This window comes from Gossypium hirsutum, chromosome D08 (assembly GCF_007990345.1).
Source record: "Gossypium hirsutum isolate 1008001.06 chromosome D08, Gossypium_hirsutum_v2.1, whole genome shotgun sequence".
Taxonomy (NCBI): Eukaryota; Viridiplantae; Streptophyta; class Magnoliopsida; order Malvales; family Malvaceae; genus Gossypium; species Gossypium hirsutum.
The window spans coordinates 11239741-11383919 of NC_053444.1; the positions used below are offsets into that span (position 1 = coordinate 11239741).

Genomic DNA, 144179 nt, shown 5'->3' on the forward strand with positions numbered 1-144179 from the left:
GTATGATTATCTACGGGTTTTTTGGTGTTGTTATTATCCATGTCTCCGTCTATTCAATACTTATAAGTTGGAATTTAGATCAAAACCGTGCACGTTTTTGGGCTATAGCACTCAACGTAAAGGTTATCAATGTCTTACATCTAACAAACAAATAATCATATCTTGACATGTTGTGTTTGACAAGTCTCAATTTTCGCATCCAAAGAGTAGTTCATCTAATAATTCTACATCAGACTGTGTTACTACGTATGTACATATATTACACACTCATTCTAGTACTAACATGCCTATCACTCGTGTGGCTGAATCGCAGAATGCGTCGGTGGTTCCTTCTAAGTCACCACACATAAATAGTGTAATGAATAGCTTAGAACGTGATAGTCTTGTCTCGTCTTCAACACTGATTACTGAGGTAGTCGAGTCTTCACCCACACCAATTTTGTCTACTACAGTAGCTGAGCCTCCTCCTCCAATAGGCAATAAACATTTCATGGTAACATGATCTAAAGCAGGTGTCTATAAACCCAAGACATTTTCAGTTGAATTGCAGAATCGTGAGACACGTACAATTGATGAAGTGTTTGCAACTCCAGAATGGAAGAATGCAGCTATGGATAAGTTTGATGCACTAATTAGAAATCATACTTGGACGTTAGTCCCCTTACCACCAAGTAGGAAAATAATAGGGTGTAAATGGCTATTCAAAATTAAAAGGAACCCTAATGGTAGTGTGGCTCGAAGGAAGGGGCGGTTAGTTGCAAAAGGATGCTCTAAAGTACCTGAATGTGGTTTTCGTGAGACATTCAGTCCAATTGTTAAACCAGCCACTATTAGAACTATTTTTTCAATTGATGTGTCGAAGCACTAGTCTATACGGCAGGTTGATGTCAATAATGCCTTTTTAAATGATGAGATTACTGAAGAGGTTTACATGCAACAACCTCCTAGTTATGTGCAACATGATGAGAACGGGCATCCTTTTGTTTATTGATTGACTAAAGCGTTATATGGGCTACGACAAGCTCCGTGGGTATGGTTTGATGAACTAAAATATTATCTTGTTTCTGTCAGTTTTGTTGGGTTCAAATCTAATGCTTCTTTGTTTATACGCATCACTAATAAAACATGTGTTTATGTGTTAGTCTACATTGATGATATTATCATTACGGGAGACTCTTATCAAGACATTAATATATTTTTTCAACGACTTAATTCTGAGTTTTCACTCAAAGACATGGGGGATCTTCATTATTTTTTGGGTGTTGAAGTTACTCACTTAGCTAATGGGTTGCTTCATTTGTGTCAATGTAAGTATATACTTGATTTGCTTGATCATTGTCATATGATGCATGCTAAGGTTGTTCATACTCCTATACTTAGTTCTTCCTATTTGTCGAAAACTTTGGGAAATCTAGTTGATGATCCTAATGGGTATCGTAGGCTGGCCGGGGATTTACAATATGTTATGCTCACTCGTCCAAATATTGCGTATGTTGTGAACCGTATTTGTCAGTTTATACATAATCCAACTGATATTCATCTTGTGGCTCTCAAGTGAATCTTGCGTTATTTGAGTGGTATAGTGGATTATGGTTTACTTCTAAAGCCTTCGGATTGCTTGTCGTTAGTTGGATATGCAGATGCGAATTGAGGGTTAGATTTTGATGATAGGCGTTCGACCACCAGTTATTGTGTCTATTTTGGTGGCAATCTTGTCTCGTGGTGTTCTAAGAAGCAACAGGTTGTGTCTCAGTCCACTGCTAAAGTTGAATATCGTGGACTGGCTGCTGCCACTGCAGATGTTATTTGGTTAGTGTCGCTGTTACAAGAACTTCATTGTCTTTCTATAGATACACCAAAAATCTGGTGTGATAACTCTAGTGCTGTAGCTGTTGCAGCTAATCCGGTCTTACATTCGAAGTTTAAACATGTTGAACTTGTTTTTTTTTTTGTTCGTGAAAAAGTTACTAATGGTTCACTTATTGTTGGAGAGGTTATAGCCTGTGATCAAGTTACGGACATTCTCACGAAAACGTTGTCGACATCACAATTTGGTGGTCTTCGACAGCTTCTTCAGGTCTCGAAAGTTGAGAAGTTAGGTGAATGTTAAAGTATGCTAGCTAGTACTAAATAAGTTGTAATTGTTTAAAGAATCTGTTAGTAGTTGAAGAAATTGTTAGTAGTTGTTAGTGATTTGTTAGTAGTTAGTTAATAGTAGTTGGTATGCTAGAAATGTGTATAAATACATGTACTAAGCTTTGAAATCAGTTAAGCAATAATTCATAGAAATTTTAGTATCAAGTATTCTAGTTTATTGTCTAGTCATTCTGTTTTTGCTATTAGTCTGGGATTCTTTCAACTGTTAATATGATAAATTTTTCAAAGAATTTTTATGAAATTTTTGGAAATTTGTTGATTTTTTTAAAAAAATTTATTACTTTTTTTTTAATTTTTATGAATTATACATGGGTTGTCATGCGAGTGGCCACATCAATGTGATTAAAATTTTAACAGTTCAGTCATTTTTTCATTTAAAAGCAAGCAATTTGACTAAAAGTTAAAATTTAAAAGGTCAAAATTACCCAAAAAAAAGAATAAGAACTAAAATGACAAAATGAATAAAATGGGCTAAACTTTGCCATAAGCAATAGCCATGTAATATATAATAGATTATTTATGTAATAAATATATTTGTAATATTAATATAAAAATCACTTTTAAAATAATATAATTATTTTGAAAAGTAAGGTATTTTTATTTGAAAAAAATGTTTTATAACAATAAGGTAAAACTCAAAAGAATTCACATATAAATTTCAGCCACAAATTTTGGGCAATTTACCAAAAAAAGCCTTTTTTTTAATTTACCGAAATGGGCCTAGTATTTTTATATTTACCGGAATGGGCCCTTTTCCTCGAAATCGCGTCCACGTCAGCGCGATATCAAGGGACGTTCCAGGAAATCACGGAGTGCAACGGTCAAATTTTTGACCGTTGACCCCCCTCCCAACGGTAAAAAAAAACTATAAATACCCTCCACCCCTTTGTTTTTTCACAAACTAATCCTTTCTCAAATTTCCTCTCAAATTCCTTCAAAATTTCTCTCAAATCCATATTTAATTTCAATTTGCTCTCAAGTTCTTCTTAAATTTCTCTTAAATCCCTATTTTTAAATAATTTTAAAAAAATTATTTTTTTAAATTTTTTTATACCGTAAAATTTTGTACGATTTTAGCAATGGCCGAAGAATTGACTCGTCTTGATAATCATCACATATCAGTGGAACAAATGAAAATGGTAAGCGTTAAATATAATTTTTAAATATTATTTAAGAATTTTTTATTTATGCATTTTTAGATAATTATTAATTTATTATTTGTTATAAAAGTCTGTAGATCGGGTATTGAAATGCAATATCCAGAATATGCATGCTCCTCCATCACCGTTGGTAGAGAACTACCTGCGGGAAGCGGGTTTTTGGCACGTGGCGATGGTAGGCCGGGGATGCAAGGTGGACCCGAAACTAATCAGTGCGTTGATCTAGAGGTGGAGACCCGAGACGCACACATTCCATCTTCCATGTGGAGAGTGCACTGTCACTTTGGAAGACGTCAGCCTGCAATTAGGATTGCCGATGGACGGGTACCCAGTCACGGGGTCTGCCCAATCTAGCGATTGGCCAGCGGTGTGCTACGAGCTTCTGGGCGCTATTCAGGAGAAAATGGACGGAGGTAACATCGAGATGGGGTGGTTGTAAGACACATTCCCAGATCCGGATGAAGATTCAACCGAAATAGAAAGAATCCGATATGCTTCTTCAGTTAATTGGAGGTTATCTGATGCCGGATTTGTCACGGAGCTGCGTACATCTAAGATGGCTGCTGAAACTCGTTGATTTTAGAGCAGCCGGTGAATTGAGTTGGCAGTCTGCCGTCTTGGCCACATTATATCGAAAGATGTGCGGGGCGACGCGACCGAGGAAAGCAAAACTCGGAGGCTGCCTGTCACTACTGCAGTCATGGGCACGGTTTCGTTTTCCATTTCTACGTCCTCCAGTGGACCACCCATATACATTCCCACTCATAACGAGGTAAATTTTATATTAGAGTTTACAATTATTATGTAGATATTTAAAAATAAAAGTATGCTAAAAGTTTATTTAATTAGGTGGAACCATCCGGCAAGTCATGCTCGATTACCTACGGAACTTGAAGATATACGGCTTCTATTAGACCAACAGTCGAAAGCACATGTAAGTATTAAATAAAATTGATATTTCCATCATTTGCTAGTCGATTGGTAATTAGTATTTAGTATTTAGTATTCAGTATTTAGTATATAACTAATATTGCTATAATGCTCATATAGTTTCAATGGACACCATACGAGGAACCGGCAATTCGGGCAGTAATTCCGGATGAGTTCTTACAAAATCCACTAGCTTGGCACGTGAAAGTCGTGTTGATCAACTACGCAACCGTGGAGCCGCACCAGTCAGATAAAGTGGTACGATAATTTGGATGTAGACAACCGATTCCCGTGGATCCTGAGGTGTTTGACGATCAACACAAGGTCGACCTTCGGCAATTGAATACGGATTGGCCGAGATACTGGTCCGAGTACGTGGAAATGTGGGAAGATCAATATGAATAGATACCTACTCGAGAACCAATCGTCGTTCTGGAGTTGGCGTGCGTTTCGAAAAACATGCCATGGTTTAAGATCCATGGCAAGCCGTATTTACTGACGCCAGAGGAGAGGCAGCGGCAAATATGTGTCCAAAGGGAAATGCGCGAGCCTCTAAATCCAAGACGACAAGACGACGAAGGCAGCCCCTCAACGAGGCCCAGACATTCACCCAGCTCATCATCAACGGCCATGCAATCACCAGGCCCAACGAGAGCACCGACACAGTCACCCGACGCAGCAGTTCAACCGATGATACCCAAGCAACCGCCTTTTCAAATGATGCCAAGTGCATTTCCTAGCCCTTATATGTATCCTAACCCTTATATGTATCCTTTTTCGAGTCCTATGGTAGGTTGGAGCCAAATGCCCGGTTCAGCTCCATTTCTTGTTATACCGAGTGGACCGCCGATGTATAGGCCAGCGGCACACGAGGGGTCGCAAGAGGGGCTGTCGGGGAGCTCTCCTTTTTACCAATCCCCACCAACGTATGGGTTTCAAACACCGTCGCCGTTCGTGATGCAAACTCCTCCACATACACTATTCTTTGAAGGTGGATCATCGTCCCAAGTCCGACAACCAGATGTCGTACCGGAAGAACCAAAATCCCCGCCGGAAGAACAACAACCACCGCCGGAAGCTAGACAAATGAGGAATCCAGCACGTAACCGTCGACGGCCGCCATGTGGCACTGAATCCGCTGGGCATAGACATTGATTGCCGTATTTAAATTTATTTGTACAAATATTTTGATATTATTTTATGTAATAAAATAGAATTTTTTTTGAGTTATTTTGATATTATTTGATGTAATAACATGAGCTTAATTAATTTGTACAAATATTTTGAGAATTCTACTAATCATTAATACAATTATCAGTTAATATTTTTATATTCACATAATGTTAGATTTGAAAAAATGTTTTGACTGTTACTAACAATTAATACAATTATCAATAAATAATTGAAAAAATATAATTTATTTACAATTACATTCAACTATTCCAATTAGGGCATGATCGGCTTGTATGGCCTAGATTCCTACACCATCCGCACAACTTCTGTTGACTGGATATTTTTCGGATATCCATATCGTTACGTATTCTAGTCGAGCAAGGTCGACCCTTTGGTTTACGATGCAATTCTCTATCTGGTAACAGCTTAAAAGGAGCAAGAGATACGGGCGGCCACTTACGTTCATCTCGAACCGGTGGGAAAACGTGTCTCCAGACACTGTACATGTTTTCTAATTTGTACACTTCGTCCACATGGCTCATCAGATCCAGACGAAAATTCTGACAAGCTGCAATAACATGAGCGCATGGATAACGAAATGCATCAAACATCCCACAGTCATAAGTCCTATTTCGCAAGTGTACACGATATTGCCTGCCAACAACACCTTGGTGCGGTTTGTCAAACTCTGTCACGCGAAACCATAAATTGTCTCAATCGTGACACACTGTGTGCATGATGTTTGCCCTCGCCTTGGCCTTGTTAATTTCTTGAACTACCTTACTGCACCATACATGGCCTCTCTGCATCTGGCCTGCATAACTTGCTGCTCGCTTTGGAAATAGTGCCGTCAAACGAAAATATGTCTCTCGCACAACCAATGTTATCGATAGATGGCGCGTTCCTTTAAGAATAGAATTTATGTATTTAGCCAGGTTCGACGTCATATGGCCATATCGTAGGCCGCCGTCGTATGCTTGTGTCCACTGTTCGAAACATATGTTACAAAGGTAGTCCGCCCCTTCTCCGTTAGTTGAACGTAAAATTGTCAACATCTCGTGAAAACAGTCTTTATTTATTTCATACATTGCTAATATAAGATCATAGCGAATAATTTATACCACTTCTACCAATAAAACTAATTCTAATTAACAAACGAAATAATACAGATATAGACTAAATACCCATGTTGGTCACTTTTCATCGTTCGCTCTTAGATGGATATTGCCTGTAGTAGTTCGAAGCAACGTGTCTTAGGCAATATCTATGGTGTGTGTGCTGCCATAAGCTTCCCTGTTGATCAAATGTAGCTAGTATACCGGTGCCCCGATCTGAAATAACACAGATATCAGGTTGGGGGCACACATGCCTCCTTAACCTAGAGAGAAAGAAATCTCAGTCATCAGGCGACTCCCCCAATGTTATTGCAAATGCAATTGGAAGAATTCTCCCACCGCCATCCTGTGTCACTGCAAGCAATAGCTGATGAGTATACCTACCGAACATAAAGGTACTGTCAATTTGTACCAACGACTTGCAGTATGGAAATGCGTCTCAGTATTGCTTAAATGTCCAAAACAGGCGTTTGAACACTTGGCATCCACATAGCAATCAGCCGTTGTAGTACGCATTTTCCGTTTCAAGGTCTGTGATGGCACATAGGACGTATCTCTCTAGCACCTGACACCACTGCCATATTTCATTATATGAGGCGTCTCACCCACTATGCATCTTCTCCAATGCCTTTTGCTTAGCTATCCAAGTCTTGCAGTAAGAGGGTGTGTACCCCATTTGGCTACGAATATTGGCAATTAACACCGACACTGAAGTCCTAGGATTTGCTTTAACCGTGGGCAGTATCAAGCTAGCTAACATAGCTGAATCCATCTTGGGATGATCTTGTGAAACACCTATAAACCGAGTACATTAAATAATGTAACATTACATAATAAAATTATTATTCAGAAACCGTCAATACTGTACCTGCAGCACATGTATGTGGACCTTTGTACTTTTTAATCTCCCACAACCCTGTCCTTTTTCTTAACGAGGCGTAGATTTTCCATGAACATGTGTCGTCTTGGACCGTACACTTCGCCTTAAACTTATCAGATTTAGATTTAACGACGTGGTAGTTAACGCCGTTTTTGATGCTATGTTGTTTCAAAGCACCAATAAAACTATCCTTGTTGGTAAACTGATTACCAATTTCAAATTCACCGGAATCTACCCCCAAACTTGTACGATCACGCAACCGGTGTGGTAGATCTGGAAACTCTAACGCATCATGTGCAGACAGATCAACATTATGCATGTGGGCTGGAAGTGAGTATGCTCTGAATCGTGGATTTTCTTCTTCATCTGAACTCCTTTTAGCATCTTTAGGTTCTGTTGGAATAGGCTCCGATTCAGAAAATAAGCCAACTTCTGCACCATCCGGCCTGGGCTATTGAGGTGGATCCACATTGGAGTCATCTTCTAACCCACAATCATCTGCAGCGTACGAGGTCCCCTCACCGGTTGACGTCGTAAGGATTACATCATCCCTTCTACTGGGCATTTGATAACGTCCCCAATTGGATGTAGATTGCCACCCACTAGAACTTAATGTAGTTCCCCAGTACGTATTTCCAGCATTAAACATCGAGCCACCGACGTACATGTCTCATCCACCGACAGAATGTCTTGCAGGGGATGTGCATTCGACACCGCTACCAAACATGGGTTGTTCCGTATTTTGTAACCCTCTAACCGAGTGTCGGCCAGGGGTCGTGTATACATCTCGAACACCGGTCGCAAGTACATCATTTGGCGATGTAAATTGTACATATAACTCAATATAAGGTGTTCCACTAGCAAGATGAGTCTGCACCATTGCCTCCAAGCTACGAGCACCTTTTATGTCGAACGAGTCATATGTCACCGGATCAACAGAATAACAAAATCGATACGTGATAAACAAAACTGTCATTGGCGTCGTTCCGAAAATTTTACGCCTAATTCTTTTACGAAGTTCTGTCAAATCTATATTCTAGTTAAAAACCAGTCGCACCATATTCTCGGACAAAAAAATAACACCATTCTCGGTGTGGCAAACCTCACCATCGTAGTAAATAACAGCACTAATACATTCACTAATATTTGAAACTCTAACCTTCTTAGCCTCTCTAAATTGTTTCTGTTGTGACTTATGCATTTTGAGAACATTTTTTGCCTCATTTATAGCCTCAGCCCAAACATGCTACTGTAGCAAAAGCGCGTCCACGTGGGCGCGATTTTACAAATTCTTCTCATAAAGTATCCTGGTAGAAGCGATTTTATACTATTTGCTCAGAAACGTCAACTCGAAATTATTTCTTCCAAGACCAACTGTAGTAAAAGCGCGTCCAGGAGGGCGCAATTTCACAAATTCTTCGCGTCCACGTAATTTAATTTTAATTAATTAATTAATTTCTCTCCGAAGCCCTAAAAATCTAAAAAATCCTAAAAAACCTAACGTGGGAAACACCGCGAAATCGCGTCCACATCAGCGCACTTTGCTGACGTGGACACAAATCGCGCTTTCAAGGCTGCGCTTTGTTCCCATGTCAGCAAAATGCGCTGACGTGGACGCGATTTAGGGGAAAAGGGCCCATTCCGATAAATAATAAAATTCTGGGCCCATTTCGGTAAATTTAAAAAAAGTGGCTTTTTTGGTATTTTGGCCACAAATTTTAATATTTCTTAATTTTATTTTTTAAAACATTTTTTTAAGATTTAATGTCAAATTTTTAAAATTTAATTAGGTTTTAAAATTTATTGTTTAGAATTCAATCATATTTAAGGTTTGGGTTTTTTTTACTTCTTTGTTTCTTTAATTTTTTGTTTTTATATATTTAGAGTTTTATAATTTTATAAAAATATTTAATTAATTTTAGAATTTATATTAAATATAAGTAAAAAAATTAATGATAAATATAAAATTCTACTATTAAATCGAAAAGAAATATTTGGCAGGAAGTGTTTCCCTTTTTATTTTTATTTCAATTAAGTTGATAGTGGGTTAATTCGAGTACAACTCAACTATGGGTTAAAGTATAGATATACAGTGCGGGTGGCGGCTGGGTTTGTTTCAGAAGAATCGTCTCCCGACCCGGTCCGGCTTATCCAAGCTATAGCAACGTTAAGGGTAAATGTAAGATTGGAGACACTTTGTCGTCCCGCTTTTTAACTCAGCCACCAAATCTGAATCGTGACCTCCCCACCTATTTGGCTATTTTCAATCTCAGGAACCGTCTTCTTCGCTAAAACCCTCCTTAAGCCCTAACTTTTTTTTTGCCGAAATACCCCATGTCTCCCTTGGGATCCCAATGAAGCGCGTTCTAAAAATCTCAGACGCCGCAGCAGCCCAATCGGAGAAGCTGCTATTGAATCTCCACAAGCACCCTTCGAAACCCAAATCTTTAATCTCACTTTCGTGTGCTACTCCAAGATCCTCCCTTTACAGATTTTATGGAGACACTGTTGCCCCTGCCACGCATGCTCCCCTGCCCAATAAAGTCCCCGTTAATGTTATCAGCTTGTTCATTGAAAAGCTTTCTCTGGCAGACTCCCAACGCCGCCCCAACCAGGAATTGATGCAGAAAGTGTTTCAGCTCAGAATGGAATTGGTTAATGGTGTTTATTCTTCAGGGGAAGTGGTCCAGATTTTGGAGGGGAGAGGTGATTGGTTACTTGGGTGTTATGAATATCAGGGTGGTGTGCCTGCGCGTACCAAAGAAACCGATGACCGTGCTTTTTCAGAGTTATTGAAAAATCTGGGTTCTTGGCCTAATTTGGCATTGGAGGTATGTTTTTCTAATTTTCTTCTTTTTTGTTTGAATTTAGGATGAAATATTTTCTGGGTTTTTGTTTTTGTGGGGGGGGGGGGTTTGAAGCTCCATGGTAGACATTGGTATATGTTGGATATATGTTTTCATAGTAGACTGTTCCTTCAGGTATTTAATTGGAGGAGAAGAAAGAGAGAACAAGGTTATCCCATGACGTCGGAAGAATATGCTAGTGGCATCACTATTGCTGGTAGGATTAAGAATGTAGATCTTGCTGTTGAGCTCTTTTCCGAGGCTGATAGTAAGCAGCTCAAGACAACGTCTACCTACAATGCGTTAATGAGTGCCTATATGTTCAATGGTCTCATTGACAAATGCCAATTAGTGTTTCGGAATCTGAAAAAAGAACCGTATTGTAGTCCTTCAATTGTAACTTATAACGTTCTTATATCAGTCTTTGGTCGTTTGATGCTGATTGATCACATGGAGGCAGCATTTCAGGAGATTCAACATTTAAATCTCTCCCCTAATGTAAGTACCTATAACAATTTAATTGCTGCATATGTGACTGCTTGGATGTGGGATCGGATGGAAAGAACTTTCCATTTGATGAAGGCTGGACCAGTTAAGCCTGGTATTGATACTCACTTGCTTATGCTTCGAGGATATGCACACTCAGGGAAATTGGATCAAATGGAAGAGACATACCAAATGTTAAAGCATCAGGTGGATGTCAAAACCCCATTGATCAGAGCCATGATATGTGCATATTGCAAGAGTTCAGTCGAGGATAGGACTAAAAAGGTTGAGGAACTGTTAAGGCTAATTCCAGAAGATGAATACAGGCCTTGGTTACATGTCTTGTTGATTAGACTTTATGCTCGGGAGAATAATTTAGAGAATATGGAGAAGTTGATTGACGAGGCTTTTGAGCGCAAGACCTCTGTATTTACTGTTCCTGTAATGCGTTGCATTATCAGTACTTATTTCCGTTACAATTCAGTGGACAAACTGGCAAGTTTTATAAAGCGCGCAGAATGTGCTGGATGGAGAATCTGCAGGTCTTTGTATCACTGCAAAATGGTCATGTATGGCTTACAGACGCGCTTGGAAGAAATGGAGAATGTCCTTAATGAGATGAATAATGTCCGCATCAATCACACTAAAAAGACATTTCTCATATTGTACAAGGCATACTTAATGTGTGGTAAAAGACATAAGGTTGAAACTGTAGTGGGATTGATGTGCAAACGTGGCTATCGAATTCCGTTGGAAACATTTCTTTCATAATAAATCTTTTGTGAAGCAATGTACCGACAGAAGTTGCTGGAAACGTTTAGCCGATTAGCATTTCTGGTTCATCATGATCACAGCACTGAATAGAGATTTGAAATTACCCATAGGCACACATCTTTTCTTGGTTTGACTTACTCCCCCAAGTGTTGGTGTTCTATGAAATGTTGTCACTAGGAAATGATCCATCATGTACTTGACCCCCCCCCCCACAAAAGCGTCACTTGAGCTCTTTCCCCCAATTTTTATTGTATGATTCAACAGCCATCATAGTTTTTTCTGGCATTGTGAAATTATTCTTCATCTTAATAACAATCATCATTTGATCCTAGCCTAATATCTAAACTTTATGCTATTTTTGTCTTGATTCTAGCAAGCACCAATAGTAGCTCCAAGAACATTGGGAGTTAGTTAGAGCTGGTTGGCTATTTAAAGGATTGCACTTGTAATTGGTCAGCTTTACCACTACTTTAGGAGAAATATAAGTTCCTGGTGGAATCACCAGGTTCTAAGAATGACTTGAGAAGAAAGCTATAGGAGAGTATTACTTGAACTGGATCTGGACTCCTTAGTTTCTGTAAATATGGTAAAGGTGTCTCTCTCTGCTGTATGTTCCTCATTGCATATAACCTGTTTCATGCAGTAAATATCAGTATATCTTGCTGGTCTGCCAGTAAATTATGGTGGCTTTATCTCACCCGGTCGGAGCAAACAAGAAGTATGGTTTCTCGCTTCTGACTATAGAGTAATTGTTTATATGTCTAAACCTATCAGTGATAGATGGAACATCTGGGAGTGCCATGAATTATCATGCAGCACATTATTAGGTTCCATAGGTTATTCCAATAATGAATTGTTTGTTAAATCCCAACAGATTATTTCTCTGACCTAGCAATTTATTGCCTCCCATTACCAACCTATGCTACATTAACTTGGCTAGTGATATCTGATTCTTGAATTGAGAAGAAAGGGTGCAGAGGGGATCATGCATTTGCTTGAGCTATACCAATATACCTCTATGGGGAAACATAATTTCTGGACTTGCTAAATTCCTTCAACCAATGTAAGATGATTAACTTGCTAGGGATTAGTTGCAGTCTGAAAATCACTTCAATTCTATGTACACCTAACATGATGTTACTTGACAATGCTTGTGAAGCACTAAACCCCGAGTATCATTTTCTTTTTTCTAGTTAGGACTAGAAACTTGAAAATCTGCATTTTGTCTGATTTCCTTCATGCTGAGTTGGATAATTGCTCAATCTTGAAAAATTTTTTAAAAATGTTTTTGGTCTGTTTATTCTTTATGGTATAATGCAATTGACTGGCTAACCATGTAATTGCAGAAAGTGCTACATTGCTTGATGGGCTGAGACTACCCATAAGATGATTGCCACAGGGAATGAATGAAACTCACTAGGACATTCAGGATCATATCATGTGTTTTTCGTGCTGCTTGCTAATGAACTTGACCATTTTCTATAGAATAGTAGTTAGAAAAAGACCAAAACTTCTTTACCTTAAAACTCAGGGACTGATAATGTGTTAGCAATTTGAGCCTAGGAGGAGAGCTTGTCGTCTATGAGAAAGGGAGCTGAATGTAGCATCTTTCTGATGTACATGTTGAAAGGGATCATTGGGATGATCTTAGTTTGCTCACTTAGTGTAGTCGTGTTCTCAGCCTGTGATATTATTCGCATCGTAAAGTTAAAATTGACCTTTAGGGGATGCTGGCCATCTGCCAGGAACTTTTACTTGACTAACAGGTTATAGTATATTCCCATAAAATACAGTGGCAGAGCAATTGAAGTGTTCTAATATACAAATGCATTGGAAATTCAGAATTCTAGCTATGTTCTTACTCTATAAAGGGAAATGAGTGATTGGAAAAATGGTCTGAATCATTTCAATTAGAGATAACTTTAGTTTTGGATTGTATTAACAAATATTTTACATAAAAAAATAGTTGCTTTTATATTGACTTCATGTAGTTTTTGGCTATTTCCTTGCCTGAATGGTCCCTGGTTTTTGTTCCTTACAGAATCCGTCGATGATGCTTATGTCTGTGAGCTCTTAACTCAAATCATGCATATGCAAATCAAATTTCAATAAAAAATTTCAGGGATTCCTCAATATTAAAATTATTTTAGTTTTGGCTTCTTTTTTTAATAAAGCGGGCAATTTCAAAATCAACATTTAACTCGTTTTTCTTAAAAAAAATTCTTAAGCTAATTATCCTTTCCTCAATGTTTTTGAAACGCAAAACCGATCAGGCCATCGGTTCTTGATTTGTCCAGATCAAATATGTTATTATAAAAAAAAAAGAAGAGAAAATTGGTTTAACAGTTTATTTAATCGATTTTTTAACTTAGTTCAAGTAGTTGTATTGATTCGCGGCTCAATTGATTTCATACTCCTGTTTAAATATCCTGACCTTGTTCTAAGTATCCATGAATTTGTCATATCAATTTTTTAATCAAATGCTTTTCCATTTCAACTTTCTTCTTTTGGAATTTTTTCTCTTAAACTTATCTTTTATTTTCATAGATCTAGAAAATGTGAAAAAGGAAAAAGAATGATCAAATCTCTCTTTCTAAGTTTGAATAAAAAAATTGTTGCTTTCCTAGTTGCTCTTAACAATCTTTTTGGTTTGTTTAATCTTTATGGAATTAACGGGCTACATATGTATTATTTCTTTTTTAGTTGAAATGTAAGAGTTCTCATTATCTTTCTCAAGTTACTCTTTCAAATGTTTTTCTTTTTTAACTTTCTTATCTTTGATTATTATCCCTTTTTGAGTTTGTGGTGAAAGAGAGGCTTTCTTAGCTTTGAATGAATTGAAGCAGCAAGCTGTTTTTGAATGAGCTCGATGAACTATTCTAAGTTTCATTGTAAGAGCAATTGATTGGGGCGAACACTTTGGTGAAAAGTTAGTGGTGATGTAGTCAGTAGTAGGGGTTGGGAAGGATATGAGTAGGTAGGGTAAGATCCACCATATGGGTTTCGCCCTCTTTTTCCTTAAACAAGAGTAGTCCTCTATCTAGGCTATTGTTGTATCTGCATTTTCCATCCTCCCACACTTGATGACATTCTCAAGAAGCTATTCTAATATCACTGTATCAACAAAATTCTTTGTGGCACTACCCACTTCATCGTCAGCTCACAGGGTGCTGACAAAGAAGACAAAACTTCTCCTGTTCTAGTAGCAGTGGCTATACTCGTATTGTCAACCCCTCCATCTTTGTGCATATTGTTTACAATTGTCAGTCAGTTTCTTCTGCATACTTTGTAGTGCGGGTCATGACTTATGCTAATCTAGGAATGTCTTTGTTAGATCCTTTAATGATCAGAGTTTGTAGCTTTCCAATTGATTCTCATGTCAATTTTTTAAGAAATAGTATAGGAATCTATCCTTTCAATCATCATGTCAACAAATGCAATGCATCATTTATTTACACAAAGGTGAAAAAGCTGATGATAAACAATTAGAGTTAGAGCAAGTTTTAATGTTGAAAGAGAAGATGCAAAGACCAAAATTAGAAGGGAAATCGAAAATCAACATATTAATCAATATTTGGGTAGGATTTTAACATCGTCAAACAATGAATAAGATGATGCGTGTAGGCAATTTAATTCATAATTTACTTAGAAAGTCGAACCATTCTATATTTAAATTATTTTTATGATATACCATATCAACTACATGTCCTAACAATTTAAGTCTCTCTTTTTGGGTTTTCAATTTTAATCTGTTGCTCTTTCAAAGAGCATTGATTCATGTTATTTAAAGAATTCTTTTGTAACCATAGGAGTTAGGTGAGATGACAGAGGTCTCTTTTATCTTAACCAGTAGTCGAGGGTTCGATCCTCGCTCTGAGTACGGAGCAGCTTTAAAACTTGTGGTCAGTAGCTATACCCTTAATGGGCTTATAGAATGCGGAGGATTAGTTACTGGACTCGCTCCAATAGATACCTTAAGAAATAAAAAATAATAATTCTTTTGTGGATCAACGAACCATTTAACAATGAACTTTGATATCAATCTAAGTCCATTTTTTAAAAACTCGACCTTCTTCAATCAAAATGAGCTAAATCATCCATTTTTAGCTTTATTTCTTTTACATTCTTGGATCACTTTACATTGCTTTTTTTTCTTTCACTCTAAAGTCATTTTCCTTTCAAAGACATATAATAGTACCAATCATTTGAATATGAACTTTTAATTTAGATAACTAGACTTGATCAAAACAGATTTTTAAGGTATGTAATATAGGTCAATGTTAAAATTTAAGGAGAGGATAATGAAGGACCAAAATATATGTTTAAAGTTTCAACTTTCAAATCATTCTTACTTTATTGTTTTCATCTCTCTTCAATAATGAGTTCAAACTCATTTGCCTTTACCTCTGCTATTTAGTGACTTCCAGCTAAGGTTCATTTCAAAAAGTTATTAAGCTTAAAAGGGGTGTCATTTATTATTTGATATACAAGTACTTTAATTAAGATATCTTTCACGCCAAAAACAATCCTTGACTAGGGTTTACTAGAACAAAAGAAATACCTAGGCTCAAAAGAGATAGCAAGTCGAAAAAATTTTATTCAAAAGAATGATAGAACAAAGATGATCATTCATCATCCCACATCTTTATATTCTTGTTGTAGACGATAATTTTACAAGTTTTCATTATAGACCTTAAAACATCTGGTAATCAGATTTGAACTTTCCTTTGAAGTAAAATATATATGAAAAATAATTTATGGACTAAAGGTAAACCTTCCCCACTTTCAAGATTAATAATAGATATTGCTTTCAAATTCAATAACAAATTATTGTTACAATTGTATTTGTATTAATCCGGAATTGGAAAATGAAAATAAGTGAAAGGAATAAATCGCATTGGAAAAGAATAGATAAGAAGTAGGAATGTAATGACAATGCATAATGTCAATTCATTAAAATGATAAAAACAAGTAAGCAATGTTGAGACGAGAATGATCCATAAATATTTCTTAAAATTGATGAAGAATAACAATTGTATATTGTTATTGTAACATCCCACATTCAATCCGGTCATGAAATCTGAATGTGTGACATTACATTATTTTGCCGAAGCAACTCAAACTATCTCAATACATTTTCACCACTTTAACTTGTAAACAACATACAAATTCATATTTATTATCCATGTACATGCATTATAAATTTCAAATGTCTTTAATGATTAACACTAGAGGTTACCCGGAGTTAAATAAAAGTCGAAATTTGAATTCAGACTCAAACTATCAAATATGTAGATTATATCTTGGGATATGTGGTCTATGTCTCAAAACATGTTTCCATTGATTTAAACCCCCAGCTTCAATGTTTTAATGTCTCAAGATTAGATAAATCTTGAGACTACATCTTGGGACATGACTCCCTTGTTTTGGTTATTTATATTCAATGTTTGGATGTTTCGAGGCTTAGATATATATGTCTCGAGACATATTGTTCAATGTGTCTTAAGATCCATACCTGGAAAAGTATAAAATGAACATTTTTATTCTTATGGTATTGAAACATGCCCTTACTATCTCGAGACACTACCGTAAAATGACCTAAAATGAATATTTTTAAGCTTAAAACTTATCTTCTATTTCACACCTAACTTATACCGACTTTTTACAAATCACTTATACATCAAATTAGCATGCTAGACATATTTATACACCTTACAAACATGGCCTTTAAAACCACCACAGGCTAACAAAGTTAATCATATAAGTTAACACTTATAATCAAGCATTTTAGTCTACCAAATGAAGCATTGAAATTAGTTTCCTAAACCACATAGGACTAAATACCAAAGCATATATAAGACTAAACCTGTACATGCCATTAACTTAACATATATACAACAGATTCAAATATGATTTGGGTTGAGTTGAGTCATTGACCTTGGATGTTTTATAACTACGATCTACTAAACCAAACGGAGACCTGGGCACGGAAATAAACATAATCGTACACTAAGTATTGATTACACAGTGGTATTAATATAATTCAAATTCAATTATATCACAATAGAAATCAAATTAATAAGCTAAGTAACATGAATATACATATTAATCAAAACCACTTCATTATCAATATCCATATAAACAAATATTCATATGAAACATTAAACTCTCAGAGTATTCCATAGTCATTTACCACGTAACAGTGATAGTATTAATGTAATGTTTACTTACACATATCGAAGTTCTGATACACCTTCAGGATTTTAGCATCTATTCAATCATATCAAACCACATCTCATGTGATCATCATATTTCCATTTCAATAACACATATTGGACATAGATGCACCTATCCTACCAACCACACCAGAATGTGCTCGTACCCCCACGGTATTTGAGCTAGTGATATGTTCTCGACTCCTAGAGTGTTGGTGAACTATCATAGTATAATACACACATAGCATTGAAGTTCTCACCTATCAAAAATGGACCTTATGGCATGCCAATTATACCTGTAACTCAATTTGAGGTGGGTAATAAAGCATTATTCACTATTAGTAATTCATCAAAACACATTATAGTCAAAATAACATACTATTATCATAATACGGTTTCATAAGCACTAATATTTATATATTTTTATGTATCTCAACCATGTTTGACATCAATATTGTCCGATTGTATCACGAAATATATATCCAACAAGATAGCAATCAAAAATCGTAAAGTAAGCATGTACACATTCGTTAAACATATTTCAAACACATCGAATAATCCATTAAACAATACTTATTTAGCATACTTCGTACGTATCAAGGAGTTAAGGATATATACATACCTTTTTCAAACATGTTCACCTTTGATATCTTTTTAATTCTAATTACTTATTGAGCTAAGCATAGAAAAACATATATATTTATTAAAGATGAAACATGAGAGCACGAACTTAGATATATAAAGAAATTCAACACGATGTCAATTCTCAATTACAACTTACCACTCGTAATACAGAAGATTAAAATTTTGCTATTTACTCCCTACACTTCATTTAATTCTATATATATTACCTTCCAAGGTATCAAGTATATATATGTTTAATTCACACATGCCTAACTATCAATTTATTATTATTTTGATAAGGAAGGCATACAACAACCTTAAGATATCACTACACCAAAACAAGCTTTTAGCGGCTCATTGAAAAGCGCCGGAAAAAACGCCGCTAAAGAAGGCGTCGCTAAACGCCGCTAAAGACTAAGACCTTTAGCGGCGCTTTACCCACAAACGCCGTTAAAGACCAAGACCTTTAACGGCGCTTTACCCACAAACGCCGCTAAAGACCAAGACCTTTAACGGCACTTTTTCACAAAAACGCCGCTATAGACCATGACCTTTAGCGACGCTTTTTCGGAAAACACCGCTAAAGACCATGACCTTTAGCGACACTTCTCACAAAAACGCCGCTAAAAATATAACCTTTAAAAAATTTATTTTAATCAAATAATATTTATTTTTATGATAAATATTATATTATGTTTTATTTTTTAAATTTGAACTTGAAATATACTTTTTAAGGATAAATAAAAAATATTATTTAAATTAAATTTTTTAAGAAAATTTTAACTTTAAAACTAAATATAAAAATTAATGAATTTAATTTTAGAATTTAAAATAATAAATTAATAACACAATTAAAATCCAAAAGTTAGAACTCAAGTTGTCATAAATATTAAAGTAAAAATAAAAATTTAGAATCAAAACTAAAATAAATAATACATATGAAAAATTAAAACACTGACAGTAACGAAAAATTAAACACCACACATAAAAATTTATCAAACTAGTTAAGAAATACATGGTGCAGCCATGCAGTATAAATACAATAAAATCATAGGGTAATGTTCCATAAATATCTTCAGAGTACCAAGAACAATTTTAACCAAGTCTTTCGATAAGAACTTGAACAGCAAGAAAAGTGATAACAACATTGCACTCCCAACAAATGGAAAACGCATAGCATGCTCCTTAGACATTGTCTCCTGTATGACAGACAAATTGTCAGCCAATTTTAATCTATAGAACTGGATGACAAACAAGAAGGCGAAGACTTAATTTAAATGCTATCATACTCATTGATGGGGGAGTTGGCTTGACAGAACGATAGCAGCCCACATATACTGCAAGGCATGCAGTCAAAATAACATTCAAATTAGGATCTACCTTCACGACAAGTGGTGCCAATGTCAACCCTGCATTTAGCAAATCAAGGATGCTACATTAGAAAGAGTCCAGCTTCTTAAGTGCACATGTGGTACCTGAGAGATCTCACATCTAACAATGACTCATAATAAGAGCATCCTTAGTTCCACATATTCTCTAAAAAAATCAGCCATACGCCAAGTATGTATTCATTCACAAGTATATTAAGCAAGATTCATGAGGTCTAAAATTAATATATTTAAAGATACGTAACAATGCATCTGAACTGAGAAAGGTGGGGATATGCAACGCAAAGTGCATTCACTGATTGCTGCTTTTGCCTATTAGTTTTTGGTTCATAAAAAGTTGCTAAAAGGAAATGAAGTGTAAAGAAAAAAAAATCCTATTTGATTAAAAAAAGCAGATGATAAAATGTAACACAAGTTATAACATGATTGTTTCATTATAAAATCAAACACAACAATTTTGTTTACTAATTATTAAAAAGAAACAGATTTTGTGTCCAAGGCAGCAATCAAACAGAACATAAGATTTCAGTTCTTTTTAAAGTTTTTCTTTTCCTTTTTTCAGAACTGCAAAGATTTGGGTGAAACAAAATGTAATCCCTTTAAATTCTCCACATATAATGCATAACTTTATAAATAAACCAACTATCATTCTTGCCAAATAACAAAGCTACCCCGTCCTACCCTTACACATTCCCAAATTTCACCCTCAAATCATTCTTTCCTATCAGTTCTCATATTTTCTTTGCAACTAGAACCAGAAGATACATTAACTAACTAAATCCTCCCAGCTAGTACAAAACTAAATTAAACAACTGAATAAACTGAGCATAAATTATCCTAAAAAGACAAGAATTCTTTCAAATGCAAACCCAAAATGTAAATAATAAACTAAAATTAATCAAGAGTACATCAAAAAAAAGGCAAACCTGCTAAAGCCAAATTGGCGAGTCTTTCAGTGTTCTTCATCGTCGTCGTTTATTTTTAAATATAAAAGCAACGAAGAATCGACCCTCTTTCTACCTACAACAAGAAGGAAAAAATTATAATAAAATCAACCAGTAATTATTATTTTGCAGTACTACTAGGTAATTATATTCTTACAAAAGTAGCTAATTCATTATTTATGATTTCTGCTTCACTGATTGATTATTATTATTTTTTTAGTTTGTTATGAATCAATCATGGCTTGGTTGGTTGCTTTTTTGTTTAAATTTTGATTAATTGAATCTGTTTCTGTGAGTGAGTCTACAAAGATTCAAACTGGTGATTGAAGCTGGGTTGGTAAAATGGTGTTCAATCTGGCTGTTTTTGTTTTAAATTTGTGTTATGATTTATTTTTGGGAACAATAGATATGGTGAGATCTGGCTGTGCTGCGGCAGATAATAGAAGAATGACGGAAGTAAATCTAAATCATAAAGAAAAGAAAGCAAAATTGGAAGCAAAACAGAGAAGAAGAATGAGAGAAGAATATGAAAAGCTTACAGTGACAGAACAACCCAAAAAACAGATGAAGGCAGCCAAGTCGAACACAAAGAATACAATAATAATGGAAGAAGGAGACGCAAATATATCTTCTGCTTCAAAACATGGAAAGGTTTTGTTCAAATCTCTTTTCATGCTTCTTCTTGGTGGGTTTAGACTTTAGAATTGATGTGCATCTCCATGACTTAAACAGCAGGTTGATGATGAGTGCGTAGAAAGTTTTATGGAGCAACTTAAAGCCAAAGTGAAGAGTGAAGAAGATTATTCAGACTTCTAAATCTTAGAAGAGGATTTAGGGAAGGATTTGAGAATAGTTGGGAGATTTAGTGTTCCGCTACGCCTGGCTCTTATTGCAAACAGAATCAAAGATGGGTTTGGCTTCACTTGGGAAGAAACACAGAGTTGAATAACCTTCTGGGTTTCTTTCTTGGATGTGGGAAATTAGGGATTTTAGGGGGGAAAGTTGGGGATTTCGGGGGGAGGGGGTAGGGAATTTTAAAAAAATGGCGCTACTTTTTTAAAAGTAAATTTTATTTTGCGGCGTTTTTTATAAAAACGTCGCTACTGTTTATCTATTTCGGTGTTTTTTATATAAATGTCGCAAAAAATTATTTTATTTGGAATAAAACGAGGGAATCTAAAGAAATTGCGCTATTTTTTTAAAAGTAAATTTTATTTTGTGGCGTTTTTTTATAAAAATGTCACTATTGCTTATCTATTGCGGCGTTTTTTACACAAACGCCGCAAAAAACTATTTTATTTGGAATAAAACGAGGGAATTTAAAAAAATTGTGCTATTTTTTTAAAAGTAAATTTTATTTTATGGCGTTTTTTATAAAAACGCCGCTATTGTTTATCTATTGCTGCGTTTTTTACAAAAATGCCACAAAAAATTATTTTATTTAGAATAAAACGACACTATTTTGCTATATAAAATGGTGCTATTTTTAAAATAAAATTATTTTTGTGGCATTTTTTAAAAACCGCCGCTATTGCTTACCTTTTGCGGCGTTTTTCATAAAAACGCCACAAAAAATTATTTCATTTGGAATAAAACGACACTGTTTTGCTATGCTAAAAATATTTTATTTTGTTTGTTAAAAATTATTAGTTAAGTGATTTTATAAAACATTTATTATTTTTTTATAAATTAAATTTTTATAAAAAAATCAAGTACTCTCAAAATAAATATCGTATATTTTAATAAGAAAAAAATGATTAAATGGCTGTAATTAATTATTAAGTTAGAATTATTCAATGTAAGCAATTAATCTCTCGCATATCAAATTTCTATTAAAGATTGAGACATTAATCATGATTTTATATTATTCATTTCCGATCTAATCTCCATTTTATTAGAGATATTTCTTCCTAACTAAAATATAATTATTTTGCTAGATGTTCGATGTGGAATGATTTTAGTTTTTGTATTTTATTTTTATTTGCTATAATTTGGTCCTATATATCCAAAATAGATAGTTACCTATCTGTATCAATTTGTTACATATTTTTATTAATTTTTTTAAATCTAATATTTAAATATATCAAATGGTTTAGATTAAATATTTTTTAGTCATAAACACCGCTAATGTTACCTTTTCCGGCGTCTACAGAAGAAATGCCACTAATAAATTAAATTCTTGTAATGAAACAACACTGTTTTGAAAAATTGTAATACATATTAGCGGCGTTTTTGCTATAAGCGCCGCCAAAGCTTGCATATTTTATAATTTTTTATATTCAATTATTGTATATTGCATATCAATTTTAAATTAATAATCTTTACAATTTATTATTATCTCTTTTACAATTATATAAGAACTTAATTAGTATATAAATTAAAAAATACTAATTAATCTAAACCTTAAACCCTAACCCGACCTCGAATCTCTAAACCCTAAATCACTAACTCTTAACCCCAAACCCCTAGCCACTAACCCTTAAACCTTATTTAATATATAAATTAAAAAATACTAATTAATCTAAATCATAAACCCTAACTTGACCTTAAATCTTTAGTCCTTAAACCCTAAACCCTAACTCGACCCCGAATTCTTAACCCCTAAACATTATTTAATATATAAATTAAAATACACTAATTAATCTAAACCATAACCTGACATCAAATCCATAAACCCTAAATCCTTAATTGATCTTAACCTCTAACCCCCAACCCCTAACCCATAAACCTTAAATCACAACCCTTAAATCAGAATCCCTAATCCCATAAACATTCGGCTCTAGACTCGAGACCCAGCTAACACTTTTTGTTATCAAGGAAAAACAAGCAGCTTTTTCTTTCCAAGAGCAAATCGTCCAACTAACCCCACCAACTCTACTAGCTAAATTGAATCCCAACTTCACTTAATTATTTTCTAAAATTCAATATTTAATAAATTTTATTCGAATTTCAATATTTATAATATTTTCCTATAACCCTTTCTCAACCTAAAAAACCTAGCTAGTATTAATTTCTAGTGGGTATTAGACCAAGTAACAACCTCATTTGTCCCCTTTCATTCATTTTCAGTTCTTACTCGTGAGTAGATACTATTAGGTCATTGTTGTGTTCATGTTTGATTAACTAAATATAAAATTATTTTTGGTAATAAAATTATCAATATATAATATTATTTATCACGATATTTGGTGTTTTATATTACTTTTTTTGATTTATTTAATCGAACTATCAAAATTTATTATTCTTATAAAAATTTATTCTATTTTTTATTCTTTACAACACAACAATTTAAGTTTTATGATATTTTATTTTACTCATAATTTAATATATTTTTCTAGTAAAGTAGTTTAAATAAATTGTGATTGAAAAATAATAATAAATAGTTAGGAGTTAGGACAACTTCTCTTTAATAAAAACATTTTGTATTAAGCAATATTATTTGTTATCATTAAATGTAAATTTGACCAATATATAATAAATACAACGAAATATCAATTTTTCAACTTATAAAAAAAATATATAATTGAAACATTACTTGAGAATATATCAAAGAATGAGATAATTGAAATGGATTTAGATTTTATTATTATTAGCGGCGCTTTTTCAAAAACATCGCTAAAGGCCAGAGCATTAGCAGCGCTTTTTCAAAAACGCCGCTAAAGGCCCCAAAAACTCAGAAAACGGTGTTGTTGGGCTTAAGCTTTTTGCGGCGCTTTTAAAAAAACGCCGCTAATGCTTATTTTTAGCGGCGATTTCCAAAAAGCGCCGGTAGTTCTCGACCTTTAGTGGCATTTTTATAAAAGCGCCGCTAATGCTTATTTTTTAGTGACGTTTTTTGTCCAAACACCGCTATAAACGCCGCTAAAAGCCTGTTTTGGTGTAGTGTATAATGTTTCTTACATGGAAGTCTCCCATTTTATCCTCTAAAAGAAGTTGCCAAACATCAAACATAGGGAAATAAATAATTTCCAGATCATATTTATTCCTAGAACAAGATTTAGCTATGCAATCAACCACTTTATTCACTTCACGGAAGATATGTTAAATATTCACAGTCCAATTACGCCTACAATATTCCTTCTTTATTCTTTAAACTAATGTTGTTGATAATGATGACCCTATTGAAACATCTATTAGCATAGCCACTGCACTTTTGTTGTCAGATTAAATTATCACATTAGTGTATTCCTTCTGCCAAGCTATTTCAAGATCATAGAGGATCGCCCATAGCTCAGCAGTTATAGCAAAACCTTTCCCAAGGAATCGACAAAATCCTACTAACCAATTACCATGTGAGTCACGTAAAACGCCACCTACAGCTGACTAGTTTCCACTTTCTGCAGTAGCTTCATCAGAATTAATCTTTACCCTACCTTAGCAACACTACACCATAACAGGCTTTTAGCGGCATATTGTATGGCGTTTGGATTACAAACGCCGCTAAAAATCGAGCATTAGCGGCGCAAAGAATAAAACGCCGCTAAAGATCTAACATTAGCGGCGCTTCTTTTAAAACGCCACAAAAAGCTGAACGAACAGTGGCGTTTTCCGAATAAACGCCGTAAAAGAACATCATTCGCGGCGTTTACTACACAGCGCCGCAAAATCTCAAGACCAACACGCAGCGTTCTGGTCTTGATGTATATTAGAATTCGTGGCGCTTATGAACAAACGCCGGTAATGCATAGTATTAGCGGCGCTTAGCAAAAGCATCGCAAAAGATGTTAACCAAAACGCAGAGTTTAGTCTTGATGTATATTACAATTAGTGGCGCTTATAAAGAAAACGCCGCTAATGTATAGTATTAACGGCGCTGAGCGTTAAACGCCGCAAAACATCTTAACCAAAACACAGCGTTTTGGTCTTGATGTATACTATAATTAGTGGCATTTAAGGAAAACGCCACTAAAGCATAGTAATAGCAGCGTTTGGTGGTAAGCGCCTCAAAATATCTTAACCAAAACGCGGAGTTTGGTCTTGAGGTATATTAGAATTAGTGGCGCTTATTGGAAAATGCCGCTAAAGTATAGTAGTAGCGGCGTTTGTGGAAAGCGCCGCAAAGTGTCTTAACCAAAACGCAGAGTTTGGCCTTGACGTATATTAGAGTTAGTGGCGCTTACTTCAAAACGCCGCTAATGCTTACTATTTACGGCGCTTTTTGGTAAGCGCCGCCAAAAGATATTAACAAAAACACAGCGTTTAGTTCTTGATGTATACTGGAATTAGTGGCGCACACAGGAAAACGCCGCTGAAGCATAGTATTAGCAGTGCTTTTCCCGAAACGCCACAAAAAACCTAAGCCAGACGGCATCGTTTTCGGAACTTTTTAGTGCTTTAGCGGCGTTTTTCCTAAAAGCGCCACAAAATCATTTTATATGTTTTTTATATTTAATTTGTTTATTTATATTAATTAAAATTCAATTTATTTTTAATTGAATATTTGTTAAAAATGGAAAAATTGAAATAGTATTATTTAAAATAATTTTAAAAAATTTTAGGTACATGACTGATTGATTTATAATTTATATATTAAATAATTTCATATATAATTGTAAAAGATATGATAGTATTAATTTTAAAATATTTAATTATTTATCATTATAGTTTAGGGTTTAATATATATGCGGTTTACGGTATACAGTTAATTTAGGATTTAAGGTTGGTTTAAGAGTTACAATTTTAACGTTTATATAGATTATGGATTCGGTGTCAGGTTAGGCTTTAGGGTTTAGATTAATTAGTGTGTTTTCATTTTTATAAAATATGGTTTAAGGGTTAGGGGTTAGGGATTTGGGTTAGGGTTTAGGGTTTTGATTAATTAATATTTTTTAATTTATGTATTAAATAAGGTTTAGGGTTAGTAGTTAGGGCCGGGGTTAGTGGTTTGGGTTAAGGGTTAGAAGATAAGAGCTAGTGATTTAGGGTTTAAAGATTCGGGGTCAGGTTAGGCCTATTGGGAACTTTAGTGGCACTGCAAAATTTTTATTTTATTTAAGGGTTTACGTTATAGAATATATGATTTAATGTCCATGGTTTAGAGTTTTAGGGATTACAGTTTAATGTTTATTATTTTGGGTTAATAGTTTATGTGTTAGAGTTTGTGTTTAGGGTTTAAGGATACTATTTAAAAATTGAAGAACATTTAGATTTTACTAAAGATTCATGCAATTTAATATATGAATATAAAATATATGTTTTGTACTACAGTAACATTGGCCACACAATTACCCTAAAATATGGTTTTGCAATTTTACGGTTTGGGACTTTTGGTTTTGACTTTTCGTGTTTGGGGTTTTGGGATTTGGGGTTTGGGGTTTGGTTTTTGAGGTTTAAGGTTTAGAAATTATAATTTAAGCAGGTTTAAAACGCGAATTTATTTTTTTTAAATGTATTACTCTCTCATTTTTTTATTATTAATTTTTCCATTTTATAACTTTGGTTTTAATTTTGGATCAATTTAACTTCAATCTTGGATGACACTATTTTGACAACTCACGTGCTAGTATATTTGTATTCTATTCTTAGCGTATATAATTTAAAATAAATTATAAATATTTTTAAATTTTGTAGAAATTTAAATTTTTTTTTTTGCAATGAAAGGCGTTAGAGGCGTTTATCTCAACACGCCGGAAAGAGTATTTTAAAGTTTAGTAAAACTGCGTCGTTTCTTGTCACTGGGAAGGGGAACGGCGCCGTTTTGTTCTTCTCTATTCGCGTTGCTTTAAAAAACGCCGCAAAGTTGTATTAGGAGTTAATGAAACTGCGCCGTTTTACGTTGCTATTAGTGGCACTTTCCATGAAACGCCGCAAAATTGTAATTATGTTTATTGAAATGTTGTCGTTTTTGTCTATGGTATTAGTGGCGTTTTTCGGAAACGCCACAACATTGGGTAAACTGTTGGGGAAACGGCCTCGTTTTGACTTATAGTTAGTGGCGCTTTACTTGAAACGCCGCAAAATTGTTTTAACATTTGTTGAAACGTTGTCGTTTTGTAAATGTTATTAGTGGCGTTTTCTCAAAAACGCCACGGGTTTGAGGTAAGTGTTGATGAAGCGACTACGTTTTGACTTATAGTTAGTGGCGCTTAGTTTAAAACGCCGCAAAGTTTTGACTTATAGTTTGTGGCGCTTTGCTTAAAACGCCGCAAAAATATTTTAACATTTATTGATACGATGCCGTTTATCTATATTATTAGTGGCGTTTATTGGGAAACACCAGATGTTTCAGCTGTTTGTTGATGAAACGACCGCGTTTAAATTAAATTTAGTGGCACTTTGATGTAAACGCCGCAAATGGTTATTTTTTAGATGAGAACGGCGTCGTATTTTTTCCATCCGTCTGACCAAATATTACACCTGATTCTCCATCACTTATCCCCCAAATATTCATTCTCCCCAAAATCCCTAAAATTTCCCCTAATCCCTAACAGCCCCCCAAACCTGACCACCTGCTACTCTACTGTCTCCTGTGCTGCATCACTCCGTCCGTCCGTTTCCTGCGCCGCAACCATCGGTAAGTTCGAGTACTTCGTTCTTTTTCTTCATGCGTTAATGTATCTCTGTTGCTTCTTCATTATTGTTGTTTTGACTCCTTCCTTTCAGCTACCCACGCTTTCAATCTTCCAACTTTCCCAGAAGCTCCAAGGCTGAAACCGAGGAGAAGACGCTACAATTACTAATTTGGGATTCCATCTTCAGTTTTGGCCAATACCCTTTCCATGGTATAAAGCTCTCGGTATTAATTTCATCATTTAAATTAGTGGCTTTGGGTCCTTAGTTCTGATATGGGTTACTTTTATTCGACTCGTTGATGCTCAAAAATTGGTCCTTTATGAGTAAATTAGTCGATGCTTTTGATTAGTTTGATAGTGGGTACCATACCACGTGTTTCTTTTATGTGAAACACTGCTTTCTCATAACATATTTGGAACTGTTAGACTGTTGTTTGCCTTTAGTCTGCTATATATATATGGCGTGGAAAAGTTATTGGCATTTGTTATATCTAATGAATTTGTTTTAAAAACTTTTCAATGGGGAACTTTTTTTGTTAAAGAAAAGCCATTCTTGTGTTTGATTATAATGAATATATATAGGCTTCCTTTTATCATTTCTGATTTGGTTTGATTTTGTTGTAACTTGTTATAACCAAACTGAAATCCGAATTCAATTGCTATAGGTGCCTAACTGTTATTTTGCAGTAATGGATTTAGAGTTGTTTTATTTTTTTCTTGTTTATTTGATACTAATTTACTTATGTTTTCCTGTTTTTTTTTGCAGTATTTATTCCTATTTTAAATTTATTTTGCATGCATTCCAATTTTAGATGAAGTGGTTGTATGTTTGAAATCAAAGTCAATATTTACTTTCATATTTCTTTCATACCATTCCCATCAATCATTTCAGCACTAGGCATGAATTCAAAAGTGCTCAGGTATCCTGCAAATGGCATTGTTGATAAGGATGCAAAATTTGTTTTCTTCAATGTATAGCATTGATTTTTCTCATGTATAGTTGTAGTTGTTACGGGTAAATTTTATATAATTTTATTTAATTTTATAATTATTCGAATATATATTCATAATTATACTATATTTATAATTATCGATTTTCAATTTTATCGATTTACAATTTTATTTCAATTAATAAATGTTTAATAATCTATGATTATTCAATAAATTGATCGATTAATTGATTGAATGTCAATGAATTATCAATTTTGGTTAGTTAATTGATTGAATGTTTAATAAATTGATTATATAATGAATTCTCAATAAATTATTACTTGATTGCATATTTAATATAAATAACTTATTAATATACATATTTTAAAGTTAATATATAATTTCAATATTTATTATATTTTTAAATATATTTTTACAATTTAATTTAACTTATTAATAATATATATTGTTAAGTAATAATTTTTTAAAATTGATATCTTACATTACTTAAATATATATTTTTAAGTATATTCTACATGACTTACATTACTTACTAAAACATATTTTTTACTAAAATTTACTTGAATATATTACTTGAATATATTACTTAAATAATTTACTTAAATACATCACTTACTAAAATTTGTTTAAATTTTAAATACATTACTTAAATATATATTACTTACTAAAATTTAAGTATATATTACATTACTTACATAACATGTTAAAATATATTATAATTTCAATATTTATTATATTTTTAAATATATTTTTAGAATTTAATTTAACTTATTAATAATATATATTGTTAAGTAATAATTTTTTAAAATTTATATCTTACATTACTTAAATATATATTTTTAAGTATATTTTACACGACTTACATCACTTACTAAAACATATTTTTTACTAAAATTTACTTTAATATATTACTTGAATATATTACTTAAATAATTTACTTAAATACATTACTTACTAAAATTTGTTTAAATTTTAAATACATTACTTAAATATATATTATTTACTAAAATTTAAGTATATATTACATTACTTACATAACTTGTTAAACTTACATAATACATAACTTACATAACTTACATAATACACAACTTAAATAGCTTACTTAATACATAACTTACATAACTTATACACGTACATAACTTACATAATTTACTTAATACATAAATATATATCATATGATATACTTACATAATTTATTTATAGTTACCACTGAACAACTTACCCTTGTAATTTCTGGTGAAAATCAGACGTCAAGAAATAAGAAATGGACCGGTCTTGGATGAATTTGTCAAGGGTAAGCGACGGTTATCGAAATGGAGTATAGACTTTTCTAAATTTTGCATTTCAATATGCAAGTCAAGAGAACATGATTCTTTGCCCGTGTAAGAAGTGTGTCAACATGAACTGGTATTATCGTGAAGTTGTATACGAGCATCTAATTGTTGATGGGTTTGTTCGGGGTTATAAACAATGGTTTTTTCATGGAGAATGCCCGCCTAGTACTTCCTCTTCAAGGATGGATGTATCTTATGACAGTACTACTTACCATCAGTCTGTTAGAGGGGATGACATGGAAGGGATGTTGCGGGAAGCATTTAATATTCACAATCATGGTTTACAGTCGTTCCCAGCCGACTTTGTGGCATCTGATGATTGTAATCTCGGTGGAAATGCTTTTATCGAACCCGGAAGAAGTGTACATCATGAAGAGCCGAATGGAGAAGCGGCGAAGTTCTACGCGCTACTTAATGACATGGACGAAGAACTGTATGAGGGATCAAAATTCTCAAAATTGTCTTTCTGTATTCGTCTTTTTCAGTTAAAGTGTTTGGGAGGGTGGACCGAGAACTCTTTGACAATGCTGTTAGAGTTTTTGAGAGAAATATTTTCGTTTGCAAAAATCCCTCAATCATGCAAAGACATGAAGAAAATGATAAAAGATTTAGGTATTGGGTACACCAAAATTCATAGTTGCCCGAATGACTGCATGTTGTATTGGGGCGATCGGAGAAACCAACAGTGCTGTCATATATGCGGCCAATCACGTTGGATAAATAGAAACACAGAAGATGGGAACGACGATGAAAATGTTGCACACCCAGGACAGAAGCCGGTCAAGATTTTGCGATATTTTCCACTGATACCAAGGCTTCAAAGGCTTTTCATGTCGTCGAAGACAGCGGAGTCTATGACGTGGCACCATGATGGACGAACCGATGATGGGAAGATGAGGCATCCGGCAGATTCTTTAGCTTAGAAATCATTTGACAATAAATTTCCAAACTTTGCAAGCGATCCTAGGAGTGTGAGGCTTGGGCTAGCATCTGATGGATTTAATCCTTTCAAGATCATGAGTACTGCGTACAGTACTTGGCCAGTAGTGCTTGTTCCTTACAATCTGCCTCCGTGGATTTGCATGAAGCAATCTTCCCTTATTTTATCTATGATTATCCTTGGGGAGAAAGGGCCTGGAAATGATAACGACATTTATTTACAGCCACTTATTGAAGAGTTAAAACAATTATGGGCTGGTGTCGAGACATACGATGTACTGAGAAAAGAGAACTTTAATTTACATGCAGCTTTAATGTGGACCATTAATGACTTTCCCGCTTATGCCAATTTATCCGGTTAGAGTACCAAGGGTCGTTACGCGTGTCCTTGTTGTGCTGCACAAACATGTTCGCAATAGTTGTACAATGGGAATAAGTTCTCTTACATGGGGCATCGTCGGTGGTTACCAGAAAATTATAGATTTAGATTTCAGAGTTCTGTATTTGACGGCACTGAAGAGTTCAGAGAAGCTCCTTCGCAGACCAGTGGCTCTGAAATCTTGTTCATATTGGAAGATATGAATTTCATTTATGGGAAGATGAACCAACAACCAAACATGCAAAGAAACAGAAGATCAAATGATGAAACTGATGATAACTCCGACGAAGAGGATGATCTTAATGAGGCGGACTTGTGGAAAAAAGAAGTATTTTTTTTAGTTATCTTATTGGGAGCATCACCTTTTACGACACAATCTTGATGTTATGCACATTGAGAAAAATGTCTATGAGAACATTGTGGGTACAATTTTGAATGTCGACGAAAAATCAAAAGACAATCTTCAGAGTCGACTTGATTTAGTCCAAATGGGAATTCGGCTTGATCTTCATCCCAATCCACTTTCGAATGGGAAATATCGGTTGCCGCATTCTATTTTCTCAATGTCCAAGACGGAGAAAGAACTGTTTTGCATGGTGCTGAAGGATATAAAGGTTCCAGATGCTTATGCATCAAATATATCTCGATGTGTTAGTGTTAAAGATCAAAGATTATTTTCGCTGAAATCACATGACTATCAAATCTTAATGCAAGATTTACTACCAGTTGCTCTACGATGTTGTATGTCTAAGAAGGTGACGTCTTGTATAATTGAACTATCCAATATAATGAAAGCCATTTGTGGCAAAGTTTTGGATGTTCAAGAACTTCAGAAGGTACAGGATCGAGCCGTTTTGACTTTATGCAACATGAAGAAAATCTTCTCACCTTCCTTCTTCACCATTATGGTTCACTTGATAATCCATCTCCCGCACGAAGCAATTCTTGGTGGACCTGTTTTCTATCAATGGATGTATCCCATAGAAATGTGTTAATTAAAATTTTTAAAATTTTCCTTTATTCACCTCTATGCCTTTAGTTACAACTTTTGATAATGTTGTATATTGTGTTTAGGTTCCTATCCAAATTAAAGTCTTACTGCCGCAACAAGCGATATCCAGAAGGATCGATTGCTGAAGGCTACTTGGCAGAGGAATGTATGACCTTCTGCTCAAGATATTTGGAAGATGTTGAAATAAGGTTGAACAGACCAAATAGGAATACTGGACTCGCGGACCTTAACTTAGCCGATACTTATTTGTTCCAAAGTTTTGGAGAACCAATCGGCAAAGTTGAAATTGCAGAATTAGATAATTTATTGTGGGTACAAGCACATCGATATGTTCTGTTTCACCACGAATCATTGGAACCTTTACGGAAGTAAGTTCTACAAATTTGATAAATATTTATCAAACTAATAATTGTTTATCTTCTAACAAAGTGAACATTTTTTTAACACAGTGAGTACAAACAAATATTGAGATCTCGTTCGCGCTCCCGAAGAACACAACATCAAGATATCAATAAGTTGTTTACAGAATCTTTTTATGAATGGTTAAGCCAAACGGTATGCAGTTGGAGCTTCCGCTTACAAATAATAATGTTTTTTCATAACATTTTTAATTACTCAGTTTACTTTCCATTCAATAGGTTTGGAGTAGGAAGAACGTAGACGACGAAGTTAAATGGCTCTCCCAAGGTCCAAATTGAGTGGTTCAAAGATATAGTGCGTTCCTTATCAACGGATTCAGATTTCATACAAAATATCGCGAGAGGTTGAGGAGAACGCAAAATTGTGGAATAGTTGTTAATTCTGCAATTACAAGTTATGCTAGTGCTAGGGACAATAATCCTGTCGAGGGAAATATGGAATATTTCGGACATCTTACTGACATAATTGAGTTGGATTACTACGGCAAATGGAAAGTTGTCTTATTTCGAAGTGATTGGGCCGATGTTAATACAGTTCGTGGAATCAAGCAAGATCAATTTGGTTTTACAATGGTGAACTTTAACCGATTGATTCACACAGGACAACAACTGATAGATGAGCCGTATGTATTCTCATCTCAAGTCAAACAAGTTTTTTACTCAAAAGATCCAACTGATGAGGGTTGGTACGTTGTACTCCGTAACATCCCTAGAGACTTGTTTGACATGGGCAGTGGAAGTAGAGATAACATCGACGACAGATCAGAAACTTTGTCATTTCCAGAACAAAACTTAAACGATAATATCCCTAGTACTAGTGCACAATTTCAATGGGTTCGTCAGGATACGGATGAAGATATTTACGAATAATGATGTAGTAAGATTTTACGATTGTTTAATTATATGTAACTTACATTAGTATTAAATCTTGGTCTTATTATATATTTCAACTATTTTATATGTGTTGTTATTGTTGTAATTAGTTATTAAGTTTAATTAAATTTTATGTGTATTGCAGAAAAAATGCCTAGAAGAAAAATTATAAGGGAAAGCATTGTTCAAAATTATCCAAACTCGACAGAAACAAATAGTACTGAACAATAGACAATAATTGGATCTTCGAATGTTCCGATTACACCTGAGGATCCTACGGAAGTTCAAAGTAATTTTACATTTAATTTACATGCGTGTTGACTTATAATTGATTTATTTTTCAAATTCTTATATTATAATATACCATTTGTAGCTGAAAATGGTGGGATGCGCAGAGGTCGAGGACGTACGCTACTTAGAGAGTTATACGAGTTAGATCCAGTCGAGCGTGTCAAGGTATGCAAAAACAGTTTTGGTCAGCCTGTTGGATCAGAAGCTCGACTTTTAGTAGGATACATGAGCATTTTAGCACGAAATGCGAATATGTTGCCTATCAACTACGAGTCATGGCGTCAAATGCCTGATAGCAACAAAAACCAAGCCCTCGATAATATTAAGGTAACAAAATGTTAATGTCATCTGTAATGCTTGGGAAATAGTTTCATTTATATTTACTTTATTAACTTGTGTTTTTTGTAGGCGAGATTTGCTTTAAAGGTCTCGGATGCTTATGTAAAGAAGGCATTGGGAAAAAGATGGAGAGACAATAAAAGCACTTTGAAGAAAAATTATTATAAGACAAAAACAACCCTCGATGAGAAATTGCAAAATGTCCCGCCGGGTATGTTGAGGTACCAATGGGAAGATGCGGTTAGATTTTGGCATTCTCAGAAAGGCGAGGTACGACGTACTTCCAAACTATTGTAATTATTTTGGTTTATAGTATTTACTATTTATGTACTAAAAATTTTATAACGTAGGATCGTGAACGAGTTGGAAAAAGCAGCCGGCAGCAACAAAAATTCACTCACACAGCCGGGTCGAGAAGTTTTGCATGTGTAGCCGAGGCGGAGGTATTTTTAATTTTTTAATATTCTCAAATATGTATAACCTTCTATTAAATAATATTTTTACTACTATATTGTAGGAACGGTCATCCGGTCAAAAAGTTGGACGCCTTCAACTTTTTGAAATTACACATAAGAAGAAAGATAGATCTGCTATGACTCCTGAAGCTGGTGAAATTATGGTACGTTTACTTAATACGATTTGACTTGTTTTAGTTATTTATAGTGTTTATTTTCTAATGGTTTAATTCATTGCTTGTAATGCGACTATTGTTATATTGCATTTGTTTTTTTAATATATATTACGTTCCTAACTATGTGATTTATTTATTAGGAAAAACTAAAGGAAAAAAAGACGGAGTACGAAGCGATTGCTTCTAGTGATAGTTCTGTTCATCTTGAAGACATTGATAACCGGATTATTACTGAAGTTTTGGGTCCTGAAAAGCATGGTCGGGTTCGATTTCAAGGATCTTTTATCAGCCCAACCCAATATTTTGGATCCTGCTCGCACCAATACATGGCTTCGGGGAGTCAATCTCAAGCTGAAGTTCAGAGGTTAAAAGACTAGATGGCTCAGATGCAAGCGACCACATTTGAGGTTCAAAGGAAATATGAAGAACTTCAGCAACTTAAAGCAGAGGCGACAGCGAGGGAAGCAGAGGCTACAGCGAGAGAAGCAGAGGCCGTAGCGAGAGAAGCAGCGATAGAAGCAGAGGTTCAAAAGAAATATGAAGAACTACAGCTACGACTTCAAAAAGATGCGACATCGAGAGAAGCAGAGCAGAGCAAAAAGTACAACGAACTTCAACAGGAGCTTCAGATTATGATGAAGATGTTTCAGCAGTCGCAACCTCCACCGTCATAGTGTATATTGCATAAATATTTTTATCATTTTAACTTTTAACGTTTTTGTAAAGAAAAGTATGAATTCACTTTTATTTATATCAATTAATATTATTTTAGTAATTTAATTTGAAATATTATATAAATTTATTGTTTTTGGTTGCTTTAGATCTGGTTGCTTTTGATTTGTTGTTGCAGGAGGGCTGAAAAAAATAGAAAATTTTATTTTAAAAAAATCCCAAAATTAGTGGCGTATTTTAAAAAACGCCGCTAAAAGTCATATCAAAATAGTGGCGTTTGTGAAATAAGCACCGCTAAAGAACACTACTTTTAGCAGCGTTTTTGACCAAGCGCCGCTATAGAACATTACTTTTAGCGCCTTTTCTTCCTAAGCGCCACTAAATAACATGATTTTTAGCGGCGTTTATTTCCTTAGCGCCGCTAAAGAACATGATCTTTAGCGGCGTTTTTTTCTGTAAGCGCCGCAAAAGTTAGCGACGTTGTCGTTAGCGGCATTTTTTGTGGCACTTCTTCAAGCGCCGCAAATGCCTTTAGTGGCATTAAAAAGCGCCGCTAAAGGCCTAAAAAAACACCGCTAAAAACTTGTTCTGGTGTAGTGCAAGGTGCATTCCATTTGATGGCAGTAATTCTGGATGAATCTTCTTTCGACCCTGTTGCTGTTGCATTGCTTATGTGAATGGCGAGTGTTTAGCTTGTCCTACTATCATTTCAGTACTACCATATTTTCCCTGAAATATTTCATGTTCTTCCAAATAAACAAGCAAGTAACCTAAAAAAAAAATCCCATTTAACAACTCCAAGACCAAAATCTGACTGGTTCTTTAAATTTGATATCATCCAGTCTTCTAAATCTGCATCAAAAAAAATTATTATAATCATTAGTAGCAATAGTTTTAGACCAAATACATTTCGCTATGTTGCAATCCCGCAACGTGTGGATGAGAGTTTCTTGGAAGTTCCCATATAGAATACAACTGCTATATATCATTCGTCAACCTCCTTCGGACTCTTTCATGATTAGTTAACAGTCTTTTCTTCAGCATTAACCATAAAAAAATATTTATTCTAAGAGGCAGAATGTTCTTCCAAATTACTCTCCAAACATCATTATGAGTATTGGGGTCAACTTGAATCTGACTTTTATAAGCCTTATTAACCGAGAACTTACCTGAGTCATTATTCTTCCATAAGCAAACATCATCCCCCAAATCCTCCATTGGAGGAGGGCAAGCAGCTATATGCTCCAAAATCTCCTCATCAAAGCATTGCGTTAGTAGTACACTCCATTTCCAACCACCATTTGGGTTTGTCATATCCGCAACTTTGGCCTCCATGGGAACAACCATTGATTGTCGTAAATATCTATGAAGAGATCCCAGTCTTGGTGTCTAGTTATCCATGAAAAAAATTAACAGACCATCCATTACCTATACTCCAACAAATATTCGATTGAAAGGATTCCCACGCCATATTGATTGATTTCCAAGTATAAGAGTTATTAGTTCTATGTAAAGAAGGAGGCAAACCTCAAGCATCATATATTTATGCTGCAGAATCTTAACCCGTTACTTATCCGGCTTAGTAATAAGCTGAAAAGCCAATTTCATTAGAAAAGAATAGTTTATGAGTTCTCATTATTTTTAATTAATTGTTTCAATTTTTTCCTATTGAATTTCTCTCTTTTAAATTGTTTTTTTTTATTTTTTTCAAATTTAAATAATGTAAAAAATTGTTGTTATAGGACTACCATTAGAGGTTATTTCTAGTTCTTACGCAAGTCTTTTTAAGTGAAACAGATTTTTGCTTTAGGTTTTATTTTTAGGTTAACTATACAAATGGTCACTCAACTATGTTCGCATTTCTATTTGGTCACTCAATTTTAAAAAATTTCAATTTAGACACTAAACTTTGTGTTTGTTCCTATTTTGGTCACCCGCCATTAAATTGATAATGAGAAAACTTTTTCTAACTAGTATAATAACACATTTAATCCTTAATACTTACATATTCTATCAATTTGATCCTAATTCTAAATAATTCAATAAATTTAACCTTTCACATTTACAAATTCTATCAATTTGAACCAAAGCTTTCAACTTTTAAAATAGAGTCATTCCACGTTTATAAATTTACAAAACCCAAAAAAAAACCCCTTCTCCAATTGTGCAAATATAATATACTTGTAATATAAATATTTGGCATACATATATAATACCATGTCCATTTCTCAATCACTCATCTTTTCAATAATATCTCTTATTATTGAAGAATTATGGTGAATGCATGTGAATATTTTTGTCCATTAAAATTTTCTAATTTAAAACTATTCAAGAGAAAATTTTAATAATAAGCATAAATTAATAAATCATAAAAGGTAAATTATAATGTTTCCACAAAACATAAAATTAAAATGATCAAAATTGAATATTGTGTGAATGTGAACTTGTTATAAAATTTATTTATGTTTTTTGGATATTAAATCTGAGATAAAAAAAAAGTATAAATATTAAATTAAAGATTATTATTGAGTTTGATATTTCCACAAGCAAAATAAAAAACATAATCGTATATATATATAATAAAATATAAAAAAATAAAAAAGTAAATTAAACATGCGATTTTTTTTAAATCTCACTTAAATAAATTAAACTTTCACTATCCATATATGTGATAATAATCCTTAATGAAAAGAAATTTTTTGACTAGCATATTTGACAGAATTGGAGAATTTTTTTTTTCTTTTCTTTTTGGGTTTTACAAGTTTATAGACGTCTCTATTTTAAAAGTTAAAAGTTTTGGTTAGGAAGTTTAAGGATCAAATTGATTAAATTTTGTAAATGTAAAGGGTTAAATTTATTGAATTATTTAGAATTATAATCGAATTTGATAAAACATGTAAGTATTAAGAACTAAATGTGTTATTATACCAGTTAAAAAAAAGGTGACACTATTATTTACGTTATTAATTTAACGAAGGGTGACTAAAATAAGAACGAATACAAAGTTTAGTGCTTAAATTAAAATTTTTAAAAGTTCAATGACCAAAATAAGAATACAAATATAGTTAGATAACATTTGTATAATTTAGTGTTTATTTTTTTTATTAAACATTCCATCTCAAATTTCAACTTCCTCACTTCCTCGAGTTCAACATATACTTTTGATCACTCATTCTTACTTTATGCATGTCTACTTAAAAAAGATTGAAAGATTTATCATTTTACCGTGAAACTTTGGTGTGACTTAGCGATGACTTATATGTAAAACATGTAAGAGATAAATGTTGAAGAAAGGTATAGTGAGATGTTCTCTTTTGGTAACATACCTAAAAAAGGATGGCATAAACAATATAATAAAATTATAAAAACTAACTTAAAAAGTTAAATACATTAAAATTTCAATTTAACTTTGATAGTTATTATTATTTGAAAAAAAGATAATTATTTAAATTTTTTTAAAAGAATTACTACAGTCACAATTACAAAATACACAATATATATATGTGAGTAAGTGAGGTAAGAATAAACTATTATAAAACATAATTAGGCTTTAACTTGAACATATTTAAAGATGTTCACATATATATAATCTACACAAGTTAGGTCCGAAACAGTGACTTAACCTTAAAAAAGAAACATTTAAGAAAACCCGCGACATCTAAAAGTTCTCAACTTTCAATCCCACCAAAAAGCAATAGTTTCCCCACCTTGGCGATCCAAGTGATTCAAATCCAACCAATCAAAACACAAATTTGTCACATACCTCCACGTTGGCAATCCTGGATACGAAAAGACAAGCCACTTTGGCCATCTCCGTGAAACCCAAACAGCCAATCAAAACACACCTTCTCCCTTCTATATAATAACATCCCTTTCGCCTCGTCTCCCACCAAAACCAATTTCAAAGATTACAAAAAATTCCCCTTCAAAAAACTTTATCTTTCAAAAGGAAAAGAAATCCAAACAAATCTGCAAATCATGAGCTCCGCGGCAGCAACAACCACCAAAGGAGGCCGAGGCAAGTCAAAGGCTAAAGCCGTTTCCCGATCCAGCAAAGCCGGACTACAATTCCCCGTTGGTCGAGTTGCACGTTTCCTCAAGAAAGGACGATACGCCGAGCGCGTCGGATCTGGATCCCCTGTCTATCTCTCTGCCGTTCTCGAGTATCTAGCTGCTGAGGTTTGTCTAATCGGAACTATCTTTTATCATATTGGAAATCTCTTAGATTTTTTTATAAGCGGAGTAACTGATCTGTTTGGGGTTTCTTTAATATTACAGGTTTTGGAATTGGCTGGAAACGCAGCAAGGGACAACAAGAAGAACAGAATTATTCCAAGGCACATTCAGTTGGCTGTGAGGAACGACGAAGAACTGAGCAAGCTGTTGGGAGGTGTGACGATTGCAAATGGTGGGGTTCTGCCAAACATTCATCAGAATCTGTTGCCAAAGAAGGCTTCGAAAGGGAAGGGCGAGATTGGTTCTGTTTCTCAAGAGTTTTAGAGGATCTTGCAGTGCATTGGAATGATTATTTTTGGGATAGCATGTAATGAAACAGTTCGTTTTTTACATGTATAAATCTGTTAGTAAAGAAAGCGTAGAATTGAATCATTTATTCTAACTTTTTCAGGTTTTCAATTTTATTTTTGTTCGTTCATGTTTAGAACCAAAATCTCCTTCAGTCAATTTATGCAAAGAAGTGCACATATATAATTAGAATGGTAAAGCAAGGGTACAGTGAAATATAAAAACTGTCGTAGTAAAGGTATGGAGGGAAGGAGGTAGATGACATTTGAGATTCAAGTGCTTGGATGTCGGAGGTACATCTTTTTACAAATTCTCGTTCCAGCAGGAGCTGGGTTTCCGGTGCGACTCCAACAGATCGTGTTCCGAGACAAATGCTTTGATGAAGTTAACAATCGATTCTTGAGTCTGAATAACCCTTTCTGAAATTTATTCTTGGCAAACCAAAGAACCCATATCGCAGTAGACATGTTGCCCAATTCTCGAATATTTACAATTTAAAGAATATTTTTGTTTCACTTAAATCTGAACTAGAAAGAAATCAGTAAAGTACTATAAGTTGGGTAGATGAAAAATTGAATAAGGGCATTGAAGTATTTTTACTTCCCAAACTCTATAAGCCAAAAGTCACAGCACCAATTTTCTTGCTTCTCATGTTGGGTTCATATTTGCTTGCAAATGCTATGTGTTTGGGATTGCTTTTACTGCCCAAAAGCACTTTTATACCTCTAAACTCATTCCGAACGAGCCCAAAGAGAAGTACAGGGAGGGTACTTGGCTATTGGGTTTTAACAAGAAAATTAGATATTGGGATGTTACTCGAGCAGAGCTTTGGGCATTTGTTGGTGTTTTGACAGGAAACTAAAGTTTAGTTTGGATGAGCGGTGTGTTTAATTTTGGTGATGTTAAAAATAGCGGTGATGTTGAGAATAGTTACTGTAGCAGTGAGATTGATACTATAGCGGTAAAATTAGAAACAATAATGGAGTGTGTGTTTGGATTCAACTACAACTGTAGTGGTGATGTGAGAATAAAAAATGATTATTAAGACATCAGATTAGAATTGATATATAATAAAAATTTTTAAAATTATTTTACTTTCACAAAATTATTAAAAATATGTGAATTTACAAATTCATTTGATAAAATATTAAAATATAAATTTATAATAAAATATTTGTTTCTTTAACTATCAACGTTGTTTTGTTACTTTTCTTTATTCAATTTATTAATAAATGAAAAGGGACAAAAAAGGCATGTAAGTTGCATTTGCAGCTTTGAATTTTCAATTGGGCATAAATGGAGTAGTGGAAATTTTGGGGTGTGGTGCGATCTATTCCCTTCCACCGCACTAGAACTTGGTCATCCAAAGAAAGTTTTGTACCGCGGTTGCACAAAAATCAATAAAAAACGCATTGTGCTAATGCTAAACGGGGATCCAAAAGAAGCCTAAGGAGAATTGAAGCAAAGAAAACGAATGCAAAGAAATTTGAACAAGAAGAAAAACTAAAAAGAATCTGATCACAATTCAAATTTTCATTAAGTAAAAAACATATAGGTTACAAGGCTGTTACCTAATGTGTAACTGCTCCCACTAATTACTTGACTAAAGTAAAGCTTAAATTACACACAAAATGTAGCTGACATATCAACTATTACATCAAATTGGACATCATTCAAATCAACATTAATCTTACTAACTCTAAAAACAAATTATAAAAGAACTAAAGCTAGTTACATATAAACAAAATGTTGCTGTTGTACTGGTTGAGCTTCAATGTTTTTCTACTGTTGCATTGCAAGCCAAAGTTCAACACTCCTCCTTGGATTGTATGCAACAAACACCAATATATCTTTTTAAGTTCTCAAATCTTGTAGCACCGAGAGACTTAGTTAGAATATCAGCATGCTGGTTTCTGAGCTATAATGGATCAAATTAACTTCCTTTGATTGCTCAGCCTCTCTAATGAAATGAAATTTAATCTTAAAATGCTTGGTTTTGCCATAAAATACTGGATTTTTTTACTATGGCAACAGCTGACTGATTGTCAACTCTAATCTCAGTAGCTTTAGCTTGATCTTCATTCAAATCACATAAAAGTTTCCTAAGCCAAATGGCTTGATTAACAGCTGCAGTAGCTGCCATGTACTTTGCTTCTGCTGTTGATTGAGCTACAGTTTGTTGTTTCTTTGAACTTCAATAAAAGACCCTTAAGCCAAGAGTGAAGAAATAATCAGATGTGCTTTTCATGTTATCAATGGATCCTGCCCAATCACTATTAGAATACCCTATCAACTTGAGTTCTTTTGCCTTCTCAAATTTCACTCCATAATCCAAGGTTCCTTTCATATATCTAAGAACTCTTTTGGCTGCCTTAAAATGAACAACATCGTAGCAATGCATGAATCTAGAAAGAAGACTAACAGCAAACATGATATCAGGCCTTATAACTATCAAGTAAAGCAAACAACCTACAAGGCTTCTATACTCTTTCTCATCAACTCTTTCATGGTTGCCATTGTTGGTTAGTTTTTCATCTTGAGCCACTGATGTGCTAACTATTTTGCAATTTGACATACAAAATTTGTTTAATATCTTCAAGGCAAAGGCTTGCTGACTTATGAAGATGGCATGATCAGACTGATTCATTTCCATGCCAAGAAAGGAAGTCATTTCCCCCAAGTCAGTCATTTCAAAAACATCTTGCATCTATACTTTAAAATTTTCAATCAGCTCCCTCTTGCTTCCAGTTACCAACAAATCATCTACATATAGTGACACAATCAACAGGGTTTCATTATCTGATTTCTTCACATAGAGAATAGGCTTACTGATACTCTTCTCAAACCCGAGCCTAGACAGATATGTATCAACTTTGTCATACCAGGCCTTTGGTGCCTGCTTCAGACCATACAAGGCCTTTTTTTAACTTGTAGACCTTACCCTCTTCATCAAGAACCTTGAACCCCTCTGGTTGTTCAATGAAGATTTCTTTCTTGAGGAAGCCATTCAGGAAAGTAGACTTAACATCCAGTTGATGCACCCTCCATTTCTTTTGAGCAGCCAAGGCAAACAAAAGTCTTATTGTATCTAACCTTGAAATAGGGGCAAAGGTTTCTAAGAATTCAATGCCATACTATTGGCTGTACCCCTTCACCACAAGTCTTGCCTTGTGTTTGTTTAGGATCCATCACCATTGTACTTGACTCTAAACACCCACTTCACACCAATAACTCTCTTCTGGTCTGGCCTGTCAACCAATTCCCAAGTATTGTTCTTGTGTATCAGCTCCATTTCAGCTTCCATGGCTCTTTTCCAACACTTTTCTTTAGCAGTCTCATCAAAACTTGAAGGCTCCATTATTGCCACATCACATCTTTGATAGATGTCAGTGATGGTTCTTGTGCCTCTCTTAGGTACATCATAGAATTCATAATTAATTTACTCTTCTTCTTCTTCAGCTGGTTGCAGATTACTGTCTTTTTGACCTTGTTCACACAAGCTTGCATCTGTACCATTCCATTTCCATACATTTTCCTTATCAAATTTCACATCCCTGCTCACCATGATCTTTTATGTGGAGGGATCAAAGACCTTATAGCCTTTCTTTGTGCTGCTGTAACCAACAAATATCTTTTCTCCTGTTTGGTTCTCTTCTCAGCTGAAATAAGTGTATAGCAGACACAACCAAACACCTTTAGTGTGAAACAGTTGGCTTAAGTTCAAACCAAGCTTCAAAATGAGTTTTTTCTTTGACAGCATTGGTTGGCAATCTGTTGGCTTAAGTTATTCAAGTCGAATAACTTGAATACGATCCTCTTTCGCTTACTCCTTACCACAAATTATATTAGTAGATGAACCTAAACATGTCCGTAGTCTAATCGGAAATGAGAAAATCAATTGAAAGACTAATATGTCATCTATCAAGTCCAATTGGAGAGATGTTTTGTCTTGAGCATCGAAGTGGATAGCTCCTAGAAGATAAAGACATAGATGCGATTAATTAGACTGATAATATGTCGGACAAGACCCAAGTAGAATAGATCTTAAACTCGTTTATTCTTTTATTTATTTGCGACGTTTATAATGTAACATATCTTAATCCTAAGTGAATGATAGACTATGTATGTGTGACTCATATACTTTGATGTAAGTAAAAACTTGAGTTTGAATAGATAAGGATCCCAAAACTGGTGCGTTAGGTATATGGCTTTTGCAGTATGTAGCATCATTCACAATAGTGGAATTCATAACAGAAGAATGGGTAAATAATATCCTTTTATTGCCATTATATGATAGATGAAAAGTAAACGTGGTTACAGGTCATTTATCTTTGTGATAAATAGGATCATATTGGGAGAACCGATTTATCCCAAAGAGATTAAAGATATCCTATGAGGGTAACACACTTATGACAATGTCATTGGATGAAAACTGAACGAGCAACTTTCGTAATGATATGTAATTAGGGAAAGCTCAGTTACGATATTATAATGGAATAACTTCGTGACTAAATGAGTTTATAATTAGTAGGTGAAAAACTAAAATTTTATTATAAATCATTTCAGCCCTAATCACAAATATCAAATTAGTCCCTCCGCTAGCTCGTTGAAATAAAAAATGAATTGTATTTAGAATCAAATGAATAGAAATGGATAAAAATGACATAGTTAGAGAAATGAGTTACATTCACAAATGAATGTGGTTTCTCACTAAATATGGAAATGGCTTGAGAATTAATTTAACATTTTCGAATTATTATTGAAGTAAATAATTGAAGTTCGAAAACAAAATTAAATTAATTGGTCATTGTGAATTCGTTGAATGTAGAAATTAAATATATTCTCATAAATTCTTTTATGGTAAAGTTGTCATGACTTTAACGAAATTAGAATTGAGTTGAAAAATTATTTAATTGAAAAATTAATATATATTTATTTTGGGAAATAAAAATAATGCATTAGATTGGATTAAATTATAACGTCCAAGAAGCATATATAATTGGACCCGATACAGGAGAGACCCAAAGCCCCTCACAATATGTTTGAGGGGCAGCTAACCCTAATTCAACTAGGGGATTGATTTTTCTATTAAATAAGCATTATTTGCATTCTTCTAATTCAACTAGGGTTCTGTTATCTCTCCATATAAATAGATGACACTGATAGAACTAAAAATATAGAAGTTTCACACAACTTTGAGATATTTTTAATCTGTTCGAAAATAGTGAGAATTTATTTTGTAAGTATAAATTCTATTTTTCGGGAATAACAATTCTACCGTTTTTATTGAGAGAGAGGTCTACTTTCCTACTAAAAGTAAGAAAATTATTTTTGGTTCGTGTTTGATTCATAATTGTTCGATCCCACGCTTGAAGCGATTCTTGGTACGAGAATAGTAGAGAAGGTTGCTCGGTTGAAAGTTAGGAACGTGAAGGACCCGTCTTGCACAAAGCACAAGTACTTTTCGAGAAGAGTTTATTGCTATAAATATCATAAATCGGTTTGATTTTCAAATTTTTATTTTTTCGTTGTGCAAGAAAATTGTTTTGAAACTGATTTTTTTTTCAGCAAACACAACGTATAACTTTTTCCAAATACAGATGTTACATTTGACAAAATAAAAACATATGTACCACGTTATAGAAATTTGTTAAACTCAAATGCCAAATGATGTATTAAGTCTATGATAAAATATATTTTTTGATTTAAGACCCTTGAGTATCACGAGCCACCTTAAATTCTAACTAAATCCATAGAAATGCTACATAAGACCTCTAAATGTCCAATAAAGCTCTTTCAAATATTATTTTGAGCTTGAAACATTGCTTCTTAAAGAGCATTGAGCTCTTTTGTACTCGACCCAACAAGAAAAAAAATAGGTGAAAGCATCTATGAAGTCTTTGTATTATAGAGACTGTATCAAATTTGTCCATCTATTATTAAATAGTTCAATTTAGTCCCTAGACTATTAAATGAATCAAATATATCTGGATTGTAATAGAATTAATATTTACTGTATAAAAATATTTTGAAAAATATTTTTTCAATTGCAATAAATAACATTTTTATACAGTAACAATTTAACTTTATTTTAGTTTTTTAATAATAAAATTAAATTCCAAGGTACATTCACCGGATAAATATATAAAAGAAATTGCAAGTTTAATTGGGCGTCGGGACGCTCCTTCCCTTCATTTGTCGGGCGCTTGCCCTTGAAATTGACCTCCATACATAAGGATGAAAAATTACCAAAATAAACATCATCCTTTGCCTCATTTGCTTCCTTAATCATGATTATTCCTTTCCGAAAGAAGAAAATGATGGTGTCTGTTAGCGTAATGAAAGTAGAGAATCTGTTCTCTTTTTCTGTTTCCCAATGATCTAAATATGGTTATTATTAGGTTCAGTAAGATTATGTACCGATTTTTAAATCTTATTTAAACAATAGTTGTCATCATCTAACTCTTATTACCAAAATATACGGACCTACATGAAAATAAACTTAAATGTAATTCAAAGAAGCAATTAATAAGTTTTTGATTAGAAATTAGTTTCCAATCCAGGTCTAACTTTCTTCTGAAAATTAAACACATTGAGTCATTCTGAAGATACCATTAAAAGCCCTACAAAATTGCTTTCCACTTTTTAAACAAGAAACCTGTCTCCCCCTTTTCACCCAATTTCCCGACTTCTTGAAAACTGTGTGTTATCTATTTATGCATTCTCAGGCCACCGAAGCAATCTTAACTACTGTTTTTTATATTTTAAAATGAATAATAATTAGATAACTAAATAATAAATAATTTAAAGTTAAAGGACCAATCAAGAAATCTGATCAACTTTAGAGACTAATGAGAGGCTACGGAAAATGTCATCTGTGCACACCAGGAATTTGGGTATCTATACTTCCAATTTATTAAGTGTTTTACTAAGTTTGTGTCACCCTCAATCGAGTCGCCAATTTCGTTATATTATTTGAAGGTATTTTAGTCTTTTCATTTTAACGAAAAAAAGGTATATAGTGAAATTTGAACACATGCCAATTTATCACTCAACCAATGCTTTATTTTAATATACATAATTTATTACCTTCATTTTAATGATAGCATCATGATAACTAATTGTGGTGCTTTTAGTATTGTTAATTTGATGTATTTATTATGATTAATTAATTTCAAACCATTTATTTCATTTTTATTATATACTATTTTTAAACACACATAAGTGTTCTAAATAAGTGGTTTTCACATGCATTCACGTGTGATAAGATTTCTTATTAATAATGTTATTAATTAAGTTGGTGTCACAAGCCAACTCAACACTAACTCACAACAAATGATAAAACTATGATAAATAATTGTAGAGCAATTAGTATTTTTTACTTGATGTATTTATGTAAAATTTAATATGATTTTTATTTTAATATTATACATATTTCATTTGTTATTATGATTAATTAATTTCAAGCCATACATTTCATTATATATTGTATGTTATTTTTAAACACACATTTATGTTTTAAATCCGTAATTTCCATATATATATATGGAATACACATGTGATAAGATTTCTAATAATAGTTAATAATTTAGCATGGTAAAATCCGTTTTTAGGATTTTTAAAAAAAATTATAATGCTAATATTTATGATTATTTTGTCAACTGAAATTTAATAAGTTAGAAAATTCTAAAAGGAAAAAATATATGCAATATGAATGCCATTAGATTTGTAAAATATTTAAGAATATAAAACTACATTTCAAAGCTAATTGTTTGTATATATTAAAAATCATTTTCTTAACAATTTAGGTTGGATTTTGTGGAAAAAGAAAAGAAAAGGTGGTACCATTCAAATCAAAATTTTAAAATATTTTATTGTGTTTTAAAAGATTCAAATCTCTCCCCAAAGACCATGAATTATATTGAATAGAAATAAAGTAGTAAATGGGACATATAAAAAAATATTTAATTTGAATCCCAATCTTCAAAATAAGGGTGTCATTTTCCCAAGGAGAATGATTTTTGTCAGTGACCAATTGGGGCAGATGGCACTCTCGTAATATTACCCAAACTGCAAGGGCAAACAATAAATTCCACCGTAGATAAAATTTGAAAACACAAGTGGACGTTAACTCTAAAAACTTGAAAAGCTTCACTTCCGATGCATCTCTCAATATCAAAACAAGTCCACAAAATTTAAAAACCTCGTGACCTTCGAAGAAGAGAAGCAAAACCCAAAGCTAACAGGAAGATAATGACAGGTCTAGTAATGATGACCAAAGGAGGTGGCTGTGGTGGCGGTGGGAAGGGCGGAGCTAAAGGAGGAGGAGGAGGAGGGCTCAAGAGCTGTGAGGAGGAAGAAGAACGGCAGAACCAGATTTCTGTCGTGGCCTTGCTTTTGGCTGCTTTGAGGAAATCCATGGTGTCTTGTCGTGTTGATAGACGAGACGAAGTAATGTCTTCTTCCACCGTTCATCAGATGGAAATCGGATGGCCGACCAACGTCAAACACATCACCCATGTTACATTTGATCGGTTCAATGGGTTCTTGGGTCTTCCCGTTGAGTTCCAAGTCGAGATCCCGGGTCGGGTTCCAAGTGCTAGGTAATTTTCTTTTGTTGGTTTCTTTAAAGATTGATTTCTTTAGTTGTTTTCAGGTTGAAATGTTAGTGTTTTCTGCAGTTTAGATCTGAAATTCATTTTCAAAGTTTTGATTTCAAGCTCTTTTTCATTTTGAAAATTTGAAAATAAACAATTTATTGAACTGGGTTTGTCGCTTTCTATAAAAGCTATATGAAATTGACAAATAATTTTTATAATATATACACCTTGTTTATTTTGTCCTTACTCCTTTTTCCAGAAGCAGTAAAATAATTGGACTTCGAGTTGCTTGTGGAATTGCAGTGAATTTCATCGAGTGATAGAGGCTATGTTTAGGGTATTAGGATTTGTGGTTATATTAGGTTTATTTCTTGCAGCACCTGAAGTGTGCAATAAATGTAGCTACTGACCCTGCCTTGTATAGGTGAAGCAAATAAATGATGCCATGTTCTGGACTGTTTTTAGTTGCAAAATATTTATTGCAACCTAATCTTGTCTATGAAGAAATTTGGGTTTTCAAAGAAACTTCTTTTGATGTACCTCTGCGGTTTACAAGCCAAGTCCGGTCTTTTCTCCAATCAGGGTTTTATCTCCCTATTCAATTGCAGCACCATGGTTGCTGTAAAGCGAGCTTATGGCAAAGCTCGAACTAGGACCTTTTGCATATGGACATTTTATCTGTTCTATTACTATGGTCCTTAATTGCAACTGACTGTATTCATTACAGTGCTAGTGTGTTTGGTGTCTCAGCCGAATCAATGCAATGCTCGTTCGATTCCAAAAGGAATAGTGTCCCCACTATACTCTTACTAATGCAGGAGCGGCTTTATTCACAAGGAGGCCTAAAGGTTTGGAGTTGTAAACCTTGTCAACTACTATTCAATTCAACTCTATGCAATTGAATGATCATGGTTTTCTGCTCAATTGATCTTGTAGGCAGAAGGGATTTTCCGGATAAATCCTGAAAATAGCCAGGAGGAGCATGTAAGAGATCAGCTCAATAGGGGCATAGTGCCGGATAATATCGACGTCCATTGTCTTGCTGGCCTTATAAAGGCTTGGTTCCGGGAACTTCCTTCAGGGGTGCTAGATGGACTTTCCCCTGAACAGGTTCTCCAATGCAATACCGAAGAAGAATCTGTCGATCTTGTGAAGCAACTAAAGCCAACTGAAGCTGCATTGCTCAATTGGGCTGTTGATCTTATGGCGGATGTTGTCGAGGAAGAGGAATCGAACAAAATGAATGCGAGAAATATCGCAATGGTTTTTGCTCCGAATATGACTCAGGTATCAAACAAAATTTTCTAGTTTGCATAAACGAATTTGTTGGATCAGTATTCAGAGATATGTACTTAAAATTGTTTTGTCAAATACTACAAACTGCCATGGGAACTAAGATGAAGATTTTTATTTTGATTTTCTCTCGAGTAGATGTCTGATCCATTGACGGCTCTGATGCATGCTGTTCAAGTAATGAACTTGCTCAAGACCTTGATCATGAGGACACTGCAGGAGCGTGAAGAGAGCGCAACAGGAGGGAGATGTTCACCAATGTCGTCTCACTCTTGCAATGGCCCTACCGATGAGGAGTTTGATAGTAACCGAGAGATGGAAACGAGCTGTGAACTGAAAGGACCAACATCAGAATACGATAATGCCCTTTACAATAGCTACAGCGGAGACGAAGATGAAGTTCAGTCATTAGGTGAAATAGAGGAATGCTTCTTGAGGCAACTGGATGAGAATAATAAGACCGTCACCAATAGTCTTTTTGGAGGAACCAGCTGACGAATTGCAAAGTGATAATTCAAGTCCAGTTACTGTCTTACCTGAAAGAATTTTTGCCTTGAGAATTAGTGATGGAAGGGACTCCGGTCAGAAGGAAGACCCAAGCACATAAGGATGTGGAGATGATAGACAATCTAGATTGTCACTGTCCTTGTCTAATGCTATCTGACTGATGATGGTTCATCCTTACATTATGTAAAACAATACTTTGTTGCTCTTCGATCATGATTTGCTTCTGTAAATCGATAAAGTTAGTGTTGTTTGAATCAAAGGTTCAGTAATGGGGCTGAACTTGTGTTTGTGTTTGAAATCGAAGTTCTCTAACATTGCCTGTTCTATCTAAATATGGTTGATTTGCAGGGAATTGGGGGAAAGAAAGGACAAAAAAACAAAACAGAAAAAGAACAGCATCTAAGATGCTAGACAGGTTTCCCAGAACAGCTTGTTCTTTTCCATCTCATTCATGGTTGAATCAAAAGAAACAGCTGATGCTTTCTTGTTTTGTTTTACCACAACTCCATTAATACATTTCTTATACAAATGAACCCCATTTTGGTCCACCACCTCCCCATCCTCTTCATCATCTTCGTGATGATCATCGCCAACATTTGCTTTGTGATCTAAGCTATAATTAACCACATGAAGAAGATCAGATTCAGATGTAGTGGCATCATCACAGCTGCATGACTCGGCATCATCGTTGTCATCTTCATCATGGTTGATAACAGATATGGCGGGATCAAAGTAACCGGCTTCGGAATCGCCGGTAGCCTCTAAGTGGAAGAAATAAGAGACATCAACAACTTTATTTGTAATCTCCATGTTTCTTGTCGACACTAAAGAACAACGTAAACAAGTAATAACCTTATTTTGGAGTCCCCCATACGTAGTGTTTATTTATAATAGATATAACATATTACTATAAAAGGAATTTGCAAAGCAAAGGAGAGGTGGGGCTACTTTTGCCGCCAGCGGCGCCTCCGCCACCGTTTGCGTGTTTGAGTTTGAAAAGAAAAAAACAATTATCCGTTGGCTAATTCACCTTCTAGAACAAAAAGAATATATATATGTATGTTTATGTACGTATTCCAACTATTCTAGAAGCAGTGTTGACGACACGGAGTTTCTACCTTTTAAAAAGGGGTTATGATAGAATAATAACTTGGCAGCCTCCAACGACCAAGGAGAAGAAAAATGAAATCTGCTTCATGAATTTTGGGTCAAATTCTGATTTTGATCCCTCTACTATGCTCAAAATTTTGGATTTAGTCCTATACTTTAATTTGATTTTTGGTCCTTTTATTTTTATAATTTTGTTAGCTGGAGCGAAGCCATAAATTTGCTTTGGGTCCAAAATCGAATTAAAATAATTTGCGAGACCAAAATCCAATTTTACCATTATATAGTGATTTATAATTTTATAAATTTTGACCGGACTATTTACCATTTTGGGGATGCCCTAATCATCAATTAATCCGAATAATATTATTAACTGTTCGGGTTTAAAATATTGGCGTTGATTTGCGTATAATAGACCAATTCTTAAATTTGAGTAAAATAGAAAGATCAAAACTAAAATTTGACCTAAATATTGGCTACTGCGTTTGGCATCTGCAGTCTTATTTGTCTGCTGCTGTTGAGAGTCGTAAATATTAGCTGTACATACAGAATTAATTCAATATAGAAATGTTCACGTGAGACATTTGTTTTAGAAAAAAAATATGAAGTTTTATGGATTGACAAATTCTTACTAAGTGTATATATATAGATAGATAGATATTAAAGCCTACTTTGGCCCGATACTGACAATGTTTTAGTGAAAACAATGAACTCTGACTGGACCACAGGAGGATGTTTAATTGTTTATGAATCCCCACATGGACTGTTGTTTCAGTTGGCAAGTGAATATGAAGACCCATTAACCAATCATGACCGTCCAATGTTTTATCAAATACGGCATGTTTTTTACAAATTTGCATAATGTGATAGCAGTCTCACTGAGCAAAATGGGTTTTAAAGTCTACGAGTTTTCTAACATCACAATGGCCCCCATGTAGTTGACATTTTAACCTGACTGTACAAAATAGGACCCCGCCCTTCTTGTCTACAAGTGCACAGATCAATGTTTCCTTGAGCTTTGATCATGTCTATTCCTCTCTGAGAAGAGTTGATGCCTGTAAGATGACCATGCAACATTAAAAGAACAAAACGAAACAGTACAAGTTCCCACTACGAGTATGGTTAGATTTTTCTAAGTTACATATATATATATATTTGGAGGATCTTTGGATACTTCAAGAAGAATGAATAGTCTGAGCAACATAGATTGTGAAACTGATCTATAACGTGCCTTGTTTCTGGTTCAAACTTAGGTGCTCATATGACTAGCATGTGGGGAAATTTAGATGATCTTACATGTGAGAATGAGCTCAACTACTATGCCAAGCAAATATCAGAATGATGGCCCTGATCAGTTTAGCTAAGTAAACCACAGTTTCAGATTATCTCAACAGGCCTGTACACACGGCCAAGATGGTGCAGATTCGGGGATAATATTTATTATATAAATTCCAATACATTTACCTCTGATATTCCAATTTTTGGATGACAATCCCGTTTAACAGAAGCTCTGAACTATACACTGTTGCTCCTGCATTAAAGTAAACTTGTTCAATTACCACAAAGCTGAGTGATCATTTATTAGAAAGAAACGGGACATCATGATAATGGTGTAAAAACCTTTCTCAACTAAAGGTTTACAGATTGCCAGATCTTGTTCACAGGAAAGAATCAAGAGATCATCTGGAATCTTTTGATCTTTTGCTTCCACTACCTGAGGAGAAATTCTCAGAAAATCATTACTTTACCATATTGTCCTAAGATAGAGAAAACATAAAAGGAATATAGATAAAGTTATATCAACGATATTCGAACACCATTAGTGACTGATAGCTGCAGGCTACCTATTAAGGTAGATAGATACACATACCTCACCTCCAACTGCTTTGGCCAAGCTAGCAATCATCTCTTTGTTAGGTTTAACAGTTTGGGTGATGCAGATTCTTCTGTCCTGCCAAGGGATATTAGATATCAGCATACAGGATATTCCAGTAATGTAAGAAGTGTCTAAGGAACTAATCTGGTTTCAAATAAATCAGATATCCACATACAACCACCTTTAGAAGTGGATACCGTCTTGCTCGAGCCAATGAAACAGCCATATTAAAACCAATTTCCTTTTCCCTTTTGGAGTCCCTCAGGATGTAATTTCTCTCATCTAATAAGCAACTTGCCTGCCCACAGCTATCAAGCCATAGATTAGTCACCACTGATTTTCCAAGAGCAATGGCTTCCAACATGTTCCTCGTACGCACAAATTTGTCTGCTATGAAATGTGTGGCATCCAAAGAACATGATGTGATAGAAATACCCAGTCGTGCAGCAATCTGTTCAAAATAAAAGCAAATCAAAGAATTTTACAACTAGATTTATGAATTATCTCGTTGTTGAATAAGAAACAAAAAAAGGCTACACCTTTTTCTGCTGCTTGACTACATCATCATCCAAATGCTGGCTAAACAGGACTCGAATATATGCCAGCTCTTTTCGTGCTCTGAAGCCTCTGTGGGTAAAATCAGACATTAACTTAGGAACACCTAACCCAATAAGCTCTTTCAAAAGTGATGGTTTTGGTAGGTTTTTGTTGCAAGGTTTCCTGTGATATACGTAGGGTCTGTTGTTGAGTGATGCCTCATTCACACCTTTTTTACAACAAAGTGTAGTGATGCACTCCTTACCAGAGGGTTCAATAGTATTTCTCAGTGGTTCTCCAAAATTATGGTTCTTTAAACCATTGATGATTGATGTAGAATCCACATAATATGGCTTCTCAGTTTGGGCGGCATTGACTCCATCCAAGTCCCAAGCACTTTCTCTTATGTTTGGGGCTGCTAAATCACTGTTTGTAGTAACGCCTGAAACTTGTTCTTTACAGTTCTGTCTTGATAAACTTTCATCAGAATTACTTTCTAAAGAAGGCCAAGAGAGGGAAGTACACATTCGTCCTTTCATGTTGAAGTTACTAGAATTGGTTTCATCATCTTCTGGCATTTTTTTATTTCTGACAGGATCCAGTTTGTGTTCTTCTGCACCAACACTAGTGAATGAAGCATGCATGTTACTCTTTCCACTGGAATGGATCGGCACTTTCCGTTGTGTTCTTTTGCCTTTGGGACAGTTCCATGTATCTAATCTCAAATATCTGGCTATAGCAGCTTCTTGTGGACTACTTCGTTGTTCACTCAATTTGCCGTCAAGAGTTTCAGCAGAGGCATATGAATGCAGCTTGGTGCATTTCTGCTTGCCACTCAATAACTTAGGTGGATCAGCAACCACGCTCTTCCTCTTTCTCTTATATGTTAGAATACTTCCCTCCTTAACATTATTGGTCATTACTCTTGGTTTCTCCATTTGATCCTTAATCTTTTTTACATTAGCTCCTCCCTTGCAGTGCCTAGTTTGATGAATGATAGGTTCCTCCTGTGACAATTGTTTCCTGCACAAGTTCTGCATATCAGGAGTGAATGCAGTCACGTAAGTCTCACAGTTTTCTAGGTTGTTCTGGCTCACAGATTCATCCAACTTTGATTGCATGCTCTTAGATGTTTCGGGTTTTAGTTTGTGACTCAACTCCTGATAATTACAATTCCATGATGAACTAGAAATATTCTTGCTATATCTTCTAGCAGAACGCTTTCTTCGAATTGACTCTTTTCCAACTTCTCCTATCTCACAAGCAGCAACCTTTTGAAGGGAATGATGCACCAAATGGGTTCTACTCATTGCTTCACCTTCCAGAAGATCTGTGAGGGCACCCTCTACAGCTTCACATGTATCACAAGCTTTACAACTGGGAGGGAGGCCGTAACATAGAGCTTCCATCGCTTCTGCAGCTATTTGGGTGCTAAAGCCAACATCAAACATGACTGGTATGTCTCTTGCAGTACCACTAGCTTCAAACTTTTCTGATGATGATTTTGTCTTCATGAGTTCGTCCACCTCCTTAAAAGATCCATTTACCATATTCCCTTCTGATTCTTTTTCTATCCCGATACTGGCTTTCAAACCCTGATCCTTGAACCCTGAAAGTGAATGACGGCGTGCATGCTCCTCTTCATGCTCATTGCTTAAACTTCTTTGCCCTTTATTGTGAAGATGTTGATGGCTTAAGTCTCCAAATTCAGAAGCCCCTGTCATTCTCTTGCTAAAGGAATCAGTCTCTCCCTGATGACAACTCTCAAACCATTCAAAGGTTCCCACTTTTTTGACCGGGGATCCCCGATTGATTATCTTAGCCAAATGTCGAGTTCCCTTTGCACTGGAGACAAGAGGCGATTTAGTCCTCGTTCTCTCTTCAACTCCTTGACACAAATCCACACTATTAAAGCTCAAAAAGTTATCCACGAAGCAAAGTGCAATAGCTTGGGACGACTCTCCAGGTTCCTGAGAATTGACATATTCCAACCTTCTAATCTCATGATCACCTATAGACAATTGAGGCACATCCTTTTTCCCATCACGTCTATCATGACCCATGGAAGATCTTTTCGTCCCTTCAATTCAAACCACAGAAAATGATTTACTAATAATTACTATGCACCATAAGATTCAACCAAAACATAAACACAAAGCAATCATGTTGATCTCAATTTGCTAAGAGAAAAAAGGGGGTACAATGACGTTGAATAAAAATTTTAAAACAAAACAAAACCAATTAAAGACTAACCTGCACTAAGTTGTTTGTCAATTGAATCAACATCTAAACAAGGGCTTTGCCCTTCCCTCTTCTTTGACACATTCTTTTCACTTCCACCAGTGACCTTTCTACAATTAAAGAGAGTTATAGTCTCGGTTCTACAACTTCCTTCATCTTCACTATCAAGCACAATTTCCATATCAAGCTCACACATTACCTGTTCAACTTTCACATCCTCCACATGACCCATATAATCATCACCATCATCATTATCCATTACTTCAGTGCCAAAGCAAGCTTTCTCCAACTGGGTTTCATTTTCATTTACAGGACTATCAAGCACAACAGTATTTATTTGGATCAAACTTTGAGAATTTTCTTGATGATTAACGAGAATCCCCCAAAATCATGTAGAAAAAAAAAGGGGGGCAACAATTGAAATGTTGAAAGGAAAAAAGATTACCGGATGGATGGGGAGTGAGACTCAAAGAGTAGAGTGTGAGTTTCAATTTGTTAATGTTGGATTTTTCTCAGTGATCAACGATGATTTGGTGGGAAACCTCAAATTCTTAAATGATGGATGGGAAAGCTAATGTGGTGGCATAATAAAACCCCATTTTTATGCATCAAAAGCATTTTGGGATTTTTTGAGTTTTGATTTTTGGAGGGGAAATAATAACAAAAAAATGTACCTGAAGGGTCGGGCGGGAAACTATTCAATTAAAGGTAAATATAAATAACTTTGTTTGAGACCAACGAACAAAGTGGGCATTTGGTCTAGTGGTATGATTCTCGCTTAGGGTGCGAGAGGTCCCGAGTTCAATTCTCGGAATGCCCCCCGTTTGTTTTTTGTGTTACTGACCAATATGTCCACGTTTCGGCGCCTCTGAGCCAAAAAATTTAAAAAAAAAGGAAAATTTAAAAAGGGGCGTTCCGAGAATCGAACTCGGGACCTCTCGCACCCAAAGCGAGAATCATACCACTAGACCAAACGCCCAGATGGTTGTACTTCTTTGCAAAAAAAACAAAACTAATTAATTTATTCTTTCAGCTAGAGATATGCATAAATATATTTAAAAATCAAAATATAGCCTGGTTTTTTACATGTATGCAGTATGCAGTGTAAAATAATGTCAAATATCATGTATTTAAATACCTTGATTTTATTTAAATTTTAAAGTATTTCATACAATAAGTACAATATATTTTTTAGGAAACAATATATTCTATTTATTCTTTTATATTTTTAAAGGAATTAAGTAAGTTAAACTGTTTTTTTAGACCCAAGTAAAATTTTTTAATATTATTTATTTAAATATGTGTTTTCAAAATTTAATTTTTAGAATACGTTTTTAAGGATATCGATGTTGAGTTTAAGGGACACGTGTTAATATATCAAGAGAAAAGTACTACAAAATATAGTTAACCGTGTCTCAGCTCTTATGGATATTGAGTTCTGAACAATAAATACTCTACCCATTTATCTTTTTCTCTCACCTAAAATATTTTCAAACTCAAAAGAAAATTGTGTTTTTATTTATTTTTTGAGATAAAAATAGTTGCAGTAATTAGGGGTGAGCATTCGATCGAATCGAAAATTTTCGAGTTAATCGAGTTTTCGAATCTCATTTTATCATCCTAACTTTATTTCAAGTTTTCTCGAATCGAGTCGAGTGAGATGGAATTCGAATCGAATCGAGTCGAGTGAGATGGAATTCGAATCGAATCGAATATATTTGTTCGAGTTAAATTTTAAAAAATAATTTTGGGTCCTTGTAACCATTGCCACCCATCGTAATAAAATCTGTCCACCTTAATCAATTTTTTTATTAACTTTCATCACTTTATAATTTATTTATTAATTTTTTATATACTGGTTAGCTTCTTTGCTTGCTTAGTTGTTTCAATTATCTTCAGATTCTTGTCATATTTTAGAATTAAAAAATATATTAAATGTAAAAATATGATTTTTTAATAAAAGTTATTTTAAAAATAAAATGTGAAATTGATACCAATATAAAATTTTAACACGAATATTTTATGACATAATTAATAATTCAATTTTAATATAAATATTCAATATGATTAAACAATTCAATAATATAAATAATATAAAATGTGAAATTTAATTTAAAAATATAAATAGTAGATATAAATAAAATTATTACTATTTATGTTTAGTGATTTTTTTTGGATATTTTGATTTTTTATTTGGGAGTAAAGGGAGAGAAGTAAAAGTTTAGGGGAAAAATAAAAAGTTTTGGGGAATAAAAGTTTGAGGGAAAGTAAATAGGGGGAGTAAAATTTTGGAGGGAAAATATTAAAAAAAAAATTGGAGGGGGGAGGGTTTGGGATAGATGGGAGGTGGGATGGGAAGAGAATAAAAGTTTTAGGGGAAAAGTGGGAGTGAGTAAAAATTTTGGGGGAAAATAAAATGTTTTGAGGGTTTTGAGGAGTAAAATTTTGAGAAAAAATAAATGGGAGAGTAAAATTTTGGTGGGAAATGAATTTTGGGTAGATTGGGGGTTGAGAGGGGAGGGGAGTAAAAGTTTTGGGGGGAAAGTGAGAAGGAGTAAAAGTTTTGAGGGAAAAGTAAAAAGGTTTGGGAGTTTTGGGTAAAAATGTAAAATATTATAGTTTGATATTTGAATTATTCGAGTTATTCGAATTTGAAAACTCAACTCGATTCGAACTCGAAATTCGAAAAAGAAAATTCGAGTTGATTCGAATAATTCAATTAACTCGAATAACTCGATTCGTTTAACTCGAAATTCAAATTTTTTTCAATTTTTTCAAGTCGAATCGAGTTTTACTCACCCCTAGCAATAATATTTTAGAAATAACACATAGCAAACCATCGGGGATAATAAAAGAAGAGTTATTGTGAATAAAGTGTCTTGTCTATTTTATGTGTCAGAGACAAATACGTTTTTGTTGATTGTAATCTCGCAAGAGTAGCCTGGTTTGGTTACCCTGTATCCAAAGTTTTAACCTTACCTCAATTTGAAATAGCAGATTGGATGATACAGTGGCTACAGAGCAAGGAGTTGTACAGTTTGTTCACATGAGGAATGGAGTTATTTTTGAGAAAGAAACCCCCCTACATTTCAAACTTTGGGTATTAGCTCGTAATCTAGACTCCAAATCAAGGCATTTGCAGTTGTAGTCGTGGAGATATGAACTTAAATCCAGAATAATTTACAAAAAGATTTATTCACACACACAAAAATCCAAGCTCCCACTATTACCCTCTCTTGCTTCCAAAGGAAAAGGAATGGGTCTCAATCTCATGTTGCTATTCTATCAAATCTAATCATAACAACAAAATTAAATATTTATTCTCCAAAAAGGAAATACACTACCCACTTTTTTTGTGTATAATTTTTCTTTTATTTACTAAAACTAAAACCTAAGTCTTATCTGGAAAATTATTTTTACGACTACTATCATCTACTCCCTACCAATTAACACCATTTATCTCATTATTTTTCTAATTTATTTTTTATAAGTAAATTATTGCCATAATATTTTTTTAGCCTTTTAATTTTATATAAAAGAAATTATATTAGCCATTCATTTAATTTTATATCACTTTTAACATTTAAATTTGATTTTTTTTGTCAAATCACCTTGAAATAGTTAGAAAAGTTAACGGTTGTCATCCACGTGTACACTATATTAACAAAGTTAATAAACGTTAATTTTTCATTCAATTTAGGATAATTTGACAATAAAAAATCAAATAGAGAGTTAAAATGACTTTTTTACTTGATAAAGTTGAAGGGTGAAAAAGATAATTGTGGCTAAATTATTTTGAAAATTTTAATTTAATAATACATAGATGAGTGAGTTTAATTGGTAAGAGCAAAAATAGCTATAAGTTATTGTGGTATGAGAGACTTATGGAAACAAAACTCTTGTGACTGTAGGGTTGCTTTGCTTAAAACAAATACAAAATCTACAGTTTCTCCAAACTCATCCAATTTCATGTTCCATGGAGAATTCTTCACCCCAGTTTCAAAGGCTTTGGTATGTTACTCTATAATAATTTACAATCAAATTTTGGTTCTCTACTTTTCATCTCAAATCTGTTTTTGATTTGATTGGATTTAATTTGATGTTTGTACAAAGAGATTTCTTTTTTTACTGATGAACATGAAATACATATACAGGACGAATAAACGTGACCAAATGACATCCAAGGACTGGACTCATCTTCCTCTTTTACCATCCATTGTCGATCGTTTAGGCCTAATCGACCTTCTCCGATTCCGAGCCGTCTGCAAGGATTGGAACTCCGCTTCGTTTGCCGCCACCGCCGAGATCGATGCCATACCAGACCAAGAGCCGTGGTGCCTAATATACGGCGGAACAATTCCGAATGCAGCTTGATTACCGAATCGGATGGAAAACACACCATTTATATCCCAGAAATGAACGGAGCAACCTGCCTGGCATCTAGTCTAGGGTGGCTCTTACTCTTTCGTGAAGGCTCAATGTTCTTCTTTTGCCCTTTGTCCGGTGCCAAAATAGACCTCCCAGGTCCATTCCCTCACACTGCAATCAACGACCACGTAGCGGTCTTTTCGGCCCCGCCGACTTCGAAAGACTGTGTCGTCGCCGTTGTCAGTCGAACTGAAACTGAAACACTCGAGCTGCACATGATCGAACGTGGAGCCACAGCTTGGACCGAGCACAAGCTCGCATCCATGGTTCCGACCAAAATTCAATACGCCGCACACTACAACGGGGGGTTTTATTTCTTCGACAACAAGTCGGATTCGATGGTGTATATGTCGATCGAGCAACGAGAGCTCCGCCTGGGGAAAGTACGGTACATGAAGTCGGCAAAAGACAAGAGCATCCCATTGAGATTCCGCACCAATTCTGAGAAGGAAAATATGAAGAAGCGATTGGGATTGGAAGATGGGGTTCAAGTTTCTATCTGTGGGACGGTCGTGTCTTGTGAGAGTTCTGCTGATAAGATGGTGCCTTATGAAAACACCGGGGTTGGTGCCGATGACGCTGAAGGACGTCAAATCGTTAAAGCTGCGTGGTTTCAGCCTCGGTTCCATCGGGTTAGCCAAAACCAAAGTTGGTGACCTCAGGATTTTAGAGTTCTTTTGTTTTTACATTATTAGGCTTAGTTTGCATATGTTACAGTCAAGTTCCATGCAACTTGTTCAATTGTTTTGAACTCCTTTTTTTTCTAGGAATGCCTGCTTAATGCCATCATATTCATATACATTCATACATACAGCTTGGTCAAAGCTTGCTTACTAATTAAATTTTCTCGAAATTCATATTGCTATTCAAGAAGTTACAAGTACAGTATAAGGCCCAAAAAATGCTTGAAAAACCGTAGTAATCTCAACCCTAGTCATTTGCCACAAACGGAGTCCAAGTGTTGCCGCAACACCTCTGGCATGCACGCCTCCATCAAGGGAGGTCATGTCACAGTAGAGCCGCAAAAGAAGCGTCGACAGCCACCTTGCATTCGGGCAGAGAACCAAAGAAGGGTCGGTCGACTTAAACTTGAGTTGATCCAGCAACCAAATTTGTTGGGCTTGAGAGTTAACATCGCAACTGTTCTGGACTCCATGTTGCGGAGAGTCAGAGACATAATACTGACGGTACATAACATGTACAGGCCCAATTTTGCCCGAGCCCAGTACACTCAAAGCAGATCAAGACCAAACTAAAAGTCAATAAACAGTCCAAATTACAAATCAGCAGGCCTAGACCAGCAAAATAATAAAACAAGCCCAAAACCTATAGCCTAATATTCAAAAACCCTAGCCCAACACCCAATAACAGAAAACAACAATCCCTAACCTTAGGTGCGCCGCACCTAGGGCCTGCTGGTCAACCACCCGCCGCTTTAGCAGCCACCAAATCCTGCTACCGCCACCTACTCTCTGCCACCGCCGTCGTCCACTTGCCTGCAGAGAAACGACAAGAATAGATTTATATCTTGTAAAAATGGCTATAAAAGCCTAAGAAAACAAATTGTAAAAGGGGGATTTTTTTTTCTTTTCTTTCGGCTAAAAGCCGAACCTGCTGTAAAAGGAGAGGAGTTTTTTGAGGTTTCTTTCGGAAATAAAAAGGATCCAAGAAAAAATAAAGAGCAAAGAAACACAAAGGTTTTCCTAGTTTCTAACTTTATTTATTTATTTATTCGTTTTTCTACTTTTGGTTTTTAATAATATACAAAATATAAATATATACATAACATATAAAAAAGATAATAATAAAAATATACCTTTTTTTTTATTTTTTTGGCCACCATGTACGGTGGCCGGCGCGGCGGCGGAGGTGGCGTTGGCCGGATTCTAGGCTGGTGCCCGGATGGGGGGAGAGGAAATTTGAGAGAATTTCTTTTTTTTTTTTGAGAGAAATAAGGAAAATGCATTTTTAAAAAAAAACTTGACTTTTATAGGCCCCAAAACGATGTTGTTTTGAGCAGGCCTCTCAGGCACCAAAACGGCGTCATTTTGGCCTAACCCAATCCACCCGACCCGAACCGCCTAGGATCCGCGTGTTTTTAGACAAAGGGGGCTATTTGCGTCCTCAGTCCTTCCTCTTTTGAGGCTGGTTACAATTGGGTCCTATCCTTTTTTTTTATTTTGCCACAGATTTCCATTTTTCTTTCGATTTGGTCCATAGACCCTGTGCACAGACCTCGCTGGAACGACGTTGTTTAATTAACGTGGGAATATTTCCCTTTTGGTCCTCTTCTTTTCACGCGCGTTATGATTTAATCCTTTTCGGTTTTTTTTCATTTTTTAATTTCGACCCTAAAATTTAGTCTAGTTTCCAATTTAATCCTCTATTTGTTATTTTAGTTATTTTATTATTAAATTAATTATTTTAATATTATTATTACTATTATATTACATCATTAATATTAATATTACTATTATTTACTTATTTATACTTTTTAAACTTCAAATTTTATTATTCATATATATAGGCATATTTTTTATAATATATATACATTTTTTTAATATATACGTATTTGTATATTCTATAATTTATGTACATATCTATGTATATATTTAATTTTCATAAATATATGTACATACTTATATCTCATGTATATCTCTATAATTTAAATACATATCCATACGTATCAATACACATTTTATTTTCACGAATATATAAATATACTTACATGTTTTATTTCTCTTTCAATTTTTATATACATTCATACTTATGTATATCTTTTACTCTTTTTATAATCTTATTCACTTTTTTTATTTATTTCTTTATTTATATTTTTATTATTAGTTAGAAAGAATGTTTTAGTTTTATTTATTTATATACTTGTTATTTTGCATGATATTATTTTGTCCTTTTATTTTACTTTGTTGCTATTGTTCCTATTATCTATGCTCACATTATCGTATTCATTAGCATTTTGTTACGCATATTAATACTATACATCAAAAGAAATTTCAAAGTAAGGCAATGTTTTGCGTTTGGAAATTCGAGAAAACGTGCCCTAATGTGCTGGGTTTCGATTTTCTCGTTCGACCAAATAGCCAAATATCCTTTAAATTTTTTTTCAAAGTAAGGCAATGTTTTGCGTTTGGAAATTCAAGAAAATGTTCCTTAATGTGCTGGGTTTCGATTTTTTTCTCGTTTGACCAAATAGACAAATATCCTTTTAAAAAAATTCAAAATAAAAAACGTTCCTTAATGTGCTGGGTTTCGAATTTTTTCTCGTTCGACCAAATAGACAAATATCCTTTTAAAAAAAATTTCAAAATAAGGCAATATTTCGCGTTTGGAAATTCGAGAAAATGTACCCTAATGTGTTGGGTTTCGATTTCTCGTTGGACCAAATAGCCAAATATCCTCTTAAATTTTAATCCATGTCATTCGAGTTTTAAGGATCGTACTTTAAATCTCTTTAAAGTTTTCACTTTTCGACATTAAGACATTAACTAATCAACTAGGTACCAATTTTTGGGCGTTAAGAGGGTGCTAATCCTTCCTCGTACGTAACCGACTCCCGAACTTGTTTTTCTGAATTTCGTGGACTAAAATCGTTGTTTTAATAAAATCAAATCGTTTATTAAAAACAACCACTTTTTGAGGTGATCCAATCACACCTCATTAAAAAGGATTGGTGGCGACTCCCGTTTTTTTCGTTTTTGTTTTAAAATCCAAGTCGGCCCGTTTTATCCAAAAAATTGTGTCAACATAACATACAGATGAAAAATAGGGGAAATACTTATGAGGAGTAGGAGGTTGAAGAAACCAATGAAAGTGATTGGATTTGAAGTTAATTCGCCTAGAAAAAATAGAAAGGAAGGCAAAAAAGTGAATATAGTCCCATTCAAAATCTTGTTTAAAAATACCAAAAGAGTCCAACTTTACAAATACAATTTCTATTTATTACTGCAAATGGTGATGCGATGCTCTTAAGATGAAATCACAATCTTCTCGACAAATTCAACTTACGCGTTTAAATTACTAATGCATGCGTGAGCTTGTTGAGTTTTAGCAAGAACATAAGGATAAACATATTTTTCTTCTCGCGTTATTAGTGTTGAGCCTCTTAGAATTATCCATATTTCATTTATGCTCCCAAATTAGCTTTTTTACCGAATTCAAACTTGATTATCGAATTATGGGCTCAACTTACATATTAATTGTGTAACACCTTGATACCCGACCCAATCGTCGGGTTTGAGCTACAATGTGTTACATTTGTTGCCTGAACAATTACAATCAAACTACATTCGATTTATACCATTAAATGATTAAATTTCAAACAATACATGCATACAAAAAGATATACATTTGTTTTCAGGTCTTATACAAGCTTACTAAAGCTCTATTACTAACTCGAAATCGAATTAGGACCAAATTATAAAAATTTCAAAATGCCGAATTGACGTTGCGACTTCGGGGGTTCCTCGTCACGACACAACATATTGATTAGGTCTTATCGCGACGTTAAGAGACGACGTCGCAACGTGACTCATTGTTTCTAAAAGGTCCAAAATGAAACCAAATTGCAATTGTCTAGATAGCCAAATCAATATTTCTATATCACACTTCAACCAAATACACATCTCCAACAAGTTTAATTCTAAACATTATTTCCATACGTACACAATTACATTTGCAAAATTAACTATTTCATCACTTCCATTCAACATTTAAGCTAGATTCATGGTGAAAGGTACTTAAACATTTGACAATTACATATACTCATATAAGCTATAAGTAAGGCAATCTATCAGCCGTTCTTAACATTATAATGAACTTAAACATACAATCCCACCATTTGAGAACAAGTCACATATTACGAAAAAAATCGACTAGAGTTAGGTACATGCCGTATAATGAACAAAGGAGACTTTACAAACATTGATAAGTCGAGGATCTCGGATTGGATGCTGAAATCACCTCTCGAGAACTTGAAATGTATCTATACCTGCGCACGAGAAACAAACCATATGCTGAGCGATAATGCTCAATGATATTTCCATGATTAAAGTGAATATAACATAAGTTAAATCAATTTCATATATTCAATCCAAATTCCATTTCCATTCATCTACTATGCTATTCATACTAATATTTAATCAATATATCAATATACATATGTAACTACAATTACCAATCCATCACATGAATCAATCTATACACGTTTCAATTACCAAATCTAAAGATTAAACCATATTAACATATTAGCATCATTGATTTCACATTATTTTCAATTCTATTCAATTTAGTCCTTTATCTCGATATTCAATCTCAATTATAACAGCTCAACTCAAATAACCATTATCAACTCACCTAAATGCCAAATTAGGCAAAATATCACAAATATGCAATAAGTAAATTGATCTTGAATCATAAAAGTACAAATCGAAAGCTCGTGTCACTCGTCGTTAGTTCTCGCCTTTCATTTCCCTCTCGACGCCTCTAAGTTGTCTTTAACTAAAAATAATAATTCAATAATAATACAATATCAAATTCTATATAATATCACATTCAATTTCAAATTTATACTTATTTTTCAATTTATTTAATTTAGTCCTTAAACCTGAGACAAGCATTTTATTCAATCTAGAGCTTCGAATTAAAATCTGATTTCACATATATTCATTAAGGACATCCTACTTTCTATTCTTACTGAAATTTCATAATAGTTTTACATTTTATTCAATTTGGTCCTTAATGTACGGAGCTAATAATTAAGCTTTACAATTTAGTCCTTTTCATAATCTAAGATTAATTTCTATCAATTTCACACCTAATTCTTCCAATTCTCAACAATGTAACTTATCAAAATTTCAATATTTGAAATAATTGACACTTGGGCTAGCTAAATCAAGCTCCCATGATAAAAAAAATCTATAAAAATCAAAAGAAAATGACTTAGGGACTTACTTGCAATAGTAGCTAAAATTTAGAAGAATTTTGAAGCTTTCTTTCTTTTCTTTAGTTATAGTGAACGATGGGTGATTGGAGAAGATGACAATTCTCCATTCACCTAAGCATTAACATTAGATTAATTTAATTAATCTTACTTAAATTAGTTAATTATTTTATTGTTAAACTTAAGTTAATCACAATTAAGTGTTTAGTGGAATCATTAGTAACGTCCACTTTCCACTATTCTAATTGGGTTTATTTTTTGGTCATTTGGATAATTATTATGTAGGTCCCCAAGCCTAAATCTAATTAAAAATCTATAGCAATTAAACTTTTGCAATTAAGTTATTGAGCCTTAATTAACTATAATTTTGGCTAAATTTTGTAACATCCCTCGCCCATCTCCGTCATCGAATTTGGGTTACGAGATGCTACGGCAATTAAAAAGTCAAGAATATGCAATTTCAATTCAATGTTCACTTAAAATGTTCAATAATAGATAATTATTCAATGATCATAGCATTCATACAAAAACGGGGCTTAAATTGAACCTAAAAAGCTTTAAAATTAGTTTAGAAACAAGTAGAGAATAATTTGAAACAAAACAGAAAAGTAAGGTAAAAGCAGAAAATAGGGGTCACACGACCGTGTGATAGGTGGATGTCGTGTGGTGCTATGAGACATGGCCTTATTTAATTAAGTTTGAACTTGGTAGAAATTGAAGTTGAATGTTAGACTTGAATGTTATTTGTGATGGTGCCTTATGCCATATTTGTTAGAATTGGGTAAATGACATGATTTGATATGTTTTTGGTGTGATGATTTGTTAATGGTATACTTGTGGCATAAGTAAGCATGAATATGTGAGACTTGCAATTGAAGGTAAATTTAGGTTCACATGGTTTGCCACACGATTTGACACACGACCATGTGCTTCACATGAGCATGTGGCATGACCGTGTTGTAGGTGATTTCCATATACACGAGCCATTTAATCATCTCATTTGTACAATATCATTCACGATCAAGTCACGTTATAATACTAGAAATCATGAAAACATATACAAGTCATCAACAATGCATTATAACCAAATATCAATTACATATCAACATCATGTCATTTAACCATTGAAATTCAGCCCGATGAACTACATGAATAAATATAGATACGTGGTTATCCATCCAAAACACGTCAAAATACTCAACCAAGCCAATCCAACCAATAACACGCTTGGGCACCAAGTGTTTAGCCCGTAGACTAACATCCCTTTAGAAACATGCTTGGGCACCAAGTGCCAAGCCCGTAGACTTTACATCTGCCCTTAGGAACACTTTAGATCGCTGTAAATATAATTCGGTAATCCGCAACAAATGTTGGACTCTAGTATATTCAATGTACAATAACAAGTCTTGAATCATCATCTCATCACAAGTCAATCCTGTACAATGCGCAAAATAACCTATTGGCATGCCAATTGTATCCTATCCTATGTTAATCCGGGCTTGATACACGTAACTATATAATAGTTTACATTTCAATCCATTTTCTATCCAATTCAATCATAATATTTCAATTTATAAATAATGTCATAAAATTACAAAATTTTAATATTAATTTTACAAAAATACACAAAATAATACCGTATGAACTTACTAGGGCTAAACAACAAAGATGGCAATATTAGGGACTAATCAACCATTTTCTCTTTTCAACGATTATCTACATGTTCTTGATCTATAGAGTAATTTTTATTTTAATTATCAGTCCAAAATACTTTATAACAATTCATTTGATGCGTAAGACTTCTTATTGATATTTTTCACAATTTTTCTAAACTTTTACATTTTATTCAATTTAGTCCCTAAAACCAAAACAAGTTTATTTTCACAATTAATTCCTAACCCATGTTTCTAAATTCTTAACCATCCCTATCAAAATTTTGGGCCTAGTTGGTAGGCCTAAGCCTAGCCCAGCTCGAAAAATGGGCTGATATTTTTGTTCAAGCCCGACCCATATTATATATGCTAAACTTGGGCCTGACCCATTTTTTGAAAATATTTTATTACATAAAATAAAATTTAAAAATATAGTATATCAAATGCACTAAAAAAGTTAAAACAAATAATTCTCCAAAATTATCAGATTGCATTAACAAAAAATTAAAAAAAAATTGATGAAAACTTATTGCCATTTGTTGGATGTACACCTAATTAACGTTCATAATAATTAATCATTTCTATTTAAAAATAATAATTAATCATTGCTAATGTAATGATGATCTTTTTAAGGGAATAATAAATTTTGCCCAAAATGAAAAACGACAAAGTACAAGAATGAAAAGAATGAAGAACAACAAAGTAAAGGATGGCATCAAGGTTGTTTCATTGAAGTACATTAAAGCTAAAGGACAATACATGAAATTTGATAATTAGTGAAACAACTTGGTAACTAAAACCAACCACAACAAGGTTATATTCTCATACAATTGATGTTGGGAACTTGACAAAATTAAAAAGCTCTACAATATCCAAACAAAAGTTCTAGAATATCTATATATCAAGCAAAATAACACCAAAAATAGTAGTAGAAATTAACACCCAACGACAGCAGTAGAACATTGAAAACAGCAATAGAACAATAGTGAAACAACACCCAAAATAGCATAAAAACAACCTACAAAATGTCATCAACCATTCAAAATATCTAAATATCAAGCAAGCAACATATTTGATTTTATAATAAGCTATAAATTCTAAGGTAAATTATATACCTAAAAAGGAATAGAAGAATTATCGTCCTCATCATCCTCATCGTTATTCTTATCATTGTTGCAATCAATTTCTAATATAAAATAAGAATAAATAGTTAGATAATCAAATTGATAAAATGTTATAAAATTATAACAATAAAACAAGAATAATAATTACCTGTTGAAAATCCCTTAGCTCGCATCCAATCATTAAATCAAACAATAGCTTGAACCATTTTTGGTTTAAGGGAACTCCTCAAAGATGTGATAACTTTCTTTTCCATGCTAAAAGCTGACTTGGAAGCTACAGTTGATATTGGAATTACCAAAAGATCACGAGCTAAAAATGGAAGCTCACGATATCGAATTGAACTTTTGTTCCAATAATTCAATACATCTATTTGGCTATTCAACTCAAGTTCAGGTTCTTCCAAACAAATGTCCAACTGTGACCTTTCACTCTTAGTACTAGATTCACTTAAGTATTGTTTATAATCATCACTCTCATCATAATCTTCTCCCAAATCAACCCTATTAACCTTAAGTTGATGCAAACTAGAATCAATAAGATTATTATCCAAAACATTAAAACTCCCGATCAAAGAGGAATATGTGGATTTAGAGTTCTTAACATACTCATCAAACAAGAGTTTAAGATTGTTAAGAATGGTTTGCACAAAGTCTGAAGCATGAGCATCGTAGATTGTAGTACAACAATACTGCAAATAATTTAACTTGTAACGAGGATATAAAATTGCAGCACATGACAATATCAAAGAATACTCAACTCAATATTTATTAAATTTCTCTTGCATTTGCATAACCATTAGAGTTAAAAATGAATGAGGACCTTTAATTGTATCAATTAAGACATTGTGAAACTCCCAAACCCCTCTAAAATAAAGATTAACCATTGGATACTTAGAACCAGAAAAAACACAAGTCACATCATAAAAGACTTTAAAAAAATTACAAAGAATAGCAACATTTCTCCACTCTTCATCAGAAAGTGAAAATATTAGATAATCTTTATCCTGTTGGCCTTAATAATCTAACACATCTTTATAGTAAAGAATAAATTCAAGCATCAAATAAGTAGAATTCCATCTCTCACACACATCTTGACGTAACTTTTTGGTCACATTCAAATGAAAGCTTTTGTCGGCCACATCATAAATTTTTTCCTACGAATTCCTGACTTTTTTATGTACTTGATTCTATTTCGAATCTTACCAATAACATTATCATTAAGTTCCAAACTAGCTTTAACTATAATATTCAATATATGTGCACAACATCTAACTTGAAAAAAAAGCACCATCATGCAAAAGAGCTCAGTTCGCATGAAAACAATTTTTTAGACAAGAAACCATAATATCGTTATAAGAAGTATTATCCAGAGTGATGTTAACAATTTTCTTGTCTACACCTCACTAAGATGAACATAAAATACGTTCATTTGCTATGTTCAAACCATCATACGGAGAAGATAAAGCTCTAAACCTTATGATTCTCTTTTGTAGCTTCCAATCTTTGTCAACCCAATGAGCAGTAATGCAAATGCATTCATCATTCGTATGCTTAGAGCTCCAATTATCAGAAGTTAAGCAAATTAAACCAAGTGCTTTAGCCAACTCTTTTTTAACATGATCTCTCTCTCTTTTGCATAATACATTAGGACATCCCTAGTAGCTGTTTGTCTACTTATATTCTTAAAATTAGGACTAAAAACACTCATCATGTATCTAAATCCCGGTTATTCAATTGTCCTAAATGAATGCTTGCCACACCCAAGAAAAGTAGAAACAGCTCGACGACACTCATCAGCATCAAACTTGTAAGATTTTATAGATAAATCACTTCTTAAAGATGGTTGAGTGGCTATGGTGTATCGAGTGATGTCCTTACATTTTTTTTCAAACAACTATTTAGATGATGTCTTAAATAGGAGGTTTCACTAGAAGATTTAGCAGAAAAGATACTCTTACAGTGATTACATTGTGCCTTTAACTCGTCTTTGTTTTCACATTCAAGCTTTGTCATTTCATCTCACACCTTTGAAGTAGTAGACTTTTGACGTTTGAAAACACTTTCATATTCATTAAATCCATCATCCACATGTATTGGAGTCTTCGAACTAGCCATTTTCATAAAAACTGAAGTCTTGAAATTGTAAAAACTTAGTTAATCTATATAAAAAAAGTTGTTCTAATTCTATGGTGGTGTCACCAAATGTAGCCACAACGCCACACTCTTCACAAATGGATTTAATCAATATTAACTTAAATATTCGATGTATTAATTAATTCAGTTATTTTCATTTTACAGCATTAATTAACATACCATATCCCTGCTTTGATTGTTTTTAAGATATGAAAATACTATTATTTTAATTAATTAACTGGATTAATACAAAACATCTATTATTTTAACTCAGTTAATTAACTGTATTAATTAAATCATTTAATTAACATACCATACCATGAATATATTAAATTCTTTAAAATATATAGTTAACTAATACCATGAAAATATGGTTACAGTTTCAATGGTATTAATTAGTATTGTTTAGGAAAATTAAGATTTGGTATTAATTAAAATTAAAACATATATTTTTATGGGGAAAATTAAGTTAACTTGTATTAATATGAGTTAATACAAAACATCTATTGTTTTAATTGTACTAATACAATTTTGCTGGGGATCGACCCGATTAAACAACGAATAAGTAAAAAAATAGCGGAAGAAATTGGGAAATTGAACACTCAAATTTAACGTGAAAAAACCCCTCCAAAGTGGATAAAAAACCACAGGAAAAGATACTTATACTATAATAGCAAAAGAACAAAGAGTACAAAAAATAGAGATAAAAACTAAACCTCGAAAACTTGAAAACAAAGAACCCTCAAAATGTAAACACAAAATTCTCTAAAAGTGTTATGAGTTCTAATCTCTAATGGGTGTATTTTCTAATGTTGTAAAAGAACCTATTTATAGGCTAAATTCATAGATAAAATAATAAAATAATCTAGACTAATTAGAGTTTGATTGAAACAAATAAACAAAGTTTAACTGGACTATTATTTCTCAAATTTGACTGAAATAGGAGTCATACTCACTAAATCTCTACCCTGACTCATATTTCCAGAACACCATCTTTGCCAAAGCCCACCATAGGCCTATCTCGAACTATGTAGGGAATTAAATGAGTCGAATTTGTGCTTAAAAATTGAAAGACTTCTAGCCTTCAACTTGTACACTACCAAATCAAAACTAACCCGAATCTAATTTTCACGAACACGGTGCCCTAACTTTTCAAAACGTGCATCCAAAAGAGAACCTCTCTTAAACGAAATGGCCATACCTTTTTCCCTCTTATAACCAAGTTGCCTCCACTCCAAATGAGTTTACCTCGACTTCGTAATGGATGAGGGACATCCGATTTCACCAGTCACTATAGAACTTTTCAGAATATAAAGATTGTCGGTCTTTTTACCTTTTAACAAAACGAGAGCTCCACGAGATACCTTAATGTCACTCGACTCAGTGTTGATTCCGTATCCTTTGGAGTCTAAGATACTCAAGGAGATGAGATTCTTTCGTAAATCAGGTACATACCTAACATCTGAGAGTATCCTAGTCATCCCATCGTGCATCCTAATTTTAACAGTACTAATACCAATTACCTTACTAGATGAATTGTTTCCCATGCATACAACTCCAGCTTCAATCGAACTATATGTGGAGAGTCATTTTCTATTGGGACACATGTAGAAATAACATCTCAAATCTAGGATCCACTCGGACGTAGCGATAACAAGAAATCATTACCGCTTTCATTGGCCAAATTAGCACCAGCTACATCTTCCTCGTTGCTCTTAGCAACTCTTTTATTTCGTAGTTTATAACAATTTGCTTTGACGTGACCTAACTTTTTACAATAGTGACACATTGTGTCTCACTTCTTTGATGCTACCAAAATAGAATCTTGCCTATCTACCTTGCTATCCGAACCAAAGCCATTGTTTAGTTTTTCTTTACTCAATAAATGACCCTTCACATCTTCGAACGAGAGTTTGTCTCTACCATAAATCAGGGTCTCTCTGAAAGACTTGTATGAAATGGTAAAGAGCACAATAATAGCATAGCCTGATCTTCATCGTCAATTTGAACCTTAATATTCTTTAGACCATTTAAAAGAGTAATGAATTGACTAATGTGATCTCTAAAAAGCTCACCTTCATTCATGTGTAAATAGACGTTGTTTCAGCATTAAACGGTTAGCCAGGGACTCAGTTGCATAAAGAGTTTCTAACCTTTTCCACAAGGCAAATGACGCATTCTCCATCAATACCTCCTGCAATACCGTATTTGTGAGGCACAACTGGATTGCAGACAAGGCCTTTTTATCAAACTCTTCTCATTCTGTTTGATTTAGATTCTCAGGCTTTTTCTCGATAACAACCTTTTTCAGGCTAGTTTGAACTAGAATTACCATCGTCTAAACTTGCCACAGTTTGAAATTTGTGACACCATCGAACTTCTCAATTTTAAACCTTGTTGTTGTCATCTCTGAACGGGCTCATCTACGAAAATTAAACTAGCTCTGATACCACTTGTTGGGGATCGACTCGATTAAACAACGAACAAGTAAAAAAATAGCTGAAAAAATTGAAAAATTGAACAAAAAAATTAAACTTGGAAAAATCCATCCAAAAAAGAATAAAAAACCACGAGAAAAGATAATTATACTATAATGGCAAAAGAACGAATAGTACAAAAAATAAAGATAAAAACTAAACTCTGAAAACTCGAAAACAAAGAACCCTCAAAACGTAAAGACAAAGTTCTCTAAAACTGTTATGAGTTAATCTCTAATGGGTGTATTTTCTAATGTTGTAAAAGAACCTATTTATAGGCTAAATTCATAGGTAAAAGAATAAAATAATCTATACTAACCAGAGTTTGATTGAAACAAATAAATAGAGTTCAACTGGAAGATTATTTATCAAATTTGATTGAAAAAGGAGTCATACTAAACATATTTTCTAATGAATCATTTGATTGAAATAGGAGTCATACAATAATCTTTACTATTTGTTATTACACATTATATTTACTATTTGTTTAATAATTTTGTCAACACTATCCAAATAATACAACTGTATAACTTTTTTACTTCAGCTTTCAAGATACAAATAATAAAAAATCAAAATCGAAAAAGGATATACTGTAAGGGTAGGTATTTATATGGGTCAAACCAGAATGAAATAAAGAATTTCAGATCTTCACCCATAGTTACTGTAAACTTCACAACAACTCACATAAAAAATATTCAACAAATTTGAATATTTTTTTGCGAAAATTACCTATTTGGAATGGGTGTCGTCTTTGTGAATGGGTGAGTGGGGGGCTGAGTTTATAGAAGGCAAAGAAGCTTAAAGTAGTAGCGGTGATCAGCAACTGGTGAAGAAGTTGAAACCAACAGAAGGTAGAGAAGCAGCAATGATGACAATGGCGAGGAAACAAGTGAAAAGCAACAAAATGAAGAGAAGCAGCAATGGTGGTAGCAACAAAGAAGCAAGAAGTAAGGAAAAAATATCAAGGATTAGGAAAATAGATATTAGAAAGGAAAATGGAAATGAGAAGGGGAATATCAAGATTGGAAAGGAAAGTGAGGACTAAGGAACAAGAGTAAATTATTAGGGGTTAATAAAATCAGGCCAGTCTCGGGATGAAAAATCCTTGCCCGAAGCTCGTCCCATTTTTAAAACGGGTCTCATTCCTAAACCCAAGCCCATTTTTTGGGGTTATATTTTTTCTAAACCTTCTCATATTTTGGGCAGGCCTTTAGGCTGGATCGGTGGCCTGACCCATGAATAGGTCTACTAAACAGCCATCTAATTTTGAAATCTTACAAGAAAACCAAGCAAATTTCAATATTTAATCATTTTAGTCTTTAAATTCAAAACTATTCAAAATCACTTTACAAAATAATTCAAATTTATCATCAAACTTCAAACTAAACCATTAATAACTAAAATATTCAAGAATACAATGACAAGTTTTTAAATCTTTGACAATATCTCAAAATAGTCCCTTGGCTAGATAGATTAAACTGCAACGATTTCAAAAACATAACATTTATGAAAAACGGGCTGAAAAAATACCATACATAAGAAATGAAGCTTGGCCCATTATTCCAAGGTTTCAACCGTGGAGTTTTGGTTGAAAGAACAACGATGATGAAAGTGACATTTGTTTTCCTGTATTGTAGTAATTTAACCTTATTTTAATATAAAAATTTTAATAATAAAACTTAATAAATCAAGCCTAAAACTAGCCACTAACATCAAGAATGGCTAAATTTCCATATTAGACCATTTAAATATGCTTTTATATTCGATTTTAAATTTTAAACTCATAGTGATTGACTTTTGTAATTTCTATAATTTAGCCCTTTTTCTTTAATTAACTAGCCAAATGTCAAAATTTCTGGACCAAATTTTAATATGACACTAATTACCTTGTAAATATTAAAAAAATTACAATTTATGGACTCACACATCGGAATTGAGGTCTCAAAATCACTATTTTTGACACCATTAAAAAATAGGTTGTTACAAATTAACTAACCAAATTTCAATTCATTTATATACTAAATCTGATATTTCAATATCTTAACATTATTTTAAGGCCCTTATAAAAAGCTTAGTTCATAATTTTACTATTTATTGTTGAACATTTATTTATTTAGCTTAATTAACTCATAACAACTTAATTTAGGCCACAAATGTTTAAAATTTAGTATCTTGACATCCATTATTAGCTTATTCGTTTATTCAAATTTTTTAGTATCATTTAGTACATACCACTTTAGTTCACATATAACAAGTTATATTTTCAGGAAAATCTCATTATCAAGATTTTTAATTCATTTCACCCATAGGAAAAATTAGTAGACTGACTCAAATATATGAGAACTATCTAGAACACACTAGAGAGCACATAAGTGCTTATCCTTAAGGCTTCATATCAAATCCCTCCAAAATACACTAGAAAACACATAAGTGTTTGTAACAACCTATTTTTTAATAGTGTCAGAAACAATGGTTTCAAAACCCCATTTTTGATATTAGAGTTCGTAAATATTATTATCTAATATTTATGAGGTTAGTAAAAATTTTAATTAAAATTTTGTCCTTCAATTTTTTCAATCGAATAGTTAATTAATATAATGACTAAATTGTAAAAGTGGTAAAAGTTGATCATTTTTTATTTTTAATTAATTGGAGGACCAATTAAGCAGTTGGACCATTATGTTATGATCAAACGATTGTGGATGTTTGGTGTAATCCACTAAATGTGTTAATTAGGTTTAAGATTAACTAATTAAGGTTAATTAAGTTAAGTTTAATTAATTAAATATTAAACTAAATAATATATGTTAAAATTAAGTAAAAATAAAATATTTTCATATCATATTCTTCTCCAACCAAAACCAAAAATAAAGGAAGGGTTTCAAACCTGAAAAACTTTCACTTAAAGATTGGTAAGTGATTTTAAGTTCGTTTCTTGTAATTTTTATGCTTTTGAGGTCTCGCGAGCTTGATTTAACTAGCCAGTGTACCAATTTGTAAAACTATTAAAGTTTTCAAAAGTTTTCATTATTGATTTCTTGAAGTTCTTGGTGTTAAGTTGTTAGATTTTAAGCTTAGAAGTGAAAAATGACTAGTTTGTAAAGTTTAATTTCTAGTTTTTGAACATAGGGACTAAAGTGAATAAATTTTGAATTTGATATTAAAATTTTGTAATTATAGATAATAGAGAGCTATCGAAGGATGTAATTAAGATCAGCTTCAAAATCGAAGCTCAAAGTTAAAAGTTATGGTAATTTTGATTTTAAGCACTAAATTGAATAAAATAAAAACATTTAGGAAAACTTTGAAAAATAAAATTGAACTAACATATGCATATAATAGGATGTTATAAGATATTTAGAATTGATAAATTGAAATGAATTATCATATAGATCAATATTTGAATCACTCGAAGGATAATTGAGGAAAAGGCAAAATTACGGATTAGTCCTCGACATCTTATTTATTTGCTGTCTTCCAATTAAGTTCATATGAAGTATACTATTTTAATTAATTGATATATTGAATTGTTGTTAGCTCGATAAATCAACTAGAAATCTCCAAGAGGGGGTGAATTGGCCTTTAAGAAAATGGTGGAAGTAACAAATGAATGAGTAGCAAATAACACAACGATTTATAGTGGTTCGACCCCAATTGCCCATTCCACTAACTTAGCTTTCCACAACTATGAATTTTCCCAAATTCACTAAGTTGATAACCTTTGAGGAGAAGCTTTAACCTTATAATATCCCTTAAGATTTCTACCCAAAATCATAAGATTACAACTCCCTTAAGGTTTCTACCCAAACCTTAAGACTCAATCCTTTCAAAGAGTAAATATAAATAGAAATCTAAGAATTAATCCTTACAAGATCAAAATGCTTGCCAATTAAGCACAAATAAACAAGAATACACTTGAGCTAAAGAATAATAACGAAGGCTCACAAGTGTGTATAAGAAAAGTATGAAAGAATTAAGCATTAAAGTAGTATTGATTGATCTTTTGGCTTGATGATCTCTCTTGTTGTTATAGGACCTTTGGAAGATGGTATTTATACCCTCTAATTCATTTTTAACCGTTGTGGTTGTTGGAAACATGAATAAAGCCATTGGGGATGAAAATACCATATCATTAAATTCACCTGCAACAAAAGGTATAGATATTTTTTCTAGAAGTATCGATACTACTACAGCATGTTTGGTTGGGTGTATTGGCATAGCCATTACACCCCTATTCCATGGGCCCCATTTAATCTCACTTTAATCCTTTGTTTGGTTCAGTGTATTGGCTAATATGGGTCTAATACATTACAGACCTAATCCCCAAAATCCACCGATTTTTAATCCCTCCGTTTTGCTCAGTTTAGGTTCTGCTTTAGTTTTATACCCTATTTTACCCTCCCTCTCAATCGATCGACGCTTCCCCTTTCATTCTTCTGTTTCTTCCTTCTAGCTTGGGGTTTCTGCAGATTTGCTCCCTCTCGATCGACGCTTCCCCTTTCCTTCTTCTGTTTTTTACAACACAATTTACGCTTGGCCTTCTCAACCTTTTCTTTTCTTTTTCTCTCTGTCACTCTTTCGCTTGCTCTCATTTGGTGGGTTTCCAAGTTTACTGCAACTGAAAGGTAAACCAAGGTTTCTAATTCTCTTTTGCTCTCAAACTGTTTGCTCTCAAACTTCTTTCTTGGTTTAGCAATCGTTTTATATCTGACATATAATTTCTCTTTTCAATATTCGATATGTAGATTAGGTTGTCATTTAGTAAAGTTCACTTCATGATTTGTGCCTAATTTTTTATTTTGAGTTTGAACCTTTGAGTTTTCAATACTGCCTAATTTTTTTATTTCAGTGAGAATTTTCGGTCGGGGTATTGGTATTTTCTACTGGTTTAAACATAATTACAGTGAGAACAACTTCAGTTTGAGGTTCTATAAGATAATAAAAAGCCCAATTATTTGGATAGTGAAAGAATACATGAAACCGTAATATTCATGGTTTTTTTCTGGATGGAATTTTCATAGCTTTTTGAGCTGGCATATATTGAATAAAAAGGTTCTTTTCTGGCTGTGCTATGTCTATTTATTAGTTTAATGATCAGTCATTGTGAAAGTGAGTCACTGGATTTAACATGTTTAAAAAAAAAAAGAACAGGTTGAGGTAGTTATCATGACTGAACCTTTTGTGCATGCATATTTATGAGATTTTGATGTGCTGATTTCTTTCTACATGCATCTCTACACCTAGCTGATTATAACTTCCCTGCAAAAATTTTGTCACCATTTTGGTTGCCTAGATCTTTATCCTTTTATTAGTATAACTCATCTTCTACCTAAGTTGCTTAATAGAATTGTTCATGCTTCTTTCAGTGAGTCCCGGTTACTTCTCTTTTAGAGTTTGATTTAATAGCAGGGCAGCAATTTCCACTGCTGGTTATATTTTGTTTGGTTCCTTTTTCATGTCTATGGTTATGGTTCCTGTTGTTTTTGCATTTGTTTTTATTTCACCGAATATATGTTTTGAGAGGAATTGGAGTCCCTGAATCGAATATCCTTATGCTGCTTAACCGTCATCCTCGAATATTTTTGTATAATCCGGTTCAGCTTAAGTAGATTGTGGAGGAAGTCAAAGGAATGGGAATTAATTAGAAGTGAGTTAGCATAGGCTGCAGTATTAGTACTTTGTAGGATGTGCCATGTTGCCCTTGAAGACCAAAGGAATTACTTTTTGCACGTTCATGTCCCGTTGTCTTGTTTCAGTTCATTATTTTGGTCTGAAACTTCTTGTAGTTGGAATTTGTCAATGGAAGCAGCCATGTTTTTGTAGCTGTATTCCTTTCTTCCATTGATGAAGCTTAAGCTCAACATTTTGCTTGACTTGCTGTTAATTTAAGTCTCATTGGTTTGAAGTGCAATAGTGTAATGAGTTTCATTGGCTGCTTTGTTAGTGTCTTTTGTTTTTTCTGCATGTAAGCAGATTCGAATCACTGTCTTTGATACAAGTTGAAGCTGGAGTTTAGCTTTGCTGGTTCTTACAGTCACCTTTACAAGATGGTGTCCAGTATAAATCAATGAAATACTTTTCATATGATACATAATGAAATTTTATTGCGCCTGGTGTATCTGACCACTGTTGTTCCAGTATATTGATGTTCTATGTGAAATTTTGCAGGTATTGGACTGTTAGCTACCGATTTGCTCCAGACATAAATCGTTGGCAAGCTGAAGCTCTAGTTGCAATTCAAGAGGTTTGGTAACTTATCCAATCTTCTAAACTTGTAAGACTTCAAAATCAAATACAGAGAAACACAGTAACACTGTTAGCATACATGTTGATTTTTTGCATGGAGTTTTAATTTTTTTGGAAATTATTTTATTTTTTCTGTCTTTTAGCTATTTATTTTCTATTTGGTAAAGTAAATAAGAATTTGTGCTTACAAGTATTTTTTAAATTTTAGCTACTTGAATCATTATAATTTGGGTAAGTGTTAAAACAATTGCTATTATTGTTAATTCTAGAAAGATCTGATATTGAATTGCATAAGCAATTGCTGTTATTGTTCTGGGATTTGTTTAAACAAATATTTTTGTCTCACAATTTATGCCAACAAGTATATACAAGAAGTCTATTTAACAAGTCCTTCCAAACACATTTTTAATTGGTATTAAAGCCTAATAACAAAAGCTTTTGGTGTGGTTTTCTATTTGGTGAATTAAAATGAATTTTATGAAGGAAGGTAGCTCAACTTCAAAACTACTTCTTTTGGACAGAATAAACTATGCCTATTGGAAGATTGAGATGTGAACATTCATCAAGTCTATTGATAAAAGAGCTTGAAAATCATCCATTTAACTAGATGAGAGCCTCCTAAAACAACAAGCTTATATGGGTCACATATTGTAAAATCAAAAGCACAATGTATCACTAAAGAAGATAAGATTGTAAACTTGACATTCATACGAAATTATAGGATTTCTTGCACCAGTGATTACTTAGATGGGGTGTTAGATATAATACAATGAATAAATTTTAAGGTGATTAAAATTGAAGGAATAAATTAGAAACATTTTATTAAAAATAAAACTAATTAAATGTGTATATTCATATACAATGCATTAATTAAAAATATCTTTAAATAATTAAAATTAAAAATATTATTTTAATAATATTACATATATATCGACTTTTGAACCATTATAAATTATCTTTTATAATATCATATATTATGATTTGAGTAAATTCATATAAGAATATTGATTATTAAGAATTTTATTAAATTATATATTTTAATTATAATATATTTAATAATAATTATGTTTAAATATGATTAAATTATTTATTATTGATATTAATAATCTTATTAAAATTTAAATAACAATAACAATAATCATTTACCCAAACAAATTTATGCTAAGGGTATTCTAGTAATTTTAGTTTTTCCATTATGCTATTACACCTCTATTCCATTCAACCAAACACAAGAATACTATTACGCCTCTATTCCATTACATTCAACAAAACAATTGATTTGCTATTATGCTTCTATTCCATTACGCCTCTATTCCAATACAGCGAACCAAACGTGCTGTTAGTATTTAATGCCTGGTTTAGTGATTGTTAGAGTTAGTTTACAATGATACAATTGAAAATAGAATGTCAATTTGGTATCAATTTTAGAATGTCAATTTGATGCTTTTTGGCTTGGAGTAGTACCAACTTGTTGTAAAACTCTTTTAACATGATTGAAAATTTTTAATTCAATTGAAATAATTTTAACTTGATTTTATCATTTTGCTAATTTTGTTCAACTTTAACTTTTATTCAAAAAACATTTTAATTTGTTATATCAAAACATAGTATCAAATAAAGCTAGGTATAATAATCTCCCCCTTTTTGATATAACGAAACATTTGGTAAATTTTTTTTAAATAAATTGCTCCCCCTTAATAAAATTCATTTTCAATTTAAGGTTTAAAAAAATTAACATAAGATAAAATTTGACATTTATGTTACTTTAAAAACATGGTCACTAAATTTGGAATAAAATAAATTTATCATACTCAATCAACCATTAAATTTACCTTTCTCTTTTCCCCCTTTTTGTTTTATAAAAAATAATCAAATAAAGTTGAAGAGGAAAAGAAAATGGTTAGTCCAAAGATAGATATTAAAAATAAGGAACAAGTGAACTAATAGACCAAGTAAACATTAAGGTGAAATTACATAGAATTTGCATTAGTGATGTTCTCTTTGAAGCAATGCACCTTTTCCTACAAACATAGAATTAAAATTTTGTTTTTTTTGTACTCAATTTCTTTTGGGTCCATAAGCGTTAGTGTTCAAGATTCTAGTCCTTTTAGGTATCCATTTTGAAATAATATCATTATCTTTAGTAGTTATGAGTACTTTAGGGACCTATGCACTTTTAATAATTTTTCTTTTGTAAAAACTTGGAGAACATCTATGTTTATAGAAATTAAAGCTATTTTTAACAAAGTTTTGTTTTGAATTTTCTCTTCTTTACATCCATTTTTTCAAAAACTTTGTTAGAGTGAGCTTTTTCACTTTTAAGCAGCTCAAGTTGCTTTTGATGATTATCATGAACTTTAGAAAGTAAATTATGCAAGTCACAATTCTTTTTCTCAAAATCATTTATAATAGCTTGCATATCATTTATCAAGTTCATGCTTGACTTTGAAGAGGAAATTATTTTCCTCTTTTAGTTTTGAAATAGTTTTCTTATATTTTGAAATCATTAATTCAAACTCCAAGCCTAATTCATCATAGGCATCTTGCAACTCATCAAAAGAATAAAAATTGAAATAGATGAGTTAAAAGTTACCTTAGAATCATTGATGGCCATAAAGCATTGGTTGGCTACTTCTTGATCTTCATCATCGGATGAATCCTTATCACTCAAAGTAGCAAAATTGGCCTTGTATTTTTGTTTACTAGACTCCTTCTTCCATTAAGGACAATCAAACTTGATGTTTTCTTGTTTCTTGCACTCATAACAAATAATAAGATCTTTCTCCTTGGTAGATTCAAGCTTCAATTCCTTAGTCTTTTGGAATCTTCTTCCTTTATTGGACTTCATAAACCTTTTGAATCTCCTAGAAAACATCTGCATCTCTTTGTCTTCATCCACCTCTTCACTTGATTCTATATTCATTTGTGGTGGATTTTAGAGCAATACAAGCCTTATTCTTTATAACTTTTTCTTCTTTATCCCTTTCATTAAGTCTCATCTCATGTGTAAGAAAAGAACCGATGAGCTCATCCAATGTCAAAGTTTCTAAATTCTTTGCTTCTTCAATCGCGGTCACCTTAGCTTCCCATGATTTAGGTAAGCGTCGAAGCATCTTCCTTACCACCTCTTCATTTGGATAAATCTTCCCATAAGACTTCAATCCATTTATGATGATTGTAAATCGATCGGACATCTCCTTAATATCCTCTTCGAGCTTTATCTTGAAAGTTTTGTAGTTGAGTGTAAGGATTCCAAATTTAGACTTCTTCACCTAGCTAGTGCCTTCATGGGTGACTTCAAGCTTATCCCATATCTCCTTAGCATTTGAACAAGGAAAAAATCTACTATATTCATCTAGACCAAGTGCACAAAATAGAATATGCATTGCCTTGCATTGAGTTGAATGCTTCTTCTATCTTCCTCAATCCATTCCTTCTTGCTATTTGGAACTAAAAGCTCTCCTTACTGTTTGGATGGAATTGAAGGACCATCCATAATAATGTCCTATATGATAAGATTATTTGCTTGGACAAACAACATCATCATTGTCTTCCAATAAGAATAGTTCACACCATTGAAATAATGAGGTTTGGAGATAGACTGAGACTCACCAAAGAAAACTGACGCGAAAGTAAACGAAATTGTTGTAGGATGAGTTGATGATAATTTGATCTTCTCTAAGGATCTTCTGTTGGTTGTTAAATCATCTTTAGAGCCTAGCTTTGATACCAATTATTAGCTCGATAGATCAACTCGAAATCACCAAGAGGGGGTGAATTGGCCTTTAAGAAAATGATGGAAGCAACAAATGAATGAGCAACAAAGAACACAACAATTTATAATGGTTCGGCCCCATTGCCTATCTTACTACCTTAACTTTCCACTACTAAAGATTTTCCCAAATTCAATAAGTTGATAACCTTTGAGGACAAGGTTTAACCTTACAATCTCCCTTAAGATTTCTACCTAAAATCATAAGATTGTAAGTCCCTTAAGGTTTCTACCCAAACCTTAAGACTCAACCCACTCAAAGAGTAAATACAAATAGCAAACTAAGAATTAATCATTATAAGATCAGAATGTTTTCCAATTAAGCACAAATAAATAAGAATACACTTGAGCTAGGCTCACAAGTGTGTACAAGAAAAGTATGAAAGAATTAAGCACTAACATTGTATTGATTAATCTTTTGGCTTGACGATCTCGCTTATTGTTGTAGGACCTTTGAAAGATGGTAATTATACCCTCTAATTCATTTTTAACCGTTGTGGTTGTTGGAAACATGAATAGAGCCATTGGGTATGAAAATACTAGATTATTAAATTAACCTACAACAAAAGGTACTGATACTTTTTCTACGAGTATTGATACTATTAGCATTTAATGCCTGATTCAGTGACCGTTAAAGTTAGTTTACAACGATAACAAGGAAAATTTATCGATACATGGTAAAATGTATTGATACTTTTTGTAATTGATTGAAAATAAAATGTCAATTTGGTATCGATTTTAGAATGGGTATCGATATTTTTTGGCCTGGAGCAATACTAACTTGTTTTAAAACTCTTTTAACATGATTGATAATTTTTAACTCAATTAAAACCATTTTAACTTGATTTTATCATTTTTCTAGTTTTGTTCAACTCTAACTTTTATTCAAAAATATTTTAATTTGTTATATCAAAACATATTATCAAATAAAGCTAGGTATAACAATTGTATTTATTTTGTTTTTGAATTAAATTGCTATGATTTGAATGAATTTGGCATCAAATGGACTAGATTGTAAAGCATGTATATTATGATTATTATAGATTGTTTCAAGGTATTGAGATGAATACCAAAATGTATGTGGAATTTATAAATGTGTATATGGCTACAAGGTGTAAAATGATACTGATTTGGTAACAGTGCCAATGTGAGCTTAGTAAATGATTAAGATACAAATGGCATGCCATTACGATCCCAATGAAATAGGAAATGGTTCAAATGAATATGGAAAACAATTGTTTGATCAGTAGTTTATATGATGATTTAAGATCCAACATGTGAACTGTGTGAACAATCATCAAACCTGATCTAATGATTATGTGAACAACTCAAATATGTCAGCTCTTATGAGCACAAAAATCTGGTATTTAAATTTAATTTACTACAGTTATCCAGGCAAAAATTGTAATTAAAATGAAAATGCGATGGTCGAAATGATTGATTAAGAATGAAATTACATATACTAGTAAATTGATTATAATTTGTTGAGTTTATGATATTGAATGTATTGTTGAATATGTGTATGATTGTATTATTGGCTTATGATATATAAATGATCTAACCTATTCTTTGAATCGTGTATGAAAGTGAAGAATATCAAAAGATGCCATGTTTTTGTCTATATATTTCAATTGCTTAAATTGTTGAAATATTAAGGTAAGTTATGTATTTTTCATATAAGCTTACTAAGCATTTCTTATGCTTATATTATTTTTTTCTTTCCTTGTAGTGTCACTTACGAAACATGTCAAGCAGATTGCTCAGAAGTTCCATATCTTGTTATTATTTCGATAGACTTTCAACCGTTTCATAGTCCGATTTTATGGCATGTATATAGGTGTGGTGGATTGTGTCAACTTGGAATGTTGCACGACTTAAGACATATTTTGTTTATGATTTTGAGTAATGATAGTAGTTTTATGAATTGACATGTTTTGATAATGGTTGAAATGTGATTTAATATTAGCATGTTTGAGTGAATGGTGTATACTTTGACAAGTTGAAATGGTATAGCTGATATATATATGTTTGAAACATATATGTGAGATTTGATATGGCATTTTCCATATTGAATTGGTAGTTGAAAATGAGTAAAGTTGAATTGATAAAGCAAATGGCTTGTATGGAATGTGATGGCATTTGAATAGGTGACATAGGTTGATATGATATTGGATAATGAATGTTAAAGGTTGGGTATGTTTAAATGGTATGAAATTATGCCAAATTGAGGCATGTTGAGCTAATTGTTTAGGAAATGTTTAAATGATTGTAATGATCATATAAGAGAAATTACCTGACTCACAATCTAGAACTGGCTGCGATTGTTTTCGCCTTGAAGATTTGGCAACATTACTTCTATAGTGAGAAATGTCACGTATATACCAATCATAAAAGCCTAAAATATTTAATGACTCAAAAATAATTGAATTTAAAACAATGACGGTGGCTCGAGTTATTGAAAATTTATGATCTGGTAATAAATTATCATCCAGAAAAGCTAATGCAGTTGTTGATGCGTTAAGTCAGGAATCACTATTTGCCTTGAGAGCGTTAAATGCTCAGTTGCCTTGAGACTGCTGTTTCTTCAGAGAATACGAGAGTTGCAAAATAATGACCCGAAATTGTTAGCTAAATGAGAACAAATTCAGAGAGATCAATCTACGAAATTCAGAGTTAATTCTGATGGTATGTTGTATTTTTGTAATAGATTATGTGTTCCGAATAATCTAGAGTTAAAATGAGACATTTTGTCTGAGGCTCACAGTAGTACATACTCTATTCATCCAGGTAGTCCTAAAATGTTTTGTGAGTTGAAACAGATGTACTGGTGGCTGGGTATGTAACGTAAAATTTCAAAATTCATGGCTAAATGTTTGGTTTGCCAACAAGTGAACACCGACCATCAGGTTTTGTCTAGGTTATTACAGTCTATTATGGTTACTGAATGGAAATAGGAGTGAGTTACAATGGATTTAGTATCTTAGTTGCCTGTGGCACCGAGAAAGAAATACTCGATTTGGGTTATTGTTGACATATTGATGAAATTGACTCATTTTATTCCGGTCAGAACAAATTATTCGCTCAAAAAGTTAGCTGAGTTGTATGTGTTCAAGATCATTAGATTGCATGGAGTGTCGATATCTATTATCTCTGATCGAGACCCGAGATTTACCTTTAGATTTTGGAGTAAACTTCATGAGGCTATGGGAACTAAATTCAACTTCAGTACAACATTTCATCCATAGACAGACAAACAGTCAGAACGGGTAATACAAATTCTAGAAGACATGTTACGATGTTGTATTCTCGAGTTCGAAGACAGCTGAGAAAAATATTTATCGTTATTCAAATTTACTTATAATAACAAATATCAGTCTAGTATTAAAATGACACCGTTTGAAGTTTTGTATGAAAAAAAATTGTAAAACACCACTATACTGGTCGGAGTTGAGTGAATCCAAGTTAGTTGGAACAGACTTGATTCGTGAAACTGAAGACGAAGTCTGTATTATTCGTGATTGCCTGAAAGCCACATCAGATAGTCAAAAATCGTACATTGACTTGAAAAGAAAAGATATAGAATTTGCCATTGGCGGTCGAGCATTTGTAAAAGTTTCACCGTGAAAAAGGTGCTACGGTTCGGCAGAAAAGGAAAACTGAGTCCGAGGTTTATAGGGGCGTATGAAATTATTGAAAGAATTGGTCATGTAGCTTATAGATTATCTCTACTTCCTGAACTCGAAAAGATTCACAATGTTTTCCATGTTTTGATGTTGTGATGGTATAGATCAGATCCTTCACATGTGATTTCTTCTAGTGAGATTGAATTATAGCCTGATCTGTCGTATTTTGAAGAGCTGATAAAGATTTTAGCTTTCAAGGTAAAAGAATTTTGGAATAAACGAGTACCGTTAGTAAAAGTTTTGTGGCATCGAAAGGTATTGAGGAAGCTACTTAAGAAACCAACGAATCGATGAAATTGCAATACTAAAACCTATTCTCAGGTAAAAATTTCGAGGACGAAATTTCCTAAGGGGGAGAGTTGTAATAGGCTGTTTTCCAGTGGTGTCAGAAACAGTGGTTTTGAGACCACAATTATGATGTGTGAGTTCGTAAATATTAATTATTTAACATTTACGAGGTCATTATTGTCATATTAAAATTTTGGTCCAATAATTTTATTGTTTGCTTAGTTAATTAAAGAAAAAGGACTAAATCATAACACCTATAAAACCTTAAGACTATCGAATTTTGCAAGCCAAAATGTCTAATTAGTAACGATTTAAGGTTTTAACAGGAAAATAAAACCTTGTAATTGAAGGTGGATGGTTAATGGAAGGATTTAATTAAAATTTGATGTTTTGGCTGAACCACTAATTTTAGTGCTTGGGAGCTTTGGTTTTGTGTTCGTGGATGCATGTAAGTAAATTTTCATCTGTTTTTCATGAATTTTACATTTTTGATATCGTTGTAATGAAATTTAGCTATTTAGGGACTATTTTATGAAATTGTCAAATTTTAGAAAACTTACCATTGATGTTTTTGAAGCTCTTTATTTGTTGTTTTGGTTGGAAGCTTGATGGTGATTTTGAACTATTTCGTAAAGTGATTTTGTATAATTTCTAAGTTTAGGGATTTAATTGAAAATAAAATAAATATAACATATTTTTCTTGAGAAATTTTAGCATGTGAGGGCTGATTTGGAATGTAAATGAATTCGGCTTGATGGGTATAGGGATTAATTGCGAAAATAAACTCGTTTTGATATTAGGAACTAAATTGAAGTAAAAGTAAAAGTGCAGGGGAATTGTTTAAAATGTCAATTAAGAAGTCATATGTATTAAATTGAATTGTTTTAAAGAATTTGGGGCTGATAATTGAAATAAATTATCGTATAGATCCAGAACCAATAGAAAATCGTGGAAAAGAGAAAACTACTAACTAGTTCTCGAGTTTTTCTATTTCTGTAATTAGGCTCTGATAAGTTCTAAAGGTTTAATTTAGTATAATTTATAATACTATTTTGATTTATGAGTTATGATTTGTTGAATATGTGTATTTATATATAATTAAATTGTCTCAAATGAATTCAAGGTAAGAAATATAACTGAATTGTAAAGTATTACATGATTTTGTATATCAAGCCCGGATAAACATATGATAGAATACAATTGACATGCCAATAAGTTACTTTGCGTGCTACACAAGATTAACTTGTGATGTGATGATGGTTCTTCAATTGTTGTTATTACACTGGGTATACCGAAGTCCAACATTTGTTGCGGATTACCGAGTTATATCTATAGTGATTCTGGCGTGTTTTTAGGGGGATGTTAACTTACGAGCTAGACACTTGGTGCCCAGGTGTGTTCTTGGTTGGATTGGCTCGGTTGAGCATTCTGGATTGTCTTGGGTGGATAACCGCGTATCCGTATATGTTTATATCGTTCATCGGGAAAATTTTAAATGGTTAAATATCTTGTTAATGAATTATATGAATGTTTACATGATTTCTAACATTAGATCATGACTTGTTAATTGAATGACTTTGTATAGTTGAATAGTTTATGCAACTTGTGTATATAAAGCTCACCTGTTGAATGGTTGTAGTTGACAGGTTTAACGTTTATTAACAATGTTGTTAAATGTTATGTTATGTTTATACGGTAAGTTTTATCGTTTCGACCTGTGAACTTACTAAGCTCTATTAAAGCTTACTTGTGTCGTTTTATTATTTCCTTATAGATAGTGTTTTGTGGAATCAAGAGACCGGATCAACTTGAAGATCACAGTATCCAACTATTTTTCGGTAGATTTTGAATATGTTTATTTTGGGATATGTGGCATGTAATAATAGAATCTTGTATATGTTTTAAGTACTTAATACAAAATGGCATGTTCTATACTTGTGTAATGAATGTATGATTTTAGTTGATAATATGTTTTTTCATGGTTTGGTATGAAAATCCAATTGTGGTATGGAACTTGTCATGTAGTAGGAGTTATATGTCTATAAAGGTGTTTGAGATATCAAGGTTGTATAGACTTGTTCATAGAATGAAGTGGTTGAAATTGCTATGATAGGTTATTAGCTTAATGGATGGAATAGTATGTTTGATGAAATTATCAAGTAGTTGAACTTGTGATTATTGAATATGAATGTTTGAGATATCAAGGTTGTATAGACTTGTTCATAAAATAAAGTGGTTCAAATTGCTATGATAGGTTATTAGCTTGATGGATGAAATAGTATGTTTGATGAGATTATCAAGTAGTTGAACTTGTGATTGTTGAATATAAATGTTTGAGATATCAAGGTTGTATAGACTTGTTCATAGAATAAAGTGGTTGAAATTGCTATGATAGGTTATTAGCTTGATGGATGGAATAGTATGTTTGATAAGATTATCAAGTAGTTAACTTGTGATTGTTGAATATGAACTTAGTTTGATATTTGATTTTTGGTGCCAATGAGGGTATATTGATTAGGCACATAGGTTGAATGATTTTGGTATGTTTTGAGCTTGTTTGAATGTATTTTGATGGTATAAAAATGGTTGATATTGGTTTGGCTTGGCACCTAAGAATTGGGTAATGTTTTGGCTTATTTTTGAAGTTATTTTAGGTGCACACGGCTTGGGACATGGGTTGTCACACAACCGTGTGCCACACACGGTCACTCCACATAGCCATGTGGCCTATTCAATTTTGGTATAGGTGTGTACCAAATGGTCTCAGGTTGTTACATGACTTGGAGACACGACCATGTGAACCTATTTCGAATCACACACGGCTTGCGACACGACTGCGTGACACTATTTCAAGTCACACACGGGTCACGATCGTGTGACCTTATTTCTAATTGTACACGGTCGGGTACACAACCTGGTGACATGACCGTGTGACCTTATTTTGGAACTGTATACGGTTTGATCACACAGCCATGTCCCTGAGCCACATGGCCTGAGCTCTTTCACACAGCCGTGTGACCCCTGTTCGTACATTTTACTCAAAATTTGTAGAAGTTTCAATTCAATCTAGAATTGATCTCAATGTGTTTCAAATGTTTTGTAAGCGCAAATTAGGTCCAAAATTGATTGAAAAGCATGGAAATGATTGAATATGATTTATTTGGTTGTGATTGAAACTTATGATAAAATGTTCGTGAATTATTGTTGTAATGCGTTATAGCTAGGGTTAGGCGACTGAACCGGGTATAGGGTGTTACAAAAAGTTTGGTAAAAGTGCACCAAAAGTGCAATTGTTTTTGTTGGCATGAAATAGGTACCAAAATGTAGATTTTGAAACTTTTGCTCTAAGGTATCAATACCTATCGATACTTTAGCAATTTTTCTTAAATTTATTAAACATCGAACCAACCTTAAAATGGTATCGATATAAGGGGTAGGGTATCGATACCTTAAATAAAATATCGATACTTTATAACTAGTATTGGTACATTTGGTTTTAATTTTATTTTCATAAACACTGAAGTTCAAATTGATATCAAGACCAAGTAAGGGTATCGATACCTGATATGAAATTTTGAAAACTTTGCAATTTAGTCCTATTTCATACTTGGGCCAAGAGAAGAGCTTTCGTAAGCTCGATTAAGGCTCGAATTTAATTGTGTATCATAATATCTAGGTGTTTATGACATGATTGAATATTTGAATGATTTATTTATGACATACTTGATTTGAAATTTTAAAATTGTTGCAAAAAGGTCCCTATTCGATCTTGGGTTGACATTAAAGCATTCGTATGCTCATATAACACCCGAGAAAGAATGTTCATGATATTCATTGTTTTATTGTTGTTGATTGCATGAATGATGATATGAAATGATGATTTTACTGTGAACTTGTTAGTCGTTGCTCCGACAAAAATTGTAGCACCCTGTAGCTTGGACCCGATGACCGGGTCGGGCGAGGGGTGTTACAGTGTTGATGCGGTTGAGTGAGGGGTGTTACAATGTTGATGCTCCAAACAAACCAAAGAGCATATAAGTACTAATCCTTAAGACACACTAGAGAGCACATACATGCTAAGCTCGAAGGTAACAAAGAATGCACACGAGTGCATAACTGAAGACAACAAAGATTGCATATAATATGTGTAAGACTCAAAGGCAACAAAACTCTATATCACAATAGAACTCCACATCTAATCCCTATTGGCATGTCAATCGTATCCTAACTATTTCACTAAGTTTATTAGGGCACAATAATAACCATAGATAACTTATTAATTGAGACCAATGACTTTCTTATACTTTAGGTAGAGGTATACTCAGAGTTCAGAGATCCAAAAAATTGAAATTATTATTTAACATTCATATGGAGACAGATTCATAGTTTTACAGTTCAGAGTTTTGATAGATAACTCATTGTCTAATTGCACAGATCAACACATTAACCAACTGTCATGTCTAATGGACTATGTTAAAACCAATTATCAAATATCTCATGAAATAATATTTTTGTTATAAAATTCTTGAGTAAAAACTAAAATGCCCTTATATAGTAAAATTACCATTTTACCTTTTTTTGCCTCAAACCGCATTTTTTCACAAGTAGGCACTTAATCACTCAAATTCCATAATTCACCTTTAGTGATTAGTAAGAATCCTTGGGTAGTTACATCCTTCTCTCGATAATAATGAGGAAATTTATAATTTAATCCATGTACTTTTAAATCTTTTCAATTTGGTCTCAAAAGTGATTTTCATCACACCAATACATATCCCAACTTATTCTTATGCCAACTTTTTAAAATTGCAATTTAGTCATTTTTGCTGAATTTGCACATTCACAATTCTTTCTATTGATTTCCATCTCCAACATCAATTTTCCTTTCATGAAATTCTTTGATCTGAATCATTTTCTAATATTTTTGGTATTTCATTGCATACGATCCTGGAATAGTACCAGATGAAATATCAAAATTCTGAGGTGTTAAGGGATAATATGTTATGTGTAAAAAAATTAAGCTTCCATGTTGGCTGAAAGCATGAAACCTTGTAATATATATAACTTATAAGTACCTAATAATAAATATTTCATAATATAAAATATGAATATTTTAATAATATAAATTAATCTACTTAATTTACCACCATCTACTCTTATAAATTTACTTCAAATTAAGTTTAATTAAATATTGCTTATTGTTACGTCTATATAAATAAATTTTAATTGTAAAAAAATTTATAATGTTTTATAACTAATATAATTTCTATGCTATTAATATTATTGACTTCGTTGATTCCTTTGCCGCCCCTCTTTTCTATTCTCTGTCATTTAATGAAACTAATTTCAATGACAAGAATGCCCTTCTCGTTTGACCGTATCCTAACTTGTCATACCTTGTATCATATGGTTCAATTAACTGGATTGGTTCAATCAATGGGGCATCTTTGGGAAACTCAAAAATATGTATTCCTCTTTTCTCTCTCTCTTGTCAAATGGTCCTCACTTGGCTTCTCAAAAATATAGCTCACCACATCCCCACCTTCCCCGTCTCTCTCTCCATCCTTAAAGAACACAATATTTCCCTCATAGAGAGCATGTTGAGGATTGGATTCAGGTTTGTGACTTTCTTCACATTTTTGGGTCTTTGTTCTTTTGTGCTATTCCAACTTATTTTTGAGTTACAGATTCATACAAAAAGAACTCAAATCATTTCACAATATTTTCTGGGATTCTTTTCTTCTTTCTTTATTTTCTGGAAGTGCAGCTTACTGTATTTAGTTTGCTACTACAGAAACATCATTAATGGCTTCATATGTAGAGCCTCACTTCCTCAGAGCTTTTATAACAGGGAATTATCGACACAAACCGGAAGGTATAGCAACGTTCTTCTTCCTTCTTTTTATTATTTTCACAGTGCTTTAAATTAAAGTGTATAATATTTGACCTTTTTTTTACTTTTAATTTTGGTGATTTGTTTTAAGTTGTTAGTTAAAAAGGAGGTTAACGCCATTAAAGCCTACAGAGGTATTAAAAAAGGCTAAAATCCCTAGACCCCATGGCCTTTGCCCCTAGATTCGACTTTACCTTTTTTAATTCCTTTATAATTAATAATCAAAAGCTTTTTTTAAATCGTCATTGATGATATTGATCCAATAATAAACAAAAAGTCTGGTCGGTGTCACTGTACTCTGAGAAGATCTTCCATGAAATATTAAAAAAAGGTTGTTTTTCTCTTTTGTTCTAGTGATCCCTTGGCTTTTACTGGAAATTCCATTTTACTTTTTAGCACAATTTGTTTCTAATTCAACAATGCATGTGATAGCTTTGGAAGATACCCCATGGAAAAGATCAGTAGCTTTTTTAATAAAAAGAAATTGGTTAATGTTTACTTTATTCTAATTCAACTATTCAAATGGTGTTTAGCAAAGCCAATCTCATAGATGGAAAAAAGTCTTAGAAAATTTTCCTCTTTTCAGTTTTGAGTCCGGCTCAAATTCGATGTAAAATGTGATTCTTGGATTTTCAAAGGCTATTTCTTTTATTATTTTCTGTTATTAGTTCCCTTAGTTGTGGATTTAATTTGTGTATTTTTATTCAGTTATTTTTAGTTTTTATATTTTTTTAAAATTTTAAATTTTAGTCCTCACCAAATAATAATTGTTAAATTTATTAAATAAAGTTTTTCCTTTTTCAAAATTTAATGTGTCGAATATATTATCATATCTGTAATATCATATCAGCTTATTCTACATATTACTCATTCAGCTATTGAATTAAGGGCAACTATTTGCTTCAAGATTAAAATTTTAAATTTAAAAAAATATAAAGACATAGAATTATTCAATTGGAGTAAATTGATAATTAAATTTAATCAAATGAATTTAAATTTAAAAAATAAATCAAATTAAATTCACAACTTTCCTGCTTACTAAAGGATAGGTTCCGTAGCAAAATTTAACCTTTCTTTTTTGCTTTCTTTTTCGCCTTTGCCATTGATGGCGGCCACTGGTAAGTTTCAACCAATCCCAACTGGATCCCACTAATCCAACCACTACCTCAGCATATTCGACATTTTCTCTAGACTAGATTGAGTCATGGAAATATGCTAAAATCTTAGTTACCCCATTAATATTCTCTACTAAATTTGACACAACATTAAATCTTTTAGCAAAAACAGATGCCTGAGAAATGAGAATTTGTATCAAACCAGAAGATGAAAAAGAAAACGTTGAAAGATCAATGCCATTAAAATCTTTGATTCTATGTATACTTGCATCAAAGCAGGCTGAAAGGCAAAATAGCATTGATCACTGGGGCAGCAAGCGGTATCGGGAAGGCAGCTGCAGCAAAATTCATCAGTAATGGTGCCAAAGTCGTCATTGCTGATATACAACACCAACTAGGGCAAGCAACGGCGAATGAGCTTGGACCCAATGCTACTTTTATACCCTGTGACGTAACGAAAGAATCAGATGTATCCGATGCTGTTGACTTTACCATCTCCAAACACAAACGACTGGATGTTATGTACAATAATGCTGGGGTACCTTGCTACACGCCTCCGAGCATTGTGGACCTTGACCTTGCCGTTTTTGACAGAGTTATGGGCATCAATGTGCGAGGAGTCTTGGCCGGGATCAAACACGCTTCGCGTGTGATGATCCCTAGTAGAACTGGCTCCATTCTGTGCACAGCTAGCGTAACCGGAATGATGGGTGGACTATCTCAACATACTTACAGTGTGTCCAAGTCTGCTGTCATAGGAATTGTTAAGTCCATGGCAGCTGAGCTATGCCAGTACGGAATCCGTATCAACTGCATATCACCTTTTGCAGTTCCGACTCCATTTGCACTAGATGAGTTGAGCCAGATTTATCCACAAATTGATGCCGAGCAGCTCGTCAAAATGATACATAGTTTTGGTGTGCTAGGCAAAGCAACATTGGAACCAGGTGATGTAGCCGATGCCGCAGTCTATCTTGCATCAGATGATGCAAAGTATGTTAGTGGGCATAATTTGGTGGTAGATGGAGGTTTTACATCATTTAAGAGATTGGAACTTCCTAAGAGCTAAAGTCTTATAAATGCTGCTCAAAGGATATATCTTGGAAATTGAAGTACGTGGTAAATTTCAAGTTTCTTCTAGGTTTTGACAGTCTGGGGAACAACAATTAGACTAAACAGAAATGAATTTCAGTACCTTTGAGATTTTAGATGGTTAACCTTTTTACTGGTTTCAAAACATGACATAAATTAGTTTAAACTGAACAATAAAAAGAATAAAAATTTCTACGCTAATAACAGAGTACAGAGAGGGTAGTATTACATAAATGAAGCAGAATTGACAACCAAAAATACCCAAGCTCCAACGAGTTTCATGATCAGTAAATCCCAAGTACACAGTAAAAAAAAGCTCAACCTACAGCTGCTCTATTCTTTGGATGATTAAGCTAACAGCAGCATTTGCTGAAGAGAATGGCCCATGAAAGCTTTCCTGATAAGAAATGGATTCTAGTTCCCTAGCCATCTTCAAAAGAATCTCACCCACGTCGGTTTGTTTGTGTAACAAAGAGTGATAATAGGAGCGGGCAGCCACATTGCTGATCTCCACATTTGTTTCCTCTGGGCAGTATTCATCATCTAACCACTTGTGCAGGGTAACTCTGAGCCATTCGGATTCCTACAAGGCCGATCAAAATTGCAAATGCTACGAACCGAAATCAAGTAATTTTGAAATTAAAAAGTGAATTTTTCAATAATAGGTGTTACCTCCAAGGCCTTTGAAGGGAGTAACCAGTGGTCCGGGATTCTCAGGTCTTCAACTAGGTTTTCTGGGTCTTGTCCTTGTTGATTCGCTGGTGGCTCTGAAGAAGATTGAGATCTTAGAGGGAGGAGAGAAGTTTGGGTTCTTTTGAGAGGAAAATTAGGGGTTAGAATTGACGGGGGGTAAGGAGGAGTTAGTGGACGATGAAGATGATTGGAATTTGGGATGGCTTCTGCAGCGATTGCAAAGGAAAAACACATGGATTTCATGTCTGTTTCAGAGAAAGGAGCAAAGTTGATGATACTCCCGGGATTTGGCTGGAAAAACTAACGGATGGTCGTCTGTCTGCTGGGAAAATATTATCCTCAAAAGACACCGCTCGCTTCCACTTTTGAATTTCACTTGAAATAATTTTGACCTACTCCTTTTTATTTACTTATCCAATCTTTTACCCGCATTCTTTTAGAGTTAATTGCACCAAACACCCTTAAATTATGCTCTCATTTTAAATTGGTCTAATTACATCCTCAAACTATTAAGGTTAAATCAGTTAAGTCCTTTCATTACTAAAACCGTTAATTTAACTGTTAAAAATACATATGTAGTATAATTTGAAATGAAATTATGAAAAAATTAATATTGTAAAAACAAATGTTTTAAAAATATTGGTTTAAATTTCAAAGCTTTTACTGAAGCTTTATCCTTCACCTTTTTTTAGCTTTATTTTATTTTTATTTTTTTACTTTTAAAAATTATACCATAATATTCTAGTTTTATTTAATTTTTTTCATTTTAAATTTAGCTACAGATCATTTAACAGTTAAATGAACGGTTTTAATAACGAAAGGAGGTGATTGATATAGCGTTAATAGTTTAGGAACTCAATTAGAATATTTTGAAATTTGAAGATCAATTTAAAATGAGAGTAATAATTAGAAAATATTTATGCAATTAACTCCTTTTTTTTAAACTACTCATAAGTCCTTGAAGTTTTGCACGCCTGCCGAAATTCAAACCCTTAATAGTTGTAATCTGTTTATGTAGGGTGCAGTCTTTTGTGTGTGAAAATCTATCCCAATTAGTGGATTTTAATTAAAAAAATTATAAAAAAATAAATAAAATCTGGTTCTTTTACTCCGAATTCCAATTCAATTTATGGACTCACACCACAAAATTAAAAAGTAAAAGTTATTAAAAATTAAATTAAAAGTTAAAGAGCTTGTTCATTTTTATTCCATAATAACTGTCATTCATATTTGACCATCTCTCAAAACAACACAGAGCTGCATCTATATGATATGAATGTCAATGCAGGAATCAAAGATGCAGGCAGTACCCATAGGGACTGAATCCCATTAAAAACTACATAGCTTGAAGAACAAACAACTTGTTTCTTGCACCACAAGCTAAAACTCTAAAACACCTTACCATACTTACTTCTTAAAGAAACGTCTGCACAAGACATTTCAGTAAGATGCTGAACTCGGTGAGCTCGGATTCAGTCTGTTGATTTCTTCCTTTGGGCGGATAACCATCCTTCGGACTTCATGCTGAAATTTCCTGTAATTTCAGAGAGTATCATCATCATTAAAGCAAAGCTCATACTAAAAACTAATTGGGTATTATAGGTAGTGGTTTGCGTTTGGTTTTTTGCACTTAACTGCCATGGATAAGGATCTCCAATCAGCATCATATCCCCATCTTCATCGGTATAGGTTATGTGCCAGCCGCTGCTTCCATCGATCAACTTTCCGTTGAAATCAAACATATGATCAAGCTCAAGGATGAGGCCTTTGTATCCGTTGAATCGATAGAGATCAACCGATCTTCCAAGATTAGTTCCATACTTGAGCACCTACAAGAGCAAAAGGAATATTGTTCTCAGAATCAATTCCATATGACATCCAACTACCGAAACGCTTTGTCCATTAAGTAAACATTCAAGAGAAGATAGAAGCAGTACTTTGGTGCAAGTTCGATCGCCGACGGAGCAACAGTTGTTGCATTGCTTGCTAGATATACCCTTGGAAGCAATGGAAACACTCGACTGAGAAGTGAGAGGAGTCGAGCAAAGACGTTGAACCTCACTAGAAGTGAGAACTTGTGGTGAAGGGAGCTTAGGTGAGCCATTAAATAAATTTACTCCGAAAACCATGCATCTGTGACTGCCATTTGGTCTGGACAAAGAAGTTCCGTTTTTGGTAGCACGAGCATCATCATGAACTCTGTTAGAGGAGATTGTTGAGAGCCCATTACACAAACCTGGTACTTTCCTACCAGAAAAGTGTCCTGTGCTGCTGGAACATTGATAAAATCGGTCACAGGTCGGAATCTGAATTTGTAGTTGCTTATGCATCTGCTGTTGCATTGAGGCAGAGCCAGGATCTTGCGGGAGAAGATGCGGCAATGATTGTTGCAGTACACTGGATTGATTCACGCATGTGGCACTGTCTTCTTGACCTTGCAAGACCCCTGAACTACTTTGAGATTGATTTTTAGCTGTACCATGCAACATGCCTGGTAAAGCAGAAATTATTGTTAGTAGCTGCAAAGTCTCCTAGTGATATTATACACTGCAAAACTAATATGACCATACTATAGATTTCAATACCGACCATCCATAAGCAAGCTAGAAAACTCAGGGGATGATGCGTTGTTGGGGCGAGCCCTCTTCTGATGATGCAGAGTGGAAGCTTTCTTTTTCTTGGTGAATTCCGTGAGATCGATGCTCCAAGGACAAACTCTTTTGGGAAGCAAAACCGAACTCGCTGTGGGATCCCATTTCACCTAAGGAATAATAGAAGTTCATGAATGGATTGAGAATAAGAATATTAAACTAGAAAGCAGGCATCTCCTATCCAAAGGTCATGCGGTCATGCATGCAAAAGAGCACATGTTACCTTCACACATCTCCATTTGGAATTCTGCCATCTAATAGGATCGAGATCTTCAGTGCCAATGATAGTGCCAAGGGATCTGGTTTTAAAGATGAGTGCATTAGGTTAAAGGGAGGTATGGAATGAAAACATGGTTCAAACTATCCATTAGTGATAAGGTAAAGCAGTAAGCACCTCTGTTCCCCAGATTCTCCACCTTCAACTCGCATTCTACATCTTGTCCCGAAGCAGTAGTCAAATTGAACCGCCTTTATATACTGATCAAGTGGAGTGATAAATTCAGAAGACCTTGCCCTGCAAAGATGCAAGAGAGTTAATGCCTTCCTCTTTCAGTTCCAGTGTTACAAGTTCTATGTTACATCAAACTTACCAAGGACGGTAGTAGACGTTAAAGATGCTTCTGGTTGCAAAGGCATGGAAAGCACTGGCAAGTATTCCATGTCGCACACTGTGAGCGGATATGATCGATGGAGATGGACTGTTCAGTAGCTTTGTCATTGATCGGCGAACTCCAACACCGAACTCTCCATTTTCCCCTCTAGAAGAACAAAAACATTTTGAAACAAAGAAACTCCACATTAACTTCCAAAAGATCATGTCAAATCGTGAATGTGAGCATTTTTACAACAAATTTGCATATTAGTGGCAGAGAGAGAACCTTAGAAAGATAAATGAATCCCCAGCAGCAAGCTTCTTCGAGGTGACAAAGGTACTCCAACCGGTGGTAAGCAAATTTCTTTTTGGATAGCCTACATGAACAGAGTCCATAAGGAAACTAGCTTAAATTTGATTTTGGCATGAGCTGATCATTGCGGTGCTTAAATCCGAGTGTTTGAATAATGTTAGATTAGTGAGGAAAAGGAAAGGAAAGTACCACGAAAAACATGTCGAAAGTACCATGGATGACCAAGCAAGTCAGTTGCGAGCAGTTCCTGCTGGGGGATTTCCTGAGACATGTCCTGCCACAATATTCATAAACTTAATAACACGATATTGCCTTACTTTGATCACTTAAAGACTTTGAAACTAAATGTTTCGAACATGAATGCACCAAAATACCAACCAAGAGCGGAAGACACCCATCATTGGCATGCCGCTTTGGGATAGAGAATCCACCGTGTGTCTTTATATCCGATGGAGTTAGCTTCTTACTAAAGTAACGAGAATAATTTTCCCGAGGTGACGCTCGATAATATCTATGCTCCATTCTTTGCTCATCTTGCTGTTAAGAACAGAAAAGTATTAAATAAACCATACTGCTATATAATCTTAATGCATCTAAAATACTAATATCTAACCTCTGCCTCTGGAAGCAAAATAATTTCTGCAAAGATCTCATCTGTGTCACGTTCAACCTGCAAATGCACCAATGAAGCATCGTATGCCACAACTTATAATGAGATTAAGTTACATGCAAAGAAGTAATAAACTATTTACACTATAAACCCATCTAAATATACATGCATGTTTACTTGATACCTTAAGCTCAACATGCAAAACCCTGCAGAGGATCTTCCAAGGTAAATTGTAGATGGGCATTTCCATAGTGCCATCTTCGCTCATGTATGCCTCAACCTGCACCAATGGCTTAATCTTTATATGCAAAAGAAACAAACAAATTTCTATCCTTTCATATATATATGAACAGAAAGACTAAAGAAGATAGAACCTGTTCCATATGACCTTGAGGGAAGTACAAGACTTTATCTCCAGAGCGAGGAACATAAACAGAAGGACCCGCGCATGCATGCCATAGTTTAGTATAGAGATCATTGTTTTCTCCTGATTTCACAATAAAAAAATTAAGCCACAAAATTCGAAACAAAATGATGTAATAAACCGGTTCTACTGATAATTGATGATAAAAAAAAAGTGAAACATTAGGGACTAATTCTGCAAATTAAAAAAGCTAGACCAGAGTTGGGACCAACAAAAACAAAATGAGATATGATTGATTAGTTTCCACTGTTTTTTTGGTACTCCACATGAGGCTGAAACAAAATACAAAAGAAAAGAACAAAAGACAATTCTGTTTATGACTTTATAAAAAAAAGAAAAAGTAATCTCCGCCTAAGAAAGTTCATTTCTTGGTTTTATCTCCCGATTCTGATAAGGTTCCGATGAATTTATAGAGACAAAATACTTTGGGTGAAACCATGGCAGTTTTAATCCACCTTTAAACACGACTTAGTGATTTCTTACATTATTTCCCACTAACATACATTACACTTTGGTTTAATAGCTCATTTGGTCCTTTAACCAATTAAAAATCTACAGTAATTAACTTTTAACACTTTTACAATTTAGTCCTTATATCTTAATTAACAATCCAATTAACAAAATTAAAGGGCTAAACTTTAATTAGACTTTATACTGAACCCGTAAATAATAAATAATAATATTTACGGACTCAAATATCAAAAATAGAATTTCGAAACTGCATTTTTCGATACCACTGACTTCCAAGTCATTACAATTTATTTAACTTGAAATTATTTAATCAATCCACTATTAACACCACCAGCCACTAACACCCACCTTGACATGGTCTAATTGCTATTTTAGATCTTAAGTAATTTTTTAATTAAAAATCTATAGCGATTGGACTTTACAATTTAATTCCTAAACCTTAACTAATCACCAATTCGACTAAATTACCAATCTAAAATTCAATTCACCTATATAATAAGTTTGTAATTATCATTATTTAATATTTGTGAACTCGATTTACGGAAATGAGATCCTAAACCCGTAATTTCTAGCATCACTAGAAACTAGGTCTTTACACTATTGGTATTATAATATTACCAAGTTAAGGTAATCTTTTTCATCAGGTATGGAAATGTCATCTTAGAAAGTAAAATTACTACCGTTGATCTTAAATTCTGTGAACCAAACGTCTCGTGATGTATTTCAATAAATGATTTTATATTGATAGTGATTAGTGGAAAAGATGATATTATATGTTAAAAAATTAAAAAATTATTTAAATTTATTTTAAAGAGATGTTAGCGAGGTGGTAGTTATAGATTTGTACATTAATGCTACATTTGGTAAAAATATTATTTTTTATATATTTTTTAGTATATAAGTTAATAATAAACTGATTCAACTGATAATATTTAGTGACTCCTATGATATATTTCTAGAAAAAATAATGAAAAAATATTGTTTATCTTGAAGAGGTCTTATTTTTTAACAGAGTTATAACTTATTATTTTAATTTCAAGTTTAAATTTGTACTAAGTATTATTTATTTTATATCTAATTATTATAATATATATATCTAATAAATAATTTTTTTCCTCAGTAGTAAAACTAAAACTAAAGAAAATTTAAAAACTGATTTCAACGTTGGTAGTTGGATCAAAATCTCGACACGTGGCTTGGGTTTTCTGCCTGCTTCTCAGTTCTCCTATTGGTTTAGCTTGGGCAGCTTTTCATACCTATACAACCAATATTACAAAAGGGTAAAATATTTAGTTGGTGACTCAATTTTCATAAGTTTTTATTTTAGGCACTCATCATTAATTCAATATTGTTGTATACTCATTTTAGTCATACAACTTTAATAAATGTTCATTCTGGCCACTCATTTCCTTTTCAAAATTAGTTTTAATTCTTTCTTGAGCTATTCAACTTAGGTTTTCCCTTGTTATAGAAAAGACTTACTAAAATTAATTTTAAAATAGAAGAAAAAGAAAATTAAAAAGATAAAATAATTATTCAACTAAGTTTTCCCTATAAAAATCTTAAGTAAAGTTAGATGAACTTTGAAACTTTTATGTAAGAAAATAAAAATAAAAATAAAAATATTATTTAATTATCATTAAGATGAATATTTATCTTAATATTTAAATTTGTTATCATTAGATTTTTTAAAATTGTTATAATTTAATTATTTAATTAAATTATGTATGATTTAATTTAAATTTAAGATAATTAGATATATAATTTTTTATTTCTTAAAAATTATAAAAAATCTATATAAATGCCCACAACTATTATATAAAATTATTTAAAGAAAAATATTTTAATTTCTTCCTTTCTAACATATCTTTCTATGTTCTTACTTTAAAATTTGTTTGTGTCATCAAATCTTTTAAATTCTTTAGAATTAAATTTAACAAAAAATATTTTAATTAATAACCTACCATCAAGCGATAGTTGTCATGGTATTTTAAAAATCAAAATTATTAAATTTCAATAATGAATCATTTATTTTATGTAGTTAATACTAATATAAAATCTTAGTAGTAAATTCTCTTTTAGTTATTCATGAGAATGTAAGCTATGTTACAGGTTTGCAGAGGTTGGTATTATTAGATGATAGTTCAAGTAGTTTTAAACCCCAAGAGTAACATTTGGTATGATTTAGATCCTTTAGGAAAATTCTAGAAAAACACCTAAAGCATGATATTCTTGTAATTGTTCTTAGGGCCCTCAAGAAAGGGAACATATAATTCCTTATTCAAAGGAATGAATCATTTTAGAAGAGACTTGATATCATCGGCTATGTTTCGTGCATCAAAGCCTGCCCCATACAAGCCCCTTCTCGACAATCCGACACAGTACAATCCATTCTTTCCCTTCCAATGGTTCGGGAAACTTGGTTTTGGAATTCCGTCATCGTTCAGCAGGTAATCATCTCCCTGTCTCGAAACAAAACCAGGACCTTGCTTTTGTTAATTTTTAAGGCAGTTGTTGTGTCTTTCAATCATTGTTTTAATGGATTACATATGCAAATTCATGTCATGTTGTTGATGTTGATGATGATGTTACCTTAAGCCAGATATGTGTGGAGCGCTTGAATCCAGTGCAGAACACAATTGTGTCGAAGGCATGTGATTCGGCGTTCTCGAACACCACTTCATTGCCTTTTACACTCAATATAGCCGGCAATACCTGCAACAGATGCATGTTTTGATATTTTATAATTAACAAGCTACACTAAGTCTAAGACTAATACTAGTATATTTCCTACAGTTGTTGACTGCCAACCAAGGAATTAGGAAAAGAGATTCTTGGGTTTGAAGCAAATTAAGGCAACATTTGGTTATTGCAAAGGACATGACAAAGGTACATTCATTGTTCACCAACACCTTGTTGGTTGGTCTTCTTACAAACCCTAAAGAGACCCGCCATTCTGCCTCCAATTCCTCATTTCTCTTCTAATTTCTATTACCCAAAGTTAACGAAAACTGAAGCCAAATAATAGTAACAGCTAACCATGGCCCAACTCATCTGTTTGCTCCACTACGTCTTGGATTTTGGATCAGATTTAATAATAAATTACTTTCATTTAAATTTGATTATAAAAATATGTAAATATCAATATAAAAATATTTTTAATACTAATCCAAGCATTGGGTTTGGCTAAAACTGATGCTTAAAATTTTCCTAAACAAAATTCGATTCAACTTGAAAAGAATTTCAAATTTCGAATTAATCAAATTAACTCGATTTTTTTTTCAAATTTAGAATTTGAATCGAGTTAAATTTTCGAATTCGAATAACTCAAATAATTAAAATGCCAATCCTTTTACTTCCCTTCCCCCAATTTCCCTCAAACCCTTTTACTTTCTCCCAAAAAAATTTACTTCCTCAATCCCTAAAACTCTTTTCTTTTACTTCCCCTAAAAAATATTTATTATTTATATTATTGAATTATTTAATCATACTGAATCTTTATCTATTTCTGTTAAAATTGAATTATTGTTGATGCTATAAAATATTCGTGTTAAAATGTTCTGCTAGTATCAATTTCACATTTTATCTTTAAAATAACTTTTATTAAAAAAATCACATTTTTTACATTTAATATATTTTTTAATTTCAAAATAAATGGTGACAATAATCAAAAGATAATTGAAGCAAGTAAAGAAGCTAATCCGTATATAAAAGATAAATAAATAAATTATGAGGGGGTGAAAGTTAATAACAAATTTGATTATGGTGAGTGACAGTGGCTATAAGGACCCAAAATCATTTTTTTTAAATTTAACTCAGACAAATATATTCGATTCAATCCGAATTCCATCTCACTCGATTCGATTTGAGAAAAGTTCAAATCGAGTTAGGATGATAAAATATGATTCATCAACTCGATTAACTCGAAATTTTTTCATTCAATTAGATTAAACACTCACCCCTAATTCAGTCTTTCAACTATATCTATTTTTTCAATTTTATTTTGATCACAATTTAACACATAAATTATCATTTTCATTCTAATTAATTAAAAAATTGACAATGAAAACATAGTAAGTTTTGAGGTAGAATATAGGGGTGGAGCGGGGGCTGTGAGGCCTCTACCCTAAAATGGAAGTTTAATTTTTAGTTATTTTATAATTTATAAAATTTTTAAATTGGTAAATTGTAAAATTATATTTTGAGTCTTGATGAAATTATTGTAAAAATATATAACCTAATTTCAATCTCTAAATTGTTTGTCTAATTTCTCCCTTGATAAAATATGAAAAAAATGATAAATCAGCAATGAAAAGAAAACAAAAAAAAAATTAAATATAAAAATAGAAAGCGGTTATAGTTGAAGGTCCGCGCAATTAATTTAGTATACTTTAGTTTTGCATAAGGAAAGATTTGTAATAATTATGAGTTCCTAGTACAAGACTAGAAAGAAAAAGCAAGGAAAATTGTAGGGCAATCCTTAAATTCCTTGAAAAAGATGTGAACTTTACCTGAATCTCCCGGGACCTGATCTTGCTATAGGTTCCGACATCCAAAACAGGGTACTTGCCGTCGGCAACTTTCATGAAAAATGGACCCTCCTTAGGCCTGCTAAGCCCGTACTTACTCAACTCCCTGTAAACCAGCTTGCTAAGCATGACCATCAACCAGTCCACCATGTTTAATGGTATATACTTCAACAGATTCAACCCCAAGTAAACCATTTCCCTCGAAAGTATATGAACCTGCACCCCCACACAAACACACAGATCAATTATTTGAATTTCAAATAATCAGATCCAAGTAGTATCTTGTTTCTTTTTTCTTCTTCTTACCGGGCTGCGAACGACGATGGATGTTTTGGCACCGTGATTCGCGAGGTCCATGGCGATCTCCATGCCGGAATTGCCTGACCCAACAACCAAAACGTTCTTGTCTCTAAACGCCTTCCCATTTTTGAACTGGGTTGAATGAAGAACATCTCCAGGAAACGATTTCAGTCCTTCAATCTCAGGTGTGTAAGGGTCGGTTGCTTCTCCACTGGCGACGACCAAAAACCTCCCCCTGAACTCCTCGACCTCGCCGGAACCCAAGTTCCTGACCTTGACGGTCCATTCCTTGATTATTTCATCGAACACAGCCAGCTCAACGCATCGACAGTACAAAGGGGTGATCTTAAAATGAGAAACGTAGTCGTCCAAATAAGATACGAACTGTTGCTTAGAGATGAAACGGGGATAAGAGTGAGGGAAAGGGAGATGGGGAAGCTGGCAGAACTGCTTGTGTAAGTGAAGGTGGAGACGATCGTAGGCGTATTTCTTCCAAAGGGAGGCGAAACAATCCTCTCTTTCGAGGATGATGTAAGGGATTGAGTGGAGGTTAAGGGAAGCGGCGGTAGCCAACCCTGAGGGGCCGGCTCCGATGATAATGACCGGTTGTTCTTGCATATTGCTTATGTTTTTCTGCAGTGCCCCAATCAGAAAAGGAAAAACTAAATAAATTGGCTTTGTTTTGAAGGCAGGGAAGGAAGGATGGGCAATGGAAACATGGATGTGGGTTGTAACTTTATACTACGATTACCGTATAAGACAAAATTAATATTGGAAAAAATTTGCTTAAATAATTAATGTTTCTTTCTTTGGATATCATTTTTTTTTGATGAGATCATCTCTTATTCGGTGGCTAAGTTTTTTTTCTGCTATATTATAAACTTGAATTTGTTTTTCTTTTAATCATAGTCAGTCCTTAAAGTTACGAACCAAAACTACTAAACTTATTTTTTTATTATCATTACCTAATTACTAATTACAACTATCATATATTTGTACTATTAAATATATATATTTATATTTTATTAAAAATATACATCCATCTTATATAACATCTAATTGTCAACAAAGCTATTTCAAAATTTTATACAATGCCTATTTCTATTTAAGTATCCATAACTCTCCGAATCGTTAAAATGGAGAAAGAACACATTTAAGCCCACTCAAATTTATATCCTCGTTGTTGTTGCAATAGCATAATATCATTTGAGTCAAGACTCAATCAATAAAGTTGCCAATTGGAATGGACTTAAACCCATAATAATTTTTTACCGTTCATTAATATTTATATTAATAGCTTTTGTTTAAATATATATAAATAAAAATTCATATTCTACTTCTGGGTATAGAATATTGCACAACCTAGTAAGGTGAAAATTAAATTTGGCAACAAGGAAGTAGCTGTAATTGTCACGGGGCTAGAATTTTAGTCTCACAATCCATATGGCCTTAAGTGATTTCTTTGCTTCAAATTCACCTAAGTTAGTGTAGCTCTCGAAAATAAGAAATCACAAAGGAATTTCTCTAAGGGACCGAAATAAAACAGAAGCAACTCAAAGATAAATAAGCAATGAAAAAACAAAAAAGCCATAAGAAAACAATCACACACCAAGTGTTTGAGTAAATTCTCTTAATAATATTCAATAACTATGAATGAAATGATTACAAATGAAGGGAGAGAGCTCTATTTATAGTTGAGCTCCCTTAGATCCAATGATACAAATCAAATTACATCAACAATTAAGATTAATGTCTATATACAAAATGAGAGTTCTAAGGGATTTAAGCTCTATACTTCTTTATCCATTAGGATATACAATAATTACCATGGTAACTCTAGTTTTACTAGAGTGTTTCATTGGGCCACCAAGGCTTCAAACAGATAGGCTTCTCCATGGGTTCACGAATCAGACCAATTCAAGTGGGTCAAATGAGCCCCATTAAATAAGTTGACCTCTATGAGACACTTTATGCGCATCCTTCACGGGCTTTGATCTGCGGCCCGTGACAATCTTCCCCACCTATTCTCGCGACGCCCTCCTCGCGTCCTCGAAATGACACTGGTTTGACTTCTCCCGGAGCTGCCTCAATTTTTCAATTGATTCTCAACTAGTCTATCTGTCGTGTTGTTCCACCCCTCAGAACATTTGCGCGACTTATGTCTCTACCATTGTCTAACTCGAATCATTTCCCCCTTTGTACATCTCATTCGCAAGAGCTCACCATATTGGAAATTATCTGGTTTCAAAACGATTTTCTTGCACATCAGGAAATTAAAATTTTGTAAACCGACTTGATTTGTGATATTTATAGCAATAAATCCTATCCAAATTCATACATGTGTTTTCGGTTTAGCGGACATTCGTTGTTCCTGGCTTTCAATAAAATGATCTTCCCCGCTATTCTCGTACCACAAACTGTGTTGAGTGTGAGGTTAAACCAATTAAATCGAAACACAAAACTAGAAAAAGTTCTCTATTTTATTTGGGGTGAAAACAAAAAATTCTCTCTTCTTTAATAGAAACTAGTAGAACTGTTATTCTGAAAAAATATATTTGATAGTTGAGAAAAAATTCTCTCTATTTTTCAGCAGAGTAACAACCTCTCAAAGTTGTATGTATAGTTCTATTGGTGCCATCTATTTATAGGGAAAGAAGGTAAAACCCTTGTTGAATTGTAGAGTTTATTTCAAATAAAAAAATAACTTTTTAGTCCAACTAGAAGAGGGAGAAGGGCTAATAGGGTGTATTTCCCCTTATATGTATTATGATGGGGATTCAGGCCTCTTATTGTATTGGGTCTAATTATATGTGCTTTATGGAATTTTTAAACCAATACGTTATAATTTAACCTAACCCAATACATATTTTTCTATTTTCCAAAATAAACTTTAATATTCTATATTAAACAATTTTCTCCTTCCTATTTTTCTCCAGCAAAATTTTGATGATTTTACCTCGATAAAACTTTGACGATTTTACCCTAAGTAAAATTCGAGAAAATATGTTTAATATTTCACAATTCAACATGTTCATTGTGATTGAATGATTTATTTTCATTTTCAGGCTTCAAAACAGCTCAAAAACATAAACTCATTCTTTCGATCATTTTTAAGTAATCCATATAGAATTACAAATAAATCATTTCACATTTTCATTTCCATTTTGAGAAAGCCACATTCATTTCCAAATGATTATATTTCTCGAGTTCGGAGAAAACCATAGTCATTTTTGAATGTTTTCCATTTCTTTATTTCTATTCATTTTGTTCATTTTTGATTCAACACGCAATTCATTTATGGTTTCAATAAACTACCAGGGGGACCGATTGAAAATATGTAATTAGATCTCAAATGATTTATAATTAAATTTCAGCTTTTCACCTACTAATTATAAAATCATTTAGTCGCAAAGTCATTTCACTGTAGTATAGTAACTGAGCTTTCCCTAACAACATACCATTACGAAAGCAGCTATTCAGTGCTCATCTAATGACCTTATCATAAGTGTGTTACCATCATAGGATATGCTTAATCTATTTTGGATAATATCAGATCTCCCAATATGGTCTTATTTTACCCCATGGTAACTATTACATCTTCCTTCATGAAAACTCAATTACTATCAAATAATGATCAACTTATTCATCACAAAGACGAACAACCCATGACCACGTTTACTTTTCATCAACCATGTAATGCCAATGAGAAAATATCATTTACTCACGTCTCGAGCTATGAATTCCACTATTGTGAATAACGCTACATACTGCAGAAGTCGTACACCCAACGCACCAACTTTCCGTTCCTTATCTATTCGAACTTAGACTTTTACTTATGTTAAAGTGTATAAGTCACACATACATAGTTCACCATCCACTCAGGATTTACGTATGCCACATTGTGAACATCGCAAGTGGATAAATTCATAAACAAATTCAAGATCTATTCTTCTTGGGTCATGTCTAATGTACTATCAGTCCAGTCAGTTACATCTATGTCTCTATCTTCTGAGAGTCATTTGCTCCGATGCCTAAGACTGAGCATATCCCCAATTGGACTTGATAAACGACATATTATTCTTTTAATCGGTTTGCTCATTCCGATTAGACTAAGGACATATTTAGGTTTATTTACTAATACAAGTTATCTTTTTGTAGTAAGATGCGACCAAATAATAATGCTTAGTATCAATTTAAATAATAAACAACTAATGAGAAACATTTGCTTTCATTTTTCTTTGTGTGCAAAGACCATGTGAGGATAATATACAAAATATTAATGTAATTCATGAATAATTTTATTAACCAATTAGTTTGAAAAGTTGCAAGTGTACTTAGATGAAAATACTACACTTAGGGCATCAGATCCAACACACTACTCTTACTTACCTTTTTTGTGACTTGCCTCGATTGAGACCCCTTAGATCCTAATAAATAGGCTTCAACACCCACACGTTAAACACTAGGTTAACTTTGAGTATTACAACTAACTCTGGTTTGTAAGCCCCTCAGCTTACCCAGTTCAGAAATCTGAAAGGGCCCTTGTGTATTTGCCAAGTCAATGGTAAGTCATAATGTAAAACATCGAAAAAGTGTTTGAGATGTACCTCACTCATCATATTTACTCGTTTTAACTTCCCAGTTTGCATCGTAACTTTTCCTACAAATTTTGATGCACAAGCCACCTCTCTTATTGGTGGCAGTCCTACTAATAACTCAATAGGTTTCATATCGGTTTGTCACACCTTTAGCATTTCCAAGGGGGCCTTCGTAACACTCTGATCTACCGAGTCAATATTCTTCCCACAATGAACATCCTTGGCTAGTTGGACTGCTGACAATACCTTGGTTCCAAGTTTCTCACCACAACTTATCGGCACCAAGCGTTGTCGTTGATGAGTTTCCAAAATACATATGCAATTGGAAAAAAGAACCAAAAGAACATTAATCCGGTCAAAGAAATTCAAACCAAGCACAAAGTCATAATCATATAAATGAATTACCTTGAAGTCTTCCTTACTTTTCCACTTGCTGTTTTGTAACTCAACTCCTTATGCTACTCCCACAATTGAGACCTCTTTGGAATTAACCATTTTGATCCTCTTAGTTGTTTTGCTAACGGTATTACCAAGTTTACCCATAGTTTTCTCCGATATAAACAAGTTAGATGCCATCGTATCAATAAGAGCATTTCTCAATCGATCTGTGATATTGATGCCCATAAATATCAACTCTTTCTGCTTACGATCCCTCTTCGCTTTTGTAGAATTGAGTATCATTGATCCAAGCCTTAATACCTTTTCCTCATCATGCTCCACTTTGCCTTCTTTATTGATCTCGGATAGCATAGATCACTATGGGCAGTCCTGTACTTTAATCAGACCACTACATAAAAAGCATTATATTGCTTCTTTTCATTCTCTTCGTCCCTCAGATGGTTTTTGGGTTTCCTTTTCCCATTAGGTGGTTTCCCATTGCCACCATTCTTCCTATTTCTATTGTGTTCTTCCTCACGGTCTCTCCTACCATTACCCATCTCTTTGGGATTAGAAAACTCAAATTTATCTTACCTCAGACTAAGCTCGACAAAGGACTCCGCCTCGACCAAGGCTTTGGTAAGCTCTTTAACCCTTAGTTTACGCAACTCCTGTTTCACCCAAGGCTTCAACCCATCCTTGAATCAGTATAATGCCTCATTTTCACTCAAGTTAGAGATTTAGAGTAACAATTCAGTGAACTTCCAAACATGCTATTGAGTAGTACCTTGTTGCGTAAGTTAGTATAAATGAGTCGAGCCTCCTCCTCAATATATTATGGGTAAAGTTACTTCCTAAATTTATTTTGGAACTTCACTCAATTCCTAATAGTGGTGCAACCTTGTCACTCATCTGTGGGCCTATGACTCCACCATAAAAGAGTGACATCAGTGAAATAAATTGAAGTAGTGTTTACCTTAATAGAAACATCTTTAATGCCCATCGCACGAAATGACTATTCCATCCCCTAGAGAATGTTGTCCACATCCCTTGCAGACCTTGTCCCTTTAAAATCTTTTAGTTTGGGAACATCTTTCTTACGTTGCTTCAGTCCCGAAGCCAACATCCACTATCCAAAGCAACCTTGTAGATAGTAAGGTCCTCATTGAGCTCTTCAAATATGTTTTTTCAAGGTCATTAGAGTGGCTTCAAGAGCATTATCCCTTACTATCAACTTATCCGCAGTGAAACTGAGCATCTCTTACATTGCTTCCACATTAGAACCGAGAGACTCCATCACAAATTCCCTGAGTTGCTCCCTCATCGAGTCTAACTCATCGGTGCGTCCCTAAACTACCTCGAGTGTCTCCCTCACATACCCCACGGATTCTTCAAGATTGACAACTCGAATTTCCAAAGTCGACATCATATCCCTCGATTGGCTAGCTTTCCTAACCCTCTCACGAGTATTTATTGGCTCAATTTGATCGTCTACTCCTTTTGTCATCTCGATCGACACCTTAGAACCTTAACTTGGATACCAACTATCATGGGCCTAGAACTTTAGTCTCGCAATTGATAAGCTATAAAAGTAACATATTTTAATCTCATTCTTAATGCGTTTTTGGATTATTAATTATGCAAATTAGTGAATTTGATGCTCCTAATCCTTTAAATTCATGTTTCTATACTTAGGAGAGCATTTGGGAGCGAAAGGAGAAAAAAATGAGCCAAAATCAGACAAATAGAGTTGTTTTCAGGATCCACACGGCCTGGGCATTTCCACACGGGTAGGCCACACGCCCATGTGCCAACCCATGTCGGTATTACACACTGCTTTCTAAAAACGCCGAAAAATCTATTTTTTTAGGCTTTCTGAGCATTATAAAGTCTATAAATACCAAGTAGAATAAAACATAAAGGGGCAATCAAAGAAGATCGAAGAAAACACTCGAAGAACACCATCGGAATCAACTCAGAAGCGGATCTCCCTCAAGATCGAAGATCTCCATTTAATTTCTTTCGAAGTTTTATTGAGTTTCTTTATGTCTTGTGGTTATCCTAACTTTGAGATGTTTTTATTCAAGATTATGAACTAAATTCCCTAGATACCTCGGGAGGATGAAACCTATGATGAATCTTATTATTTAATTTCTATTTTAACGCGATAAATACTTGATTTTTGTTCTTAATTATGTATGCTTATTTCATGTTTTAATATTTTTTGGGATATTAATTCATGTTTAATGTGTTTATTTCAGTAGAGTAAAAGTCCTTCTTTAATAGTAGATCTAGTGTAATTGAGTGGAGTTGCATGTAATCCTAGAAATTAGATGACATAAATATACCAGATTAGAGTCAAATCTAATAGGGGAATTCGTAGATCGAGTTAATGCGACGATAAGGGTTTTAATTAGAAAGAGATTTCAATTAATCAACCTAGAGTCAGTTGTTCTTACTCTCGAAAGAGATATTAACATAATTTAGGGATTTCTACAGATCAAGACACAAGTGAATAAATTGTTTAATTCAGATTCATAATAATAGGTGAAGGCTAGGTGGGTTCTTTTTTGGGTATTGTCTATCTCATCGGTTATGTATTGTCTATCTCATCGGTTATCTTTGATTATTTTTCTATTTCATTCTTTGTTGCATTATTAAATAAATTAGATTAGTAAATTTAAATTAAAGATAATCACACCAGTTTGTCGGCTGAATAATAGAAAAAAGGGTAATTACTAGTACTTTTAGTCCTCGTGGATACGATATTTCCTACTCACCATAACTATACTATCGTTCGATAGGTGCGCTTGCCTTAGTCGTATTTATAGTTAGTTTAGTGACCATCAGCAATTTGTACGACCTTATGCGATTTCTTTGCTTCAAATCCGCTTAAGTCAGCCTAACTCTCAAAAATAAGAATTCACAAAGGAATTTCTCTAAGGCACCGACATAAAACAGAAGCAACAAAAAGACAAAGAAGCAATGATAAAATAGAAAAGCCACAAAAAAGCTATCACACACCAAGTGTTTGAGTAAATGCTCTTAATAATATTCAATAAATATGAATGGAATGATTACAAATGAAGGGAAAAGCTCTATTTATAGTCAAACTCCCCTATATCCAACGATACAAATAGAATTACGTTAGCGATTGAGATTAGTATCTATCTACAAAATGAGAGTCCTAAAAGATTTAACCTCTATACCTCTTTATTCCTTAAGATTTATAATAATTACCTTGGTAACTTTAGTTTTACTGGAGTATTTTACTGGACTATCAAGGTTTCAAGTAGATGAGCTTCTCCATGGGTTCCACGAATCGGACCAGTTGAAATGAGTCAAATGAATTCCATTTAATCAATTGACCTTTATGGGACGCTTTGTGTACATTCGTCATGAACTTTCATCTGCGGTGCGTGATATAATGATATTTAATTCATTATTTTAATATTCCCTTTTAAGTTCGTTTAATTTAGATTACTAAATAGAAAGACAGAACATCCTTAAAGTTTGATCCAATATTATTTTTTTTATGGTAGTTATTATAAGGTGTAAAAATACTATAATATTTGTACAGTTAAACAAAGAAAAGGGGAAAAAAGGTGTTTTATAATTTATAATGTGAAAGGTGACATAACTTGACGTGCAATTCATGCTTATATGTAAGTATGTTAAATTGACAAATCATATCAATAATTAAATTTACACACATATATATATAATATTATAGAGCATGCAGATCTGCTTAGGTTTGGTGGGGTTTGATTAAAAAAAATTACAAAAGAAACTCAAAAGTACTTTGAATTATGACTTCATGCCCCCACTATATTTATTTTATGTACAAATATAAATTTATATATGAATTTTGAGAAAAAAGTTAAAAATTTGTATTAAAATTAAGATAAAAAAATATGAGGTATTTTTGTATATACAAATAACATCCTATCTGAAGCTTAGAATCAATCATTTCAATAAAACCTCATTTAAATTTTTTTTATATAATCCTTTTTTTACCAAAATTTAAATGTACGATAATTTAATATTATTTATAAAATAAAAATTTAATTTAGTTTATTTATGCAATCATAAAATATTATATAATCTTTATAAAAAACATAAATTATTAATATATTAGCTTTTAAAATAATTAAGTAAAATTAATATATTGAATGGAAAATAAAAATTCTTAAAACAACGGTGAATTAATCTTAACAGACAAACATTTAAAAATATCAAATAAGCAAATCCTGTATGATATAATGCCCAAATTTGCAGCACTGCATGTTTGGGGGGAAAGCAATAATGACATGAAAGTTTCTGACATTTGAGTAGTTGTACAGTTGAATTTTCTTGGAGCTTTGATAATGATGTTGTAGCGACAGGATTGATGATCCTTCATCCTTTACTATTTTTTCTTTTATTTGGTTTAATCCAACTAAATTTTATCAAATTGAGACATTATTTTTTTCCAACAAAATTTGAACCAAAACCTATCACTTGATCCAATGTTGATTACTGATTACTGATTACTATAACAGCAAATATATAAGCTTGATTCAAAATCCAAAATCCAAACTGACGGCAAAGATATAATATGGTAGCTAGTTAGTGTGTGAAACAATTTAAGGATTGGGTTGACAATGATTTAATTGTTTTTTTTAATATTGTAATATTTTTTACATATAAAAATTACAAAATTTAAAAAAGAAAAAGAGGGTGGTCTGTTGGAAAGCGAAGTGTAAGGAAGGTTGGTGTAAAAAGGAAGCAAAGAAAATGTGGGAAGTGATATTGTGTTGCATGAGGGAGGTAATCAAAATCCAACTTTTTATTTCTGTGTTGATGTGTATTTATGTTTGAAGTTGAAGCTGTGGTCTTCTCTTGCTACCTACTTTCCTAACAATTGAAAAAGTCTATGTCAATCTTAAGGTTCCTTGTGGGTCTCAAAGTCATCCTCTAAAGTCTAAGCACAACTCTTTATTTCTCTCCATTTCAAAAATTATTAGTAAATTTATATTCTGATTATTCACTTTTAAAAAAGTTATAAAATGATTATTAAATTATTCAAAAATTTTCATGCAAGTTATTGAGTTAATAAAATTGCTGTTATATGACATTTTTTGCTTGCACCTTTTGCACCAATCGAAAACTTTCCTTCCTCATCTCTTATACAGTTCAGTTTTTTTATGAAACAACTTTAAACGTCACGAATCTGCGAACCAAAATTTAAACATCTTTCTTCTCAAATTTTTGGTTCTAACTATCAAATCAACCTAGATATAAGATATGTTCTTTTACTCTTCGATGGGTATTGATTCACCGTACCGATTGTCGAATCATCACTTGTAGCTTGTTAGCTAGACTTTTTAAAAGGAAAAAACCTAGTAACTTGAATAAAAACTTCCAAATAACTAAATGAGCATTGTGTAACTTAGAGTTAAAACTTGGATTATCATTATTTTTCGAGGCTTTCAAGATATGATAATTACATTAAATATCAATTATTTTTAGTCCAGCTCTCTTTCAGTATTTTTATTTATTTATTTATAACATTTGAGTTTGATACATTACTTGAAGAGTATTCAACTCCTAACCCTCCAATCTAATAAAGATGGGTCATCATTGCAACCTATTTGTTGAGCAAAATTTACAGCAAGCAACCCTCCCTTCTGTTCATATTGAAGAACCAGTTGCCTACTTTTGTGGGGCATAGTTCATATCATATGAGTAAGAAATCTGATTCATTGGTCGTGAAATTTATGATCTCGTAAGCCATAACCAATAAAAAAACGAGGACACGAAGTTGATTTTATTCGCATCACATGCAGCAATGGTCAATGAATTATCATTTTGATTCAATGATATTTCAGTACTTAGGGCATAGTTTTTCTTAAAGCATGTTACGTGATTTTTTATTGTAAATTATGCCCATAATAATCTTATTTTTATTTTGATCATTTAATTTTAATTTTTTAGTTATCTACCAATAAATTATTAATAAAATGTTGGCATGATATTTTTTGTTAACATAATAAAAAATTTTAACTCTCTGCGATTTCTATCAATTTTTTCTTAATTATTTAGCCTTCAACTTTGTATATTCTATTAAATTAGTTTTCATTCTAAAAAAATATTTAAATAATTTAAATTAAAAAAATATTTTAAAAATCGATAAAAAAATACATAAAAATTTTAATTCCCAACTGCCAAGGACAATCATTTCTTGAAGGACCACCCGTTGTTTGTGGGGTTTTGGTAGGGAGCGGATTTTTATGGGGGAAACAAGGGGAAGCGGAAAGGGGTTTAAAAGTGAAGGAAATACAGGACGCCATTTATTGGTGGTAAGGAAATGGTTTTCTTGCTTTTTGTTTCATCTAACGTTTCAAAACTCTTAAGTGTAAATTGAGAGTGAAGGAAGAAGATTATGCAGTTTAGACAACCCTAAAGGCAATGGTTTTAGATTTTTTATATACATATGTATAAACGTGTATGTACTTTTTCTAAAAAGTGATTTTTTAAACAATTTTTTATTTTTAGAAATCAAGACTAAATTGATAAAATGTGTAAAGTTGATGCCTAAGTTTGTTGAAATTTTATTTTATAATTAGGACCAAACTAGTATAATCTATAAAAACTAGAGGGCAAAGTGTGTTATTATATCAATATAAAAAGTCATGCCAACATTTCATTAATTATTTAACGGAGGAGGGACTAAAATATCAAATATCGATACTATTGTGACTAAATTGAAAATTTCTGGAATTACATGACAAAAACAGAAACGTGCTAAGGGTGTGTTTGGTTCAAAGAATATAAGGCTACATTTAATAATAGAATTATGAGGATGTAATATCACAAGATGCAATGTCAAGTTTGTTTCATTATATGTTTATTTAGTTGAAATGTAAAATTTTAGTATTTGGTTAACGAAATATAAGATTACTTAAAAACTCATTTTATTACTAAATTATCTTTATTATAAAATTTATTTCTTAACAAGTTTAGTTGCTAATGTTTTTCGGGCACAAAACAAAATAATAATTAATAATAATGATTAAATAATAAATTTGTCAAGTAGCATATTTTAATTAATATAAAGTTGCATAAGAAATCATTTTATACAAGTAAATTGAAAATAAATTAAGAGTACATAAATATTCAAAAAATAGATACATATCTCATTCCACATATTTCATTTGGTTTGAGAGCATATGACAAAGGAAGTAATTTTGGAGCAAGTATGGTGAAATATGTCATTCTACCTATTTCATTCCTTTTATCAAACGCTACAATTAGAGGGTTTGACTACTCAATCCTCTATTTGTGCCCAAATCAACTAAAAAATGTCCAAAACTCTATTTACCGAGCACCCCTTTTGACACTATTTAGGAATGTAAAATTATGAGATGAACAAAATATTATGAATCTAACAACTAGTTTTAATCTAAAATGTGAGATTATGGGTTGTAATAAGAGATAATGTGAACTATCTTTCTTTTATTGAAAGTTACAAATATAATAGTATATATATTGGAATGCTTATAATTAGGATTAATTATTGCAAAACACGATTGTACCTATAACTAAATTATATCTTAATAATATCAATAAATTATGGGATTTAAACAAAAAGATAATCTAAGTTGAGAAATCACACAAAGTATGATTAAAATTTAAAATATCAAAATATTCTAAAATTTAACTTTGTCACTAAGAATTCGTTTGATAATCCATTAATAAAATTTAGGGTAAACTACAAAGATATTCTCATATGTGCGTTTAAGTTTGTGTTTTGGCCATCGATGTTTTAATTGTTACGATTTGGTCACTAACATTCTCAATTGATAACAATTTGGTCACTTGACGTTAACCACTATTAAGAGTAAGATGAAAATCTCATGTGGCAAGATTTTAACCGTTAAATGCCTACGTGGATGCCATGTATATACATATTTAAGTTTTTTTATTATAGATCCCACCACTTGTTTCTTTATTTATTTTTTCTTTATAATTTTCTCTCTCTCTCCAACATTATTTCTTTCTTTCTTTTACAATCACTTATTCCTTTTTTTTATTTTCTTTATCATTTATTGCTTTTTTTCATTTCTTTATTTTACACTTTCTCTCCATCTTTAGCCCTAAATTACCGTCACTTACTCCACCAATCTCTAGCACCTTTTCGACCAACTAAGACCACCAAACAGGAGCCCAACACTTCGTCCCTCTTTTTCTCGAATCAGATGGCATGAAAAGCTATTTAAGATCTTCGAATCTCAAAACCCATTTTCAGACATTAAACCCTCTAATATGCAAATCTAATCATTAAATCTTCCCGAGTCCGAGGTATGTTGTTCTCCGCATTGGTATTACTTTGTTCACCACCGAGATCGTCTTGAAACATCATGGAAACTACCGAATCCATGGCGATTGGAGATGGCTAGTTTTATTTTTTTTGTTTTTTTTTATTTTTCATTTGTTATTTATTTTTTTGGTTGTTGCTTGGTGATAAGTGGATGTTTGGTTATTGGTATTTAAGGTTATGTTTGGTTTAGGTGGTGAGGCTATAGGTGGGTGGATGAAGATGGTGGTGTGGTTAGGAGGTTTGGTTGTTGTTTTATTTTTATTTTTTCATTTTCATTATCATTGATGTTTGTTAAAGACTTGGGTTATGGTTTAAGGGTGATTTAGGTTGTAGAAATGAAAGGGTACTTCCTTTGCAAAACAGAAACTATGGCTAAAATAGTGCTTGGAAATGTGAACATAGTTTCAACCACAAAACCAAAAGTGTATAGAAAATAAAGAACACTGAGATTGTTACGCAGTTCGACTTCAGTTTACATTTGTGGGGCCTTGTCTAGAGCAATGATCCACTATCTTTCTTATAGTACAACAAATTTAGTGTTCTCACCGTTGTACAAAGACTACATCACTCTCCCACTAAGCTTCCCCCTCACAAGCTTAGCTTTGCAAGTTAAGAGACTCTCTTGAGTGCTTATAGATGCAATGCACAAATACACGTTCCTAACTTGAATAATTTTGTGATCTATCAAGCTATTCAATCTCTCAGTTACTCTCAACCAATTTTTAACCTAGGGAAAACTTAAGTTCATATACTACTTCAGTTTTGTTTATACACTTCTTCATCAGCCTTGACTTCACGTACCAAGCTCAGCCTCATTCTCTCTTTGCTCTACATAAGCCTCGAGGACAGGTTCAGTGATGTTTGTAACAAATCCCCTAGCCACAGTGTTGGAAAAAATTCGGTTCGAAAATAGTTTTCTTGTATATCGAAAAATTAAAATTTGAAAACCGTGCCAATTTGTGATATTTATAGCAATAAACTTTTTTCAAAATTGCACTTATGTTTTTGGCTAGACGGATTATTATCGTTGCCAGCTTTCAACTAAACAACTTTCTTCGCTATTCTTGTACCACGAACTACTTCGAGTGTGGGCTCGAACGAATTTGAATCAAACATAGAACTATAAATTATTTACTTTTACTTTCAGTGAGAAAGTAAATTTTGTTTTTTAATAGAAACTGGTAGAATTGTTATTCTAAAAAATAGAATTTATACTTAGAAAATAAATTCACTATTTTTGGGTAAAATAATAATATCTCAAAGTTTTATAAAACTTATTGTGTTTTTAGTTTTACCGACGCCATCTATTTATAGGGAGAAGAAGTGAAACCCTTGTTGAATTAGTAGAAGTCAATTCAATAGTAAAACAACTTCCTAGTTGAACTAGGAGAGAGAGGGGCGAATAGGGTGTGTTTCCCCTCATATGTATTATGATGGGGATTCGAGCCTCTCTTATATTGGGTCAAATTATAAATACTTCATGAACTTTTAACCCAGTATTTTATAATCCAGTCCAACTCAAAACATGTTTTTCTATTTTCAAAAATAAACATCATAAATTAATTTTCCAATTTAAAAATTTTTTCTTACTCAATTCTAATTCATTTAAAATTATGACAACTTTATTGTAAAAGAATTTATAAGAAAATATATTTAATATTTCTACATTCAACAAATTCACTATGACCAATTAATTTAATTTCATTGAAGTTCGAAAATAATAAATTACATTTCCAGTTTATTTCGATTTAGTGAGAAAGTCACATTCATTTCTGAATGTTTCCCATTTATCTAACATTACCATTTTTATTCATTTTTGTTCATTTAATTCAACATGCAATTTATTTCTAGTTTCAACGAGCTAGCGGAGGGACCGATTGGACATATGTGATTAGAGTTCAAATGATTTATAATTAAATTCCAGCTTTTCGCCTATTAATTATAAACCCATTTAGTAACAAAGTCCTTCCACTATGGTATTGTGACTTAGCTCTCCCTAATGACATACAATTATGAAAGCAACTCGAGTAGTGCTCATCCAATGACCTTGTCGTAAGTGTGTTACCCTCATAGGATATCTTTAATCTCTTTGGGATAAATCCGCTCTCCCAATATGATCCTATTTTATCACAGGGTAATCATTACATCTTCTTTGATGAAAAAATAAACAACCCGTGACCACGTTTACTTTTCATTTATCATGTAATGCCAATAAGAGGATATCATTTATTCGTGTCTTGCGCTATGAATTCCACTATTGTAAATGATGCTACATACTAAAGAAGTTGTATACCCAATGCACCAAATTTCGGTTCCTTACCTATTTGAATTCATGCTTTTACTTACATCAAAGTATACGAGTGTCGCGTGTGAAATGATATGCGAATTATGCAAGTATACACATTGAATTAAGTAATAAACTGATAAGTGAGATCGTCTCTAAAGGGATTAAAAATAGTCGAGTATAATAAAGTATGATTAATGTTATGACAAAAATAATGATACGAATGTAGTGATAATTTGAAGGAATAATGATGTGTGCAATATGTGTAACTGATAAATAATGGAAAATGCTATGACAAGACAATAGTAAGAATGCAATGACAAATTCGAGAACAATTACGTGAATAATATACAAACGAACAAGTAAACAACTAAAAATGCTATGGCGAAGATACTACGGCAAATGATAGAGGGTCTACGATATTGATTTGAAAGGTCAGGATTATTAAGAATTTGCCCTTACTAACAGTAATACCTCGGAAAAACCATACTCAATCTATTGCTCAAAGAGTTTTAAAATGGTTTATTTCTTTCGAGAACAAGACCTCAAGTTACCTTACCTTAAGCGATATATGTCTATACGCCTTTAGCACAGTACCCTACATTGTTTTGTTTTCTTTCTGTATGAACTCCGCTTTATGTTTAGAGGTTGCTACAAGTATTCGGTCGAACACTTGCTCATATAATTCAATTTCAATCTCGTTAACCTAACCTTGTCAGGATTAGATTAATTTAATGAACATGTTGTACATCCATCTATATTTAGAGTTTGCAAACAACGCAATTTTGTAAAAAACTATTGAATGAAACAATGTATTAAAGTAGATCTACGCTTCATTCATTAAAGAAAATAAAAGTTTCATCAAGTAATCCCAACCCTATAAGATTTAGCTCATGGGTTGGCAATTAAAATTCAAATCCAAATTATCATTCAACATCGTTTTCATCAAATCAATTCATTAAGAGTAATCAAGAAATAACGAAAGAACTTCGGGAAGATATGTTCTGCTTATCCAGCTCACACTCCGGTGATGCAGTGTCCTGTGGTGGCTGAGAGGGACTGCCTTCGTCTTCCTCTTCTCGTCTCTACTCAGCCGCTACCCTTTTTTTTTGCCTAAGGATCTCCTTTTTTTTCTCTTTTATTTTTTCACCCCCTTTAGGGTTTCCTCATTTGTCTTTTATAATCGTTTTCCCTAGGGTAAATCCAACAGTCCATGATTTTCTTCCCTCTTTTTTAGGTGGATATATCTGGTACAAGTTCAACTGGGTCTAAGACCGGTACGCTTTGAGTGCTGACTGGATATCTTCCCGGCATTGCTACGGTATTCGTGTTGACAAGCTCTCCAACCTTTTGCTCTAGCAAACCTTCACTCATTCACTTCTTGTTCCTCATCCTGTATCTGCCAATCCACTACCACACACAACTTTTCCGCGAGCAATTAAAAATAACTAACATTTTAAGTACGACCCAATCTCCTAATGTAATGCTAAAATAAGAAAAATACTAATGGAATGTCTTAAAATGCAACTAAATGTACCTAAGTACAAAAAAATAGTTAGATATAAACACATGAAATATAAATATTTTTAAAAGTTATCACACCACCAAACCTGAGTTATTGCTTTTCCTTAAGTAAAATATACATGAATGCATGAATGCATGAATGCAACAATTTTTGCCTACGCATATAACCACCTTGTGCTGCCAGTCTATACAAAGAACAATATATACTTCAGTTCTCAGCAATCTTCTATCTCTAAAAACTTGTCTGAGTTTCTAAGGTTTGCTCAACAAAGTTAGTGTAGAAAATTGCTCCCTAAAAACAAAATTTCCTAAGTACTCATGTGTGCTTTCTGGCCATAGCAAACATCTCCTAATTTACTTATTTCATTTGTTACCTAAACTCAAGTTAGCCTACTCAAAATATTTATTTGTATTTGTTTGTTTTCTCTTTTTTTTCTCTTTTTAAAAAAGTATATTACGGGATTTAGCATGTCACAAAATTATTTGACTTAGTCATCACAATGGATCATACACTGAGTTACCTAGTACTCAATCATGTCTCAATTTAAACAAAAATCATTCTTGAAGCTAAGGCTTTTAACTTAGAAAATGGATGGAACAAACAACTACCTCCTTAGCTACTCAGCATGTTACTACAATAGAGTGGCCCTAAATTTCTTTTATTTATTACACACTTTTACTTGGACTCACTTTTTTAGTCAACAACATGATGAAGCAAACAAAATTGTGCTGACTTACTTGGCAATTCTAAGCATTGGAGTGTTTACTATATTTTATTTAAGTAATGCCGTGGCAGTGTGATTGAGTTTGGCTTCAAAAGTCTCTAAGTTCATTAAAAGATACTTGTTATATTCCAAATATAACAGAGGTTAGGACATCTCATTTTTAGGAGGTAATCTTCAAGCAACCTAAGCTAAGCTAAATTCACCTAATCCCCTGTCACATGTCCTAAGTGTATTGAAGAATTTAAGCTCATCATTGAACATCATAAGTAAAGATTGTACTCTGTATAGGCAAAACAGCACTGAGTAGTTACGTGGCAATGGCAAAACAAATTTAATGAGACTAGAATGAGCATACGTACTAGATATATAATGGAACCTAAATGCACAATACACACCCAAACCTAGGGGATGCATTGTCCTCAATGCATGTACAGATATGTAACAGAAAAACAAAAATATAGATATGTACAAACAATGTCATGGCAAAAGAAATAAAATGCATGAGGTAGGGAAAAAAACATCCCTAGCTTGGACTGGAGTGTAGTTACTTCATTCGGTCGTGCGAGTGGATTTACAGACACTAACTTTATATTGCATCTTCCTCTTCATAGGGTTCATTTCGTCCCCCTTCTTATGAATTTCCGTGAACTCATCAATAAGATGATCGATGTCGTGGTCTTGTACAGTCGTGAAAGTTGGTGGGGTGGGTGGAACAGGGTCCTTACCTTTTGCGGTGGCAGTAGTGGCAGTGGTAGTTTCGTGGTGACCTAGCCCTAAAATAAGTTTTTTGGCTTTTCCTCCTTGGGCTACCCAAGTAAAAGAATGGACCCAACTATCCAAAAATCTCTCCCTTGTACTTTTCTGTTTGATCAACCCATGTTACGTCGTACCTCGACATTCATTCACACAATTTTTCGCGACATAATTTTCAGAAATCTAGAAAAACTGCTAATTAATCAAAGATAAAAACAGAAATGAAACAATAGTAAATAATCAATGATAGTAGATAATAAAAACGAAATGAAATTAAAGTAATTAAAGAAAAGAAAAATAAAAACAAAATTGCTAACTCAAACATCTCCGAGGTCAATGGATTGCTTGTCACGATCCACATGAGCTCCCCAATAGTGTTTCAAGCGTTGTCCATTAACTTTGAATGTGGCCACCATTTTTAGGTCTTTGATACTAATAGCTCCAAGCGGGTATCTTTGAGCTACTTAAAAGGGACTTGACCAGCGAGATTTTAATTTGCCAAAAAATAATTTGAGCTCAGAACACTTGTTGCCTAGTTTAAATTGCCCTGGCATAATTCTGTTATCATGCCAACGTTTGGTCTTCTCCTTGTACAGTTTAGCATTTTTATATACGTATGCCATGAAATCTTCCATTTCATTCAGTTCTGCCAACTTTTTATGGCCAACAGCGACCCAACCCATGTTCAGTTTTTTAATAGCCCAAAATGCTTCGCACTCGAGCTCAACAGGTAGATGACATGACTTTCCATAAACAAGCTTAAAATTTTATATCCCTAACGGTGTTTTAAATTCAGTTTGATAGGCCCCCAAAGCTTCATCTAATCTGGAGGACTAATCCTTAGGAGTTGTATTCACCACTTTTTCTAGAATTTTTTTAATTTCTCTGTTAGAAATCTCAGCTTGTCAATTTGTTTGGGGATGATATGCCATGGCAATCTTATGTTCACCCCATACCGATGCAAGGCATTAGCCACTATCTTACAATTAAAATGAGATCCTTCATCACTAATAATGGTTTTAGGCTACCGAATAATGTGAAAATGTTCTTGTGCAAGAACTTCATTATTAACTTTGCATCATTAGTAGGAAGAGCAACAACTTCGACCCATTTAGAGACATAGTCCACTGCCAACAGTATGTACAAGTTTCCTACTGACGGTGGAAATGGAACCATAAAGTCTATTCCCTATACATCAAAAAGTTCAATCTCCAGAATATTTTGTGACGATATTTCGTGTCTCCTAGATAGATTTCCTATCCTCTGACAATGGCCACACAACTAATAAAATTTATGAAAATCCTTGAACAGACTCGGCCAATAAAATCCTGACTGAAGTTCTTTGGTAGCAGTTCTCATTCCTTCAAAGTGTCCTCCGTAAGGAGCTGAATAAAAATGCTACAGAATGCTATGTATTTCTTCATCAGGGACACACTTCTTAATCATCTGATCAGCACAATGCTTAAATAGGAAGGGTTCATCCCCATAAGAAGGCTTAGCATCATGAAGGAATTTTCGTCTTTTTTGGCTATTGAGATCATGTGGCATCAAACCACTTACTAAAAAGTTCAGTATATCTGCATACTAAGGTAATGCCGTGGCAACTAATAGCTACTCATGTGGAAAGCCTTCTTTAATAAGTTTGTCATTGCGATCTTCATTTCCAGATTCTAACCTTGACAAGTGATCAGCCACTTGATTTTTAGTCCCCTTTCAATATCTAATTTCAAAGTTGAACTCCTGCAACAAGAGTATTCACCGAATCAATCTTGGTTTGGCATCTTTCTTGCTCACCAAATACTTAATAACAGAGTGATCCATGTAGACTGTGACCTTGGTACCAACTAGGTAAGAACATAACTTACCAAACGCAAATACGACAACCAATAACTCCTTTTCAGTGGTGGTGTAGTTAAGCTACCTATCCATCAAGGTCCTACTTGCATAATAGATTGTATGAAATACCTTGTCTTCCATTTGCCCCAACACTACTCCCACAACATAATCGCTGGCGTAACACATGTGTTCGAAATGCAGTGTCCAGTTTGGAGTTATTACAATTGGTGCTGCTACTAGTCGTGTCTTCAATTCCTTAAAAGCTATCAAACAATGTTCATGAAAATTGAAAAGTCTATTATACTCCATCAAGGTGCACTAGGGTTTAGATATCTTCGAGAAATCATTAATGAATCTTTTATAAAATCCCATATGACCTAAAAAATTTCTAATACCTTTGACACTGGTGAGAGGTGACAATTTTTCTATTACATCAATTTTTTCTCTGTCCACTTCAATCCCTCACTGCGATATCCTATGCCCAGAACAATTCCTTCACAAACCATGAAGTGGCATTTTCCCAGTTCAAAACAAAATTTGTTACTTCATAACGACACAGAACCAATTCTAGGTTTTTTTAAGTAGTCCCCAAAACCATTTCCAAACACAGAGAAATCGTCTATAAAGACTTCAAGGAATTTTTCCACCATGTCCAAGAATATGACCATTATACAATGGTAAAAGATTGTCGGAGCATTACATAACTCAAATGGAATTCGTCTAAACGCAAAAGTACCATATCAACAAGTGAAAGTTGTCTTCTTTTGGTCTTTGGGAGCTATAACAATCTGATTATACCCTAAATATTTGTCCAAGAAATAGTAGAATGCCTTCCCATCTAATCGTCCAACATTTGATCAATAAATGGTAAGGGAAAGTGGAAGTGGTCCTTACTAGTTACCTTATTGAGCTTGCGATAATCCATGCACACTCTCTATCCCATGGCAGTGCGAGTTGGTATGAGCTCATTGTTATGATTGCTGACCACTGTGACACCTCTTTTCTTGGGCACACATTGTAGAGGAGTCACCTAAGAACTGTTAGAGATAAGGTAAATAATGCCAGCATTAAGCCACTTGATAATCTCTTTCTTGACAACTTCTTTCATGATGGATTCAGTTTTCCCTGCTGTTCAATAGACTTGTTATGGCAATCCTCCAACCAAATTATTTTCATGCAGAGAGTAAGGCTAATTCCCTTTTATATCAACAAGGGTCCATCCTAATGCCTTCTTAGATCGTCGAAGAACTTCTAACAACTTGACCTCTTGATCGGGTGTTAACTCCACAGAAATAAGTATTGGCAATATGCTGTTGTCTCCCAAGTAAACATATTTTAAATACATCGACAAAGGTTTCAACTCTAGTGTAGGAGGTTCCTCTATAGATGGTTTAGGAGGATTGAAAGTGCGAGCTGATAAATCCAAGGACTCAAACTTTCTTCCTAGTCTGTCCACAATTGTGCCTCAATGAGTTCATTTAATTCTTCAAAAGTCTCTGCTTCATGTACCTTAAGTGAATTTGTATCACTATCAAAATTATAGTGGAAAAATTTTGCAAACTCTTCTTTCACTACTACTTCTATCAAACCAATGGCGTGACATTCTTCATTCTCATCATCACATTTCAGGGAATCAAATACATTGAAGGCGATCTGCTAATCATTCATCCTCATGGTTAGTTCGCCTTTCTACACATCAATTAAAGCCCTTCCAATAGCAAGAAAAGGTCTTTCAAAAATAATCGACACATCATTTTTAGCTTCACATTCTAAACTAATGAAATCGACAAGAAAAATAAACTGATCTACTCTTACCAGAACGTGTTCAATTTTACTTTCTGAATGTGCGTAGGATTGATCAACTAGCTGTAACATGACCATAGTGGGTCTTGCTTTCCCAATTCTCAACTTCCTAAATATAGACATAGACATTAGATTTACACTCGCTCCTAAATTACATAATGCCTTACCAATATAACGATTTCCATTTGAACATGGGATATTGAAACTTCCTGGGTCCTTCAACTTTGGAGGTAATATATTAATCAAGATTGGTGTGCACCATTCAGTAAGAGTAACAGTTTTAAATTCTCCAAATCTGCTCTTCTTTGATAGTATACCTTTTATAAACTTCACATAATTAGGCATGTACTCCAAAGCTTCTACTAATGCTATGTTGATATGGAGTTGTTTCAGGATATTTAGAAATCTTTTGAACTAGGCATCTTGTTTACAATTATGAAATCGTTGAGGAAAAGGTGGAGGTGACCGTTCTTCAGGTTGTTGATATTATTTTGCTATAGCATTTTTATTGGCAACACGATCTGATTCTGCAGCAAGAATCTTCTGTTTAGCCTTTTCAGTTGTAGTATGCTTTTTAGTTGATTCTGAATTCTTTCCATGGTTGAGTTTGGAGTTGTCCTCTTCTACAGTGGTGTCTTAAACAACATCATCCAACTGTGTCCTACTTTTGAGAGTTATGACCTTGCATTATTCCTTCCTTTGTGTTCTTGAATTCTCGGTATCGCTTGTCGATGCTCTTTGTGGCCTCAAATTTAATGCATTCGCTATCTGCTCCACTTGATTCTCAAGAGATCTAAGGGACATAGTCTGGCTTTGAATTACAGCATAATTCCTGGCCATATATTCCTTTAGCAAGGCTTCAATAGAGGTAGAAGATGATGCTTGACCTTGTTGAACATTTTGCCTCGGCACAAGATGATTATAACCAGGTGGTGCATTATTAGCATTCTATCTCGTAACATTATTTAAATTCCTTGTACCTTGATTATTCCAAGTAAAGTTTGGATGCTACTTCCAGCTTGGATTATAGGTGTTGGAATAGGGGTTATTATTCTAGTTAAAGTTACCCATGTAGTATACAGATGTTGGGTTTGATGGGCATTCATCAAACACATGGTTTTCACAGCAATAAACACACGATAGTTCGATTGATTTCATCTCTTGGACTACAGTGGGCCTTTTCATTGTTTTGATCATATTAGCTAAAGAAGATACTTGGGTTGTCAACGAAGTTATTGCATCAAGCTCCATGGTACCAGCAGCTTTCTAACCCTTCCCAATTCACGTGGTAGGATATTGATAATCATTGTTGACAATCTTTTCCAAAATCTCATATGCCATTATAGGATTTATCCGACAGAGTACCATTTGCAGAGACATCGATTATTATCCTTGTATGTGCATTCAACATATTATAAAAAATCTCCATCTGAGTCCAGTGCTGGAATCCATGCATCAAACATTTCTGAAGTAATTCTCTAAATCATTCCAAGCTTCATATAGTGTTTCATCCTCCGCCGAAAAGACGTGATGTCATTTCTAAGCTTGGCATTCATATTTGATGGATTACACCATAGAAAAAATATCTAGCAAAGATCATTCCATGATGCCACTGTTCCCGACGGTAAAGCATTCAACCTTGCTCTTACATGATCTCTCAAGGAGTATGGAACCAATTTAAGCTGCAAGGCATCTTCAGGAACACCCTATTGTCTAAACGAGTTACAGAATTCTAGAAAATGTCTTAAATACAGCCTTGGATCTTTAGTGGATAACCCACCAAATTGTCCTACTGTTTGCAACATCTGAAGCATTACCAATTTCAGCTCAAAATGCAGAGCTTGTATATGTGGTTTTACTATCTCTGGATTCAAATCATCCAAAATCGGAACAACATGTTCCCAAATTGGTCTGTCTCGGTCATCTATCACACGATAAATAGGAGGATCAACATTTTGACCAGTTGGATTCGATGGATCATTGAGACCAGGATCATTGAGACCAGGATCATTCCCTTCCCTAGCCATGTTATGTAATTCTCTTCTTCTCCTTTGCGAAGTTCTTTCAATCTGTAGGTTAAAAGGATACTATTTGTTAATAAAAATGCTTCTACTCATGCACTAATGGAAACCTTGCAGTAATTAAATACAACTAAGTTAGCTAAAACTAAAAAAACAAAAAAAAAAAAAACCAAATTTCACCAATTGCCAATCCTCGACAACGGTGCCAAAAACTTGTCGCGTTTGAAATGATATGCGAATTGTGCAAGTATACACGTCGAATCAAGTAATAAAGTGATACATGAGATTGTATCCATAGTGATTGGTTAGTTAAAGAATGCATTGATAATTTGAAGGATTAATGATGTGTGCAATATGTGTAACTGATGGATAATGGAAAATGCTATGACAAGACAAGAGTAAGAATGCAATGGCAAATTTGAGAATAATTTCGTGAATACTATACAAATGAACAAGTAAACATCTAAAAATGCTATGACAAAGATACTACGGCAAATGATAGAGAGTCTATGATGTTGATTTGGAGGGTTAAGATTACTAAGAATCTGCCCTTACTAACAGTAATACTTTGACAAAAACATACTCAATCTACTACTCAGAAGAGTTCTAAAATGGTCTACTTTTTTCAAGAACAAGACCTCAAGTTACCTTGCCGTAAGAGATATATGTCCATAGGCCTTTAGCGCAGTACCCTATATTGTTTTGTTTTCTTTTCATATGAACTCTGCTCTATGTCTAAAGGCTATTACAAGTATTCGGTCGAACACTTGCTCATATCATTCAATTTCAATCTCATGAACCTAAGCTTTTCAGAATTAGATTAATTTAATAAACATGTTGTACATCCATCTATGTCTAGTGTTTGCAGTCATGCAATTTAAAAAAAAACCATTAAATGAAATAGTGTATTAAAGCAGATCTACATTTTAGTCATTAAAGAAAATAAGAGTTTTATCAAGTAATCCCAACCCTATGAGATTTAACTCATGGGTTGGTAATTAAAATTCAAATCCAAAGTATCATTCATCATCGTTTTCATCAAATAAATTCACGAAGAGTAATCAAGAAATAATGGAAGAACTTTGAGAAGATAGCTTCTGCTTATCCAGCCCACACTCCAACAATGAAACATCCTGTGGTGGCTGAGAGGGATTGTCTTCAGCTTCCTCTTCCCGTCTTTACTCAGCCGCAACCCTTTATTTTTTGCCTAAGGATCTCCATTTTTTTCTCTTTTATTTTTTCCCCTTTTAGGGTTTCCTCTTTTGGCTTTTATAATCATTTTCCCTAGGGTAAATCTAATAGCCCATGATTTTCTTCCCTTCTTTTAGGTAGGTATATCTGGTACAAGTTCAACTGGGCCTAAGACCAGTACACTTTGAGTGCTGACTGGACATCTTCCCTGCATTGCCACAGCATTCGTGTTGACAAACTGTCCAACCCTTTGCCCTGAAAAACCTTCACTCTTTTACTTTTTGTTCCTCTTCCTGCACCTGCTAATCCACTACCACACATAACCCTGCTGCGAGCAATTAAAAATAACTAACATTTAAGTACAATCCAAGCTCCCAATGTAATGCTAAAACAAGAAAAATACTAATGGAATGTCCTAAAATGCAACTAAATGTACCTAAATACAGATAATTAGCTAGATCTAAAGGCATGAAATATAACTCTTTTCAAGAGTTATCAACGAATCACACATACATAGCCCATCATCCACTCATAATTAAGGTATGACATACTATGAATTCCACAAGTGAATAAATCCATAAATGGATTCAAGATCTATTCTACTTTGGTCCAGTCCAGTGTACTGTTAGTCTAATCAGTTATATCTATATCTCTAGCTTTTGAGAGTCATCTGCTCTGATGCCTAATTTGCCATGAATGACACTATTATTTACATTTTTTTTACATATAACTTTAGTGTGTTTAATAGTTAAATGAAAGCATCTTAGTATATATTTAGGTTTTCATGCTTAAAGTAGTAATTTATTATTTTTAGTAGTTTTTATTACATTTTATATATCTAAATAAGGTTACTTGGTCTTGTAGGACAAATCGAGAGCTAAAGATGTATATTCGGGCCAAAACTGATGCATATGTCGCGACACCAAGACACCAATGTCGTAACATCGAATATAGATGTAAAAAGAAAGCCTTAGAGCAAAAATGCCTTTGGTGTCTCGACATGATCCTTTAATGTCGCCCTTGCACAACCCAAAAAGTCCCTACATGAGATAATTGCATTTTTAGGGAAATTTGGTTTCTCCTAGTCAAACTCTAAGGACTTTAAGGATAATTTAGGAATTTTAATATTCCGAGTTTGGCCTATATAAAGGCCATTGTAATCAATTTAAACACACAAATTTAGGGAGACATAAGTTATTATTAGGTTTTTTATTTCATTCTTAGTTTTTACTTAGTTCATTTTATTTTCTTATAATCGAAAGATCCTATCGAAAGTGAGACTTTCACGAGGGGAGATTGTTCTGAAGCCACGCTTTCATCGATAAGTCCATGAGCATGTCTTTTCCTTTATTCTATCCTTTACGTCTATTTCTTTAACATTATTTAATGAAATGTTTGTGTAAAGATTATAATCAATTTATGCTTTATAAATATCTTGCATGTTTCAACTATTCTAATCTTATTAATTGATTGATTGATTGAGTTCATTTAGATTGGTTAGATTTGGATCAATGTTATCAAACCTAGGATTGACAGTCCTAGGAAGTCATCTAGCTAGGAATTAACTCGAAATCGGTATTGCCTACTAAGCATCACTTAACAGATCAGTGGTTAGGGAAGGAAGAACTTAAACTTTAGGCTTAACGACCCTAGGAAGTCATTTAGGTGGGAATTAACCCGAAATCAATATTGCCTATCTGTGAAAACCTTACCCTACCTCGGTCTGTACTGCATCATCAATAGGTGAGTAGTCTTGTCGTCTAGTTAGGTTAATAGGAGGCTGAGAAGCCCTGCTAGGTTAAATAGAAACCAACCATTTAGAACCCTACATCAATAATTAATTAGGTAAAATAATTGGATCTAAGCTAAAGGAACCCGTGTAGTCGAAACAAGGAAATGAGAAAAACCGATACATGAACCTAGGAGTAGATTTAGGTTTAATTAAATTTATTTAGTTTATTATTAATATTATCATCTTACTTCTTGATTAACATTACTAATCCGTAACTTGAGTAGATTAGTACGTATTTTTTACAATTGGCTTAATAATAATTTCCCCAAATTGAAAACCCTTGGGTACGATCCTCAATTCCAAATATTTTGAGCAGTATTCACATACTGGATGTTAGTACGTCCATAAGCCGTCAATACCCAAGAAAATGCATCTCGTCAATTGGACTTGATAGACGACATATTAGTATTTCAATCGGTTTGTTCATTTTCGATTAGACTAAGGACTTGTTTTGGTTCATCTACTAATATAAGTTGTCTTTCCGTATTACAATCTGACCATGTATTATTGCTTAGTATTAGTTAAACATTAGACAACCAATGAGCTAATATTTGCTTCTATTTTGCTTTACATGCAAAAACCATGTGAGGACAATATACAAAGGGATCTAGTGTCTTAAGTGTAGCATTTGCATATTATCCTCCCTTTATATATTGTCATCACGTGGTTTTTGCATGTAAAACAAAATAAAAGCAAATATTAGCTCACTAGTTGTCTAATATTTAACTAATACTAAGCAAAAGACAACTTAATTTTTAAGCGAACCTAAACAAATTCTTAGTCTAATTGGAAATGAGTAAACCGATTGAAAGAATAATATGTTGTCTATCGAGTCCAATTGAGGTGATGGCTTGTCGTGGGCATCGGAGTGGAAAACTCCCAAAAGATAGAGACATAGATGTGACTGACTGGACCGACATTACATTAGATTGGACCCAAGTAAAATAAATCCTGAATCCGTTTATAGATTTATTTACTTGGTACGTTCATAGTGTGGCATATCTTAATCATGAGTGGATGATGGACTATGGATGTGTGGCTTGTATACTTTGATGCAAGTAAAAGCTTGAGTTCAAATACATAAGGAACCGAAAGTTGGTGCATTGGGTATACGAATTTGTAGGAAAAAAATTGGTTTGAAAATAGTTTTCTTACGCAGCAAAAAATTAAAATTTTAAAATCTGACTCGGTTTGTGATATTTATAGCAATAAATCTTAGACTGAAATTGTACCTGTGTTTCAGATAGACGGATCCTTTTCATTCCTGGCTTTCAACCAAACGATCTTCTTCTCTATTCTCGTACCAAAAACTATTTCGAGTGTGGTCTTGAACCAATTGAATCAAAATATAGAGTTATAAATTATTTTTCTATTATGTGGAAAAAAATTCTCTTATCAAATAGAAACCTGTAAAACAACTTCCAATTTAGAGTAGCAGTAGGGTGGACAATATCCCCTAGTATTCCTACTAGGGTTGCCGCCCCTTCATATTCCATGAGGGATTTTGGGTCTTTCTCACATTGGGTCCAATTACAAGTACTTCTTGGACTTTTCGACCAGTACTTTGTAATGTGATTATTTTTCTATTTCCAAAAATAAACTTCAATATTTATATTCAATTAAATAATTTTCTCATCCCAATTTTACCCCCGGTAAAATTATGATGATTTTACCCTTAGTAAAATTTTCAAGAAAACATATTTAATATTTCACCATTCAACGTGTTCACTATGACTAAATGGTTTTTTTTCATTTTCGGGCTTTAAAATAACTCAAAAACATAAACTCATTCTTCCGATCATTTCTAAGTAATTGATGTTCATTTGCGAATGAATCATTTCTTATTTCCATTTCCATTTCCATTTCCATTTTGAGGAAACCAAATTCATTTTCAAATAATTTCATTTCTCAATTTCAAAGAAAACCACAATATTTTCTGAATGTTTTCCATTTCTCTATTTCTATTCATTCTATTTATTTCAATTCAAACACGCAATTCATTTCTAGTTTGAACGAGCTAGTGGAGGGACCGATTGGACATATGCAATTGAGGCTCAAATGATTTATAATTAAGTTTCAACTTATCACCTATTAATTATAAACTTATTTAGTCACGAAGTCATTCCACTATAGTATTACGACTAAGCTCTCTCCAACGACATACCATTACGAAAGTAACTCGATTAGTACTAATGTTGGAACCGGTCGAGGTGGGACTAGAGAATGATGTTGAGATTTGAAGCTCGTGCACCAATCAGAGTTTATGCTATCTAAGCTAGATAAGAGACTACAACCCCTTAGATCATAGCTAACAAAAACAGATTGCGTTGAGACATCAAAAATGGTGAATTGGTTAATGTTGAGACAGACTTGATTGTTTTCTCAATATCATATCAGTGATATCTACTCGTGTATTGATCAGAAAAGATTGTAAAGTGTATTCGACTACATTTTAGATGCCAGAGTATCGGGAGCAAAGATGGAACAAGTTTTAACAGTTAATAAACGCACTAATGTATTTCTTGAAGGGTTGCTAGGTTTACCGCCAGATTGATAAAACTTGAAATTATTATTGAAGTGACACCCATAATTGCTCCAATCCCGATTTTGCCGTATAGAATGGTACATAAAGAATTGAAAGCATGGTTGCAATAATTATTAGATAAAGAATTTATTCAACTGAGCATGTCATATTGGGGCATGTCAACTTTATTTGTGAAAAAGAAAGATGAAACAATGAGATTGTATATTGGTTGCAGACAGTTGAACATAGTTACCATAAAGAAAAAGTATCTTTTATTCTGTATAGACGACTTGTTTGATTAATTAAAAGAAGCTACAGTATTTTCAAGGATTGACTTTTGATTAGGTTGTTGTCTGTTCAAAGTTATGAGTCAGTTGTATCGAAGACTGCTTTTCGGACTTGATATGAATAATGTGATTTTCTAGTGATACCATTTGGATTAACGATCACACAACTACTTTTATAGGCTTAATGAACTGAACATTATTAGTATTTAAGAACAGTGTTGCAAATTTTGCGAGAGAAACGATGGTATGCAAAGTTCAGTAAATGTGAATTCTAGATTCAAGCAGTAACCTTACTGAGACTTTTTATATTGGCTGAAGTATATGTATTGATCTAAAACAAAATTTTGATATTGTGAACTAAAAATCTCCAAAAGTTATTTTGAGGTAAATAGTTTTTGAGGACTTACTGGATATTACAAATGATTTATCACATGCTTTTCAATGATAGCTCTGTCATTGACGAAACTATTACAAAGAAATATCAGCTTTGTTTGGTTGGATAGATGTTAATAGAGTTTCTAACAGTCAAAAGTTATGTTAACAGAAGCTTCAGAGTTGAATTTGGGATAGCATAGGTGACTAGAGTTGTTGAGAAATTATGAATTAGTTATCGACTATCATCTAGATAAAGCTAATGTGGTAACTAATTTACTAAGCCAGAAATATCTGTTTTTCTCTAAAAGCTAAGAACAGTCTCTTGAATCTGAAATGTTACGGTTACATTTAAACCAAGTTTAGGGCTAAACGAGTATTTCCTCAAATAATTTAAGAATTGTAGAGAGATGATCTGGAGTTGTTATCTACTTGAAGGCTAATTAAAAATGACTAGAATTCGAAGTTTAGTATTGATGTTAATGAAAATCTATATTTTTGAAATTGTTAGTTGTGCCAAAAGACTCAAAGTTAAAAAATGATATTTCAAACAAGGGTAATAATAGTGCTTCTTTGATCCATCCGAGTAGTAGTAAATTATATAAAGACTTGAAATAATTGTATTGGTGATCGGGAATGTGAAGAGAGACTCTTGAATATGTGACAAAATGTTTGATATGCCAGCAAGATAAAGTCGAGCATAAAGTCTTGTTAGGTTGATATAGCCTATGATGGCTGTAGAATGGAAATGGGAATGAGTTATTATGGATTTCGAATCGGGTTTACCTTTGACACCGAAAAAGAAAGATGTTATATGGGTAATAGTTGACAAATTGACCAAGTTAGCATACTTTATTCTCGTCAGGACAGATTACTCGTTTGAGAAGTTAACTAAACTGTATATCTCTGAGGTTGTTAGATTGTATGGTATGCGATTATACATCATTTCTGACCGAGACCTGAGATTTATCTCTAGATTTTGAGATAAATCTTAAAAAAGTTCTAGGAACAAAATTGAATTTCAGCATAACATTTCATCCTCAGACCAAAAAACATTCAAAATAGGTGATTCCAATACTAGAAGACAAGGTGCAATGTTGTATAATTGAATTCAAAAGCAGCTAAAAGAAATTTCAATCATTACCACAGTTTGCATATGATGACAATTATCAATTGAGTACTAAATGGTATTATGTGAGGCTTTATACGAATATAAATGCATAATTCCTTTATGTTGATCAGATTTAAGTAATAGAAAATTGGCAAGAATTGATTCGATATGTAAGAAAAAAGAAAAGGTCTGGTTTATTTGAGATTGCTTGAAACCTACCTTAGACAGTCAAAAATCTTATGTTGATTTGAAAAGAAAAGATATTGAATTTAAGATTGGTGATAAAGTGCTATGGCATCGACACGGTAAGAAAGGGGTTATGTGAAACCGAAAGAAAAGAAATCATGAAAACTTAGTACCTTAACCTTTTCGCATGTTAAAATTTCGAGGAAGAATTTCTTAAGGGGTGAGACTTGTAACGACTTGAAAGTCAGTGGTGTTGGTAACGGTGGTTTCGGAACCCCATTCTTCGATGATCGAGTCTGTAAATGTTATTAATTAATATTTACAAGTCAATTATATTATTATATTGAATTTAAGTCTAACGAATTTGTTAATTGGATATTTAGTTAAGGTATAAGTGTATCAACCCTAAAGTTAGTAGAGTTGAAAAATGAGGTAACGAGACCTCCTTTCTGTAAATCAAGCCCGTAAATATGTTTATTAAATACTTACGGAGTTATTGTATAGGTGAACTGAATTTTGGATAGGTAATTTCACCGAATTGGTGATTAATTAAGGTATAAGGACTAAATTATAAAATTAGTAAAATTTGTAAAATTGGTAATAATTGAGCCCTTTTTAATTTAATGTACAATAGTGGAGAACATCTACCATCCACCAAATTGGTTTAATAATGTTAATGTTAAGTTAATTATTAACTAAATAGGTTTATATTAAATTAATTATAATTTTTTATGTTAATTATAAGTATAAAATTCAAATGTTGTCATCATAATCAAATTTTTATTCATCTTTATAGAAAAACTTTAAGAAGAAAAAGGTAGAAAATTTTCTTTGGGTTTTCAACTTTTGGCCTTCAATTTAGAAGGTAATTCAAGTTTCTTTCTTGTAATTTTTATGTTTTTGAGATTCCGAGAGCTTGATTCAGCTAACTTGTGTACCACTTTGCAAAAATTTTAATGTTTCGAAAATTTACTATTGTTGAATCTTGAAGCTTTTGGTACTAAATTGATAGAAGGACTAATTTGTAACGTAAAAGTTGTTAGTTTTGTACATAGGAATTAAAGTGTAAAAATTTCAAAATTGATGTTGGGTTTTTGGAATTCTTGATAATATAGGGCTATGTAAGGATGTATTTGAGAGCTATTTCGAAATCGAAGGTTAAATGTGATAGATATTGAAATTTCAGTTTTAATGACTAAATTGAATAAAATGCAAACTTTTAGGGGGCATTCAAATAATAAAATTAAAATGTTATATGCTTATTATAATTTGATATAATATGTTTGTATTTGATAAATTAAATTCAATTATTGAATAGATTGGAAATTGGACCAAATTGAAAATAATTGGGGAAATAACAAAATTTTATTGATTAATCCTTAGAAAGTTGTTTGTTTGTTGTCTTGACCAGGAATGTTCATACGGTATGTTTGTCTTAAATTTTTATGTATGTAAAATTATAGTTATAAATATGTTAAATTGAAATTTTGATTGTTTATGATTTGGTACAATAAGGTGAGATTTGGATTAAATCATAAAGAAATGACAAATTGACTGATAAATTGAATTTAATCAATTGTAATATGAGGCTGATTACTTGAATTGAAACAAATTGATATGATTATGTTTGATTTTCAAGATAGAGGATTAAATTGAATAAATTTGGAAATATTGTATATTTTTGTAATTGCAAAATTGGCTTTATGTTAAGATGAATTATAATGTTATGCATACAAAGTGATAATTTGTTGAGGAAATGATAACATTGAATTGAGAAATTGACTTATAAATGAAATTGAGTAAATTGCTACCCTATTATCTGTTCGGGCATAGTTGGATAGAGTTGGCATGCCATAGGGTAGGAAAGGTTTTGGGTTACATCAACTACGTGTCGATGGGGCATTTGGTGTCAAATCACTTCGGTTATACCAATGAGGCACTAGATGTAACACCTCGAATTTTGGGCCTAGAAGAAATAGCTTTTGAACAAGGGAACAGTTAGGAGACTGCACATAAATATTTAGTTGTACAAGGAAGTGACATAAATGAATATCTGCTTCAGTGGTTAAGTGATTTAGGAGTGTTTGGAAGTGTCTGAGAAGTTAGGGGTTTAAGCCTTGGCTTATGCAAAATTTTTATTTTAAGTGAATAAAATCCTTGGATCTAGATAGTAGGTTCTTAAATTATTGTGGTTAAAATATGATACAAAGGAGTTTTTGGTCTGGTGGTAAGGGGCGTGTGGAGTGTACATGGGGTCTAAGGTTTGAATGGTGGCGCATCAAAAATGGAGTATTTATTTTGCTGCCTAATTCGTGTGGGTGGTAGAGTTGGACTAGAATACTGCTAAAAGGAGTTGGAACTGGTCATAGAGAGAATTGAGGAGGGATATTTGGAGAGATTTGAGGAGAGAATATTGGGATTTGTGGAGGTTATTTTTGTGGAGAGATATATATCATCTCATTTGTTCCTTGTTCTCGATGGGAGATCGGCGAGGTTTTCAAGGTTTTCGTCTCTTTCTCCAACTTGCATTGCTTCCATTCCTAACTTGTGGTGGTCGAGGTTGATTGGCACATGGCCTGGGAACCAAGGGTACGATGATCATTGATTTTCGGAATAAGAGTGTTCGGAACAAAGGGGATCTACAAATCACAACAGGTGTGTAATCACACCCCCCTTTACTGCAAATCGGCAAAAGCTGAAAAGCCAGAAATGACGACGCTCGAGGTCATATGAGCGTACGAATGCTCGTATGGTAATCCGAGCCCACGAAACATGGTGTTGGACTGTAAAGGCCTCCATGAGCATTTTCATGGGCTTAACCGTAATAGGCCACGTTGGGCCGTGTGGGCTCAATGGGCTCGTGGGCCCCACACGGATGAAATCCACGATTTGTGGAAAATACTAGATTGGACTATGTAGATCTCATAGCCGTGGCAAAATCTAGGATGAACGGGCTGCACGAGCATGTAGGCCCACTTGGGCCAAGTGATGGGCCTTGGGCCCATTTACACTGTTGTAACAATTTAGGTTACCTGAGTCGCTCGAGGCAACTGCGGACCTTTCGAGAGGTCGATATTTGCACCGAGACCCCAAAATAGGGTAAAATGATCGAAATACCCTTATAGGGTAAAATGACTGAAATACCCCCATAGGGTAAAATGATCGAAATACCCTCATAGGGTAAAATGACTGAAATACCCCCATAGGGTAAAATGACCAAAATACCCCCATAAGGTAAAATGATCGAAATACACCCATAGGGTAAAATGACTGAAATATCCCTATAGGGTAAAATTACTAAAATACCTCCATAGGGTAGAATGACTGAAATGCCTCCATAGGATAAAATGACCGAAATATCCCCATAAGGTAAAATGACTGTTATACCCCTAGGAGATGAAATGGCTATTATGGCTTTATGTTATCTATAACTAATTTGCTCTATGATATGTATGACTATGATTGAGCATGACATTTTGCATACACGTATGATATTATGTCACGATATATTGCATGGGGATGGGTTATTATCTTTGGAGGAAATGTACCGTATTGATAAGGTTGCACGGGTCACCCAAGACGACTGTGGACCTGCTGATGGCTATATGTCGTTTATTTTACTGGAAACTTTGCTGCAATACTGTTCAGTGCCGCAACCAGTGCTAACCTTGGTGTGTCTGGCTGGGTGGGTCGATTTTATCCCCACATGATGTGTTTGGCGGGACAGAGTGGTGTGTAGAGGCTGGATTGGGTAGGATTTCTAACTGCATATCTGCACTGATTAATGATTTTGTACTGTTACTGCATCGATTAATGATATTACATATTGTTCACTGCATGACTCATATCTATTACTGTTATGGGTCAAGGCCCCACTCATACTATTACTAAAATTAGGCAAAGGCCCTACTGATTACTGGCACTGTGATGGGCTGAAGCCCAATCGTTTACTGTTACGGGAAACGGCTTCGGTCCACACTGAACTGGACTGTTACTGTAACAGGCTCAGGCTCAAACTGCATTTATCTACTGTTTAATTGACTATTTGCTTGTTAGGGGATTACACACTGAGTTTTTGTAAGCTCACCCCTCTGTTTAACGGTACAGGTAATCCTCAGTTGTAGGCAGGTCGGTGCTGCGAGGGACTCGATGATGGCCATACAACCGCATCAACTTTTGTTTTTAGCCTTTGATTTATAAGTAACTAAATTTGGGTATTTTTATGTAAAAAGGTCTCTTTAAAGTTATAAACTTTAAATTGGGGTTTTTATTTATTTAATTTGATATAAACTACTAGTTGTAGAAAAAGATGGGTTTCCAAAAGGTATCTGTTTTCAAAATGAGATTTTGGAAAATTTATAACGTTTTAAAAGTGATTAGCTTTTAATGATGCACGCTTGGAAATAAACAACCTGTTTTGGAATCACCATTTAATAACAAAATGATTAATTGTTTTAAAGATTTCAACGATAACAAATTTTACTCTAAACACCTCAATGTGATACTGCCAGATTCGACCATAACTCCTAGGCTGAGTTTGGGGTGTTACACTGGGTGTCAAACTTGTGTGATTGGTTGGATCCGTGTATCCATCCGAGTTCGTGTTAGGTTAATAGGGATATAAAATGAAAGTTGGATAAATGATATTCGAATTGAGTAAAAATGAGCCCTGAGGGATAATTGAATATAAAAGATGTTTATAGACTCAGAAATTGTTGAAATGAGAATCTGGATTTGAGCATAGATGTATGTAAAATGATATGGATGTGATATTGAATTGATTTAATGTTGATTGAGTGTATAAATGATATTGAAATTTTGATTATAAATAAATTGGAATATTATATGTTTGATTTACTATATGGTTCGATATATGTTGAACTCATCTTTTTTATATGTTGTAGTCATGTTTAGGCAAACCTGACAAGGTAGTAGCTTATCGTATTAGATTGTAAACCGAGGTAAGTTGTTGTTTCAATACCTGTGATCTAGCTAAGCATTTGATATGCTTATCCCGTTGTTTCCCACACTATCCTGTTATTGATTCGATAGTTTTTCTATCATTTAAAGCTTGGTTTTGTGGCATGTACATAGGTGTTATATTATGTGATATCTTGTGAATAGATGGGTTTGGTCTAAACTTTGGTTAATGTTGATAATATTTGGAATGGAATGGTTTGTAAGCTTGAATGGTTGAGATTTCAAAGGTTGAAATATTATGCTCAAATGCTTAAATGGTGTTTAATAATTTTGTGTTTGATT

At 33.3% G+C, this 144179-nt stretch overlaps 11 protein-coding genes, 1 long non-coding RNA gene and 2 other non-coding genes across 16 annotated transcripts; 7 read left to right on the forward strand and 7 right to left on the reverse strand.

The window, feature by feature from the left end:
• The first annotated feature begins 9444 nt into the window (after positions 1-9444).
• LOC107913146 (pentatricopeptide repeat-containing protein At2g30780) lies at positions 9445-11852 on the forward strand. Its single transcript, XM_016841622.2, has 2 exons — positions 9445-10246; positions 10397-11852. The coding sequence occupies exons 1-2, from the start codon at positions 9770-9772 to the stop codon at positions 11516-11518; spliced, it is 1599 nt and encodes a 532-aa protein (XP_016697111.1). The 5' UTR covers positions 9445-9769; the 3' UTR covers positions 11519-11852.
• Positions 11853-19345: 7493 nt separating this feature from the next.
• On the reverse strand, positions 19346-21788 carry LOC107913161 (signal peptide peptidase 1). 2 transcript variants are annotated; one of them, XR_005917504.1, is made up of 4 exons: positions 21232-21788; positions 20675-20768; positions 19650-19769; positions 19346-19559 (listed from the first exon to the last, which is right to left on the reverse strand). XR_005917504.1 is itself a non-coding variant. In XM_016841648.2 (4 exons), the coding sequence occupies exons 2-4, from the start codon at positions 20712-20714 to the stop codon at positions 19365-19367; spliced, it is 351 nt and encodes a 116-aa protein (XP_016697137.1). In that variant the 5' UTR covers positions 20715-20768; positions 21232-21707; the 3' UTR covers positions 19346-19364. The 2 variants fall into 2 exon arrangements, 1 of the variants encoding a protein (XP_016697137.1); XM_016841648.2 differs by having other exon boundaries at positions 19654-19769; positions 21232-21707.
• Positions 21789-39920: 18132 nt separating this feature from the next.
• Positions 39921-40651, forward strand: LOC107913168 (histone H2AX). The gene is made up of 2 exons (XM_016841660.2): positions 39921-40222; positions 40322-40651. The coding sequence occupies exons 1-2, from the start codon at positions 40022-40024 to the stop codon at positions 40541-40543; spliced, it is 423 nt and encodes a 140-aa protein (XP_016697149.1). The 5' UTR covers positions 39921-40021; the 3' UTR covers positions 40544-40651.
• Positions 40652-48695: 8044 nt separating this feature from the next.
• Positions 48696-51265, forward strand: LOC107913176 (rho GTPase-activating protein 2). The gene is given in 5 exon segments (XM_016841672.2): positions 48696-49170; positions 49895-50015; positions 50104-50454; positions 50599-50931; positions 50933-51265. Coding segments are annotated over 5 exon segments (1290 nt in total). The 5' UTR covers positions 48696-48820; the 3' UTR covers positions 51068-51265.
• Positions 51266-51348: 83 nt separating this feature from the next.
• On the reverse strand, positions 51349-51910 carry LOC107913184 (uncharacterized). The gene has a single exon (XM_016841684.2). It carries the CDS (start codon positions 51775-51777, stop codon positions 51367-51369), a length of 411 nt encoding a protein of 136 aa, XP_016697173.1. The 5' UTR covers positions 51778-51910; the 3' UTR covers positions 51349-51366.
• Positions 51911-52766: 856 nt separating this feature from the next.
• LOC107913190 (uncharacterized) lies at positions 52767-57360 on the reverse strand. Of its 2 annotated transcripts, XM_041099845.1 has the most exons (8): positions 57174-57359; positions 56741-57042; positions 54490-56567; positions 54132-54401; positions 53945-54025; positions 53695-53788; positions 53539-53605; positions 52767-53129 (listed from the first exon to the last, which is right to left on the reverse strand). In XM_041099845.1, the coding sequence occupies exons 2-8, from the start codon at positions 56985-56987 to the stop codon at positions 53075-53077; spliced, it is 2892 nt and encodes a 963-aa protein (XP_040955779.1). In that variant the 5' UTR covers positions 56988-57042; positions 57174-57359; the 3' UTR covers positions 52767-53074. The 2 variants fall into 2 exon arrangements, 1 of the variants encoding a protein (XP_040955779.1); XR_005917505.1 differs by having other exon boundaries at positions 53008-53129; positions 53945-54020; positions 56741-57360.
• Positions 57361-57476: 116 nt separating this feature from the next.
• On the forward strand, positions 57477-57548 carry TRNAP-AGG (transfer RNA proline (anticodon AGG)). Its single transcript has one exon. It is a non-coding gene; the product is annotated as a tRNA-Pro (tRNA).
• Positions 57549-57635: 87 nt separating this feature from the next.
• Positions 57636-57707, reverse strand: TRNAP-UGG (transfer RNA proline (anticodon UGG)). Its single transcript has one exon. It is a non-coding gene; the product is annotated as a tRNA-Pro (tRNA).
• A 2896-nt stretch (positions 57708-60603) lies between these two features.
• On the forward strand, positions 60604-62313 carry LOC107907657 (uncharacterized). Its single transcript, XM_016834994.2, has 2 exons — positions 60604-60739; positions 60883-62313. The coding sequence occupies exon 2, from the start codon at positions 61144-61146 to the stop codon at positions 61810-61812; it is 669 nt and encodes a 222-aa protein (XP_016690483.1). The 5' UTR covers positions 60604-60739; positions 60883-61143; the 3' UTR covers positions 61813-62313.
• A 16653-nt stretch (positions 62314-78966) lies between these two features.
• LOC107918494 (uncharacterized) lies at positions 78967-80771 on the forward strand. Its single transcript, XR_001690123.2, has 2 exons — positions 78967-79123; positions 80667-80771. It is a non-coding gene; the product is annotated as an uncharacterized lncRNA (long non-coding RNA).
• A 13157-nt stretch (positions 80772-93928) lies between these two features.
• On the forward strand, positions 93929-96703 carry LOC107913198 (zerumbone synthase). The gene is made up of 3 exons (XM_016841706.2): positions 93929-94104; positions 94282-94362; positions 95775-96703. The coding sequence occupies exons 1-3, from the start codon at positions 93983-93985 to the stop codon at positions 96562-96564; spliced, it is 993 nt and encodes a 330-aa protein (XP_016697195.1). The 5' UTR covers positions 93929-93982; the 3' UTR covers positions 96565-96703.
• A 51-nt stretch (positions 96704-96754) lies between these two features.
• Positions 96755-97658, reverse strand: LOC107913203 (uncharacterized). Its single transcript, XM_016841719.2, has 2 exons — positions 97260-97658; positions 96755-97170 (listed from the first exon to the last, which is right to left on the reverse strand). The coding sequence occupies exons 1-2, from the start codon at positions 97521-97523 to the stop codon at positions 96910-96912; spliced, it is 525 nt and encodes a 174-aa protein (XP_016697208.1). The 5' UTR covers positions 97524-97658; the 3' UTR covers positions 96755-96909.
• LOC107907666 (auxin response factor 23) lies at positions 96755-102431 on the reverse strand. The gene is made up of 13 exons (XM_041099846.1): positions 101821-102431; positions 101631-101726; positions 101450-101506; positions 101215-101373; positions 101026-101110; positions 100810-100900; positions 100522-100689; positions 100326-100445; positions 100155-100230; positions 99870-100041; positions 99218-99771; positions 98916-99109; positions 96755-98814 (listed from the first exon to the last, which is right to left on the reverse strand). Exons 1-13 carry the CDS (start codon positions 101827-101829, stop codon positions 98721-98723), a joined length of 1875 nt encoding a protein of 624 aa, XP_040955780.1. The 5' UTR covers positions 101830-102431; the 3' UTR covers positions 96755-98720.
• Positions 102432-104401: 1970 nt separating this feature from the next.
• On the reverse strand, positions 104402-107888 carry LOC107913211 (probable indole-3-pyruvate monooxygenase YUCCA10). Its single transcript, XM_041099847.1, has 4 exons — positions 107177-107888; positions 106853-107086; positions 104934-105056; positions 104402-104803 (listed from the first exon to the last, which is right to left on the reverse strand). Exons 1-4 carry the CDS (start codon positions 107786-107788, stop codon positions 104636-104638), a joined length of 1137 nt encoding a protein of 378 aa, XP_040955781.1. The 5' UTR covers positions 107789-107888; the 3' UTR covers positions 104402-104635.
• Positions 107889-144179: the final 36291 nt, after the last annotated feature.

Bases quoted from the DNA above. Each gene is read 5' to 3' on its own strand.
- LOC107913146 (XM_016841622.2), top strand. From the start codon at position 9,770: ATGAAGCGCGTTCTAAAAATCTCAGACGCCGCAGCAGCCCAATCGGAG. The intron at 10,247-10,396 runs GTATGTTTTTCT...CTGTTCCTTCAG, and splicing joins GGCCTAATTTGGCATTGGAG to GTATTTAATTGGAGGAGAAG.
- LOC107913161 (XM_016841648.2), bottom strand. From the start codon at position 20,714: ATGAAGAACACTGAAAGACTCGCCAATTTGGCTTTAGCAG. The intron at 19,770-20,674 runs GTTTGCCTTTTT...TGCTAAATGCAG, and splicing joins CGCCAATTTGGCTTTAGCAG to GGTTGACATTGGCACCACTT. The intron at 19,560-19,653 runs ATGAGTATGATA...TCTGTCATACAG, and splicing joins TCAAGCCAACTCCCCCATCA to GAGACAATGTCTAAGGAGCA.
- LOC107913168 (XM_016841660.2), top strand. From the start codon at position 40,022: ATGAGCTCCGCGGCAGCAACAACCACCAAAGGAGGCCGAGGCAAGTCA. The intron at 40,223-40,321 runs GTTTGTCTAATC...TTAATATTACAG, and splicing joins TCGAGTATCTAGCTGCTGAG to GTTTTGGAATTGGCTGGAAA.
- LOC107913184 (XM_016841684.2), bottom strand. From the start codon at position 51,777: ATGGAGATTACAAATAAAGTTGTTGATGTCTCTTATTTCTTCCACTTA.
- LOC107913190 (XM_041099845.1), bottom strand. From the start codon at position 56,987: ATGGATAATGATGATGGTGATGATTATATGGGTCATGTGGAGGATGTG. The intron at 54,026-54,131 runs GTGGTTGTATGT...ATCCCTTGGCAG, and splicing joins GACGGTATCCACTTCTAAAG to GACAGAAGAATCTGCATCAC. The intron at 53,606-53,694 runs GTTTTTACACCA...ACTTTAATGCAG, and splicing joins TAAACCTTTAGTTGAGAAAG to GAGCAACAGTGTATAGTTCA.
- LOC107907657 (XM_016834994.2), top strand. From the start codon at position 61,144: ATGAACGGAGCAACCTGCCTGGCATCTAGTCTAGGGTGGCTCTTACTC.
- LOC107913198 (XM_016841706.2), top strand. From the start codon at position 93,983: ATGGTCCTCACTTGGCTTCTCAAAAATATAGCTCACCACATCCCCACC. The intron at 94,105-94,281 runs GTTTGTGACTTT...TTGCTACTACAG, and splicing joins ATGTTGAGGATTGGATTCAG to AAACATCATTAATGGCTTCA. The intron at 94,363-95,774 runs GTATAGCAACGT...GCATCAAAGCAG, and splicing joins TTATCGACACAAACCGGAAG to GCTGAAAGGCAAAATAGCAT.
- LOC107913203 (XM_016841719.2), bottom strand. From the start codon at position 97,523: ATGAAATCCATGTGTTTTTCCTTTGCAATCGCTGCAGAAGCCATCCCA. The intron at 97,171-97,259 runs GTAACACCTATT...TCGGCCTTGTAG, and splicing joins TCCCTTCAAAGGCCTTGGAG to GAATCCGAATGGCTCAGAGT.
- LOC107907666 (XM_041099846.1), bottom strand. The intron at 100,690-100,809 runs GTTCTCTCTCTG...TTGTTCTTCTAG, and splicing joins GATTCATTTATCTTTCTAAG to AGGGGAAAATGGAGAGTTCG. The intron at 100,446-100,521 runs GTAAGTTTGATG...GCATCTTTGCAG, and splicing joins AACGTCTACTACCGTCCTTG to GGCAAGGTCTTCTGAATTTA.
- LOC107913211 (XM_041099847.1), bottom strand. From the start codon at position 107,788: ATGCAAGAACAACCGGTCATTATCATCGGAGCCGGCCCCTCAGGGTTG. The intron at 105,057-106,852 runs GTAAAGTTCACA...CATCTGTTGCAG, and splicing joins TCAGGTCCCGGGAGATTCAG to GTATTGCCGGCTATATTGAG. The intron at 104,804-104,933 runs GTAACATCATCA...GTTTCGAGACAG, and splicing joins CCACACATATCTGGCTTAAG to GGAGATGATTACCTGCTGAA.